The 137,199-nt window shown below is 43.4% G+C and overlaps 19 protein-coding genes and 1 long non-coding RNA gene across 24 annotated transcripts; 13 read left to right on the top strand and 7 right to left on the bottom strand.

Moving 5' to 3' along the window:
* LOC8069503 (ATP-dependent DNA helicase Q-like SIM) lies at nt 4,679–13,642 on the bottom strand. Of its 2 annotated transcripts, none has more exons than XM_021447974.1 (16): nt 13,484–13,641; nt 12,764–13,378; nt 12,432–12,651; nt 12,241–12,351; nt 11,836–12,025; nt 11,012–11,303; nt 10,704–10,897; nt 10,492–10,548; nt 9,360–9,440; nt 8,758–8,821; nt 7,541–7,640; nt 7,362–7,445; nt 7,144–7,231; nt 6,342–6,455; nt 6,039–6,131; nt 4,679–5,347 (listed from the first exon to the last, which is right to left on the bottom strand). In XM_021447974.1, the coding sequence occupies exons 2-16, from the start codon at nt 13,344–13,346 to the stop codon at nt 5,024–5,026; spliced, it is 2,595 nt and encodes an 864-aa protein (XP_021303649.1). In that variant the 5' UTR covers nt 13,347–13,378; nt 13,484–13,641; the 3' UTR covers nt 4,679–5,023. The 2 variants fall into 2 exon arrangements, 1 of the variants encoding a protein (XP_021303649.1); XR_002447819.1 differs by having other exon boundaries at nt 5,211–5,347; nt 6,039–6,123; nt 13,484–13,642.
* Nucleotides 14,751–18,817, bottom strand: LOC8069504 (hemolysin A). Of its 2 annotated transcripts, none has more exons than XM_021447975.1 (9): nt 18,548–18,817; nt 18,245–18,397; nt 17,567–17,646; nt 17,069–17,171; nt 16,791–16,947; nt 16,543–16,671; nt 15,598–15,684; nt 15,443–15,487; nt 14,751–15,130 (listed from the first exon to the last, which is right to left on the bottom strand). In XM_021447975.1, exons 2-9 carry the CDS (start codon nt 18,364–18,366, stop codon nt 14,954–14,956), a joined length of 900 nt encoding a protein of 299 aa, XP_021303650.1. In that variant the 5' UTR covers nt 18,367–18,397; nt 18,548–18,817; the 3' UTR covers nt 14,751–14,953. The 2 variants fall into 2 exon arrangements, with proteins under 2 accessions (XP_021303650.1, XP_002440604.1); XM_002440559.2 differs by having other exon boundaries at nt 18,245–18,394; nt 18,548–18,816.
* Nucleotides 21,184–23,569, top strand: LOC8069505 (heavy metal-associated isoprenylated plant protein 33). The gene is made up of 3 exons (XM_002439245.2): nt 21,184–21,411; nt 21,532–21,607; nt 22,302–23,569. The coding sequence occupies exons 1-3, from the start codon at nt 21,367–21,369 to the stop codon at nt 23,294–23,296; spliced, it is 1,116 nt and encodes a 371-aa protein (XP_002439290.1). The 5' UTR covers nt 21,184–21,366; the 3' UTR covers nt 23,297–23,569.
* LOC8075983 (E3 ubiquitin-protein ligase SINA-like 2) lies at nt 29,597–31,630 on the bottom strand. 2 transcript variants are annotated; one of them, XM_002440560.2, is made up of 3 exons: nt 31,376–31,630; nt 31,032–31,256; nt 29,597–30,948 (listed from the first exon to the last, which is right to left on the bottom strand). In XM_002440560.2, exons 1-3 carry the CDS (start codon nt 31,394–31,396, stop codon nt 30,166–30,168), a joined length of 1,029 nt encoding a protein of 342 aa, XP_002440605.1. In that variant the 5' UTR covers nt 31,397–31,630; the 3' UTR covers nt 29,597–30,165. The 2 variants fall into 2 exon arrangements, with proteins under 2 accessions (XP_002440605.1, XP_021302497.1); XM_021446822.1 differs by having other exon boundaries at nt 31,340–31,630.
* LOC8069506 (bifunctional protein FolD 2) lies at nt 32,896–35,455 on the top strand. The gene is made up of 5 exons (XM_002439246.2): nt 32,896–33,085; nt 33,199–33,382; nt 34,462–34,619; nt 34,728–34,940; nt 35,033–35,455. Exons 1-5 carry the CDS (start codon nt 32,993–32,995, stop codon nt 35,261–35,263), a joined length of 879 nt encoding a protein of 292 aa, XP_002439291.1. The 5' UTR covers nt 32,896–32,992; the 3' UTR covers nt 35,264–35,455.
* Nucleotides 37,128–41,182, bottom strand: LOC8075984 (histidine--tRNA ligase, cytoplasmic). Its single transcript, XM_021447810.1, has 6 exons — nt 39,737–41,182; nt 39,435–39,614; nt 38,807–39,199; nt 38,405–38,686; nt 37,754–37,894; nt 37,128–37,673 (listed from the first exon to the last, which is right to left on the bottom strand). Exons 1-6 carry the CDS (start codon nt 41,120–41,122, stop codon nt 37,371–37,373), a joined length of 2,685 nt encoding a protein of 894 aa, XP_021303485.1. The 5' UTR covers nt 41,123–41,182; the 3' UTR covers nt 37,128–37,370.
* LOC8069507 (desiccation-related protein PCC13-62) lies at nt 43,556–44,812 on the bottom strand. Its single transcript, XM_021446790.1, has one exon. The coding sequence runs from the start codon at nt 44,807–44,809 to the stop codon at nt 43,799–43,801; it is 1,011 nt and encodes a 336-aa protein (XP_021302465.1). The 5' UTR covers nt 44,810–44,812; the 3' UTR covers nt 43,556–43,798.
* On the top strand, nt 46,533–55,273 carry LOC8069508 (phenylalanine--tRNA ligase beta subunit, cytoplasmic). The gene is made up of 19 exons (XM_002439247.2): nt 46,533–46,742; nt 46,839–46,894; nt 47,013–47,116; nt 47,813–47,942; nt 48,523–48,638; nt 48,741–48,807; nt 50,151–50,192; nt 50,330–50,371; nt 50,563–50,639; nt 50,972–51,098; nt 51,192–51,359; nt 51,435–51,560; nt 51,658–51,768; nt 51,892–52,026; nt 53,262–53,336; nt 53,998–54,105; nt 54,200–54,286; nt 54,359–54,445; nt 54,788–55,273. Exons 1-19 carry the CDS (start codon nt 46,685–46,687, stop codon nt 54,854–54,856), a joined length of 1,785 nt encoding a protein of 594 aa, XP_002439292.1. The 5' UTR covers nt 46,533–46,684; the 3' UTR covers nt 54,857–55,273.
* LOC8075985 (translocator protein homolog) lies at nt 55,430–56,689 on the top strand. The gene has a single exon (XM_002439248.2). It carries the CDS (start codon nt 55,782–55,784, stop codon nt 56,409–56,411), a length of 630 nt encoding a protein of 209 aa, XP_002439293.1. The 5' UTR covers nt 55,430–55,781; the 3' UTR covers nt 56,412–56,689.
* Nucleotides 62,124–62,807, top strand: LOC110430255 (putative disease resistance RPP13-like protein 3). Its single transcript, XM_021447592.1, has one exon. The coding sequence runs from the start codon at nt 62,280–62,282 to the stop codon at nt 62,805–62,807; it is 528 nt and encodes a 175-aa protein (XP_021303267.1). The 5' UTR covers nt 62,124–62,279.
* Nucleotides 69,972–73,186, top strand: LOC8069510 (putative disease resistance RPP13-like protein 2; the record flags this gene model as incomplete). Its single annotated transcript, XM_002439249.2, has 2 exons — nt 69,972–70,510; nt 71,152–73,186. Coding segments are annotated over 2 exons (2,526 nt in total), but the record flags the coding sequence as incomplete, so codon positions are not given.
* Nucleotides 74,189–76,310, bottom strand: LOC8075987 (REF/SRPP-like protein OsI_017815). The gene is made up of 3 exons (XM_002440565.2): nt 76,068–76,310; nt 75,714–75,971; nt 74,189–74,905 (listed from the first exon to the last, which is right to left on the bottom strand). The coding sequence occupies exons 1-3, from the start codon at nt 76,122–76,124 to the stop codon at nt 74,456–74,458; spliced, it is 765 nt and encodes a 254-aa protein (XP_002440610.1). The 5' UTR covers nt 76,125–76,310; the 3' UTR covers nt 74,189–74,455.
* LOC8069511 (nuclear pore complex protein NUP50A) lies at nt 85,634–90,421 on the top strand. Its single transcript, XM_002439250.2, has 2 exons — nt 85,634–85,877; nt 88,683–90,421. The coding sequence occupies exon 2, from the start codon at nt 88,701–88,703 to the stop codon at nt 90,081–90,083; it is 1,383 nt and encodes a 460-aa protein (XP_002439295.1). The 5' UTR covers nt 85,634–85,877; nt 88,683–88,700; the 3' UTR covers nt 90,084–90,421.
* Nucleotides 92,350–93,424, top strand: LOC110430609. The gene is made up of 2 exons (XR_002447981.1): nt 92,350–92,997; nt 93,092–93,424. It is a non-coding gene; the product is annotated as an uncharacterized LOC110430609 (long non-coding RNA).
* On the bottom strand, nt 94,779–99,388 carry LOC8075989 (translocase of chloroplast 159, chloroplastic). Its single transcript, XM_002440566.2, has 2 exons — nt 98,087–99,388; nt 94,779–97,999 (listed from the first exon to the last, which is right to left on the bottom strand). The coding sequence occupies exons 1-2, from the start codon at nt 99,242–99,244 to the stop codon at nt 95,054–95,056; spliced, it is 4,104 nt and encodes a 1,367-aa protein (XP_002440611.1). The 5' UTR covers nt 99,245–99,388; the 3' UTR covers nt 94,779–95,053.
* LOC8069512 (beta-glucuronosyltransferase GlcAT14B) lies at nt 101,916–104,916 on the top strand. The gene is made up of 4 exons (XM_002439252.2): nt 101,916–102,776; nt 103,503–103,578; nt 103,657–103,772; nt 103,851–104,916. The coding sequence occupies exons 1-4, from the start codon at nt 102,221–102,223 to the stop codon at nt 104,366–104,368; spliced, it is 1,266 nt and encodes a 421-aa protein (XP_002439297.1). The 5' UTR covers nt 101,916–102,220; the 3' UTR covers nt 104,369–104,916.
* On the top strand, nt 105,678–108,504 carry LOC8075990 (putative E3 ubiquitin-protein ligase SINA-like 6). The gene is made up of 2 exons (XM_002439253.2): nt 105,678–106,050; nt 107,493–108,504. The coding sequence occupies exons 1-2, from the start codon at nt 105,829–105,831 to the stop codon at nt 108,252–108,254; spliced, it is 984 nt and encodes a 327-aa protein (XP_002439298.1). The 5' UTR covers nt 105,678–105,828; the 3' UTR covers nt 108,255–108,504.
* Nucleotides 110,302–112,510, top strand: LOC110430256. The gene is made up of 4 exons (XM_021447593.1): nt 110,302–110,353; nt 111,064–111,095; nt 111,969–112,142; nt 112,217–112,510. The coding sequence occupies exons 1-4, from the start codon at nt 110,302–110,304 to the stop codon at nt 112,508–112,510; spliced, it is 552 nt and encodes a 183-aa protein (XP_021303268.1).
* Nucleotides 114,915–116,279, top strand: LOC8075991. Its single transcript, XM_002439254.2, has 3 exons — nt 114,915–115,354; nt 115,543–115,720; nt 115,886–116,279. The coding sequence occupies exons 1-3, from the start codon at nt 115,298–115,300 to the stop codon at nt 116,035–116,037; spliced, it is 387 nt and encodes a 128-aa protein (XP_002439299.2). The 5' UTR covers nt 114,915–115,297; the 3' UTR covers nt 116,038–116,279.
* On the top strand, nt 120,980–133,744 carry LOC8075992. 2 transcript variants are annotated; one of them, XM_021448410.1, is made up of 10 exons: nt 120,980–121,249; nt 122,593–123,918; nt 123,994–125,623; nt 125,711–125,791; nt 131,038–131,190; nt 131,509–131,672; nt 131,745–131,892; nt 131,990–132,112; nt 132,439–132,526; nt 133,237–133,731. In XM_021448410.1, the coding sequence occupies exons 2-10, from the start codon at nt 122,753–122,755 to the stop codon at nt 133,413–133,415; spliced, it is 3,732 nt and encodes a 1,243-aa protein (XP_021304085.1). In that variant the 5' UTR covers nt 120,980–121,249; nt 122,593–122,752; the 3' UTR covers nt 133,416–133,731. The 2 variants fall into 2 exon arrangements, with proteins under 2 accessions (XP_021304085.1, XP_002439300.1); XM_002439255.2 differs by having other exon boundaries at nt 120,981–121,249; nt 122,593–125,623; nt 133,237–133,744.

The following is a 137,199-nucleotide window of genomic DNA, read 5'->3' on the forward strand; positions in this document are numbered from 1 at the left end:
AGGGATCGGGCGAGTCGGAACTTACGTCCGAAGCCCTGAAGGGTCGGGCGAGTCGGAACTTTAGTCCGAGGCCCTGAGGGATAGGGCGAGTCGGAACTTACGTCCGAAGCCCTGAAGGGTCGGGCGAGTCGGAACTTGCGTCCGAGGCCCTGAAGGGTCGGGCGAGTCGGAACTTGCGTCCGAGGCTCTGAGGGATCGGGCGAGTCGGAACTTGCGTCCGAGGCCCTGAGGGGTCGGGCGAGTCGGAACTTACGTCCGAGGCCCTGATGGTTGTGGTTAGTACGTTCCTTTGCGTTTTTTATTGCTCTGATTTGGGTATCCCTTATTATGGTACCCAACAACGTATGTTTAGTCCTTAGAACATGATGTTCATACATAAAACATTAGCTTGTTGTCCACTATTTCTCCTTGACTAATAAACCTCGAAATTTTTTGGCTAGAGGTAGTAGTGTGAAATTTCCACTAAAATATAAAAAGATGTACAAATTTTCATCTTCTTAACAAACCATGACATGCTGGCAGATTTGTAAAAACAGAGTAGAGTGAAAACCTATAGGTAACTGACTAACTGCCTAAGGTATAGGCTCAAATCTGCAAACAGTTGAGGGTGAGGACTGAGGAGGACTAGTAGTGTGCAAAGCCATGGCTTGCTTCCCATACAAATTTTTCTTTACTACGATGATACCTAAAAGCAGAAACCCTAGGAGGGCCTAGGGCAGACGATTGCAAGAGAGATGGTCCTCACTCAACTCATCACTGAGAAGATGATGATAGCAGTACTAAGATGATACCAGCATCCCTGCATTGCTGCAATCTCCTCTTTTCATAGCCCCTTCTCACTCTCTTAATTCTTTGGCCGGCAAAAGGCTACAAGGCGGCAGCACTGCTGCGTCGTCTGGATGCCATATCCATATCCTTGCTGCTGCATCACCTCATGATGCCCACCATTTATTTACATTATTATTACTACTCTCTCTCACTGAATCATTTACAAAGACATAGAATTCCATATTCAATCAAGGTCAAACTATTTTAGACTTGAAAAATTTTATAGAAAATATCATTACCAAATATGTATAAATAATCTAAATAGGTATAGAGGGATATTTCACGATGAATCAAATGATACTTATTTAGTATAATAACAATTAGTATATTTTTTACGTAAATTTGATTAAACTTCATATTATTAGTGCTATATTCTAAATTTGTGCCGTTTTTGAATGGAGGGAGTATTTTCTTTACTATATTTTATGCCATGCGCATAAATGTATTCCAGACCATGGAAATACCACACTATAAATAAATAAATAAATAAATATGTTATATAATTATTTTGAAGTAAAAATGAATGTAAAACACAAATTCAGGGAACAGGAAAAGAAAAGGGGGGCACAGCGGTGGCAGCGCGCATGCATGATAGGAGCGAGACGAGAGTGGGCCCCAGCGGCGTCCAGATCCGATTGACCAAATCATTTGGGCTGGGGCGGGCGAGATTACGGAAACGCCCCCGGGGTGACGTCACTGCCCGGGCGCCGATGATCCGTGTTCGGCCCGTCGCTCGCTTTTGCCTGGCGCGGTGGGCCCGCCGCGCCTTTTTTTCAGGCCTGCACTCGGCAAAACATCATCCCGAGAACCCCCCCTCCCTGCCTTTTCTTTTTCTTTAATAATGATAATAATAATCATACTTATTATTATTATTATCTTTTTTTTTCTTCTGCATTTGGCATGTATTTATCTACACGATAGAATGCAAATGATGGTGGATTGGATGATGGACGCGTGGCGGCTGTGGGGAGGGGTAAATTGCTGTGCGGACGCACATGGGCTCCAGAGTGCAGACCTCTTTGTCCAATCGGCGACCGACACTGATGTAAAAGCTCAAAGAAGACGAGGTGCATGATTTCTCAAGTCCTACCATAATAAAGGATACCCAAATCAGAGCAATAAAAAACGCAAAGAAACGTACTAACCACAATCATCAGAATATCGGACGCAAGTTCCGACTCGCCCGACTCCTCAGGGCGTCGGACGCAAGTTCCGACTCGCCCGACCCCTCAGGGCCTCGGACGCAAGTTCCGACTCGCCCGACCCCCCAGGGCCTCGGACGCAAGTTCCGACTCGCCCGACCCCCCAGGACCTCGGACGCAAGTTCCGACTCGCCCGACCCCGTCCAGGCTCGGGCGCCGGACCCCACTCCGCTTGGGCAGCAAGACTTCCACCGCACGACGCCCGTACCCACGAAGTGACAGACGCGACGGCTTCCATATCGCGGCAGGGCAAGGCGATAACTATTCCAACCACCCTGGTCACTGTGCCCTTACCTCTTTCACTGTGACGTACTGCCTCACAGTAGGAAGGGAATGGGGGAGGTTAATCAGCACCACTATTGGAGGTCACTTCCCACTGCTGACAGCATGTGCAGCAGTGCCGGCGACCCGACCCTCGCGACTCCTACAGGGCTCGGTAACACTCTACAGGAACAGCCATACTGCCGACCATCCCCCAAGGACGAGATGGACCAGCTCCAACAGGGTCGGGACTGTGGTTTCACCGTTCCATCCAGGGAAATTAACTCATGTAAATCTTTGTCTCCCCTTTAGACTATAAAAGGGGAGCTAGGGTTCACAACTAGAGAGGGGGAGAAGGCCAAGCACACGCACACAACACTCTTTCACAGAGCAGCTACCCGCACTCTGTCCGCACCAAGCCGAGACCTGGGACTTAGCCCTCTCTCGCAACCTGCTTGTATCCCCTACTACGAGCACCTTTGGGTGCAAAGTTATACAGAGCCCCGAATCTCACTGGACGTAGGGCATTCTTGGCCCGAACCAGTATAAACTCTCTGTGTCTCACTTGGATCACCATCCAAGCTTGGTCAGTCACGCAGACTTATACTTGTTAGTGCCTAGACCGGTAGTCTAGACGCCGACACCTACCTTACGCCATTTGTCACCGCAGTGTGAAAACCAGCCAGCCCAACCCCAAGATCAAGTTGCATGATGAAGTTCCTCGCCAAAAAAAAAAAAAGTTGCATGATGAAGAATACCAGTAGTACGATCGAGCCACCTTTATTTACAGAAAAAAAAGGAAAAAGGATAATAGAGAGGTGAAATCCTATAGGAAAAAAATTCTATGGAATTCTTTTGGAACGAACGAAGGATTGTGTGCTGCTATAAGTTGCACACATCTGATGAAGTTTTCTCTACTATTTACTAGGAATTTTGAAGAAATTCTACAAGGCCTTATTTAGTTCCGAAAAGTGAAAAGTTTTCGGTACTGTAGTACTTTCGTTTGTTTGTGACAAATATTATCCAATCATGGACTAACTAGGATCAAAAGATTCGTCTCGTGATTTACAGCTAAACCGTGTAATTAGTTTTTGTTTTCGTTTATATTTAATTTTCATGCATGTGCCACAAGATTCGATGTGACAGGGAATCTTGAAAACTTTTTGATTTTCAGAGTGAGCTAAACAAGGCCCAAGCGGTTGGAACGGATGTTTTCTTTACGCCACTCGTGCTCTCTCACTGAATCTTGTAGTTTTTTTTTTGTTTTAATTCCAATAGAAACCAAGATGTCAGGGCATTCGATTCATAGGTTTGTATCCTGTGTTTTCCACCATCCTGCGTTCCAAATAAGGCTTTTCTCCGGTGTATATCAACGGAGGGAGAAATTAGAGGTGTATATCAATTTCCTTTTTTTAATTTAGTTTTAGTTCATATATCTGTAAACAACACTGGACTAAACTTTTAATACTAACTCTATAGTGTAGATGATCAAATAGGCCCCTAAACACAAGAGCACAAACTCTCGCAGTTTGTAAGCGCCCGTGCTCAAACCGAAATCATCAGATTCCGTCCCCGATGAAGCTAGCCCCACGATCCAGCAGTCCAACCAGCAAAACGTGGAGGCGGCAGCAGCAGCATATACAACCTTTTTTTTATAAATTTGATTAAGATTTTAAAAGTTTAACTTAGAAGTTGCAGCTTTCGGTTTCGGGGACAGAGGGTGGGACTAGTCTAGATCTTGGAAATGCAAATGTTTCTGGTTGGGTCCGTCACTTACCGGCCCATGCTACGCTACGGTACAGCCGGTCGCTGGATTAGACGGGGGTCTAGCTAGGCCCGCGTCCCCACACGCACACAGTACAGGCCCAACAGGCCCTCCTCTCCTTTCTCCCGCTGCCGCTGCCGCCGCCGCCGCCGCTGTAGCGGCGTCCCCCTCCCTCTCGCCGCCGCCGCCGCCGCCACCTCCGTCACCGTCACGCTTGGCTGCTGCAGCAGCGTACGAGTAGCCTCGCGTGCTCACTCAGCACGCACCCCAGTGCACCCACCCACTGCCACTGCATGACTTATAAATTCTGACTGATCCAATCGACCACGCTTCGACCGAGCGGTGCCAGGGCGTGACACGTCGCACGCGCACACTGCATGCCATCCGTTTGGTTTGCTTTGCTTTTGCCTCAGCAATCAGCAGGGCTTCTCCTTCTCGGAACCACAGGAGAAGAGCAGCAAGGCAGCAGGTGGCAACCATGAATGAAATCCAGCGGCAGCTCTAGCGATCGATCTGATGGGAGGGCCGACGAGACCTGCATCACTGTTGACATAGATCACCAGAAGCCTGTAGCATGCATGTACATAGAGTAGTTGCAGTAGCAGCAGCAGCACACACATAATAATATCTGCACCTCTGATGATTCTTTCGGTTCACATTAGACAGTTAGAGAGAAACTCTTCAAGAGGAACGCTCCGAGCCATCTCGGCATTAGCCGACAGAGTGCTCTCTCCTTATCCTCATCAATCATCATACAGTAAAAGTCCAGTGAACAAAACATATTCTCATCAAACAAAAAATAAAAATTTCTAAAAAAAAAAACAACAAGAAAAACCTTCGCTTCTATCAGATCATAGATGATGATTCGAGACAATAAAAAATATCTAACTGACCATATATATATATATATATATAACTTCGATGATAAAAGCAACGACATCTATCCTACTACCAACCTTGCACAACATCACCTTTTTCGCTTCTTCGCAAGTATCGCGGCCAGTCTCTCTTTGGCGGTGGTGAATCCGGCCGGTTGCTGCTGCCGGGACCGGGAGCGCCACTTCCGTTTTCTTCTCCCGGCCTTCTTTCCCGCCAGACGCTGCCGACGGATCTCGGGATCGGCCCAGCCTCTGCCCCACTCAGAGAAATCAGAGAAGGGCCTTGGTTCCTTCATTGCCAACAGCATTGCCGCGTCTGGGTATGCATACAGAGGTTGTTCCTCCGATTGTGAGCTGCGAAGAAACTTTAGTCCCTCCTCCGTCAGCTCAGGGTACTGCATGGAGACACGAGGCTGCAACCACATCCGTTATCAAGTCAGTTTTTTTTTCTCCCCCCCAGGAATTCTTATGTTTTGCCTCTTGTGGTGCCAACAAAGAACAGCAAAGCAATAAATTATGTTTGTGTCTGCATATAGGTCTTTGTTAATCATCATAAATGGCATTCCTGCAACGGAAAAATTTTGAATAAACTGTCTAGAGGAGTTTCTACACAGCACCAGGAGAACTTTTCTAATCCATAGTCCACTTATGCAATTACTAGTATGTACTCAACCCATATACTGATATGACATTATGAATTATGAGCCAGTCATCAGTGGAAGTTTTGGTATCAGTCAGGAGTGCTGGATGTCACTAAAATCCTTCCCTGTTCTGCATGACTAAGGCAATGCACAGCTGAAAACTGGCATGTTTCCAATAGTTAACTTATTCTGAGCAGAACTGGCATGGAGCCAACAAAAGGTTGTCAACATTATTAGCACCTACATGCTGTAGATCTGGAGGCTGAACATGAAAAGGCATAACTTTTGACTTTGGAACAGTGAGTGAGAATAAAAAAGGAAATTAAAGGAGAGGAATACAATTCATAGTTTCTAATGTTCACATACCGTGTAGTGGACAGTAACATAATTTTTCATACTGACCATCAAAATAACACTGAATTACACATTGTAAACAGAACACGCTATAAAGTAAATTGCTTACAGTTTCAGCTGCTTCCTGTACGTATCTCAGGCCTTCTAATATACGGGAAAGACCTTGCCACCACATCTTGTCAGTTGCAGCAAACCTAGGAAGCTACAAATAATCTTTAATCACAACAACAGTTTTGGCCATTCCAACTAAGAACCTATGGCCTTCTAATAAAAAATGTATCACAATAAAACGATAATCTAAGAACTCACGCGATGTACAACCACCCTATGGTCATTGTTTAACAAGACAACAATTCTCCGTTTACTGCTACCAGATCAAAAATTCAAAAGATGGAAAGTCATTAGAACAAACCTTTTCCCTTATATGACTGACAACCATTCGAAAGTTAGGTACGTCACCAAACCCTCTCCTACCAGAGCTGTAATGGGGTACACTGCTGTAAATCATATCTTCAGTTTCACCACCCTGGATAACAAGGAGTTACATGAAGTTACAACTATATAGAATTGCTAAAAAGATGCTCTGTAACTAAAATTTATGCTGGATTGAAAGTAGCTCGGTTTCCTTTTGCATAAAAATGCAAGGGAGATGAAACCATGCAAAAGGGAAAATGTGAAAAATCTTGCATTAGTGTGTCTGTATATTCACAGTAAGTTCATAGCTAAACAACATTACAAGGGAGACCCTCATGTTGCTTCTATGTATCACTTTGCCTGTGTTCCTTTTATCAGTTATTATGTGAACAGGTATTTACAAATCAGCAATGTAAGTTTTTGTACAAAAATTAATGTTTCTATACCACCAGTTTGAGCATAAATCACTGTTAACCGTAATAATGGTACTATAGGATGACTGCTCCATGGCAAATTTTAAGTTTAAATATAAGTAAAAGGGCTCTTTGCTCCCCTAAAGCCTAAGTTTTTTTTTAAAAAAAACTCAGGGCCTGCAACTAGATGTACCAGATTCTCTCATTTCCAACTTCAGGCAGAGATGAAACAACAAAACTCAAAACAATATATGACTACGGGAAACGTACTGGCTTCCTTCATGACCAGAGTTGAGAATTTGTCATCTCATTACAAATTGACATTACATTGTTAGAGTCCCGAACCAGAATAGTATACGGTCAACCAGATTTATACTGGATACTCACACTTCGACCCTGGAGCACATTCATGAACACAATCGCTTCTTCCTTGAAATCATGCATTTGAGGAGGGCCATTAGTACAGATGTCACACCTGAGGTCAAAAGTGAAAATCAGATATACATGTAAAAAATGTCTGCAAATAAGAGGACAGTTTCACATGAGGTTGTAAGAAGTGCATCCTTGATTTGTATAAGAAGAGAAGCGAGGAAGCAGAAAAGTACATGCGACATCCATCATGACCAAAATCTTCACCGAAGTACTTCACTAGTATTTTGGCTCTACATGTTGAAGTGTTCAGAGAATAGCTGCGACATAAGAATTTGCAACCAAATTTAATCCCTTGACATTTAGCAAATATACATGTAATTCCATCACCACAGTTTGATAGATAGAGACATACTGAAAACAATCACGTAGCATTCTATACGCAGCCTTTGTCTGTTCCTCACTTCTTTTATTAGGAAGGAGTGTCGGTGCTCTAAAAAAATTACAATATAGAGCTGCAGACAACAGGGGAAAATGTGACACAGTGCAGGAGGAAATAAGGAAAGGCTTGATAATAATAATTGATAAAAGTAGTGCATGGTGAAGGTGTACAGTGTACTTCGAATAAGGACAGAAAGGTGCAGCACGGAATTTTCAGCCATAGGTCCATTAATACCTATTGGCACCGACAACTTCCACAACCTAAACAACATAGAACATTTTCTAGACTATACCCTACCACTTTGCTTGTAAATTCGAAAACTCAAACACAATCAACCCAACAAGGAAACACAGAAGTTCTCATGAAAAACTTTCAAATTAATTGGTCCCTCTACAGATAAATATCCTAGCCCACTGATATCTTCAAAAAAATTTATCTTGATCATTTGATCAGTTTTTAGCTGGGTCACGGTAAAAACGATAATCAAGGTACTGGTGTGCGTTCATAGGGGTGAGTGTACGTGCATGTACTAGTGTCTGCGTCTGCACTGTGATTCACAAAAAAAGGGCGTACATATGAGCAATGCCAGAAGCGCAGGAGGTGGCCCAGGAACAGGATGCAGCGCAGAGCACTCGCAAGTGGATGAGTTCTCAGGGAGTCAAGAGTCCTAGGTGCTTTTGTTTAGGAGATATGTTAGTCAGTTTTAGTTAGAGATATTAGCAGATTGGATTAGAGTCTAATAATTGATGTCATATAGAGAAAGGACTTGTAACTTGGCCTTATATATGTAGGCCACATGTATTTGGACAACCTCAAGTAATCGATTGAATCTAGTTCCCTATTCCCTGCTGCTCTTCTCCTCATATCTGTGCCATCACTGGTGCCTAAAACATTGACCCCATGGTCCAAGGGACCCGGACATGTTGACCCCGACCCAGGTACGCGGGGTCATTTTTGACCCTGCAGTGTAAAAACCTCTAGCAAGTAGCATACCTACCACATTCCTTGACATTGTCAACTAAGGAACTTTATGACTATGGTTGCGGATTTGCAGGTAAATACAAATAATACATGTACAACTCTCAAACTAGAGTATGATTCATCAATCACCATATTCTTCAGAGTCTATAAACAAGTGAGAAACATCATGTCCATGAAAACTGTATCAAATCTGAAGCATCACAACTCACTGCAATCTGACAGCTTTCCATCTCTACCAGCACGGCCAGCTTCTTGATAATATGCTTCTAAACTCTGCACAAATCAATTAAACACTAGTTAGAACTCAGACAAAAGGTCAAAAAAGATGAAACAAAAGAAAGGCTAAGCGTATCTGAACTCTAAGAGAGAGCCTGTATTCTACCAATCAAATTCAAATCAACTGTTTCTGCCATGATGCTTCATCAAGAATCCCAACTGGCAGCCTGACCTAAACCTTTTTAGCACATGCAGCCATTTGATCCCTTAACAACCAAAAAAAGAAAGGCAAAAAGAGGACTAGAGAAGTAAAAAACAGTCAACACCCAAAATTTTCATATTACTCTTGACAACTCCCTGATCCCCTCAACTGCCACTACTGTAAACTCCTAGGTTGGAGGCACACCTTTACATGTTCAGGTGTGTAAGCCATTGGATAAACACAATAGATATGTTTGCAAACAAGTTTGTACAGGATCTGCTTCTATGGCACAAAACAATCTATCATGCAATTTCACCAAACAGGAGTGTGAAATGACAGAACAGGAAAATTGTGTCTGGAAGTTAAATAGGAACTACTAAAGACCAGACTAACCTGCGGTAAACCATAGTGAATAATTCGCCTAACATTTGATTTGTCAATTCCCATGCCAAATGCTATGGTAGCCACCACAACCTACATAGAGAAAAAGGTCACTGGAGTAGAGGGAAAGAACAGTAGGGTTCAACAAAGTGTGGCAGATGTACAGAAAATACAGAAAACTTCTACAGGCATGACTTCAGATGGAATATAATGTTTACTCATCATATCATATAAAAATAAGATGGCATATCAGCAAATTATTCACGAGAACAAGAACTTTATATCTTTTAACAAATAGAGATGTGAAAAGTGATTTGCTCATGGCTCTGAACTTATGTAACTAAAGGAACTACATAGGACCATAAGATTTCAAAGATCTCTAAGAGCTAGATCATTATATTACTATAAACAATCACTTCGGCACTGCAATATTGAATACATGTCAAATAATTTATGCACCAACATTTCAACAGCATTACATATTACCAAGTTTATCATAGAGTCCCAAATTGGTAAAATAGGCCGCTAGACATAGTATAAGAGCCATAAAGCAAGAACTGACAAAATACTGACTGCATATAGTGAAGATTCATTAAGTACTGAAGCATGGAGAACACTATATCAGAATTTCAGTTCATTTCTCATTTTAATTCAAGCCATTTTCTCATGGATTGGAACAGCCTAGTGAACAAAGGTGTGAACAAGCAATAGGCACCAAGAGATAATATTATTGAAATATCAAAAGAGCCAGCTCATTTGAAACATATAGGATGATATGGGTGTGGATTTAATCAGACAAGTCCACTTAGACCTATCCATGCCAACTGCATCCCAATTCCCACGACAAGTACCCCTTATACATTCAGTATGGAAAAAGCCGCATACTACGAATAATAAGTTACCAATCTCTGAAGAAAGGGTAAATAAGAAACATACACATCAACCATATATTACTTCAGGATCTCTAACTGAAAATACAAAGCTCTCTTTCATGCACATGCACACTGATGTTTCACAGACAAAAGGCAGAAAATGAGCACATGGAAATTTCATCGAGTAATGAAGAGGTGCAACCTTCAGAGCATATGACGTTTCCAGTCATATCTGAGATAAAACAGAAATAAACTAAGACAGCATTTACTACCTCTAAGTCGTTGCAATGAAACTGCTGATGCACCTGCCTCAAATGAGATTTAGGCATCTGAAAAAAGGTGTCAGATAACTCCAAACTAATTACATAGTGTCAATATTAAGAGAATAGATAATCCCATCAGGAAAACTACAATTTGCAGACAACTTCTAGAAGATTAGAATTAGAATGTATGTACAAATGGTTCACGAAACAATGAGGATTACCTTTGCATTATATGCTGCAGCTCTGAGACCAGATTTGCAGAGGAAGTTAGCTACTTCAACGGTTTCTTTCCTTGTGGGTACATAAACAATTGTAGGACCTTGGTCGCCACATTCTGAGGAGCTAGTTTGATTGGATTGAGCAGGAGACTTGGAGCTCTCAGGCCGCGAGCATTCAAGGAACTCTCCACATGAAACTATAAAAGAAAGTCCAGTTTCAGTTCAAGGATCTAACATACTCAAAAAAACACTGAAACTGTACACTAAAAAGCAAATCTCCATACAAAGTTAATCATCAGTTAGTCCATTACCATCAAAATCATCAACTCCTTGATACAGATCCAACTCATTTTCAATGTTTTCTTTTACCACACTCATGCTAGTTTTTGTTTTTCCAACATTCTTATCCCCATGGCTTGCAGAATCAACATTTTCGTCTTCATAATCTGATGCACTATCATTCCAAGATTCATATGAACTTCTTTCAGAGTCAGTGTCATTTTCATGAATAATTTGCTGCCCTTTCCTTGAAGCATTATATGTCCCTATCAGTTCTTGGAAGTCCTTCCCATATGATGACACAGAAGTTTTGCTGTGCTTTACCTGACAAATTGGGAGGTGAAGTAAGAATTTAAGCAGCACAGATTAGCAAATAGTGGCATAAGATAATTGTTTATCAGTAGGAAGTCCTAAAAACCCTCTCAAGATTCAACTGCATATGAACTAAGAACAAGGCGATGCACAAACAATAAGCAGGTATCACGTTTTGTGAGAGGATCATGGACCTCTTGTGTCTCTCTGATAATACATAGACAATAATGTACCAACCACTTCAAATGAAAGCATAGGTTATGAAACGAAGGGTAGTATAGTTCAATAATCACAACCATACTGTAAATAAAAAAATATAATCACACCCGTCTTACTTTGTTCAATGTATTATCTTATAAAGGTCAAGGAATCTGAAGTTGAAATCTTCAGTTTTGTAATGTATAATTATATATGGTATACCAAGCCTGTAGTTTCATACAGCATATCATAGTACACTGCTCTACACACTGCATTCGTATCACCTAGGAAGAACATAAAAGGAAAACTAGCAAACACTTGTATGGGAGTAGTTGCAGTAACTCACACTGAACCGGAGATTTGGCCGGAAAAAAGAAGTTAACACAATCGTTGTATCTTTTGACATTTTCAAGGACTTGATAATGTCTTCTCGTACAGGAATAGTTGCAGTAGCTGTCAACGCCATCAAAGGAATATCATGCTTCAAGAACTTCAATTTGCTGGAACTGAAATTTTCTCTCAACACAGATAATCTCCTGTTGAAAGAATATAAATAAAGCATAGAATAATTACTAACAAATACTAAAGAATTGTAAGATAATGTAAGAAAATAGCAAGCACATGTTGGTTCTTGAGTGCAAAATGAAATAAATCACTTCATTATACATGAAAATTAAAATGACGATGGCCAAAAAAAATGGTAAACAATAATTTGCACCTTTAACAGAGGATATCAAACACAAGAGCAGACCTATAGTCAGGTCGAAAATCATGACCCCATTTAGAAACACAATGGACCTCATCAATGGCAAAGAGTGCAATCCCTGGCTTTTCTGCAAGTTTCTTCAATGGTTCCATCAATCTGCAAGAAGAGACGTCACCACCAAGATAGGCATGGCAACACATTAATAAGCTTTAGAATACAAGAAGCAGAATGATTACCTTAATATTGTCTCAGGGCAAACATAAACAATCTTATACATGCCAGCCATCGCTTTACCTTCAACGCGGCTATCAGGTTGCCCTGATCCAAGGAAGCATGCAGATATCCCATGATTTGCAAGTTTCAGGCACTGATCATGCATTAGACTTATCAAGGGTGATATGACCACCACAATCTTTGCTGTTAATAGAGCTGGGATCTGAAAACAGAGGGATTTTCCTGCCGGCAGAGTTATCCATGTCATGTGAGAAAAGGATGCTGAAACTGCTATTCACATGGGGAAAAAATAATAAATTACAGAAGATAAAAAAGAGCATTACAGAAAACACACCTGATCCTGTCGCTGCTAGGACAAGACAATCCCTGTGAGCAAACCAAGCATCCAAGACTTCCTTTTGGAATGATTTGAGGCAGGAAAACCCAAAATGCTTTTGCAGAACAGCACTAACTCTGTCCATTTGGTCAGACTCCCCTGTCGAGTTCTCAACCAAAGACCGAGATTGGGGTCCCAGTTTGGAACAAAAATCAGCACCCACTGGCACCCTGGGATCACCAGGAGCCGATGAACAAGGCAACGAAGTGCTCGCTTCCCGACCAGATTCCTTTCTACCGCCAGTAGCTGAGCCAACATGATCAGTAATGCTGGACTGCCTAAGCCTTCCCCTAGGGTTAGGCAATTTCGCCCCCTTGCCAGCCGGCCGTGGCCGCGCCGCAGACGGCGCGGGACGGCATGGCACTCCCCCTCCTCGCCTCCCCTCCTGCCCCGCGCGTGGGGCAGACCCGCCCAGCAGGAGCTCAAGCACCTCCGCGCGGCGCGGGCCGACGGCGCCGACCGCGGCGCTGATGGCGTCGAAGTCGAAGCCCATGTCAAGCAGCTCGGCGATGAGGCCGTCAGCGGACACGTCGGGATCCATGGCGAGGACAGGCGCTCGCTGCCACGGCGAGGCTACGAGAAAATCAGCGAAACGGCATTAAGCATCCCCCGAATTCCGTCAGCATTCAGCGATTCGAATCGAGATGTTTTGGCGGCGGCGGCGGCGCGGGAAATTACCGGTGCAGAGAGACCCCGACCTTGCTCTGCGCGCCCACGGCTCGGGGCTGGGTCGCAGGGGAGGCAGTGGGAGAAGTTTCTAGACGCTTCTAGAGAGGGAAGGATAAAATGTGGATGCGGAATGCGAGCGAGGGCTTCCGATTCGAAACGCGGGAGGAAGCACGGCGGCGGAGGGAACGGAACCAGGCAACCACTGCGATAGCAGCGTGGGCCCGGCCCAGCCCAACTGATTTTCCAGTGGGGGGCGGCCCAATCAGAGCCTAACTGATATACGGCCTGTTTGGTTCCACCAACTAAATTTTAGTTAGCTAAACTTTAGTCACTTTAGTAGCTAAAGTTCCAAACACATTGACTAAAAGGGGCTAAAATAGTTTAGTTCCATTAGTCACCCAAGAGTAGCTAAAATAATTTTAGCTAGCTAAAATTTAGTTGGTGGAACCAGGGCCTAGCTTTTATGGCTCAACAACAGCTTCCGGTGAACTTGTACCGATTCTTCCCAAAACCATAATTCAAACGAAGAAATTTAATGTCTTGAGAATTAGAGAACAAAACAAGCTGTATGTCTAGTTTCTCTTCCGTTATTATATATCAGATCTTCATCATAGATGAAACGAGGCACTTTTTCACCTAAATTCAGACCCTATTTAGTTCCCACGTAAAAACATTTTTACCCGTGCCATCGAATCGTTCGACATATACATGAAGCATTAAATGTAGACAAAAATAAATACTAGTTACACAGTTTGGTTGTAAATCGTGAGACGAATCTTTTAAACCTAATTAGTCCATGTTTAGCTATAATTGCTATAATAACCAATATGTGCTAGTGACGGACTTAATAAATTTATCTCGCAGTTTCTAGACGAGTTATGTAATTTATTTTTTTATTAGGCTATGTTTAATACTTTAAATATGTGCTGACATATCCATTGTGATATCCAAAAATTTTCTTTTCACGAACTAAACAAGCCTCAAGCATAAGTGTACCACGAACGGTTTGGCTGGCCTTAGTGGCCAGTTGTGTATATTGAAAAGTTATTTTTGTTGGCTCAGATCAGGTGACCAGATATTCAGAGTATCAGAGTAAGCAACCAAGGGCACATAATGCAAATATATATGCAACTGAAGCAAATTTTGCTGGAGAAGAGCAGATTTCATGCACCTTTACACAGTAACTATAAAAACTGCATGTGTGTTTAGTATAGGCAACGGAGCAGCAAATTTATGTCACAGCCAGGTTACAATACTATAGGATGGACAAAAAGGCTGACGATTTTCTGTGTGTTTGTTCTTGCTCTCCTGGGGAACAGCAAGCAGACCCCCGAAACTTCAGAATGTGTTTCAAAATTCTGTATCTCTAGTGTCAGAACTGGTCTAAGCTCGACAAATTGTATCTCACAATCACAACTACGAATATGGGGGGTGTCCTGATTAATGATCACACTCATTTGAGTAATTTCTGATAACATCCTAGGTTACAGGTTCCTTTGCCTCTATCTCTACCTCTTGCTGTGACTCTGATACTCGGATCCTGTGAAAGCAAGCAAGAAACTCCTTATTCCCTTCTGCACCCTTTATAGGAGATTCAATCCAGCCCTTGTTGCAGAATCCAAATTCTTCCACGCCTGAAATTATTCTATCCAGTACCTGGAGGGGAATGGATCAAAATAGAGTGATTCCCATGTCACAATTCAATGGGGGAAACAATATTTCAAGTAAAAGCAGACAATACAACTAACATCACAAATATGGCACCCTTTCTCAGGATAATCGAAGATCCTGATGAATTTTCTTTATTTTATGTACACATCAAATCATCATTCAATTTCCAGCGGTAAATAGCCACTCAATTGCGAGGAAGCAACATATTTGTAGTCAGAATACAAAATAATGAGAAATAACATTTTGTTACAGACAGCTTAATGGCGAACAAGGTTGAAAACAAAGCAGAACTGCTACCTCTTTATGAACCAGAGGATCTCGAACAATCCCTCCACCTCCTACCTGAGCAAGATCAAACAGGATATATTTGATTGGGTTATCTCTATTAATGTACATATAACAAGTAGTCCAAACTCCAGCTGGGAAGAACCACTCTTTCCCTTCAATCTTACCTGTGATCTACGTGCTTCAAATTGAGGCTTGATAAGTGTTACCAATGTAGAATCCGTCTTCATTACTTTGATAACAGCAGGCATGACCTAGATTTCACACATAAGTCCATGCTAGGGTAATATAAGGCATGATCTAAACACAAACGAAATAAAAATAGAGCAGGCTTAAATAATAGTTACACACCTGCACCACATATTCACATGGGACAAATGCATTTCATTTTCCTAATGCATGCTTTCTACTCTATTCCAGTTTTAGTGAAGCTGGCCTCATGCTAATAACATCTGAAAATTTGGTGGTAGTTATATGTGTGGTTGATTGGGTTCTTGAACAATATATAACAAAGCGAACTTCACAAGAACTTGACTCTGAAGCCCATTAACCCTTTACTTCATGCAAACTATACACTATACCAGGAGAATTTTCACAACAGGAAAACAATCATTTTTCTAACACATGGTAAAGATAAGATGAAAGGAAAAACAGTGTTGACTTGGATAGTCGGACCATACATTCACATAGGGGAAAATGCATTCGGATTTCCCAATGTATGTTTTACTCTACCGTTTTACTTTTACTGAAGCAGATGACATGCCTAGTAATTGTTAAAAAAATGGTCATCTGTGCAGTTTCTTGGGTTGTTTTACAATACATAACAAACATAGCTTCATGAGAACTAGATTTTAAAGCTCAGTAATTCTTTATAATGATAATTATACAAAGAAAGCACTAAAGCAAAAAGAAAAGAAATTATGAGCAAAGAATAAAAATCAAACAGAAAAACAGACAAAATAAAGGCACTATTTTAACAACTAGGGTAAAATGCATCATTCACTTTATGAACAGATCGGCTATATGATGTGTTTTGTTAGAAAATGTTAAATGCATAGATAACTTTCTGGCTGCTAAATATGCATGATAATAAATTGGACATTAAATTATACCAAGAGAATGGAGATAAATGATAGGTCCAGTGTCACCAAGTCAACCAGTTCTGGCAGTTGAGATAGATATCTTAAATTTGTGCGTTCGATCACTGAAACACGTTCATGTGTGCGAATTTTTTCAGCCACCTGAAATGGAGGACACATTGTGGTTTAGAGTCATATTACTGCAGATGCGTAGCAAACTAGCAAGTACCTGCAGCTGACAGATAAAGTGGTAGGACTTAGCATCAAAGAAGTAAAGAAACCTGTCCATAGCCAACATCTACACCATAAACATGTGATGCTCCATGCTGAAGTAAACAGTCAGTAAAGCCACCTGTAGATAATCCTGAATCAAGGGCTATCTTTCCATCACAATCAATATCAAATCCTTTGATAGCTGCCTCGAGCTTATGTCCTGCTCTGCATGTTATTTTATTTTTAAAAGAGAGAGAGAGAGAGAGGATGGTTGTAAGCTTGAGAAAGAGTAATTTTATATATTGCCAATCACAAAAAACTTTAAGCTAATCAATTAGAGCATCACCTACATACATATTTTGGGATTTCAGCCTTGATTTCAATGACAGACTTGTCAGATACTTGTGTTCCAGCTTTATTCACAACTCTTCCATCCACAATGACTTTACCTACAGAAACATAAAGGTTCAATAAACAAGAATAGTTTGTGAAGTATGGCTCTGCGTACAAAGTATATAATTAAAAAATGGCAGATGTCTAAAATCTAATGATATCAGAAATTTCCTACCATAATACGGATGTCATGCATTTTTTTCAAACACCCAATTAAACAGAACAAAACTAAGCAATTTATACACTACCAACAGAGACATATTTGAAGGTGACAGGAAAGAAATTTTATAAAAAATAAGGATTTTAAACAAACTTAAATATTTGCGCAGGTACTAAGGAGCGAGCAGAACAAAAAAAATTGGAAGAACACAGGGAATGCTGGGCAATATATTGACAACTTCCAGAAGTACAAGGATAAAAAAGCACAGAATCGTCAAAAGAATTAACTAACCTTGAAGAATCCATGACTGGATGTATGTTCTACTGTATTGTTGAAACCTTCCTAAGCACACTTCATCCAATCGCCTTTTTCTGTGTTAGAAGTAAATGAATTGAGAAATAATATTGCTCAAATAACATAATCTCAAGAAAAAGAAAGGCATATTGTAGGCATTTAGCACTTCTTTATTTGCCTCTTTTAATTGCAACCGTCTTTTTTTCCAACAGAGGAACAACTACTTTTGACTAAGCAGAGACTAATAAAGTTAGATCAAATAACAAATTAACAATTAAACAAAAAAAAGGTAACAACAACTATCTAGGACCACACATTCCCATATATTATGAGCCTAAATAAACATCATTGAGTTTAGTATCAGTAACTGTCATCACAATGGCAAGCTTATTCAAGTTTCCAAATACACTGCCCGCACAATTCTACTATGTGACACAAGCCACACAATGCCTCACAATTATAATAATGTACAGAGTATGTGACAATAGAATGTGATAAATTCTGTTCTATGGTCCAAATGGCCGGCATACAAATCCAAATCTTACTTAAAACACCAGTCACTACATACACCTCCATTTTACCGGATACATTGATTTGACAATACACAATAGCCATACAGTACGGCGCTTGATTACATGCATGTGTGCAATGTATCAGAATTTTCAGAACACTTACTTCTTGGGAAGCTGAATCTTTTGAGCTCTGACAGCCGCAAATGCACGGGAAGGAGGACAGCAGCTTGACCGGACCCCAACCAGCCTAGCTATGAAAGCAGGGGCAGACCCAGTAAAGGGCATGGTGGTACACTTGTAAACCCAACAAGTTCTGCTAAAAATTGAAGTTAAGAGGCGGATACAATATTGTTTGCAAAAACTTCGAAGTTAAGAGGCTTGTCATAATAGCTAAATAGCTTTAGGTTAGGTTTTCGGTGCTCAGCTTCGCACAGCATAAGGGAAGGGAAGAGAAGGGTGGGAGTACCTGGGTGCTCGGTGCTCGTCGCCGGCGAAGAGACCAGCGAAAGCCTCAGCACCTGCACCTGGCCTCAGCACCTGGCGGCGGTGGCCCACCAGTCGTCTGAGAGGGAAAAGGATGAAGCGGACGGACGGGGAACCAGCGACAGGCTTCTTGTGGGCCGGTTTTTTTTTTCCACATCTTCTTTCAAAATTTCTGTTTGTTTTATTTTTCTTTCTCTCCCTTTTAATTTTTTATTTTTTTGTCAATTTCGTGTCTATTCTCTTTATTGGACACTATCAATGGCTAGTACAACATTTGTTTTAAATAACAGAAATAAATAATGATATTTAAAAAATATATATAGTACATTATAAATTAGTAAGGGGGTGTTTAGTTCCTCTTTTATCTTAAAAAATTTTGGGTTTTTGGTCCATCATTTTGCATAATGGAACTAAACACCATGCAATTTTTCTGCAAAAAGGTGACTATTTTTTATTTTAGATTTTGGCCCCAAGAGGTCAAAAAATCCTAAAAAGAGCCTCGAGAGATCCTAATGTGGACAGTAAATTCTACATTTTGGATGTAACTAAACATGACCCTTGCATTTTGTATTTCATCACTCCGAAGTAGTTGAGATTTTGCATTTTTTATTCTATGGGGAACTAAACACACCCTAAATGAGCTTTTTGTATTTTATTAAGGCTCAATATTTTCCTATTGAAGCTAGCCACTTTCACAAGAACATATATCAATTTCACAAACCAATAAAATAAAAAAAATCTCTGTGTTACAATTTTCTAAGTGAATATTAAATATTTTTTTGTGCTACACATGGGACAATAGTTAAGTCTGGGCAAATTACCCGATACCCATTACCTGTACCCGAATTACCCGAATCCGGACTCAAATTACCCAAACCCGAGGTACCCAATCCTAAATTCGGATAGTGATTTTGATTACCTGAAATTAGTTTGGATAATTTGGGTAATATCCCCCGGTACTCGAACTACTTGAATTACCCAAATATTTGTCTATGTCTTTGTATTTATCATGTGTTGTTAGTTAAATATTATAACTTATCAATTTATTAGAACATAATTCTCTTTGTTTGAACAAGTGTTAGTAATATATTATTCTCTACAAAATGCTATTGAAATTCTATATAAATTGCTGCTGAAATTATATATAAATTGGTATTCAAAATGTGTGTAGTGTGTTGTTTTCTGAAAATTCGGGTAAATCGGGAATACACGAACCCAAACTTGAATTATCGGGTACTCGAAATTGCGGGTAGTGTTTTTTGGGACTAATATCAGGTAACAATTTTCATTGTCCGAATTTTAAATTACCTGAATTACCCGATTCGAAAAAGTCAGGTAACCTGAATGCCCAGGCTATTAGTTCCCATGAACTAGGAACATTGCTATCATCAATTAAAAAAATGGTGTGGACTCATTTTTCCATGTTCCAACAAAAACTAATAAAGAGTACTAACATTTTAATATCTTGTGAAAAATTTGAGTCTTCCTAGCACTCTTTTTTCATTCTATAATTTACTTTCTAAGGATTTTTACGCTATTAAAGATTAGATTGCAAAATACTTTTGTATGTTAGAATAGTCACACTTTACCAACCTTAAACAAATTCAGCTAAACGAGTGTTTATTATCCGCACACCACAAAGAAACTAGTCCATAGAAAATCTCCAATAAAAAACAAAGGTAAATACAAGTTGAAAAGACAGACATCGTTATAAGGTGAGAGCAAAAGAAGGCTCGACATGATAAGACAGGAATTGAAATAGTTTAACCATAATTATAAGTATGCATTCAGAAAAAATATTATACAAATAACAATAATGCATAATTAATAAACCAGTAATGTTGCCACTCTTACATTACACTAGTCATTTTTTATGGGACAAATGTTTTTTTATAGGTAGAACATCTTTTTTACTTACCCCTTTGTAGTAATATATTTTATCAGGTTAGAAACAACTTCTAGAGTAAAAGCACATCAAGCTTGGCCTAGTCCCAACAGCTTCGTGGACAGCACATGGATAACAAAAGGCAAACCTAAAAATAATTTCGACCCGATATAATTGTTTCAATCATTTTCACACAAGAAACTAGTGGTGGCCATGGCTCAATATGATATATGTGAATATTCGTAGATCTATCTATATATATCTTACGGAATTCCGTATCTTACCTCCTTATCTAACAGTACTCTTGAGTTCTATGTCCGTCTTCAAATTCAATACACCTTTTGTGTCTGTTCCAATTGAAACCGTCTTTATATCATCGAGACCATGCAGCATTATTATTTCTCCTTGAAGTTGAATATACTGCACAATTCTATTATTCTATTATTCGAGCAATCTTTAACACAATAGTTACTATTCATGCATAGAGCATCTCCTCGTGCTACGTCTGGCCAAGCAAAAAAAAAAAAAGACACAACAGAGATTTTGAAAACATACAAATTTTGCTAAATAAGAATGAAAACAACGCACTCTTGCCGTGAACACAAACATGGAGGGAGGCATCTTGCACCCAGCATATCATCAGAGATGTGGGGGGAACAATTACCTCATATCATCAAATTCTACTCCACACCACCAAAAGAATCAAACAAAAAGCTCATACATATACGGCATTGTCCAGCCCTGCTCCCAGATGCTATTTAGACAGTCCAGACCTTTGCCTCTCCTCAGGCTCAGGGCCAGACACTGACACTACCATTCTTTCTTTCGCAGCCTCCCGTCTCTCACCTCCTCTGTCTCTTCGCACCTTCTTCCATCTTTTTCCAGCCTCCCCTCCCCGGACCTCTTCCTGCTCAGCCATGGCGGCGGCTGCCGAAGAAGGGCCAGAGCCACTCAGGTATCAGGTGAGAAGCTCGGAGCTCAGCGTATCCAAGATTTGCTGCTGCTGTTCATCTTTTGATTGATGCTTCCTTTGGTTAAATGGTTGTGATAGTTTCTTTCTTGTGTTCTCTGTTGCTTGCCAGACTCTGGCCTTGAGGGTGAGCATCCACTGTGAGGGCTGCAAGAAGAAGGTCAAGAAGGTTCTCCACAGCATAGAAGGTATGGTATGCTATGCTTCACAAGAAACTGCAAGAACAATACTAGCTCTTCAAGTTTCATTTTCAGTACCTTCAAGCAGTGAGCAATCTTCTGTTGCTGTTGTTTTTTCCCCCCTCACTAAATCAGGTTAGTTCTTAAAGACTTGACAAAAGTCTGAACAAGTCTTTGCCAGTGTCGCCTAAATCCCGCGCTTTTTCGCCTTCTGTTGCTTGATCTTTTCCTTTTGTGTATGAATGTAAGAGGACTTTATTTGGTTCCAAGTGAGTTTTACTGCACCTACTATATGTTTTCTGAATTCAGGAGTGATGATGAATCGTCATCTTTTGTTCGTGATGAAAGTTTCCTCTGTTTTCTTCAATATAAATATATGGACACTCCTGAACTAGTGACAATTGTATTGAAAATACCATCATCGTCTCCCCCAAAAAAGGCCATTTTGATTTCGTACCACCAGTTTTCTTCAGTAAACCACAGGTTATCAGCACTCGCCGATGCACCAAAACTTTCTTCAAACCCAAACACTGCCATTAAACTGTTTCCGTGGCTAAACTCAAACAAAATCGTCGCAAATTTGCTTCAAATTTTGCTTGTCATATAAAGAAAAATATTCTTCTTCTTATTATAGATAGATAGATTTATTATAGTATTGTTGTTACACTACTCTAATGCATCAGCTCCTCTGATTCTGATCCAGGTGTGTACAAGACGGACATAGACACGCAGCAGCACAAGGTGGTGGTGATCGGCAACGTCTCCGTCGACGCGCTCGTCAAGAAGCTCCTCAAGTCCGGGAAGCACGCGGAGCCGTGGCCGGAGCCTGCTGCTCCACCAGCTCCACCGGCAGACGGCGGCAGCCCGCCCGGCGGGTCTCCCGGCAGCAGCGGCGGCGGAGGCAAGAAGAAGAAAAAGAAGAAGAGCAACAAGAGCCCCGCGGCGGCCGCGACGAACAACAAACCCGCCGAGCCGGCGGAGGGTACCGGTGGACCCAGCCCCCCGGAGCAGCACGACAAGGCCGACGGTGGCGCCTCGTGCGACGAGGCATCGGATGGTGAGCAGGATAAGCCTGAGGCTGGCGGCGGCGGCGGAGGGGGCGGCAATGGCTCCCCTGACGCTGGAGAAGCCCACGAGAGCGGTGCGAGCGGCAAGGTGCCTCCTTCTGCCATGACGCCGCACGGCCCGCAGCCCATCGCGCCCCCGGCCAACGGCAATGGCGGCGGCGGCGGCGGCGGCAAGAAGAAAGGCAAGAAAGGCGGCCACGGCAACGGCAACGGCAACGGCAACGGCAACGGCAATGCCAACGGAGGCGGCAGCGCCGGCGCCGGTGCAATCGCGGAGGTCCACCCCCCGCCTGACGGACCCATGAAGCCGGCCGCCGGCAACTCCGGCCCTCTCACCGTCGTCGACGCCGGACCTTACCCGCCACCACCGCCGGCCGCGGCGATGATGAGCTACCCGGGGTACTACGCGGGCGGCGGGGTCCACCCGCCGGCGTACGTCATGAGCTACAGCACGGCGCACCCGAGCTCGGCGCTCCGAAGCAGCGCGTACTACCACCCGATGGCCGGCGCCGCGTACACACCGGGGGCAGGCGGCGGGTACTTCTACTCGACGGCGCCGCCGGTGTCGGCGGCGCCCGGATCGTACTACATGTTCAGCGAGGAGAACGCCAACGCGTGCAGCGTCATGTGAGACTGAGAGAGAGAGGATCATATTAATTAGACGGTTAATAATCAATTGATTTGGATTATTATTAACCGTTGAGATTAGAAGATGTTGCAAAGCCTGGCTGTGCTAGTTATTTAAGCTCTTTGTTGTGGCTAAGAACTGGTTGTGATGAGTTTCTTCAACCTGCAACGTTTTGCTGTATCTGAAAAATACATGGATTTTTAGATGTGTTATTAGTTATATATTAGAGTAGTTTACTACTATATGAATTGCAGCACCATTTGTTTGGCTGTTTAATGATTGTTATTATGTTATTACTACATTTTGCTGGATAATCTACAACATATATAGTTGGTTATTCTTTGGTGTATGTATATGGGATAGTATGGGCAAGGAAATAAGGTGTGAAGAAGGTATCTCAGGAAGACAAACAACCACAAGGAACAGAGATAATCACAAAAATGCTCCTTCTACCGGTTGCAACAAATTTCCCAAATGATGTGAGTTTTGTATTTGAGAATGCATGTGTCATATGCGTATATCATATAGTATCAATATACCATACCCCTCTTGTGTACAAAATTGAGCCTAGACAAGTACAAATGAGGCCTTTTCCAAAAACCAAAAAAAAGTACAATTGAGGCAAAAAAAAATTTGCCCGCTTATCAAGTTAAAATTTTACGGGTAGGTTGCGCTGGACTGCGTGCTAAAGTTTTTTAATGTAACGAACAGGAAACAGTTTTGTAGGTGGATTAAAACAGATGAGTTTTCCAAGTTTGGGTTTCAATGTTTCTTCATTGTCAAGGATAGCAACGTGGCATATACGGTATGCCGTCAAATCTGTATGCACCTTACTTACTCATTGGCAACTTGGGGGAAGAACAGATGCTCTGATTTCAAGAGGAAAGGTCTATTTGCAAGAAAATACTGTTGTCATAAATTCTCTATGCGTCAACGAAGAATGTCAAGGTCCCTGTAGTTTTACATTGAGGACAGTCAATTCTTGGGGAAAAGGTGATTGAGAACTTGATAGTGAGGGAAGCATAGAAACTGCAAACTAGTTCATTTGGCTGAAAATGTATCACTTATTTTTTTAGTTATTCTCGATCAGTGACCCATGAAGTTTGTATGAAGGAAAAATGAAGATACTTTGAGCATCCACACGTTTTGAATTGAACTCAAATAAATCTGGAGCTATTTCAGTTTTGTTTCCCTAGTCAAGCTCCGCCGAAAACCATAGATAGGGGGGTGGACAAGTCCAAATGGATTGCTGTTCTTGTGCCTTTTCAAGTTGTCTTTATACCTTAATTAAAACTATATAACAATTCATGATTTACATTTGCATTTGCATTAGCATGGAAGTAGTGGACCATTGGTGGGGTTACAAAGGTACTTTTCAAGCAACTAATGAGGCTTAGAGCAGATCACCATGTTTAATTATTCAGGGTCGCCAATCTTTAAGCCTTTCAAAGATGCATGGAGCGCTTTTGATTTGAAAAAGTGCCTTAGAGGTGTTTGGTTGGAGGTGTTAAAATTTAATAGGTACTATAACATTTTTGTTTTATTTAACAATTAGTGTCCAATCATAGACTAATTAGGCTCAAAAGATTCGTCTCACAAATTATTCTCTAGTTGCATTTTTAGTTTCGTAAATAGTCTATATTTAGTACTTCATGCATGTGTCTAAACATTCGATATGATAGATGTTAAAAAACAAGGGGAACCAAACAGGGTCTTAGTACGTGCTTAATCACTTGATCTCTACTAATTTTTTTATCAGAACGGTCTCTAGTAGGGACCTTAAAAGAATGGATTCAGACGGAAGGGGGAAAGGAGTGGAGAGAAAACGAAGAAACAAATGATGGGACCTAAATCCAATTTAATGGCCTTTTTGGGGTCAAATCAAGGCCCTAATCTTGGTGGGTTCAACAATTACGAAGCAAACTGATCCCAATCGTTTTTAAAAGCAAATCAGCCACAGTCCAAGAAAGCCACTACGGGACTTGGGGCTAGCTATTTAAATTTTAAACTAGACCTAATGAATCTCTACTACTCTCGGCTTTTTTAATGGTACTAATGTAAATATTTTGTTGGTTTTCTTTAAGAAAAGTCAATAGATAAAATAAAAGGCTTTGACTGATCTTCGTTGGACAAAGTTTTGTATGATATAATAGAAAGGGGGAACAACTGTCTTCTGTAGACAAAAACAAAACACTACAATGTCTACGGTGGGGTTTGAACTTACAAACTGCAACTTAGATATGGTCTATGATGAAGAGGTTCAGGTTGCTTCTATGATGCATTTGCTGAATTACCACACTGTACTATGTTTGTCTCTCCTTTTTTTTTACAATTTTAAAATGAGTGGATCCTAGCTTGAGTCCAGCTGCATGATTTTGCAGAGCCCAATGCTAATACAGTTGGCAAGATTCTTGAAGAGAGAAAGCAACAATGGGAAGGTTTGCCCACATCAGTTTTCCAGTGTTCCTCCACCAAGGCAACACCAGCAACAAACAACACAGGAATATCACAGTGGCATTTGTACTAGAGGCCTCAGGATTTTCTATCAAAAGATGGAACACCTCCCCATGGGAGGTACAATCTTCTTGTCCTTTGTTTCTTCCCCTCTCTTGAGCGGATTCTTGGCCTTGCTTTGTTCCCTAACCACCTACTAATATTATAGGCTTAAACTAAGCTATTCCTGACCAAACCAAGGCAGTGAAGGACAGGGCTGTATCCTATATCAATTGACATGCTCAGTGCCCTAGAGAAAAATACAAACGAAAAGTCTAATGCATTTCCATTTTCCAAGGGTTAGTCTAGTCCCATAGCAGGCATAGGTTTCCTCCAACTCACCTGGTGGGATTCTCACAATCATACAAACTTTTAATTTCTGACATAAACTTTATTAACATTAAATTATATAGATCATTTTCCCTTAATAAGATATACAATCATACAAACAAATCATGCAGCGCTATTCACCCCTGCCTCTTGAAAAATGCATGCATGTGTGTGGTAATAATGTGAATGACACCATGACAAGCTCAACTGTGCGAGTGCTGCAGGAAGGCAAAGCAGGCTCTGACGAGAACAGCTTGTATGTCCTTGGATCACTCGCTGATTTGCAATAAGGTACATTTGATGTCACTTATCTCCCTCCCCTTTTTTCCCTCACTCCTTTTTCTTTTGTGGCCCTTTTTCAGTGATCTGCATCATCTTAACCTGTAGTAAGTTGCAGAGAATTGAATTGACTCCTCTGATGGATGGATCATCTGAAAATGTTTTTTTGCAGAAAAGTTAACTCAAAAAATCATGCAGCACTTTGCTTTAGATGTACATGTCAGTAGCTTTCACTATTTGGACTCCCAAAATTGCTCTCACTATGTAATGTAGGCAGACAGTGCACGGGTAGTGTAATGTGGCCAGGACGCCGGGTACATGCATGCATGGGTGGCACCTTGTTCTTGTTCCTGGACAGTGGCCACTTCCCTGTCCTCTTTTTGTTATATATACATACATTTCTTGGAGATAGAATTTGATGTCAAGGGGAACCTTTCTTTATTTCTTGCTTTCACTGTCCAACTTATCTCCATAGGTAGGCTGATTCTCAAGGGAGGACCCCGTTTCCATCATGCTGCATCTTTTTATCTGATAAAGTGATAATTCGTAGAGCATCAAGGCTCGGCAACCAACATATTCTCATTTCAGGAAATGGAAAAGGAAAAGAGTAAAAGAAAGTGGCATTCTACGATGGATATATATTAGGTTTTTTATATGGGTCAGATTTATATCAGGTTAAGTGCAGCGACTGCGCATATATTACTCTGTAAATGAGCTTGGCTTCAGATAGTTCAGAATAACTACAGAACATGAAAATACGACTCTACTTGGATGAAGTAATTTGGATAGATTTTACAGACCCTATTTTATGGGCCCTGTTTGGATGAAAATTATTTCTTGCAGAATTAGAAAAAATGATTTTGGTTTTAGAAAGCTGTTGGGCGTTTGGATGCGACAAAACATAGTTTTGAGAACTATAGCATTGCCACAGTCATGTTGGTGCCTCCAATCAAAACCTCATCATTTGACTTATGAAATTAAAGTTGTTAATATCATAGCTTCTTGAAACTAGGACATCCAAAACGTCCTGGAACATATATAAAAAGGATTCAAAATGGAGGTTCAGTTGTTAGGCTCAAGAACCAGGACTAACTAAACCATGCATCAATCTCTCTGCCTAAAAGTGTACCTTCTGAATGAATGAAAGAAAGAAATATATACACATATGTGAGATCTTGCAGCACTTTATTTCAAGTTGGACCCCCTTACATGTTAATCATTGCTGGACCCTCCCTGATGTTGCTAAGGTACAAAAGAAAAATGCAAAAGATATATGCATCACTCCCAGTCTCGTACTGACTAAATTGATGTTTATGCAGGTCCAAATCCTGCTCTAGATCTCCATGTGATCCCTCCAGCACTGTCCAGAATGTGGAGAAGGGAATCTGCTGAAGATTGGTCCGTCCGTCAGTCTCCATACTATATATATTCCCATCAATCTACATATCCCTGGCGGCCGGTGCTGCATATGCTCCACCCTCTCTACCTTCATTGGGTATTTTCTGGTAGCATCTGCCATCTTGAGAGTCTCCCTCCCCTGCCCATCAGCAACACCAAAAGAATCTGAAAGGGAGCTTCCCTGTCTTTAGTCACTCTCTGCCGTGAGCAACTGGATTGGTACATGATGCATGTATACCAAATATCCAGGGCATCATTGGGCTCTTCAGCCATGGACCATGCAACTGTTGTGATGTGCCAGGAGATGCCGATATGAACAAATTGAGGTTCTTCTCGAAAAAAAGAAAAGAGAACAACAAACTGAGATATCTGAACTCCTGCCGTGCTGCCACAGCATGACTTAGGCCCTCTTTCGGCCGAAAGTCGCCTGGATCTGTGATTTTTTTTTTATCAAAGATCATTTTTTTTAGTTTTGTTATAAAAAATTATCACTTGGACCAGATGTAGGTTGTAGGAGTGGGTGTTCGGTTTACCCGCACCGAACCGATCGATTCTTTGGTTATTTTGAAAGTTCAGCCATCTAAAATGAAAGAGCGATCAGACAGTTTGAAAGCTTAGAATTGAGCAAGTACGGTCTTGTTTATACCAAACTAACCGGACCAGACTAATAGCCACAAAACAGTATAATTTGTAGCAAATTTAAGCAATATTTTTCTACTTCAAGGCAAAAATGACAAGAGAATATATAAGGATTAAACAAAATTGATAAGAGTGATAGTTAATATAAATCCACTAGGGTAAATATTACATCAATAATAATAGTCCAAAGTACACATTATGTCAATAAAGAAGTCCAAATATCCGGTTACCAGAGGCATATAACCAGTGGCGGAGCTTGCTTAAATTCTCAGGAGAGGACAAGGACGAAAAAGGGAAGTCAAATGTAGCAAATTTATGGTTTAATCATCAAAAAAATGCTTTGAAATTGATAGTTTTCTTAACAAAAATTGTTCAAATACGGGTGGGCATGGCCTTAGTGGGCCTTGTGGCCCGATCTGCAAAGTGAGGACGGTTTGCTGTATGCATGTATCTGACCTAGCTTGCTCTACTGCTGTGTAAGTTCTGACATTTTTTTTCAGTTATAGAATAGATAACGTTGTCAGGACAATTAGCCATTTTAATGTCAATTATTATAGAAGAGGTACTGCCAGCTTCGTTCAATAGAAGGCATGTTTGTAGTAGCACATGATAATCTAAGTATAGAAGGCGGCTTAACATGGACATAAAGTCGATATAGAATATTGCTGCTGGACAATCATGGCTACCATCATGAATATTGTTTCTTCATACTTATGAATCAAATACTACAATTAAAGTGTGCGAAAATCACGGTTACCTCATTTGCATGATGAGCGTCCACATTCAACTGAATGACCATACGCAGTCGATGACCCAAAAAGCAAAAACAGCATTTGAGAAGCAAACATTCCCAAGAGTCTGAAATTGACAAGTCTGGCAAGATGGCATATTACCGCCAAACTTATCTTGTTTTGTAGTTGGGTTTAATACATAAAATTAGACGAACAAAAGAATTGTGGGTTAAAATTGGACTTAATCCAAGAGAAAACATAGGAGTCATTAAATCCATAGCCTTCTTTGTGCCCCCTTTTGACATCATGGTTTCTTGTATGCAGATGCACTAAGATAAAAAGGAGTACACAGGTAGAAGAGAAACGGAATTAGGATCATCAATTAGACTCGGAACAGATGAAGAAGAAACACACATATAACTCAGGAAATACAGAACAGGAAACACACATCCAAGTCTGCCTTGACTTGCTCTTTTTTTTTTTCTTAAAAGCACAAAAGGTTTGTGTATCATTTGTATTAAGGAGAAATAGAGTTTACACAACGCGCCCTTAGGCGCACTAGGGGGGAAGAGAATTACATTGAAGATCAGCCTTCCCTAGCAAAACAAAACAAAGGCTATTACTCGCTGACTAGACAACCCAAATTGGCGGCCCTGGCTTGGATCCACTGATCTGCATTGAGCTTGATGGTTGACAGAATTTGCTGGACCGATGTTGCTGCTCCGCGGAAGCATCTCCCATTGCGCTCCTTCGAAAGCTCCCAAGCCACTAAAGCAAACAAGGAGTCAGCACCTCATCTTGCTTTGCCGTGCCACCACAGTCTCCAGGAATGCCACCAATTGAGGCAAGATTGGTTCCGAATGACTTGCTCTTCAATGGAATCAGTCCCAATATCCAAGTCTGCAAGACCAAATTCAAGCAGGTCGGATGCGGTTACTTTGTCCACGTTACAGCAGGTTTGAGATTAATCCTTGACGTGCACACACCAAGCTGTTTGATGATCTAGTTGATGATACGTGCTTTAATCTGGATAGAATTCTTGTCGTCTCCAACCCCAAAAACGGTGTTCGGCACGAAGAACTGGAAGCAGTTTTCAGGGTTGGGCAGCCCACTGGAGAGGTCCGTGCACACCACTCTGAACACCGACGACTGGTAGTGGCTACGGCATGAGCTCCTGTCACCGTAGCACGAGAACACCAGCTCGCATTGCGTCAACGGCAGCTGTTGATCACCGTTGTTGGCAGCGGCGGCGGAGGATGTGTGAGGATGGATGCAGATCACCGAGATGGCACGGCTAAGCCGTTCTTTCATCACGTTCAGCAGGAACAGCCGGCACGGGACGCTGCAACAAGTGACCGCCGCTTGCTCACCATCGCCACAGCGGTCATGGTCCGCGAGGAGGAAGAAGTTGAATCCGTCACGCAGGCGGATGCTGAACGCCTCCCCAGCGCGGACCTTGGTGGTGCACGGCCACTTGTGTGCACCGGCGAAGTGGTCCATCAGCGCGGTTTCAGAGCCGATGAAGCCGCACGAGTCGCCGGGGCAGTGGCAGGGCGCGTGCGGGCACACCTGACGGTGGCTTTCCTGGCCATGGTAGGGAGGCGTCGCGTCGCAGCCGTGAGCCGCGTATGGGCAGGGGACGCGGATGCAGTCCACGAGACGCTCCATGGCGTAGCATCGGCGGTAACCCCCACGCGTGGCAGCGCGGCAGACATGGCAGTTGCCGTTCCCGGTGGCCTCCAGCTTGTCGCGACAGGCCGAACACACCACATGCCCCACCTCGCACTGCAAAATCGGCAGCTTGCTTCAAGAAATGCTAATAATCGAACACGTATGGCAGATTGTAATAGAAGATGTGGAGAAATAACCTGGAAGATGGGAGGCCTGAGCGCGAGGAAACAGACGCCGCACTCGAGGGCGTCGGCATCACCCACCGTCACGTTCGCCACTGCGGTGCTCGTCCTAGCACGCACGTCTGGCGGCGCGTGAAGGCTGTCGGCGGCGCCCAAATCCTCGTCCTCCTCCACGGAATCGGAATCCTCGTCCTCCTCGAAGCTGAAAGTGCTTACCATTTTCTTCCTCCTCTTGACCAACTTCAATCGACGGCACGAAAAAAAAAATTACTTTCCGTAATCGACGGCATGATAATTAAAGAACTTATCCCAATCGACGAAACTGTAAAGCTCGTTGACGATGGCTGTTCCGACATTACCGGCCGCGGCCGCCGCCGCATGGTGCGAATTCCTGTTGCCGCCAGGAGTCCCACCGCGGCACCGCCCGTAGCGGGGGAGTACCGCCGCCGTGCGCCGGCCACCAGCAACCCCGACAAGACGCCTTGCCAGGAGCCCTGCCGCTGGTTAGGGACGGATGGGGAATTCGGGATTGGTTTTTTTTTTCTTTTCTTTTCTTTTGAAGCTCGGGGGATTTGGGGGATTTGCGCGAGTCGTCAGAAGAGGGGGGCCATGGTGAAGTTCCGCAGCTGCATATAACAAGGGGGGTGTTTTTCCGATAGAATACAAAATATAAAATACCAATTAGCGAAAAATAGAGTTTTGCCCTTCTATCAGTTTTGGGCAGCTAACGATGTCAAGTCAGAGATAAAAAGACTATTTTACTCTTGACAAAAAATAGAGTTTTATATGTTCATTACATAATTATATATATATTTCCAGCACATAACCACACATATATATTCTCACATAATCACATTTATATTTCCAGTACATAACCACATATATATTCACATAAAAATAGAGTTTTTTATATTTCGCTAAGGGTAAAATGATATTTTTACCCCTGACTTAACACCATTAGCTGCTTAAAACTGACAGAAGGTCATAGAGCCAAATAAATTTTATTTTGAGACCATAGAGCCAAATTGGAAAAAAAATGAGGACCATATACCTAAAGAAAGTTTTTTTCCAAGGCCATACACCTAATTCTTAAAAAAAGTAATGAATATCTAACAGATTCGACAAAAATAAACTTAGGACTCGACTAGATGGGTTTGGTTTAGACTTCAGTGAATACGGTGAACCCTAGCAAGTTATGTCATTATGTAAACATAAGACGTGATTGGTTGGCTGTATTAGTTTTAGCATTTCATAGACTAGCGTATCCATTATCTTGGTGTTTAGTTCTGCAGAAGCAAGTCATCTTTAGTAAAATTATGTTTAGTAGTTTATATTTTGATACATGTAGTCACCCTCATGTTCTAGTAGATATCTCATATTTCTTGTAGAGGTAGGGAATGATAGAATAATATACTTTTTTTATGGCCATCAACTTTTGTAAATATATATTGTACCAAATGTTGACATGCGCACACACTACTTAATGGTGTATTGAACACTTTACAAGGTTGCATAATAATCTCTACGAGGAACCAAACATGAAATAATTGCACAACTGGATCCACGCTAACAAACACGAAAATAATAATTGTACTACGCATGAGTCAAGACTAGATCTAGGCTAACAAAACACTAATTTTTGATTTTTTTTTAGACTGGGATATTAGAAACTTTTCGAGATGACCTTATTTATTTCATCCAAAACTCTTTTGGGAGTTGAAAAACACTGTGTTTTTGGAAGAAAAAAATAAAGTACTCTTCGAGATGCTCTAATACTCCTACAACAAATAGGTACTCTTGGAGGTGCTATGGTACAGCAACCAAACAGGCCTAACAAATTCCTTCTTTTTTCAGGCCCAGACCAAGAAATCCGCAGGCCCAATGGGCCAGGCTCACCTAACCCACTCAGCCGAAGATCCCCCCACAGGTCTCATCCGGAGTCGTCGCCACCACCACTCCCTCGCCCAGCCACCGCGATGGCGCAGATCATCGACGGCAAGGCCATCGCCGCCGACATCCGCCGCGAGGTCGCCGCCGATGTGGCCGCGCTCTCCTCGGCCCACGGACTCGTAAGCACCCTCACCCCCCCTCTAACCGCTTCCTGGGAGTTCTTGGATCGGGGGCTGTGTGCTGACGCCGTGCTGTCTCTCTCTCTCTCGCTCGCTCGCTCGCTCGCTCGCAGGTGCCGGGGCTGGCCGTGGTCATCGTGGGGAGCAGGAAGGACTCGCAGACGTACGTGAACATGAAGCGCAAGGCGTGCGCCGAGGTCGGCATCTGCTCCATCGACGTCGACCTCCCCGAGGACATCTCCGAGCCCGCGCTCGTCGCCGAGGTTCATCGCCTCAACGCCGACCCCGCCGTGCACGGTACCGCCCCCACTGTTTTTCTTCTTTCCTTCGCCTTGCTTGCTCTTGGTCACTTGGTTGTCAGGCGTCCAGCATGGTACTCTGATTGTTGCGATTGTAGTAATCTCCCTGCTTGTCTGGTGACTCTGGAGATGGTTAGATTTCCCTTATTGTGAAAACAAGGTGAATGTTCAGATGCTTAGATGTTCACTTGTGTTATCTGATGATGCGGTGCCTGTGGGCTGCGGTGATACCATTCTTTTTCAGACTGGCATCCGCAGTCCTCCAGGTTTGAAGTTCAGTGGATTTGGCCTGATCCTGTCTCCATCGAGTGTACATTTCTGTTTCAATGCTTGGAGTTTGAATCCTTGAGCGCTTTCACACAGCAGGATCTGAAAAGAGTATAGTCTATAAAACTGGTATCAGCTCTGTACAGTATATATGTGTTATCTTTTGGAGCTGTCACTCACTACATTGGGCATCACAACTTATGTATCCCCCCAGTTGCAAATTCTCACAGATAAGTAAAGGGAATAAATGGCCAAAATAAGTATCAGTCTAATATTTTGTTTGAGTGTGATTTCTTTCTTATGTGATGCTACAGGATTCTCCCATGAACTTGATTTGCTGAGCTTTCAGTTTGTGTTCTCATTCTGTTACATAACACCAGAGACTTTGGTTTGCCAAGTTCAGATACAATATTAGTTTCGGCCATGGAGAGATCAAACATTGCATTGTTTCAATTGTAAATGAGAATCCATAGCTACAAAATCTGGGCGCGGTCAATCTAAGCTCAATGTTTTTCACAATTTTGAACTTTGAGCTATGTACATTATCGATTGGTTTGTCTTTTCATAACAATGTAGATGAGTGTCATGCTATACGGAGGGGTTGCAAAATGAGCTTGTCTACCTTCCTGTTGGATTCATAGAAAAGGCAACAAGTTCAGTTTGCTGATGCTTGTATGAGGCAGTTCTGTTTCATTTGATTCATGCCTTGTTCTAGTTTCTTGAAATACTGACTATTTGATCATAATGGTTTCACGGAACCCAAATCCTTGTTCCAAATTATGAAGGAAAGCTAATTCAGTTTGCTTTCAGGGATCCTTGTCCAGCTTCCACTTCCTAAGCACATCAATGAAGAAAAGATACTGAACGAGATCAGCATTGAAAAAGATGTTGATGGGTTTCATCCTCTCAATATTGGCAAGCTTGCAATGAAAGGCAGAGAGCCACTGTTCCAACCATGTACACCAAAGGTATTGGAACAATTGGTACAGCATTTCTGTACCCTACAGTAGAACACTTTATTGGTGTTGCTGTTTTCACTTGCGATCCCTAATCTTAGTATCTGTTTTTCCTTCAAGGGATGCATGGAGCTCTTGTCAAGGAGTGGAGTCACTGTTAAAGGTAAACGGGCAGTTGTGGTTGGACGCAGCAACATTGTCGGGTTACCTGTATCCCTGCTTCTTCTGAAGGAAGATGCGACTGTATCTATTGTGCACTCACGGACCCCTGATCCAGAAAGCATTGTACGCGAAGCTGACATAGTCATTGCAGCAGCTGGGCAGGCTATGATGGTATGTAGCTACTGCAACAAATTCTCACAGTATGATGCAATATCCATTGCCCATTGCTCACTGAGTCACTGTGCTCTTTTCTTGGCTGTCAGATCAAAGGGGATTGGATCAAGCCAGGTGCTGCGGTCATCGATGTTGGGACAAACTCTGTTGATGACCCTACCCGGAAGTCTGGGTACCGACTTGTTGGCGATGTAGATTTTGCAGCAGTGAGCAAGGTTGCTGGTTACCTGACTCCGGTTCCAGGAGGCGTTGGCCCAATGACGGTTGCTATGCTGCTGAAGAACACGGTGGATGGGGCAAAGCGGGGAATAGTCGAGTAGGGCTTTCATCTCAGTTCTGATTGCTGTACAACCTGTATTGCAAGGATGTGAACTGACTGAAAAAGTGTGTTGATGTAACAATTTGTTCATCATTTTGGCTGTTTTAACTCCCCAAGAATAAGAATAATAGTCATAGTCATAGCAGCTTTCCTGTTTAATAAATGCAATGGAAAAAAAAAGGGTTGCTGGTTTTGCTGCTGCTCCAAATTGCAGGCGTCAGGGAAGGGTGGTGGCGGTGTTTATAGATGTAGGAGAAACACATGGAAAACTATATAATTCCAATTTCTAAGGATTTAGTTCCTGTAGTAGCCTTTGGTTCATAGGAATAAGTCACATGAAAACTAAAGGAAAAAACTCTTTCCCTCTGATTCCATAAAAAATTCTAGTAAGCACCTTATAAGGTTTTTACACCGTAAAAAAATGTTTCTAAGCTTCTAAAAGTTCTAGAAAATCCTAGAAACCTATGGCATTGATTTTTAACGTTACAAAGGTTTATGGCATTCATTTTTTATCACAGGCTCTTGCACAATGCCACATACATAGGCAGATTCTTATAAATGTTAACGTGACGCTTAGTTGACAAATCATGAAAACATCATAAAATTAATTAAAATGTGACATGTTAAAAGCCCATGTAGTAGGCAGGCTTATAATGGGTCACGCCCATTGTTTGGGCTGATTTTTTTAATCACATTATTTTTTTAGAAAAAAGTCTACTTTTCCACCCTAACTTTTACGAAAGTTCGTTTTCCCCCCTCAACTCCAAAACCAGACAAACCACCTCCCTTAATTTTTCAAACCGTGCATTTTACCTCCCTGGAGCAATTTCGAAGGCGGTTTAGCTACAGTGAACAGTGGTTTTGCTATAGCGACGGTGGTTTTGTCTTTTTTTTTTAAATTATTTCGGCTGAATTTTTTTAAAAAATATAGTAAATCACAGAAAAATCATAAAATAGAAATTACTAAAATATTATACTAAAACATCATATATTTTACTGCGTAGATATGCTCATGTGGAGTTTAAAAAATTATATTTAATGTTTTTGTAAAGCATACTATTTATACTAATGTTTTTGTAAATCATAAAAATTAGTTTTTTTCTATTCTATGATTTTTATGTGATTTACTATGATTTTTCAAAAAATCAGCCGAAATAATTAAAAAAGAAAAAGACAAAACCACCGTCACCGTAGCGAAAGCGCCTTCGAAACCGCTCGAGGGAGGTAAAATGCAGGGTGGCGAACCACATCAAGTATGTCTTGCAATCCGGTTTTGGAGTTGAGGGAGAAAAAATGAACTTTCATGAAAGTTGGGGGGAGTAAAAGTAGACTTTTTTCCTTTTTTTTATATAATTTTCAGCCCAAATTTTTATTATGTACATCCCAGAAATATTCAATGCAGCCCAGTCCATGCACATGTGTTTCTCTTGGCCCATCACATACTAGGCCAAACTCATTAGTCCTATTATGATCAGGCACAATTGCAAATGACCAAGCCATTTAAACAATCACCTTTTCTAATCAAGCGAGGTGCTGCGGTCGTCGAAGATGCTGAGACCAACCCGTCGGCGATGTGGATTTCGCAGAGGTGAGCAAGGTCGCCGGTTTCCAGACTCCAGTTCCGGGAGGCGCTGGCCCCGTGATGGTGGCGATGCTGCTCAAGAACACCGTGGATGCCGCAAAGCAGGGCCGGCGAATATGCAAGGATGCCAAGTGACTCACAAACTGTGTGAGCTGGTGTAGCGTTCTCCATTGTACTATTTTGGTTGTTTCAACTCAGATCAAGAATCAGAACGATGTCCTGGACTCATTCCTGGTTAATAAATGCAATGGAAAAAAAAAGCTTTGTTGCTGTTCTAATCACATGTGACAAAAAACCATTTCATTTCTCAAGTACAAAAAGAATATAATTCACAATATATCGCAGCCTGATTCATCAACAGCATAATGCATTGGGATTCGAATGACCATAACAAGTGGCTCTCTGCCAACCCCACTGAAACATTCCAATCAGTTTAAACTAATAATGCTCCAATGTCATTCCCCCCCTAATTGACTTTGCCTCAATTCGATGTCAAAAGATGATATCAACACCTAAAATTTCCCTCTTAGGGTCTACTCAATCTGTTCTTCAGCTCTTGAACAAAATCCTTCCTATCAACCTCGTATTCCTGGTTGGCTTCAACATCCTTCAACTTCACAGTTCCTTTCTGCAACTCGGACTCGCCGACTAGCACCATCCATGGAATGCTTGATTGCAAGGCATACTTGATGTGGTTCGCCACCCTGGTAGTGAGCTTGAACTCTGCCTTTATCCCAGCACTCCACAGCTCGCTCACTAGCTCGGCAGCTAGTGTAAGGTCCTTTCCCAGAATTGACACCAGCACCTCTGTCTCTGTAGGCCGGATCTTCTACAGTTCAAGAAAAAATTATTAAGTTAGTACAAGTACCCTTGAAAGAAGAAGGATAAAATGATAGAGCGCAAAAGTACCTCATTTTTTTCTTTCTCCTGCTGCTCCATGATTGCAAAGACTCTCTCAATTCCAAGGCTCACACCGACAGCAGGGATTTGCTTCCCGCTAAACATACCCACAAGGTTGTCGTACCGGCCACCAGCAGCGATGGAGCCAACCTGTTGCCAAATATAGTTAGTACAGGAATACACTAAAATGGTCTTTCATCTCTTTGAGAGTTACTCCCTCTGTCCCTGAAAGCTTCAACTTCTAGAGTTGTCCTAAGTCAAACTTTTAAAAGTTTGACCGAATTTCTACAAAAAGACGCTAAGATTTATAGTACCAAATTAATACCATTGGATTTATCATAGAATATATTTTCATAAGATACTCATTTTATGTCATAGATACTGCTTTTCTATAAAGTTGATCAAACTCAAAAAAGTTTGACTGGCACGGATTCTAGGAGTTGAAGTTTCCAGGGACAGAGGGAGTATACAAAAGGGTGTGCATAACTGCATATGTGATGACAGATGTAAAAGACATCAAATGAATTGCCAATAAATGGATTTTTTATAAAAAAAAATCTATGTATTGAGTTGATAAATAATAACACTATGCTTTAAGATCCAGAGTACTGACAAATTAACTTGAACATCACTGTCCAGTGATAAGTAATAATTTCTAACCTGAGCTGCACCCTTGAAAACAGCTTCATATATGACACCAGTGTAGTAATCAAGGCCCCTGGCCAAACTTAAATCAAAAACTATCTTGTCTATTGCATTTGCTTTATCCAGAGCCTTGAACAATATTTCCAGCTCATTCAGTGCAGCAACAGATCCTTCATTATTCATAAACTTGCTGCCCTCCTTTCTCAACCCCATCAAAACTTCCAATGGGGGCCCTCTAGTCTTCACTAAATTGCCAATTTCATCTGCGGTTTCATTTGATATACCTTTCTCATCGACCTAATTGAACACAAAAAACAGTTAGGACTATGCTCAACATATCTACAACTTATTAAGGCGGCATAATAAAACACATATATAATGAACCCTCAACCGAAACCAATTAGTCCAGATGCTTACCAGTTCCTTCTTAACCTGTTCGAATGTTTGCTTGTCCAGCTTGTCAATACTTGAGCAAACTGTTCTGAATTTTTGAGGAGGCACACCACAAATCTCCAACATTCCATCAAGCAACTTTCTGTGATTTAATTTTATCTCATACGTGCCTATATCCAGCTGATTCAGCAATTCAGTCAAAACTTTGATGACCTCAAAGTCCGGTTCCATAGGTTCATATACACCAGCAATGTCAAAGTCACATTGGTAGAATTCTCGGTACCTTCCCTTAGATGGATTATCTCTCCTATACACTTTTGCTATCTGGTATCTCTTCAGTGCACTTATGCTATTCATGGCAACATACCGGGCAAATGGAACAGTCAGATCATATCGCAAAGAGCAAAGCTCACCACCCTGCATGTTATTTTAAAAGTAAAACGTCAAACCACAATTATGAGGGCACCATCTAAGGAAAACACTGCAACAAATGAATAGGCTGAGTGCCCTATATACTGGCAATGATATCATTAGCCTTCTGCATGATCTATAGGAAAAACAAGTACATGACAAATCACAGCATGAACATGAATTTTCTGCCAAGTAACACCTGTTTACCAAGCTAAAATGTAAGAGGACACTGAGACAATACCTGATCAGCCAAGTCATATATCAATTTTGAGTCTTCACCATATTTGCCCATAAGGGTTTCTCTCAGCTCAAATACAGGTGTATCAAGTGCAGTAGCACCGTGCATCTTGAATACACTAGTTATAATTGAAAATGCTCGCTCCCTTATCGCCATTTGCTCTTTCCCAAAGTCACGTGTACCCTAACAGGAGTAAGCATAAACATTTAGAAAAGTGAGGAAAAGGGAACAGCATTACAATCTGAGTACCACTAATCAGACCATATAAATAAAACAGTACTGTCTGTGAATAATATGATTCTCACCTTAGGAATTTTAGGCAATCTCCTGACTTCATTGCTCTCAACAATCTCCTTCACTTTCTCCACAAGGGACTCCAATCCGGGACATTTGGGATCAAATAGCAATGAGAGAGAGGTTGCCCACTCTGCAACCATCACAGAATTCACGGAAGCAACAGTACTTCCATTTGTCACATGGTCCCTAAGCAGCATCAGCACAGCAGCAGTGCCCTTCCCCAAAGTTTTCTTCTTCTTGCTCTTCTTGTCACCCTTTCCTTTGTCCCCACCAGCCATTGGCTTCTCAGTTGAACTGGCTGCTTCATTCTCAGCAGCAGCTTGTGGCTTCTCAATTGAACTGTCTGCTTCAATCACTGCCATGGCCACAGCTGCTTCCCAGGCAAGAAAGTCCCTGAACTTGAGCAAGTGGTTGTACACCCCCTTCAAGACCGACACAGCATCTGAATCAATCAAAACCTTGTCAAGCATCCCCTTCAAATCATCAACACTAACGCCACCAGTAAGCTTCTCCCGAAGCTCGGCATCAGCAATGCTCTCCGCACAGAGCCTTGCCCGGGCAACGCTCAGCTTGCACAGTGCCTGCACAGCTCTAGCGAGCTGCGTGGCCAGCACCACCAATGCCTCCTCCTTTCCCTCGCCGGTTTGACTAGCATCCCTCTTCCCCAATTTCACGGGCGCATTGAGCTCGATGCGCACTAAGGCGTGCAGCGCCCGCACCGCCTGGCGGAAGATCCCGTTGAGGGCGGGCACCTTGGCGAACGTGGCCGCGGCGGGTGCACCACCCCCAGCAGCGCCGACAAGCTTGGAGCCGAAGACGAGCACCTTGATATCGGCGGCGACGTCGGCCTCGTCCTTGGCGGAGAGCCCGTCGCCAGAGCCCGGCACGTCGAAGGCCGCGGCATCCCCGCGCGCGGCCTCGCACGACAGCGCGGCGACGGCGTCGGCGACGCGTGCCAGCGGCGCGGCGCAGCAGTCGATCAGCGCCGCGAGCGCGACGGCGGCGGGCGCGGACGCCGCGGCCACCGCGGCCTCGTCGCGGGAGCCCAGCGGCAGCGCGGCGGCGAGGTCGAGCGAGCCCGCGAGGCGGGCGGCCGTGGCGGCGGTGACGAGCGCGGAGGCGGAGTCGGACGCGGTCAGGACCAGCTTGTTCAGCAGCACCGCCGCGGCGGCGCGGGACTCGGCGGGCGCCAGCGACGCGATGGCGGCGGCGAGCGGCGCGGGGGTCTCCTGCGGCGAGGGCGCGCGGGTCGAGAGCGACTTTTGCGCGGCGGCGTCGATGCCTGGGGCGGCGACGCCGAGGGAGAGCGCGTAGACGGCGGCCGGCGACAGGGTCGCGCCCTTGCCGCCGAGCATGACGGTGGCGTTGGCGGCGGCGGCGGCGGTGGACGCCATTGGGTGCCGATACTAAACCCTAGCGCGGGAGGAGGAAAGGGATTCGCGATCTGATCCGATGGACGGTATGGATGCGCTGTCATCTTAAACTCTGGAGAGAGAAGAAAACGTCACTGTTGCATAATTACGTTGTGTCCAAAGCCTTATAGTTCGCAAAAATTTTCAAGATTCCCCGTCATATCGAATCTTTGGTCGTATGCATGGAGCATTAAATATAGACGAAAATAAAAACTAATTGCACAGTTTACCTGTAATTTGTGAGATGAATCTTTTGAGCCTAGTTATTCCGTAATTGGACAACGTTTGTCAAATAAAAACAAAATACTACAGTGGCAAAAAACAAAAAATTTTGCGAACTAAACAAGGCCTTGACTGCCTCAATTGCCAAGTCACTGCCATTCTTTTTGAAAGAATCGAGAAGGTAATTTGATCAAAATTCACACAAATGTAGAATCAAGTGCAATAAGCAAAGGGAGTAATGTTGAATTGAAGGAAATCATGATTCATATAACATCAATACATCTCTCTCCAAAAAAGTCTTTTATGTCCTCTAGGGAAGATACTCGTTTAGCCATTCTGGCGCTGCCTCCCTTTCTTCGCTCCATCAACCATTTTCTTCACTCCACCAACCATTTTGATGTCGTTCAAGCACGTCATTGAAAGTCTTTTCAGTTCCATAAACATTTGTGTTTAAAGCATCTTTAAGATTTTTCTATTCATCTCCCTATAGTTAAAATTATAGTTTATATGTAACAAAAAGCCACCCTCCAACAGCCCACCCTATTCAACATCCTATATCTATTGTTATCCTAATTCCAAATCATCCTCTCTCTCACACACACACACACAAAATGAGATGCCATGTTGTTGATCCTATATTATTTGTGATAGGGTGACTATTGAAAGAATAGAAAAGTTTCGAGTTTTTTTTTGTAGAATATACTCTTTACGGGAATTAAGATTAGATAAACTTTTGGAAATGCTCTCAGTAAACCTCTAAGAAAGAATGAAATTCTCGATGAATTCTCAACTTGTCTAATTTTTTAATCTAAACTTTGTTCGCTTGAACTTTTCACCTAGAATTTTACGGCAACCAACAGTTATAAATATGAGTATATTTTTTGGTTATAGTCAGTTACATGATACTGTGCTAGAATTGTGTTGTTTTATGAATCGAGGATGTAGCATGCAATTTTCAGAATCGAGTTCCTACCAGGATCAAGAAAGGTTTACAAAAAGGACTAAGAGCATCTCCAACAACTTGGTAAAATTCACTTGTCAAATCTTGAGTTATAGCAAGTTGCTAATTTGTTTAGCAAAAGAAAAAAAGGTATGTCTCCAATAAGTTGCTATTCTCACCTGGTAAAAATAAAGGATGACAGATGGGACCCGCTCACTTGGTAAAAGAATATGTGTCTCCAACAAGTTGCGCTCGGGATAGCAACTTGGGATAGCAACTTGACAAATCTCGGCAATAGAAACCTTTGGGTAGCAACTTGGAAAATTTAACAAGTTGAGATAAGGAGTTGTTGGAGGATGATTTTTATGCTTTTAGCAAATTTAGTAGGATAACATGTTGAAATACCAAGTTGTTGGAAATGCTCTTAGGCATGGTCCAGACAACTAGCACTTAGCACCATTTTGCAAAACGTGTGCATAATAAGCGTAAATCCTCCCAAGTCACATCAAGTGTTACTAAACACCACTCTGTTACTGTCTTAGGTTTGATGATTTTTTGTTTTTTTTGAAAGATCGATTTGATGAAACGTGGACCCTTTTCATCTACGGTTCAACTTAACCATCTCCGCACAAGCATTTCATGGCCTGGCTGAACGCAATCTACCCCCACTCCCCTCCTAAACCATGCCCACTAACTTTTTTTTCCTTTTTTTTAGGAACAACCATGCACACTAACTAAAATTAACTAACTGCCACCTCACAGGAGACCAGCCCACACTACAGATGATCCACTCTCCCAAGCTGGCCTCCCTCGCCCAGGCCCAACCAAACCAGCACAGCAGCCAACTCCTTCTTGCACATCTTGTTCGTTTGGTTGATAAAGCCACATCATAAAGTATCTTTGGCTGATTTGTTATGAGAGAAAAATACTGCTGAATGATTAGCAGATTTGGCTGAGAAAAAAAAATGTCACCATGCTGATATGGCACATCGCGACCAACTACTCTGAAACTGGGCCAACTCCTGCATCAACCTGAACTCTCGCCATATGGTAAACTCAGGCAGGAGGTTGCCACCACCTTATCCAGGTACTCTGCTCACCTCGTGGCCTCTGTCCCGGAAGACAGCTCCCTGGAAACCCTACAGATACCAGCTTCACATTTGACAAGGTGATTCAAGAAGCAATATAGTGGTGCTGTACCAACTACCAAGGGCAGGAGGATATCAGCGAGCATGCAATAGCAAACAGAGACATGCTGACAGAGGCTCTCAATCGCTCAGGACCATCAGACCAGGAGGATCACAATGACAGTTCAGTAGTATTTGACACCAGCATTCCTCATCATTAATCATCAAGATTTCACTCTTGTTGAAATTGATTTTTAAGTCAGCCATCATCCCAATTTGACAGTTCAGTTCTTGGAACTTGTAAGCTGGAAGTTACTATCAGCTTGTCTTGTCTCCAAGATACTACGTAGTACACAAACACTATATGATCTATGCGAGCTGGAAGAAGCCTCTGGCGATGGTGCCATTGGCACCCCTGGGGAGGAACCCACCGGGGATCTGCTCGTTGCGGGAGCCGTAGAGGATGCGGAGCACCTCGGCGGGCGTGCGCTGGAACCCGAGCGAGTCCTCGCCGGCGCCGAGGATGTTACTGATGGTGCGCCGCTCCGCGCCCTGCTTCCGGTCCAGCACCTTGACCCCTTCGTCCTTATCCCCACACCCGGACATCCGGTTGCGCCAGTCGGAGATCCGCCGCGTGAAGTCGGCGACGGTGTGGCCCTGGTACGGCGGGACGAGCTCGTCGGCGCGCTGGTACAGCAGCAGCCGGATCACCGCGTCCTGCCCGGCCTCCACGGCCAGGATGCTGGCCTGGAGGCGCTTGGAGGCGTACCCCATCAGGGTGGGGCCGATGCCCATGGCGGCGGCGGCGGTGACGTGCGGGAACACGTAGGAGGCGAGGAGGAAGTTGACGGGCGCCGCGTACGCGTCGAACGGCGGGTCGAGGCGGACGCCCATGGCGTCGTCCATCACCATGGCGAAGCGGTCGGGGGCGAGGTCGATGGGCGGGCGCGGGAACCCGCCCACGGCCTCCCTGATGGCGCGGATGTGGCCTACCTCCTGGTACCCGAGCTCGGCGGCGACCTCGGTGGTGCGGAAGTCGAGGTCGGCTTTCCTCGCCCCCGACGGCCGTGGCCCGCCGCCGGAGAGGTTGCGGTCCAGGAAGTCCACGCCGCGGCCCAGCGCCGCGTGCAGGAACCACTCCGCCTCCACGAACTTGGCGTTCAGCAGGAACTGCAGCTGCTCCATGTCGCTCGGGTACACCGCCAGCGCGCCCCGCCGTGGCGCCGTCGCGCGGCACCGCGGGTCCTCGGGGGCGGACGTCGGAACGCTCGGCGGCGGAACCACGGTGGCCTGAGACACCACGGCGAGAAGCAGGAGTGCGCCCGCTGCCAGGACCAGGAGGAGGCGGTGGAGGGCGGCGGCGTCGCGCGCGCGCGCCATGGCGGTTTCGTCTTCGCTGCTGCCTGCTGGGTAGGGTAGAGTGGATCATTAATTTGTAGTGTGGGCATGTCACCTGTGAGGTGGTAGTTAGTTAATTTTAGTTAGTGTGGAATTAGGAGAGAAGTGGGGGTAGATTGCGTTCTGGGAGGCCATGAAATGCATGCTTGGGTGGAGATGGTTAGGTTGAATTGAACCACGAACCCGTATTTTTATCTCATAATAAATCAACGAATAATACTTTCAGACATAACTTTTCAGACAAACGACATGCTCCACATATGAGAGAATCTACAAAAATTTCATCATAGTACCGATCTTTCAAAAAAAGAGCATCAAATATAATAGAGTAACACAGTGGTGTTTAGTTGAAAACTTGCAACCAAGCACCATACCATTTTCGTTTTAATTCCCTTGGTGTGTGACTTGGGATGATTTTATGCTTATACACATTTGGGCAGCAGCAAGTTAATGAAACCGCGGGAATTGCAAGTGCTAGTTCTCTATATCAGGCCTTGGTTTCGTATTGTACTTATTATGTGTCTTAAGTATTAATATTTTTTATCTATATATTTGGTCAAACTTTGAATATTATAACAAAAAATGCACCTTAGGAATTGCATTATTGCTTGGGCAAAGGTTTAATTATTCAAAGTGATCCAAATGAGTAGTTAGAAACTTTTTTATTTTTAACATTTTTTAATAATTGGTTGCTAAAAGAAATCAAAACCAGAGATGAATCACATGTTACTGAATAAAATCAGGGAGAAACAGTTGATAAATATGTGCGAAGTCACATGAGACTGGAGATTTACTAAGAGTGTCTCCAAAGGGTTTTCTCTAAACTTAATTTTTGTAAATCCTTACATAGAGTACATTCTAACCAAGAATCCTCTATAAATATGTTATCTTCTTCGACATTTACCCTACCGCTGTGCTCAGAGTGATGTTTCAAATTTGAGAGAGGATAATTTAGGATAGCATCAAACCTAGGATGTTGAATATTGGAGGGTGTTTTTATCACACAAACCAAAATTTTAGTTCTAGGGAGATGAACAAAAAAAATCTTGCAAAATGCTCTAAGCACAAATGTTTAGAGGGGGAGGGGGGGTCTAAAGGGCTTTCACCTATGTACTCAAACGATGTCAAGTTGGATGGTGGAGTGAAGAAAGAGAGGCAACGAGAGCTAAAGGGCAACAAGAGCTAAAGGGCTAACCAAAAAGCCTGTTTGGCAGGGCTCCTCATGAGAGGCTCCTCTGCCTTTTAGTTTAAAACGACTTCTTCAGAAAAATATTTGACAGGACTCCTCTGGAGGAGCCAGAACCAAAGTCGAAGAGGAGCCCTACCAAACAGGCCCAAGTCTCTCCTGCGTATGATGTGAAAGCCTATATTGATGTTTATATGGATCATGATTCCCTTCAACTCAACATTACTCCCTTTACTTATTGTATTTGATTTGATCTTGTCTTTGTGTAAATTTTGATTAAACTACTTTCTCTATCTATTTTAAACGAATTGTAATGAGGCAATTGGGGGCAGTTAGTGACTTGGCCAGGACGTTTTCTTCAATAGTGTTTCGGGGGCAAAAAAAAAAAAAACAAAAATCACGTGAAGAGCAATGCACCTCAACAGTACTGGGCCTAAATCCATTGCTGACCCAATCCACTAGAGTCGTCGTTGCCGTGCATACCAAGTCAAGTTTGGGCCTTTAGCTGCTGGACCTGGACCCATCATCGAAGGCACCAGCACCAGCATCAGCATCCATCCACCCCTCCGCCGCCGCCGCCGTCGCCGCTCCGGAGCCCCGGACTCGCCGCTAGGTTCTTCCTCCTGTCGCCGCGCGCCGCCTCCCAGACCGTCTCCTCCGCCGCAGCCGCGATGCCGACGGTGAGCGTCGGCCGGGACCGTCTCTTCGCGGCCCTGGGTCGGACCTACAGTAAGTTCGACTTCCTCTGCTCAGTTCCCCCAAAACCCCAGCTCTCTTCCCCTCCGCGACAGCTCGTCGTAACCAATCCTACTGGTTGCTCTCCAGCGCAGGAGGAGTTCGAGGCGCTCTGCTTCGAGTTCGGCATCGAGCTGGACGATGTGGTGAGCATATCTCTCCGCCATTCCCCTCCCCCTCCCTCCTCCCCGTCCGCTATGCTGGTGGCTGGTGGGAGTGGCGTTGTCTGAATTTTGAGGGTTTTTGGGGGTGCGTGTGAAACAGACGACGGAGAAGGCTATTATCAGGAAGGAGAAGCACCTCGAGGACGACGGCGAGGTGGACGACGATGACGAGGTCATCTACAAGATAGAGGTCGCCGCCAACAGGTCAGCCCGTTTGGTTTTCCGTCAATTGAATTGATGGTGTACTGTGTATCCAGGATTATGGTAACCGAACATAAATATTGGCCCAATTACACCATTCTTGTGTACCAATTGAACATGTGTAATGCAATTTGAGACTCCTAAAACAACCCAGCTAAGAATATGAAGCAAGTTGTTTTTGCCGTGTTTGGATGTAAGCAAACATCATGAGGTATCTATTTGGTAGCTAATTTTGCTGCACTGTTGGTCTGTTCTTTAGTTCAAGTTGTTTGGTTCATGTGGATTTTAGTAAGCAGTAAGTTTTATCGATGTAGTGAGCTAAATATGAACCATTTTTTGTTTTGCTCTGTTTCTGATGATTTGTTGTTTCCTTGAGTTTGCAATCTAGTCCAATAAGCTTAATGTTGTATAAGGACCTGCACATAGTATAAAGTTGAGTTGAATTTGGAGTTAAAATAGTTGAACTTCAGTAAATCACATTGCATTCAGCATGCCAGTTTGCATGGGTGGAACTTCCATCTACACAGAGAGTCTCTTGTCTGGAATTTTCTACCAGTCACCTTCACCTCATTCTTCACTGATCTTTCACTTCCTGAACTGTTACCTTGTGTTGGTGAATGAACTCTTAGTTTCAAAGTGCACATTGAGATCTCATGCTTCATGTGTTTAATGCTCATTGCCAAATGCCAATGTATGCAGATATGATTTGCTATGTCTTGAAGGGTTAGCAAGAGCTCTTCGTGTTTTCACGGGGACTGAACCAAGCCCTGTATTCCAAGTTTCATCCATCCCTCGTGGTTCAATTCTTCAGATGCATGTTAAACCAGAGGTAGGTTCATGTTCTTTGGATTCACAGTGCCTTTCAAATAATATCTTAGAAGAAAAAACTAGATTTCTTCAGTTTTCCATTTCTATGTAGTGCATTATGGGTAGCTGTAGAGAAAATTGTACAGAAGCACTGTTTGGTGTATGTTGTAACTTGTCAATGCACTTGAACACTCTTGAACCAGTCGATTCTTTTTGGATTTTCGAATATGGAATGTTATGTCTCAGGAGTAATGGAGAAATGATCTGTGAGACTTCCATTTTTAAGGGAAAAAAGAAGCAATACCCGACTTGCATTTTCTATGCCATTAAATATTTATATATTTTTTTGGTGCATGCTCTTTGTAATGTTTTATTATTGTCCTGAAAACGATTATAGCTTGAAGCTGGCGCTAAAATTACAAGACATCAACCTATTCATGATTTTGAAATTAACCTGTTACTACTAATTCTAGAATCTATGTATTAATGGATTAGTGCTGTATTTGCTAATGTTGACGCTGATCGTATTCTCCAGAACCAGATTGGTATTATTCATGTTCTTGTTTTCTTCCTATGTAAGCTTTGATTTGATTTTTTTTCAGACTTCAAAAATTAGACCATATGTAGTTTGTGCTGTTCTAAGAGGGGTAACTTTTGACGAAGCAAGATACAACAGCTTCATTGATCTTCAAGACAAACTCCACCAAAATATCTGCCGGTATAGCTTATCTTATTGCCTTTTGCTTTTCATTGTTTTGATATCAAGATTGTATTCAATACAATGATTAATTAACTCAGACTACTACATGATGGATAACAGGAAGAGAACTCTTGTTGCTATTGGCACCCATGATCTAGACACTCTGCGAGGACCCTTCTCATATGAGGTAAAATTATCACAGTGCTGCAATGAGCTATTGTAGCTCAATCTTGGGTATTATCTTATTTGTCCTGCGTTCATGGCAATCTCTGTCATGGACATGCACACTGTTCCTAGGTTTATGTGTTCCATGGTTTTTTGGTGCATCCAATTTTCCCCCTTTTAATGGGGCAAACAATTATGTCTCATGATATGTGCTTGCGGCCTTGCACTATCAAGGGAACTAACTGCACTATCAAGGGAGTTTTAGAGTAAATCGTGGACTGTAATGTGTTCTATGATCTTAGTTGCAGAAAAGAGCCAATCCTGTTTTCAACAGTCACAGTTAACATGATACCTTATGGTCATAAGGTCTCTCTAAAGCCTAAATCAATCAGATCTTATTTTGTTTTGCTGCTTTTTTTTTTTGAAATAAAATACAGCAGGGGAGGCTCCTACTGCAAATTTCATTAAAATAATAGAGGCACAAATATACTGAACAAAAGGGCGAAGCTAAAGCGAGAACAAATGGAGAAGGAAACTAAACAAGCTCTTCTCAGGGAGGACAGGGAAGAGAGTTAGGGAAGTGATCGGATCCAGTTTAGGATGAGATTGGAGTCTTGCTTCATCTACGAAGTCCTTATTTTGCTGCCTTGTTGGGGCAGATTGCTCATTGGGGAGTGGATCAGTGAGATAGTGCCCCAGTTAATTTGTCTACAGTGGGGCTTCAGGAAGCATTTATGGCCATGGAATCTGAGTTTTAGTTCCACTAGCCAAAAACGTGTATTTTCTTAGAATTTTAATCAATAGTCGGCTTCAAGCCCTTTTGTATGGATAATAGAAAACTCATCTTGGCCAGCTTACCGAGAAGACAATTTGGAGGAAGTTTAAGCACTACTCCCTATGCTTTTGAATTTATATTTGTTCAGAATGCATGACAGCATGTATACATGAAAGTATTAACTAATTTTTCCCTTAAAAGTGATAAGAAATTGTTATTTTGATAACCTTTTGACTAGGAAAAGTAATAACCATTGGTGTATACTGCAGTCTGAATATCCAAACCAACTATTATTTAGCTTCTAGCATGGAGGAACCTTAAACAGTTTTAACTTACGATTTGCGGCTTTATAACTAGCATACAGCTGAATATTTTATTTAACATCAATATTTTTGGCGGAGAAGATAGATTTCTTAGGAATTGGTTGACTATGTTATATCTTGTACCATGCATATATGAACAGCCTATTAAGTATAACATTTTTTTGTTAACCAAAGATATAACCATTGCTGACATGTGGCTATATAAATACCACTGGTGGTTTCTCTCATCCTTTATATCTGACATTTGATTTTTTTTTCTCTCCCTAGGCTCTACCACCACATGAAATCAACTTTGTTCCATTAAAGCAGGTAAAAGTAATTGATTTAGTTCAATCAGATGATTTTTATGTTATATTACTCGTTTTCTGATCATCATTACAATTTTTAGTAAGTTGCTGAGAAGGCAGCATTTTTGGACTCACTGTTCTAACTTTTGTATGATTCAGGAGAAAAGCTTCAGAGCTGATAAACTGATGGAATTCTATAAAGTAAGTAGCTAGATCAGAGTGTTTGTTGTGTCATTGTGCACTAAATTGGGCCATGTGTCCGGATGGAAACTGTTAACTTTTTCAAGTTTTACGCTTAATATCATAGGTCCTAGATCTTAATACTATTCTTTTAGGTGCTCTGTGCCTATATTTTTAATTTTTTATTACTGACATCTATTGCTTTGTGGCAGTCAGACATGAAACTGAAGAAGTTCTTGCATATAATTGAGAATTCTCCCGTGTACCCAGTTATCTATGATAGCAACAGGTAAAACGATGACATGCTCTTATCATTTCATTTCTTGACCTCATTCTTTCAAGTCCTATGATCTTTTCGAAAAGACTAATAATTACTAGAGAGGAAAACAATGATTAAATTGAAAGAATCTGTTGGCACAGCTCTCTGGAAATTTGTCTATCTAGTTAAACTTCAAAAAACATTGTTGATTTTTCAAGGAAAAGCTGTTCTCTTAAATATATTCATTTTACTGATAAAGTGGCCCATGTTCCGTCATGAGTGCCTTGCTTTCTTTAACGCCTATGATATAGAAACTGTTAATACTGGTGTTGCTGCACAGTTGACATTGCAATACTTTGCAGGACTGTATTATCATTACCTCCTATCATCAATGGTGCACATTCAGCTATCACCCTTGCAACAAGGAATGTCTTTATTGAATGTACAGCTACTGACCTTACCAAAGCAAATATAGTTCTGAATACAATGGTGGGTGCTATGCTGTATTTAGATGGGAACATGTCCTCTAATTTAAGAAGTTTAAACTTATTTTATTGAGGCACTTGTTACTTATATTTCTAGGTTACCATGTTCTCTGAGTATTGTGAGACTAAATTTGAAGTGGAACCTGTTGAAGTGGTACATCCTGATGGCAGGAAAACAGTTTACCCCGATCTTTCATGTTACAAAATGGATGTTTCATTATCTGACATTCTTGGGCCTATTGGCATCTCCCAGGACGAAAAACAGGTACCTGCAAGTTCCTGAAAGTTTTAGCAAGGATGTTTTCAATCTGGATTAATAACTGTGCATCTGAAAGTGTAGGTTGTCTGTCTTTTGAATAAAATGCAACTGCAAGCTGAAAGTCACTCATTGAAGGGGGAGCCTCGCATTTCAGTGTCTGTTCCTCCAACAAGAAGTGATATTCTGCATGCCCGGGATTTGTCGGAGGTATATCTGTTATTATCTAGCTGTTTGAACTGTTTTTATAGGTATTTGTTTGCTGTCATTGTTAACTGGTTTAATTTCTGTTTGGCTTCGACAAAAGGACGTTGCTATAGCTTATGGATTCAACAATGTGCCAAAATCAAAGCCAAAGTGTATGACAATAGGAGGAAGACAACCATTAAACAGGTTCTCAGATAAAATTCGTGCCGAGGTACTTTAGGTATTCGATATGTCTTTGTGGCATCTTGCTGATATTTGATGTCATTGCGTTTCTTTTTCTTGTGTATTTATCTGTTCATCAGTTGAGCTTTACAGAAAAATCCTTTATATCCAGGTTGCAAGAGCTGGTTACATGGAGGTGCTCACATTTATCTTGTCTTCACACGAAGAAAACTTTGACATGTTAAACAGAGCAGATGATAAAAGTAAAGCAGTCATTATCGCAAACCCTCGCACTTCTGAATTCGAGGTAAATTTTCCCTGATAAAATCGTCACTCACCCTGGTGCTGGGTGCAGTCATCAGTCAGCTCTCCTATGTGCTCTCAATTGACTATAGTGCAAAGAATAGTTTAAATTTTTTATGCCTTGTAAAACAAAAAAAGTTAATTCATAAACTAATTGCAGGATAATCATCTTTCCTGCGTTTATTTACTGATGCATCTTGCTGTTGTATCATGATTCTGCATTTTCTGTTATTCTACGACTTCTAAGGTGTAATTAGCCGCACATTCTTGTAACCCTATTTAACTTTTGACTGTTCCTCCTTATCTGACTTCTCAGCCTTATCTTTCATTTTAGTTTTGGATGTTCTACACAGGCAACGAGGGACAAGCTGAGTAATACATTCGGCCTAGCCCAGGAACCCTTCCCAACCCTCTCTATATAAGAGATATCTACTCTGATTCCTCACCAGCTGCCCCCATTCCGTCCACTTCCTCCTGGTCACCCACAACACCCCACTCGTCCTCTCTAGCATTGTGGCACATAGCGACGAGTCAGAGGCACCTGCACGGCTATGCCCCCCTCCTCCTGACTCGACCACTTTGTAGTGCCTCAGTGGGTCCACCTTCTGCCTGTGTCCTGCGCCTTCTCTCACATATGTAGAGCTGTTGATAGGCGGCTGACCAGAGAGATGAGGTACGAGGTTTCCCTCTGAGCTGCAGTGACGGTTGTCGACCTCCCTCCTCCCCAGCCCCTGAGTACCAAGCCAGTGATAACGTCTAGCTGCCGCTGGCCGAGGCAGCCACCCGATGTCAAACCTAGCTGATGCAGATGATTTATGCTTCATCCTTCGTTGATCTGTGTTTCATCATGCTCATTTGTGTTCACTTACAAGATCTACCATTATATTACATAGGTGATTCTGTGATTTCTTTTTCGATGCGTGTATTGCTAGCTTGGTTAGTGCAGTCATGGCTGAGCCGCACCAAACTAACTGAGACCAAATTTGCTTCATCTTGATAATTTTTATGAACCAATCAGTACCCAGTTTTTGATACCTGAAATTTGTGGGAAACCGATGAACCAAACCCATTGATTTGGTCTGACCAATTGTCCACCTACTGACAACTCATGCTTTCTCTCCATATTTGATTCACAAGGAAATAAACATTGTTCTACAATGTCATTCATTTGCTATAATCATTATTTTACTTGTTATCTTGTTGGTTTGTTATAATCATTTTTTCCTTGTTATCTTGCAGGTTGTTAGAACTAGTCTGATGTCGTGTTTATTGAAAACACTGAAACATAATATAGACCATCCAAGACCTATAAAGGTACTTTTTGAAAAGAAGCAATATTTATATTTGCTATATACTCCGTAAGTGATAAGGAGTCTATGGAATGTTGTGTCACACATAAAATGCCAACTAACTAAAGGAGAAACCAGAAAAAAACTTGAAATTTCTCTTGCTGTCAGTAGTGTCATTTTTGCATGTTATTTTCCTTTCCCTTTGAACTTAATTGTGATTGCATGATAGTACTCTCTTTCAAATACTACATTTCAACCATAGTATAAAGCCCATTTAGGATTTCTTGACCAAACCTTTTAAACATAGACGATGAATATCTGAAAAATCAAGTAGATTGGTAACATAAGCTTTATGTTGCTAAATTAGTTATAAAAATTCTTTTTACAATATATAGCTCTTTCTGTTTGGAACAACATGTTAAGAATATTACCTGTCAAACTGTCATTGGAGACCATGTGTCAATGTTCTGATGGATTTTGGGATTAGAGAAAGTAACTATCTAGTTTCATTTTTACCCATGTTGACTTTGATTTATCAATACATAATCAATTTTAAATGGAAGAGCTTTTAGTACACCTTCTAGTGTTGGATATGCCCAAACAGTTACTGTTGCCATATGGTTACGATGTTCCTTGTAGATGGAAATGTTCCCATGATTTGATCTTTCAAATATTTACCGTTGTAGATTTTTGAAGTTGGTGATGTTGTGATGCTGGACTCGTCACGTGATGTTGGTGCCTCTAATAATCGCAGGCTTGCAGCTTTGTACTGCAATAGGGTTTCTGGATTTGAGGTATACCATATACACTTAAGGAAATAACATCTGCATAGGCATGTATTTACATAGCTTCTATGTAGGCCTATGCTAACTTGTTTACATTGTCCAGGAAATCATGGGATTGGTGGATAGTATTGTCAAAGTTGTCAGAGCTCCGCACGTCAACTTTGGCGAGAATTACTATGTACCTACAGATGTAAGCGTAACTTCATAAATTGTCTTTTAATTTGCTGTTGTCAACATTTATATACTGATTTCATTTCTTTAGGAACCTGAGTTCTTCCCTAAAAGACAATGCAAAATTGTTACAAGTGATGGCAAGCAAGTTGGCTACTTAGGAATTGTCCATGCTGAGGTACTTACTCTGCCTTGCTTTTGAATGCAGTTACAACCTGTGCTGCTTAAGTACCAGTAGTTTAGCTGCCCTATTTAATGAACAAAGTTAGTACCATATTATATATTTCTTTTTGTTAGGTAGCAAAATCTTATATAATTATATGCTTGAATTATGAGCTACTCCAATTCCATATTTGATTTATACTAAGAGATGGTACTGGCAGAAATAAGAACTTAGGAACACAAATGATATTATCTGAGAATAAGAAAACCATAACATGGATACACGTTGTGATTTGTTTTGCGAAATTTAATAGCACTATTCCTTGAGTGCCAAGTCTTAAATCTGTGTTTCTTGCAGGTGCTAAGGAAATTTGGCATTCCGGATCCCTGCACTTTCGTTGAGATGGACCTCGAAGCACTGTTGTAGTGCCGTCAACTTGAAACAGAGGAATGTTTGAAGCTGATACCTGCCACATATTGGTTTCGTTCAGTAAACATGGATGGGGTACCAACAAGAAGTGCATATTACCCAAACTGGAGTGTCTCAACGTCCTTCTCAATTGCATTGGATTTTGCTATGGGAAAAATGGTACAAGGATACAGCAAATACCCTGCCTAATTTTTGTGTTAGTGACTATTTTCACTATATTTCCATTGTAAGAGCTCATTCCTGCCCAACTTTTTTCTATGAAAAGTGTACCTTATCCTTTTGTAAACCATTGGGTGTCCAAAGTTATTTTTCCAACTCTTTACACCTCTACATGAGATCACCATGATGTAAAGCAGCCTCAGAATTTCAGAGCTGTAATGTCTCCTTAAGTTTTGAACTTTTGATGATAGTCTACTCTCCCTTCTAAAGTCATTTTTGTTTTATTCGTTTTGATGGTAAAACATTTTGTCTGACTTTGACCAAGTTTTATGGAAAATACCCGTGCATGCACAACATCAAATTAGTTTTTTTTTTATCGAATTTAATTTAATTAATGCAAACTCAAATTTAAATGTCTATTATTTCCTCCAATTGGCCGGCTGGGCTTCGAGCAGGACAGCAGCCGTCTCTGTTGGTCCTAGTCACCTCCAGCTCCAGAAGCTCCCTCTCATCACTCCAGACTCCAGAGCCCAGTCACCTGGCATGGAAGCTCCATAGTTTAAAGACCTCCCTCTGACACGTGTCACCTTCCCGCCACACGTGTCCACACGCGAGCAAGCCTCGCTCGTATTTAGAACGCGTCTCGCGACGATCCTCCGGCGACCTCTCCCGTCTGAGAGATCGATCGACCTCGAACTCGATCGACGATCATCGCGCGCGCCACCAAGAAAACCTCACCACTCTCACCGGAATCGTTTCAGCCATGGCGGCCGCCGCGCACGAAGGCATGACCCACCGCGTGGCCACAAGCAGGAACGACGGCGGCGGCAGTGACGCCGCGGCGGTCTCGGGTCCTAACAAGAAGCCCGGCGGTGGCGGTGGCGGTGGCGGTGGCGGCCGCGTCAGCAGCAGCAGCAGCAGCAGCAGCAGGCGAGGGCTCCGCTCGCTCGCCGCCGCGGTATCCCTCTCGGCGGCGCTGACGGCGCTGTCCTTCTTCTTCGCCGCGGGCGGCGGGCACTCCTCGTCCTCGCCGCCTTCGGCGTCGACGACGACGGTGGCGATGGTGCGTGCGGGGTCGGTGGCGTCGGAGGCGGTGCTGGCGCTGGCGGCGTGGATGGCGTGGGCGGAGGGCGGGGTGCACGCGCGGCCGGCCGCCACGCTGCTCCCCTACGCCGCGCAGCTGGGCGCGGCCCTGGCGTGGGCGCCGCTCGTGCTGGGCCAGGGCCACGCCGCGGCGCCGCGCGCCGGACTCGCCTGCTGCGCCGCCATGGCCGCGGCCGCCGTGGCGTGCGCGCGCGGGTTCGGCGCCGTTAACCCCGTCGCTGGCGACCTCGCCAAGCCCGCCGTCGCATGGGCCGTCATCCTCGCCGTCGTCAACTACAAGATGCTCTGAGCTCTCCCCACCTTTGTGCATGCAGCAGGGCCTCCGTACCACACTCTTCTTCTTCTTCTTCTTCTTCTTCTTCTTCTTTCTCGCGAGTGCACAGTGTTTTGGTGTGATACGTTCTGTATACCGTATGACGCTTTGTAGCGACTTGCTCCCTACTACACATGTACGTACTACTCTTGCCGTGTGGTGTGTGAACATTACATATCCTTTGTTTCCTTGGTTTACTGCTCTTGTGTGCGTTACGATTGTGATGTGTATATATACAAATATATTTGGAGGGAGATGGATGTATGCTGCTGATGACAAGCCAAGCCATTCGATCTATCAGCGCAACAAAATACGTTGGGTCCGCCCATAGTGGTTGTGCAAAAGTAAGGTTGCATCAAGGTATAGGCTTCATGCAATGCCAACCTATCATATTTCATTGTAGTAAGTGCCGGTCTTATAATTTGCATGCCTAAGGAATCACATGTAGTTTCTATACCTATTAATTTCTATAGACACTATATATAGAAACTATGGTTTCAATGGATAATTTCCATACAATAATTTGTTATCCAATCACATTTATTCTCTCTCTATTCTCAACCAATCATATCACTTCATGTCTTGGATCTCGCGTAGATATAGTTTCTAAGTTACACCCAGTTTCTATAATTTTTGCTCTCTCTCCCCAATAACTACCCATCAGTAAAATGCTTAGGTGGTACTATAATTAATGTCTATAGAAACTATGATGGTTTCTACATTGGGAGTGCCCTAAATAGAATTCTATGTTGGGTGAAATGTCACGCCTGTAGACAGGTCATCTTTGAGCTCCTCAGTGTAGACAGGTCATCTTTGTCCTCCTAAGGCTAGTGCTTCTCCGGGCTATTAAAGGAGACAATGGTCATGGTAAGCAACCTAGCTCTATAGTGAAGGGTCGAGATGGCGGACTAGAGGGGGGATGAATAGTCCTTTCTAAAAATTATTACGCCGGCTAACCGAAACAAATGCGGAATTAAAACTATCGGTCTAGCCAAGACTACACCCCTCTATCTAAGTTCTCTAGCACCTTGAAAAGATCCTAAACAAGCAAGCAAGGTGCTACCTTAGCAAGAGCTCACCTAACCAATTCTAGGAGCAAGGTCACACAAACCTATGCAACTAGTACTTTGCAAACCGAGGGAGCTCCTACACAAACTAGTGAGGCAAAGCGCACAAAGCCTAAGCTCACTAGCAAGCTCAATAACAAGGCAACTAATGCCAAATTAGAGAGCACAACTTACTTAGCTACACAAACTAAGCAATGTGACTAACAAGGTTACACAAACCAAATTAGTCACGCAAGGGAACTACTTCTAGCTACACAAGCAAGAAGGTAACTAGCAAGCTACACAAGCTAACTAATTACAAGAGCAACTACACAAGCACAAATATAAGAATATAAATACAAGCTCGTGTATAGCGAATGCAAACCACCGAGAAGAGTAGACAATGTTGACACGGTGATTTTTACCGAGGTTCACTTGGTTGACACCAAGCTACGTCCTCGTTGTGGCGATACACCCACTTGATGGATCACGAGCTAATTGGCATTCCAAAGCCGAACCCTCAGCGGGTGCCGCACATCCACTCTCAAGATGGGGATCCTCCAAGCCACAAGCCATCCACTAGAGTTGCTCTTCGCGATCCCCGCGGGGTGAGCATCGTACCCCTCACAATCTCTTCTCCGGAGCACCGCACAATCTCCTTGCGTGCTTCAACGGAGTCACAAGCCACCAAGTCGTCTAGGAGGTGGCAACCTCCAAGAGTAACAAGCACCACCGGCTTGCAACACGAACACCTAGTGCCACTCGATGCAATCTCTCAATGCAACGCACTAGAATCGCTCACTCACACAATCGGATGATCACTATCAAGCATATGTGAGTTAGAGGCTTCACTAGCACTCCCCAAGCATGGACACTAAGTTCCAAGGGTGCTCAGCACCGGCCAAGGCCGGCCACCACTTCTATTTATAGCCCCAAGGGCTAAACTAGCCGTTGCCCCTTCACTGGGCAAAACACGTGGGCACCGGACGCTCACAGGGAGCCACCGGACGCTCAACACCCAGCGTCCGGTGCTCAGCTGACCGCCACGTGTCACTAGCCGTTTGAAGTCGACCGTTGCCGCCAACGGCTACTTCGCACGCGCGCCTGCACAGCACCACCGGACGATGGGCACCGGACGGTCCGGTGCTCACCGAACTCGTGCGCAGAGAGTTTGTCAAACTCGCGACCTCACCGGACGCTAGGCACCGGACGGTCCGGTGCTCACCGGACTCGTGCGCAGAGAGGGTTGCAAAAACCCCTCACACCGGACGCTAACCACCGGACGCTCTCAGAGTGCGTCCGGTGCTTAACCCTAGCAGGGTCAAGCTCACCGGACGCTGAGGCCAGCGTCCGGTGCCTCCGCACTCAGCGTCCGGTGAGTGTTTCCAACTGAGAAACACTCCCGCGACTTCACTAAAATTCCCACCGGCGCAAAAGAAAATATACACTTATTTTTCTCAAAAGCGCCGAATCCCGCCGAACCCACACCTCTCTCAACCCTAGGAACACCACCTCCTTTGTAAAGTGTGCCAACACCAACAAGTGTACACCACCATGTGCATGTGTGTTAGCATTTTCACAAACAATTTCCCAAAAGAGTTAGCCTCTCAACTTGCCACGCCACTCGATCCTAACACGTATGCAAAGTTAGATCGCTCAAGTGGCACTAGATGACCGATATGCAAACAAGTTTGCCCCTCTTGATAGTACGGCCATCTATCCTAAATCCGGTCATAAACTTCTCTACACACCTATGACCGGTGAAATGGAAATGCCCTAGGTTATACCTTTGCCTTGCGCTTTCCATTCCATCTCCTCCAATGTTGATGCAACACATGCACCAACCAATCACCAAATGATATGATCCACTTCATATCATCACGTGACCGTATTGGTTCATCGATCTTGACCTCACTTGCTCTTCACCGTTGCCTCGGTCCATTGGCGCCAAGTCTTGCTCAAGCTTCACCGTCACACGCGGTCCCTCGCTTCAAAGCCTCCGACTTACCCTTCACTCTTGCAACCAGTCCATCGAGCCAAGCCTCATCTTGATCTTCTCCACCTTGGTCACATGACTCCATGTCATGTCTCATATGCAATGAGCTCCTCCATCATCACATAATCACCTGTGGACTAATCTCCTGTGTATCTCACATAAACACTATTAGTCCACCTAAGTTGTCACTCAATTACCAAAACCAAACAAGGACCTTTCATATAGATATTCATAAAACACCAATAAAAGTTCAGAAGGTCCAAGTGCACTCAAGCACAAGCCTATGACGTAGAGCTTATTTTTAGAAAATTTTGGACACTGGTTTTATAATTTTTTCAAGTAGGATGAATTTCCTATGAAATTTCTAAGTTTTAATTATTTTCTAAAAAAAAGATAGAGGAAAAATTCCCTAGGTATGGCACATGGTGGCTCCTGATTGGTTGGCTTGGTTCCAGTCACTGACATGTGGGACTAGGGTCAATGGTCACCGTCAATGTTGGCCGGACTTTGACTAAGCTCTGCAGGCCAGGTTGTGTACCCCGCCATGGATCACGGCGGGTTAGGGGTAGCCAGGCCCATTAAACCGAGCCGTGAGTAGACCCCGGCTGCTTTCTCTCCCTCTCTCGCCTTATAAAAAGTTCAGCTGATCCAAATGGATCCATATATGAGATATCCTACAAGAAATTAAGTGTCATATTGTCATGAACTGATGACTCCATTGCATGTTTTCATTGTAGTACACAGCGTAGTCCCCAGCCTTCATCGTAATCCGATCAAAGAAACATGCTAGCCTCTCAACTGAAAAGAGGAGAACCAAGCACAATCATAGGAGTACAAAATTTTACATTCAAACAAAGCAATATCATCTTGTAAACATTTTTAGGCTAGCTAATGTGCGATTCAAATTCCTGAGAAACTGATAAGACCACCAGCAGAACAATTCGGCCAGCTGTGTACTTACGCTCATCCATCCATCTCACCCACATTGGCAAATTTGACATCAATTCCCAAATGATAAGATAATGATCTTTATTATTGAAATCTGGCTTCCTACAGTTTCAGTTAGGCCTTGTTTAGTTGTTAGGGTAAAAAGTTTTTGGGTATTATGGTACTTTCGTTTGTATTTGACAATTATTGTTCAATTATTGACTAACTAGACTTAAAAGATTTGTCTCGCAAATTAAAAGCAAACTATACAATTAGTTATTTTTTCATCTATATTTAATGCTTCATGCAAGTGCTATAAGATTTGATATGATGAGAAGTCTTGAAAAGTTTTTGGCCTTTGAGTGGAACTAAATAAAACCCTAGAATAAAGAAGGTTCGCTTGAGTTTATCTGTCTAATTTAATTTGTCAACCATTCAGTAGTACTCTTTTAAAAAATAAATAATCAAATAGTTTTTTGGACAAGCGAACACGCTCAATCAACTTATGGAATGGCTTGTCCTGAGCCTGACACTCGTCTCCCCACTCAGCAGCCCCAAGTTGACCCTTTCGTTCACGACGATGAGACTCGCAGTCGCAGTCGCAGACGCCGCCGCGGTCGTCCTGCACGACCCCGCCCAAGGTCATGCATGCTAGAGGGGGCCGCCCTTGTCCTCGCGCTTGCCCGCCCATATCCTCTGCCCAAGGTTTCCGGGTTCTCCTACGAAACCACGATGCAGGTACGACTCTGACGATCCAAAATGCGATTTTCTACTAAATTTCGACCCAGATAGTGGGATTTGCTGATGTTGAAAATCAACAGGACTTTTGAATAAACTAGCAAACGCATAATACTCTAATCTCATTGAGTCTCGTGGCTGGTTTGTAAGAAAATTATACAGCAAGACATAATTACCAACCTAGTTCACCCTGAAAACCAAAAAGTTTTCAAGATTCCCTGTCACATCGAATCTTATGGCACATGCATGAAACATTAAATATAGACGAAAATAAAAACTAATTACACAGTTTAGCTGGAAATCACGAGCTTAGTTAGTCTATGATCGGATAATATTTGTCACAAACAAACGAAAAAGTGCTACAGTACCGAAAACTTTTCACTTTTCGAAACTAAACAAGGCCCTAGATGCATAAAAGGTATAGAAGAAAATAAACAAATATAATAATAGATCGATTTGTTTTGTGTTTTGTACCCTTGAATCGCTGTCACTCTATATTTACATATATGGCGTCTAGACGACTAGGTCGATCCTTGATAAACTGAGTCAGTCGCTTGTGCCTCGTCCACCAAACTGAATCAAACTCTATATACAGCCATACAGGAGAACGTACATAATAAGATCTCACACAATGGGTCAAATTGCAACCCGTCCTGTAAACACTTTATTATTGAACGCGGTTTCTTTGCCCTTAAGGCACATGCCATCGCAATGTGGACCATAGGATAGGAGAGAGCTGTTGGGCACGAATTGCCCGTAAGGGCACATATCCTCGCAACGTGGATCACAGGATTCGTACTTGAGATTTGATTTGTGTCCAGTAGGAGAGAGATCTACTGGGCACGAATCTCAGAGCGAATCCTGTGGTTCACGTTGTAAGGGCATGTGCCTTAGAGGCAAATTTTACTTTACCCTTTATTATTTCCATATGTATAGAATTGTGCATATATCAGCATTCGCGCCTGCTTCTTATTCCTCCTTTCACCAGACAATCTGCTATGTGCTACCTTCAGATATTCAGCACCAACTCGTCGGTGTTAGCAAAATACTTGTCCGTGGTCCTAATTTAGGTCTTAACAAGAGATCCTGTGCTGTTCAGCTTCGATATGAAATGAACCTAGTGTATCGAACGATTCCATGATATTGATCATCTATCTTGACAACCTTGCTAGGCATCACCGAGGTAGGGAGGGACGGAGAAAGTTCAAGCAAATGGAAGGGTTTCTGGTGAGCGCAGCAACGGGAGCATTGAAGGCCGTTACCGTGAAGCTGGCAGCTTTCCTTGGTGACGAGTTCAAGAACATGAAAGATGTGTGCAAGGAGATCGACCCTCTCTCTGAGGAGCTTAATTGCATCCATGCCTTCCTCGTGGAGATGTCAAAGGAGGAGAATCTTACTGACAAAGAAAAGATATGGATGACTGAGGTGCGGGAGGTGTCCTATGACATTGAGGATAGCCTTGATGACTTTATGATTCATATTAATAATGATGACAATTCTGCTAAGGCAAAGGGCCTGAGCCTAATAAAGAAGTGTAAGAGGTTGTTAGACATGATGAAGGCACACCATCGGATCTCCAAGGTGGTACATGATTTTTTTTTTCGAAAGCGTGCATTGGCACGTGTTGCTTTAAGGGAAAAGTGGAGTCTGAGTACAAGCACGTAAAGAACCATGGCGAGATGCCATGGGATGACGGCCGAACACACTAACACAAAGCACCGGCTTTAACGGTGGAGCTAAACCGATATACTAATGAGAGAACTAATCCGCACAAAGAGAGAGAGGGGTGGGGCGGGACACTCTAGGAGAACAGGTGAACGAGCGGCGAGAGGAGCCGGAATCCCGCTGCCACCCACGACTCCATCTCCTCCTGGATGCGCGTAAGAAGCAAGGAGCAGGAGCGGTGGGCGCCGTCGAACGTCCTCCTGTTGCGCTCCTTCCAGATTTCCCAGGTGACCAAAAGAACAATGGAGTCAAAGAGCTTGCGCACATCAGTATGAATGATACTCCTAGTCTGTAGCCACCAATCCACGAGAATGTCGTCCGTACCCGGGGCGTGTTGCTGAAGGTTCGCGATGCTCAGGAGGCGGAACCAAACCTCTCTACTGTAGACGCAGGCAAGGAGAAGATGGTCGGAAGTCTCATCCTGCTGACCACAAAGCGAACATACCGCCGACTGCTGGAGGCCATGGCGCGCCCTTCTAGCTGCTGTCCAGAGCCGTCCATGGAGAGCCAGCCAGAAGAAGAACTTGACTTTGGGCGGCGCCTTGGTCTGCCACAGCTCCCTGGCACCCAGAAGTGAGGTCGAGCCCACAAAGAAGGCGCGGTATGCGGAAGAGCTGGAGTACTGCCCATCAGAGGTCCATTTCCAAGTGAACTTGTCGGCAACGCCCGGCGTGAGGGTCACCGCATGCAGCCTATCGTCCACCTGTACAATCTCCAGCATGATCTGCTGAGTCCTGGCACCAGAAATGTCCCGCACCCATCGCTCACCATCCATCGCTGCGCGCACAGTGCGCCTCCGGTTGCGCACGCTGACCCTGTGAAAAAGTCGTGGTGCCAATCTCGCAAGCGGTCCATCCGGGAGCCAAGAGTCAGTCCAAAATAAGGCCCGCTCGCCGTCACCGACCTGCACAGTGACTGAGGCATTGAACATAGCCTCAACGCTCTTCTCTGTACGATACGGGAGGAGGGCCCAAGGTGCATGGACGTCTGAGCGTCGGAGCCACTCCCATCTTAGCCTCAACGCAAATCCCAGTAACCTGAGATCAGGGAGTCCAAGGCCACCAACCTCGCGCGGGGAACATACCACCGGCCAAGCAACACGGCAACGACCACCGGACACCTTGTCCGAACCTGCCCATATGAACGCACGACGCCGTCTGTCGATCTCCGAAATAGCCCATGGAGAGAGAGCGCAAGTGATGGAGACATGTACGGGAATCGCTGACAGGGTGGTTTGGGCAAGGACGGTCCGGCCGGCCAGAGTGAGCAGGTCGCCCTTCCATCCTGGGATTTTGGCAGCAACGGAGTCAAGCAGAGCTTGCTCGCTGTCTCTTGACAGCCGTGTGATTGAAAGCGGCGCTCCCAAGTATTTCAAAGGGAAGCTCTGAAGGCGGCAGGGGAACACTTGAAGCACCTCCTGAACTTGCTCGCCCGAGCAACGGATGGGCGTGATGGAGCACTTGTCAAAGTTGGTGGAGAGTCCAGACGCCCCCGCGAAAAGCTGAAGAATCTGCCGGACGCAGGAGAAATCCAGCTGGTGCGGGGCGATGAAGATGACAAGGTCGTCCGCGTAAATTGACGTTCGGAACCTGATCACATTACCAGGCAGAGGGTGAAGCTGACCCCGCCTGTCCGCTTCAATGAGAAGGGCATTGAGGACCTCCATGACGATGATGAACAGGTATGGAGACAGCGGGTCCCCCTGGCGAAGCCCCCTCGCATGGTAGATACGATGTCCCGGCCGACCATTGATCAGAACCTTGGTCGAGGCCGTGGAGAGAATGTAAGAGATCCAGTCGCGCCACCGCCTAGGGAAGCCCCTGTGCTCCAAGACCTCCAGCAGGAAAGGCCAGCAGACCGTATCGAACGCTTTCGCTAGGTCCACTTTTAGCAAAATCATGGGAATTTTGCGGCCGTGCAGCCATCGACAAGCAAGCTGTACCGTCCTGAAGTTTTCGTGGATGCGTCTTCCCCTAATGAAGGCTGTTTGGTTGATGCTGATGAGCTCGCACATAAAAGGCTGAAGGCGCATAGCGAGGGTCTTAGCGAAGAGTTTGCCAATTGTGTGGATTAGACTGATCGGCCGGTAATCGCGAAGCGTCTCCGGGTTCTGGGTTTTATGCAACAGGACCATGAGAGCTTCATTTAGACAATTGAAATTGCGGAAGTCCATGTCCCAGAACGCCGAGAAAGCACGCATGACATCCGCGGCCACCACAGCCCACACCGCCTTGACGAAGCCCGCACCGAACCCATCCGGGCCGGGGGCTCTGTCGGACGGGGACTCCATGACCGCGCGCGCCACCTCGCCCAGCATGAACGGCACCTCTAGCACGGAAAGGTCCAGCCGCGTCAAGGGGAGCAGAGCGAGGTTGATCCTGTGAGTGCGCGAAAATGGCGTGCCGAGGATGCTGTTGTAGTAGTTGTACACGGCGCCCGCCTTGACTTCATCCTCAGTGAACGTCTGGCCCTCGTGCTGTATCGCTAGCATATAGTTCTTCCGTCGGCGGTGACACGCTTGCAAATGAAAGTATCTGGTGCATGCGTCACCGTCGCGGAGGTGCCGGGTGCGTGCTCGCTGCCGAGCCATGGTCCTTGCCAGAGAGGCTAGGCCAAGGACATGCGCCTTGAGCTCTCGGTGAAGCTCCAGCTCCCCGGCAGACAACTGCCTAGATTCCTGGGCGACGTCGAGCGCGTGGATGATGACCCGCGCGTAGGCGAGCTGGGCTGTGACGTTGCCGACCCTGGAAGCGGACCAGCTGCGAAGGGAGCGGGCAAGACCACGCAGCTTGATGTCGAGATTTTTGCAGGCGTCAATGTTTGGGTTTGGCTGCCCCCAAGCCGATTGCACCGTGTCGAGGAAGCCAGGAACGCGCGTCCAGAACTGCTCAAAGCGGAACCGTGGAACCGCCCAGGGGTGGGAGTTTCAACACGAGTAACAACGGAGAGTGGTCCGAGCAGTCCGAAGCGAGACTCCGCAGGTGGTGAAAGGGGTATAGCTGCAGCCACTCGACGGAAGCGAAGGCTCGGTCGATGCGTTCAAGGGTGGGGCTGTCTCTCCCATTTGACCACGTGTACAGGCGACCGGAGAGGTGGAGCTCCTGGAGCTGCAACACGTCGATCGCGTCCCTAAAAGCACGCATGTGCCCGCGGTGTAGTCGACCGTGATTCTTGTCCGCCGCTTGGTAAATCAGGTTGAAGTCACCACACACGAGCCACGGCCCAGCGCAAGCCGCACGAATGTCCCTGAGCTCCTGCAGGAAGGCTGTCTTTTCGGGTGTCGAATTTGAGCTTGGACCATAGACGTTAGACAGCCACCACGGTTGTTGGGACGCAAGCGATCGAATCTCAATGGTGATAGAGTAGCGACGTCGGACTGAAGCCGAGACATCCCATTGGTCCACTCGCCAAGAGATGGACGCATCACCTGCCACACCAGATGCCGGCAGAAAGCCAAAGTCATAGCAAGACCCAGTAAGTTCCGTGTTAATGGATGCTGAGATGTTTGACAGTTTTGTTTCCTGGACGCACACTATGGACGCCCGCTGAAGTTCTACAATATTACGAAGCACACTCCGCCGCGCCCGGCTATTGAGTCCACGCGCATTCCACAGCAGTAAGTGATTGTCGCACATTAGTGACGAAGCCACAGGGCATACTCTCGCGGGGCTCAGACGCGACCCGTGGTCGGCGGAGCCACCCCGCCAGCAAGCATGGGGAAGAGGCGCCTCATGTCCTCCCGGCGTTCCGAGGATATGGCATCATGGAAGGTTTCCTGTAAGCGAAGAGCGATGGAGGGATCGGGAGTTGCAGGGTCCGAACGCCCTTCCCATTTCCCCAGGAGCACCCGCTGTGCTTGCTTCTCTGGATGTGGGTCACGCAACGCGGACTTGGCGGCGAGACGCTCGCTCCGGCGCGATTGCCACTCGTCCTGCAGCACCTTGGATCGGCGAAGGCGTGGCCGCTCCTGCAGCACAGCTTCCTCAAGAGGCAGGAGCATGTTGCCAATGAAGTCTGCAACGGACTCCGCTGTTGGCTCGCCTTTAGCAGGAGGTGCCTCCGGCCCAGGCACTGGCAAGCCAGAGCAAGGCGGGGCGGATGGCATGGAGGCCGCATTGACATACTGTTGGGGCCCTGGAGCGGGCGAGTCAGAGCATGGCAGAACAGAGGGCTTGCTGGCATGCTCGACTGTGCTGACGTCCGAAGCGCCCGACTGGAGCAGCTCTGCCCCTACAAGCTTCGACCACCAGTCAGAGCATGACTGAGGTGGAGCGAGTGGCTGAGCTTCCAGAGCACGAGAAGCCTGCTCCGCCTAGACGCAGACGCTAGGCCACCAGTCGACGAAAGACGCGGGGCTATGTTGATGAAGCGGCCAACGAGTCCTGGCGCGATGGTGCTGCTCTCCCTGAGCAGAACCTGTGTCGGGGTGACGTCGAATAACAGCGCCCGGCGGCAGGACAGCGAGCTCGCTGGCGCCGAAGCGGATGGCCGTGAACCGGACGGCGACTTCAGAGAGATGCTTCTCGGGGGCGTTGCAGGAGGCGAACTGGGCGCTAGGCGCATCCGGGGAGAACCCGACAGAGACAACGCGCGTTCGCGCACCGGACAGAGCAGCTCCCCCACCAGGACTGCCCGTTGCTCGGGACCAGAGTCCTCCTGCCTGAACGCATAGGAGGGGTGCGAGTTCCTGTGGCGGGGGTCAGAGTCAACCGAGTCGTCGTCGGAGTCGCGCCGCGGGGTTGGGTCGTAGTCATAGTCGAAGCCATGATCCGCGTCTCCTCCGAAGCCATCACCTTCGTCTGCATCATCATCATCATCAACGTTATCGGGGGGTCCAGGGGGAGGGCGCAGGCCCTGCAGCTCCACAACGCGAGCGAAGACCTGGTACCGCAGCCCCCGTCGCACGCCGGTGTCTGGGCCTCCAGGCAGCAACGGCTCGGGAATGAAGATGGAGTCCACCGGGAGAATGAGAGATGGGTCCTTGCACCAAGCCTGAACGAAAAACTCTCGGTCGTCGTCAATCGGTCGGTCACGGACATTGCTGACTTGAACCTCGCAACAGCAGGTGCCCAGACGTAATTGGGCTACTGCAACGTTCCTGGCATGCGCAGGCAAACCACGGAGAGCCACAACTACTCTGAGACTGAATTCCGCAAGCACGCCGCAGGCTTGACGGGACCACGGCCTCCAACGCAGGGGGATGAGCGGCCCCCAGCCCGTCGAGGCCAGCACGCGATCCCGGTCCTCTCTGCGCCGGAATCGGACGATGAAGTCGTCCGGCTCGTGAGCACGGATGTCGACGTCGTCGCGGAGAATGTTGAAGCGGTTGCGAAGTGCCTCATAGATGGCCGCTGCGCGGATGAACGGTCGGGCACCCACGACCATGGCCACCAGAGCTAGCTCAAGAGCGTCCTCGGCAGCTTGAATTGCAGCAGTCCGGGGCACCACCACAAGGGAGGCGGCATCGTGCCCAGCAGCGCCACGGAGCACTCCATTAGCGTAGGCAGGGACGAAGCCAGAAAAAAATTTAGGGAGGGCTGAACAAAAATTCTACATCGACCTAGCTCTACTATTATCCCTCGTAATAAAAAAATATATTAGTTTAAAGTAGTCTTAGATTAAAAATATAGACTAATAATAAAATTCACAAAATATATCTAAAAAATAAAGTTCTCAGCCAACCCTACTTTATAAATTCATGTCTAAAATTAAAAGAAAAACACTAGAAATTTCACTAGGCCAGCAGCGGTAGGGGGGGCTGGAGCCCCCCTAGCCCTACCGCTGGCTTCGTGCCTGAGCGTAGGAGCGCTCAACCTGGCCGGGGGCACGACGCGAAGCTTCACGAGGCGGCGGGTTGGAGGGACCCACTTCCGTTTCAGCGCGCCTCGCACGGGGAGTGGCGTCAGCGGCGGCGCGAGGCGACCGGCCAGAGGAGCGCTCGACCCAGGAGGCATCATGGCTGAGAAGAGGAGCGGGCACCGGCTCCACGGCGGCGTCCCTGCGCGGACGACCCCTGCCGGGCGGAGGGTATTCAGGCGTAGGAGAGCGGCGGCACTGATGGGGCACGTGGACGGAGCTGTTGCCGGTGGAAACGTCGCGGCCAGAGACGGTCTCCGCGGACCCAGGCGCCTCGGCGAGTGTCGCGGTCGGAAGCGATGCCGCGCAGCAGCCCGACGCTCCCCCTCTGAAAGCGGGGATCGCCCACGCTTGCGGAAGTCTCGACGGCGATCGGGGCACTCCGCGGCATGGTGCCCTTCAGCCCAGCAGCGGTAGCAGCGCGCCGGGTAGAAGCAGCGGGCACGAACATGTCCGAAGCGCAGACAGCGGTAGCATGCGCCCTCGAGCTCTGGAGGGAGGAACGACGGTGAGCGCGGCGGAGAACGGCGAGGCGGAGAGCGCCGACGCGGAGAGCGCATCCTCCCGAAGCGCCTGCTTTGCACCTGGAAGAAGCCCTCCGCATCCTGGGCCCCGCGCTGACGAGCCGGGTGCGCCGCCGGGGGGGAACGACGGGCATCTGGCGACGCAGCCGCATGCTCAAGCTCCCCATAAGGCGGGGGCGAGTAGCGAGCGTCAGCCAAGAGGCCCGCAGTCCTCTTGCGGCGGCGATGATGTATGGCGCGGCGGCGCTTCCGACGCGGACCCTGCGTCTGCGCCCCCTCCCCTTTCTCCACCGGCAGGCTGGTAGGCTCGTGGGGCTCAAGCTCCGAATCCGAGGACGCCTCCGAGTCACTGAGGGCAACACGACCCTCAGGACCGCGGGCGAGGTGCTCGTGGAGGAGGCCAGTAGAGTCGGCGAGGAGCCCAGCTGGCGGCGGTATATCTGCGTCACCCTCCGCGATTCGAGCCCGCTCCCGGCGGCGCGAGGAGTCGGCGATGTCGGAGGGCCCGCACCCAATGGCAGCAAGGAGCTGGTTGGGGGACCCTGCATCGAGCGCCGCAAGCACCGCCGGGTCGAGCGAACGCGCGGGGGAGGATTCCTCCATGGCGGCGACGGCGCAAACCAGATCTGCTCTCAGCACGCACGCAGCCGCCCTGGACCACTACGGGCAGGGGGGAGAAAGGAGGAGAGGAGCGCGCGAGGAGTAGAGGGCGGGCCGACGGAGATTACCTCAGGCAAGGGGGGCAGGGGCGGCGGCGGCGGCGGAGGCGGAGGTCTCACCTCTTAGTTATCATATCATCTCGGTGGTACATGATTTCAAGACACGAATCAAGGAGGTGGGAGACAGGAACCAGAGATACAGGACTGGTGTCGAGAGACCCTGCAGGGACCCCAATGAGGTGGTTGACAGTCGAGCTCTTGTTATCTTTCAGAAAGCATCAGAGCTTGTGGGCATCGATGAGCCTAAGAATGAGTTGATCAGCTTGTTGACAAAAGATGGATCTTCGTCTCAACATCAGGTGAAGGTGGTCTCCGTTGTTGGATTTGGTGGACTAGGCAAGACAACACTTGCCAACCAAGTGTTCCAGTCACTTCATAATGAATTTGATTGTCACGCCTTTGTAACAGTGTCGCGAAATCCTGACATGATGAAAGTCTTGAGAACTATTCTCAGTGACGTTAGCGGGGAAGAGTACACTAACACAGAAGCTGGGGATATACAACATCTTGTCAAAAAAATCTCTAATTTCCTTCAAGATAAGAGGTATGTGAGCAAACTAATCATCCGCCTAGTCATATGTTCGGTATATGATTACATTAATGATAGCATTAATAGCAAAAATAGATAATTTTGAAGTGGAAACTAGGGTTATATTGGGGTTTCTTTCATAATGATAACATCAGTAATTTTGAAACACGAATTAATGGCACTTTAGGTACAACAGTAGGATGGTAGTATTTTGGCAACGGATATCAATGTACTCTTGGTTAATTTTTCTATAGGGTAAAGATGGGTAATTTATATACAGATTAGATAAAATGGTTATCATTGTCTATGATGATTAGAATCTAAAGGCAAGAGTTATATATTCTGCTTTTTTATAAAGAAAAAGTGAGGATTGATTTGTCTTTGTAATACACTTTGTGATGATGAACACAAAGACTATAAAATGTGTCTCCAGTTATAGTAAGATAAGATATGTTACCAATAGAAGCATTATCTCCTATACAGCAATAATACATTGATGCAGAAGTATATAACTGAACTTTTGCTACATATTTGTACCAGTACTGAAGAAAACCCAGGTCGTAACTAAACATTCACTTTGCACCACGAATTCAAGATTATGTCACCAAAAACTCCATGTTCCGTTATTGGTTTTTATTAATTGTAATTATTGACAGGTACTTCATTGTTGTGGATGATTTATGGGATTCAAAATCATGGGAAACCATTAAGTATGCTTTTATAAAAAATAGTTGTGGCAGCAGAATCATCACAACCACACGTATAAATGAAGTTGCTGAATCTTGCAGCAATTCGCATTGGGGTCACACATATACATTACGCCCTCTTAACACCGTGAACTCGAGAAGATTATTCTTGAAGAGAATATTTGGTTCTGAAGAAGCATGCCCGTCACACCTTGCTGAAGTTTCTGATGACCTCTTGAAGAAATGCGGTGGTTTGCCTTTGGCAATCATAGCAATTGCTGGTTTATTGGCAGGCAAAGCACCAACATTTGATGAATGGAACAAAGTTCAAAGTTCGTTTGGTTATGCACTTGAAAGGCAATCAGATGTCAATAAAATGATGCATATATTGTCACTGAGTTACTTTTACCTTCCACCTCACCTACAAAGTTGTCTTCTGTATCTTAGTATTTTCCGAGAAGATTACGAGATTCGAAAGGAGCGATTGATACTTAGATGGATTGCCGAGGGATTCATTCATGAAGAGAATGGCTTCACCCAATATGAGGTAGGAGAGAGGCGTTTCAATGAGCTCATAAACAAAAGCTTGATTCAGCCAAGGACTTCAAAAAGATCAGGTACATTGATCTCTTGTCGAGTCCATGACACAATTCTTGAGTTCATTGTGTCCAAAGCTATGGAAGAAAACTTTATTACTCTGTTTGGTTTTCCAAACATAACAAATGATCCACGAAGGAAGATTCGGCGTCTCTCTCTCCAGGACAGGAATGAAGTTGGTGATGGTTCAGTAGGCTTATGGGAGAATATGATATATTCTCATGCCCGTGCAGTTTCAGTGTTTCCAGGCAGTCTTGATAGCCTCCCTTCTCTGCAGAAGTTCAAGCATTTGCGTGTTTTGGATTTAGAAGACTGTGAAGGACTACAAGACCATCATCTGGCACATCTAGGCGGGTTATTTGCACTGAGGTACTTGAGCTTTCACCGAACATGGATAAATGAGCTTCCTGAAGAAATTGGAGAGCTGCAGCATTTACAAACACTGGATTTAAGAGTTACTCATATAAAGAAGCTGCCATCCAGTATTGTTCACCTTGCACGGTTGGTCAATCTTTTGTCTAGTTCTGGTGTGCATTTGCCAGATGGATTCAGGAACATGCAAGCCTTGCAGAGGTTGGAAGACATCACAGTCTGGAGTCAGATACCTAACTTCACGCAGGAGCTCTGTCAGCTAACAAATCTAAGAACACTGAGGGTGTGGACAGATGTGTTTACCAAAGATTTGGCCTCATCTCTGTGTACACTTGCTACGGGAAGCCTAAATTCTTTGACTATTGGAACCAACGAAGAGTCCATAAACTTCGTGATGGAGCCATGGAACCCCACCCCTGTCAGCCTCAAACTACTTGAAATATTGGGTATTCAGCTCCCTAGGGTCCCCAGATGGATCAGCTCACTTGACAACCTCCAACATTTGGGACTCAATGTTGACCGACTTGGGCCTGCAGATGTTGGATTGCTTGGGACCTTAAACGCTTTGTCCAGCCTCCGTCTCTGGGTAATGATTGAAGTGGCAGACAGATTATCCTGTCAAGAAACACAACGGGTTAAGATCAGTGGCGCGCATGGATTCCCTAGCTTGAGAATGTTCCAAGTCGGTTCTATTAACTGTGGGTTTGGGTTGTTGTTCGAAGCTGGGGCCATGCCGAAGCTACAAGAACTCAATCTCGAGTTCAGCAGAGATAAAACCGGGTCCCTTACCAATGGAGAATTTGATTTCGGTATCCAGCATCTCCATTGCCTTGCTATAGTAAGATGTGACCTTGGTTACTTTATAAATGCAGAGTATGAGCCTGAGCACCCCGCATGGGATGCTGTTAAGAGTGCAGTCAGTTGCAATACCAACCATCCCAGGCTGTGGCTGTCATGGGTTGTAGCGACGACAGAGCAGAATTACTAGCTACAAGCACCAACAACCATCTTGGACAATAAGACTTTTTCCTCTCCACTGCATTCTAATTTATTTATTTACACTTCATAGAACTTAGTTATGCTGATTTTATATGTTTTATATTATTGTTACTCATGCTTCAGCCAGACGATTTCTCGCCATATTCCTTTTATTTGCCACGAAATCAATGCCATCTTCTGTTGAAAATCATTGCTACGGTACAAAGTCTGCTAAATGAGAACATTTGATCCCGTACAGATTCTTCAGCTAGGACTATGATCTCCACATAATAAGATTGATCTGTTCTATTATTATGAGTTCTATGGTTGTTCTTCCAAGTGTACATTCTGTGTTTAGACTTTAGATCTAGCGCAAAGCCTGAATCTCCGTCCTTCTGGCGTTGGATTACAGACGTGCTCTTCTAATCAGAATGTTCAGTCTAATAAGAAACTTCCATAGTTCCATGTGAATGCGAATGTCCACAATTCAATTATACAGTGGCGAAAACTTCAACATTTTGGTCTGCTTGGTTGAGTTCCAAAATTTGCCAAGCCAAAATCAGAGCATGCCTAGAAATTTTGGCTATCAAACAATTCAATTATACAGTGGCAAAGCTTGGTTAGGATCCAATTTGCCAAGTCAAACTCAGAGCATACCTAGAAATTTTGGCTATCATTAGTTTAGTACCAAAAAAACTGGTACGCCAATTTTTAAGGCCAAAACCACAGTAAGTTTCCAGAAACTTTTTAAAACTCACAAAAGGGAAAAGGATATTGGCTATCATATTTTGGCACTAAACCAAATACATGCCTTCATTTTTTGCCCTCATTTTGGTCAGTCTTATTTTGGCTTACCATGAATTCAGCTTGACATGGTTTTTGCTAGGCAGGTTTGGAACCAGAATCCAACCAAACAAAGCTCTTCATTTGGTCAGTCTCGGTCAATCCTGGGCTACACACCAACAGCCAAGCAAATACAAATTGGCCATTGGGTACTCAAATTGTAGAAACACAACGAACCAAGTACACCCCCAATGTAAGAGCCAGATCTAAAAACAGATGACAAAGCAGAAACATCAACATTGATATATAATTCTAATAGATACCCATTAATTTACACATCATTATCCATAGAACAAAGATAAACTTGTGTAGGCTCATTGCAAGTTGTAACAAGCAGCAATGCCACCACACTAAACCACGCATGAGAGCTCCAGTTCACCATAGGAAACATAAAGACATTACACAGTAATACTTGCTACACCACATCTGAGTTCATACTTGATATAATTGATTATGTAGTTTCCATTCCATTCCATTCCATCTTCTACTGGGAGGGGATAGGCTGCATCTCTGGTGCTGGGGCAACATCAGCCATGGGGTACGGGAACACCCGGGCGAGCCGCTCAGTGGGCACAAGCGGGAGATAGGTGGCCACAGTGTTCCCGCGCTTGGCACCATCACGCACCGCTGAATTGTACCTGGCTGAGAGCTGCGCGGCTGTGGGGAGGACAGCCCTGGTGACTGAAGGCACCAGCGGAAGGCGGTTCAGGGCCACCCAGGCTTCCGCAGCACGGCGCTCTGCCACGGGCTCATAGCGGGTGTAGAGCTCCCTGGCCTTTGGCTCCGCGCGGGCAATGGCTGACTTGGCAAGGCCTGTGGCCGTACCCACAAGGCCGGCCTCACGAACCTCCTTTGCAGCCGAGCGGGCAAGGGTTGGGGCTTCCTTCACCACTGGAGGAACGCGGCGGTCTATCTCCTCAACGGACTCACCAACCTGCAAGTAGGGGACAACGTGCAAATCAATCTCATCTTTGTTCAGCAAGACAAAATGGATGTCAAAACAGTGCAAGTAATTGAGAAAAACAGTGACTTCAATATGCGTATACAATATAATACAAGGGATAATATAACTAACGAAACATCCAGACTTAAAACGAAGTGCATGAAAAATAATCAATATCCTTGCACAAGTGACAACTCTACACGGATAGGAAAATTCTGTTAAACGTCCCTGAAACATCACCTAAAATGACCAATATCCTTAGCACAAGTGACAACACTACATAGTTAGGCAAATTCAAGCTGATAAACGTCCCTCAAACATCAGGTTAGTGGACCGTGCTGATTAATCAACTACATCAACAAACTTGTCCAGAGTGTATGTGCGTGCTAGTAGTGTTTACACCAATTTAGTAAAGTTCTTGGTAAAACTAGCCAAAAGTGAGTGCTTATAACCCACAAGCAATAAGCCTCAAATATTGGCTAAATGCATTTTGTTTGGTTCATCAATCTTGCCTCTGCCTTGCAAAATCCCCAATTTGCTAGTCTTAGTTGTCAAAGACTTACAAAAAAACCCCAATTTGCTAGGTCAATTAACATCATATAGAACAAACAATCCAAACCCTCAACTACAAGGCTAAATTGACAAGATTTATAACTAAAAAAATGACGAAATTCCATCCTGTAAACCTACACCCGCAAATTCCATTTCATCGAACTCATCGCCTAATTTCTAGCACAATTTCAACATTCAAAGAGAAAAAAAAAGGAACAAATCAGACAAGAGACCCCCTCCTCCTTACCTTGCGATCGATGAACTTGAGGAGGTCAAGCGGGACGGCATGGAAGCGGTCATACACCGGCCCGACGACAGCCTTGACGGTGCCCTCGACATGGTCAACGCCGGGGCGGAGCGGCCCCGCGCCCTGCTTGGCGTACGCGTAGGCCGCGGCCGCCAGCACCAGCGCCTGCGCCGCCGCCTGCTGCACGAACTCGAGGTACCGCAGCCTCTCCTCCTCCTCCTCCGCCGCCGCCGCCGCCCTCTCCACCGTCACCTCCTCCTGACCAAACCAAATCAGACAAGCCGCGCCATGAGATTCCACGCCCTCAGAACCCGGCCAAATCGAATAGAATCGAGAACGAGCGCCGCCGCTTACCTCCGTGGTGGGCTGGCTGTTGACGACCGGGGCGTCGTTGGTGGTGGAATCGGCCATGGCTCGCTGGATCGAGGAGGGATTTTGGGAGATTTCGCTTCGTCGGGGGATTCTGGGTTTTCTTCTTCTCTCGTGTCGGGGGGATTTTGATTTTGGTTGATTGTGATGAGGAAAAGTCGGGGAGGGTGGTTTTATAGGTAGGAAACTCGCGGCGAATTCAGTTCATTGACGGTTCGAATGACTTTTATTTTTATTTTTTTTATGATAAATGAATTGCTTAGTTGGGAAGGAAAGGAGCTGCTTCCGTTTCCCGCGGCTGGGCGACTGGTGTGGCGTCGGGCGAACGCGTGCGCGTGGTGACGTGGCGGCTTCTAGAAGGGCGGTGGCTGCCACGTGTGGCTGGGGTTGGGGCAGGGTATGGCGTGGGGCCTGCGAACCGGTGGGTGGGCGGTGGGGATGTGACGTGGGGGCGGTGACGGTGGGTTCTTTTTTCTATCAACACAAACCTATGGCTTTTTCAAAAAATATCTAAAAATTTTCAAAATTTTCTGTCATCACGGCTGTCTCAGGGTATGGTCAGCCGGTGCGATGGCCATAGGCCCATGCCACGGAGGGAGCCCATAAATTTATGTATGTATATAATACTTATATAGTAATATATTTGACCAATAAAATGAAATTTTAAAGATCCATACATGCATCACTTGCTATTATGATATTCAGCTACTCCTAATCGCTTCTAATATATGTTGTAAGTTATTTTTTTATTACTAGTACTGTATACTTTAATTATCATATTAAGGTCTTATTTGAAATGACGCCTCTTCCGAAGCATTTGGTAGAAGCCATAAATTATGGCCCATCATTCAGTTTCAAAAACGGCTCTAGCTCCTCTAGTGTTCACCAGAAAACAAATCATCCTCCTAAAGCTGATGCCGCAGTCGGAGCCATGCCAATTACTCCCTCCATCCTAAATTATAAGTCATTCCAAAAATTCTGGAGAGTCAAACTATCTTAAGTTTGACCAAATTTATATGATAAAATGATGATTATTATAATAATAACAATTAAGTATCATTAGATTCTTCTTTATTTATATTTTCATTATATTATAAATCTTAGTATTTCTCTCTATAATTTTGGTCAAATTTGAAAATGCTTTGACTCTCTAGTATTCTTGGAATGACTTATAATTTAGAATGGAGGAAGTTGATCGTAAAAGATTGGTTTGCTAGGCCCTTGTTGCTCGCTTGCCCAAGGGCCCTTGGAATTCTTGAGACGGCCCTGTTGTCACATTGAATCTTACAGCACATGTATGAAGTATTAAATATAGACGAAAACAAAAACTAATTACACGGTTTGTCTGTAATTTGTGAGACGAATCTTTGAATCCTATTTAGTTTATGATTTGACAATATTTATCAAATACAAATAAAAATGTTAACAAGACTTATATTTGTTGGGAACAACAAGAGAAGGTAAACAGTTTTAAATTTAATTAGATATAAAAAAAACCAAAAATTTATAATGTCAAAATAAGTATCAATAAATCTACTTATAGACAATGGTTGTTGATATTGTTTCATATAAACTTACAATATATCTTAGTGTGCTCTCTGCTAGAAACATGTTTAATTAGCATCGTAGCATGATCGTTGGTCTACTTAGAGTGTTTGGTTGGAGGTGTTAAAATTTAATAGACACTATAATATTTTTGTTTTATTTGGTAATTAATGTCTAATTATGGACTAACTAAGTTTAAAAAATTTGTCTTGTAAATTACTCTATACCTGTATTTTTTAGTCTTGTGAATAATCTATATTTAATACTTTATGCATATGTTCAAATATTCGATATGATGGGAGTTAAACTTTAGCGAAGGAAACCAAATGAGGCCTTAGGACCTGTGTAGATTGGAGATGAAAAATTTTTGAGTGTCACATCGGATATGTCGGAAGAATGTCGGGAGGGATTTTTAGAAATTAATAAAAAAAAGCTCGTCTGAAAACTGCAAGACAAATCTATTAAGTATAATTAATATGCCATTAGCATATGTGGGTTACTGTAGCACTTAAGGCTAATCATGGATTAACTAGGCTTAAAAGATTCGTCTCGTGATTTTCAACCAAACTGTGTAATTAGTTTATTTTTTTATCTACATTTAATGTTATATGCATGTGTCTAAAGATTCGATGGGATGAATAAAAATTTTTTAGATGGGAAAGGCCTTAGTATGTATCTTAGAACCGCAAATGGGAAATGATAGTTTCCATAGGCCAAGATCTATCACGATACATTTTCTTAGAGCCTCAATTCACACATTTCTTAGTGTCATCCGTTTCTTACATACTTGTCATTTTATTTGGCCATGACTCCCTGCATAAAGCATTAACTGTGGTCAACCTCTACTGCCCTAACCTAATTACAGACACTAGAATTATCTTGCATAGTCAGAACTGAATTGTAATTGCAGGGAGAAAAAAAAAACTATTACCGGTAGCAAGGTTATACCTTTATGCAAAGGATATACGATTGAAGTTCAGCATAGTCTCCTCATACTTTAAACTCACTCGTTAGTTATTAATTATCATTCTATTCTTTAGTCAAAATGGGTATAGCAAGACCCTGACCACCACTTATTCAACACACATTGGTGGTGTTGGTCGTGTAACCTTCGATCGGTTCAACAATAATGTCTCGAACTAATAAATTAGACGTCGATTTAAAGTCGTTGGTCAACTAATAATCGCTTGCAAACAAAAACATGCAAAAATTCTATGGGATGGTGAGTTTACTAATTATTATCGTGAAGTCACATCTCGAAACTAAACCGGGTGAGAGTTCCATCGAAATGACTCTTTCAAAATGCTCCATGCAAGTTTAGCTATGTAGCAAGATAAAAGAAAAATATGGCTCACGCTTTCAAGTTTTGCATATATATAAACAACATTTGCTGGTATCTCCAATCGAGCGTCTTCTTTAGTAATTGACATGTATATGTACACAAGTCACCCCAAGAGGCGAGAGCTTGTGCTTGAGCTTGAGCTTGCTATTCTCTCAAGTAACGAAATGACATCTCACGTGCGGAATCTGCCTTCCTCAATCCTCATTGACCGTAACAAAAGAACAAACATCGCTATTACCAATACGTGGAACCGTTTGATGTTTTCTTCGTCGTCTGCAAAATATTTTTTCCACTGATTTTACTCTTTCACTGGGCTTCAAATTTCACTGGACCTGTTTGGTTTGTGACCAAAACGTACCATGCTATAGGTTAGTTATGTCATACTTTTTTTCTGACAGTTGTTTGGTTTGTTGCGACAACTACAGTGTGCCAAATTTGCTTAGCACCTTGTCCCACACATCATAGATCTATTTTCTTGTCAAACTTTGCCACAAATATGGCTTTAATTTTGCTCGACAAACTTTACTTGGCACCCATGATTTGCCAAAGGTTAGACGTGGCAAGTTTTGATCACCAATCAAACAAGCCCTGTCACGTGTTTCCAAATCCATATAGTAAGCCTATATATGACATAACATACGTAGACAAAGTTTCATCTTGGTGCCACCAGAAATGCGCTACAGTTTTGTATTTTGGATGCATGGAAACAAAATAAAAAAAATCATAATAAGAGCATGTTTAGTTCCTCCTAAAATGCCAAAAAAATTAGGGTTTGGACTACTTTTTTGCATTTTGGAACTAAACACCCCTGTAAAGATGGCAAAAAGATGGTTTGTTGGAGACCCAAAACTATGGCCTTGTTTAGTTTCTAAAAAGTTTTATAAACTTTTTTAGATTTCCCGTCACATCGAATCTTGCTGCACATGCATGGAGCATTAAATATATATATAAGAAATAAATAATTTGCGAGATGAAACTTTTAAGCATAATTAGTTAATGATTGGATAATATTTGCCAAATGTAAACGAAAGTGCTACAGTGTCTATTTTGTAAAAGAAAATTGGAACTAAACAAGGCCTGTGTAAACTCTCCTTGGGTGACGTGTGTGCTCTCGCACTTGTTTGCTAAACACTAAAAGTTTTGTCATGCATCTAATACCAACCTGTAAAGTTTGCATTTATAAAGTTCATGGTAAAAATATTTGGGCCGTAAAGTTTTTACATTATTTGGGAAGTAAACGGGAAAATAGGTCCCTCAACTTTCGCGAAAGTCTGATTTTCATCCCTAAACTCTAAAACCGGATAAAATACATCCCTCAACTTTTAAACCGTGCACATTACATCCTTGACCTGGTTTTGAAAGCGGTTTTACCTTTTTCTTTTTATTTATTTTGGCTGAACTTTTTTGAAAAATCACAATAAATCACATAAAAATCATAAAATAGAAAACTCAATTTTGTTGGACTTCAGATCAGTAGATCTACACATTGAATATATAATATAGTATGTTCTAGTACAAATTTTTTTGATGCATCTTTAGATCTATGTTTTTCTGTAATTAATTAGACTAATTATAGCTACATTTTCTATGGTCTAATTGTGATGAAATTTATATGGTGAGCTAATTATTCTATGTTTGAGTTATAGTAAAAAATTTATACTCATTGAATCATGTATTACTTAGTTATAGATTTATTTAGGTTTATGCTTGTTAAATTATAATAAATCTATAACTAAGTTATACATGATCTAATGAGTATGAATTTTTTACCATAGTTTAAACATAGAATAATTAGTCTAACATAAAAAATTCACCGCAATCGGACCATACAAACTATAGCTATGAATTATTCTAATTAATTATAGAAAAAACAGTTCTAAAGCTACAATAAAAATTTTGTACTAAAGCATACTATATTATATGTTCACTATGTAGATCTACTCATCTGGAGTCCAACAAAATTAGATTTACTATTTTATGAATTTTATGTGATTTACTATAATTTTACAAATATTCAGCCAAAATAAATAAAAATGAAAAAGACAAAACTGCCTTCAAAACCACTCATAACCATGTCAGAGACGTAGTATGCATGATTTCAAAAAATGAGAGATGTATTTTACCCGGTTTTGAAGTTCAGAGATGAAAAACAGACTTTTGCGAAAATTGAGAGACTGGACTTCTTCCGGAAGTAAACAGATCCTAAGACTTTGAATTTGAAAGAAGAAAAGGAAGAGCAAGCCCAGGAGGCCAGGAAGCTAGGGTCGCACGTGAAAGGTTTATGGGCTGGATTCCAAAGCACGCCTTCCCCGTTCCTTCTCACCTGCGGCCCATCTATATGGATGCGCCATTTCGTCATGTCTGCAATTTTGCCATATTCAGAAGACTCGAGTTCACAAGTCACAAAACACCCTGCAACACGCTTGCAATTGCGCACCATCTGTTCCCTAATTAAATCAATTTCTAGAGTTATTCTAAATAAAACTATTTTAAATTTGATCAAACTTATATATAAAAAAGGGTATCAATATGCATATGCCACTAAAATAACAAAATATGTGGTGGAAACCACCTACTAAGTGGAAATATGAAACCAATTCAAAATACATATTTCAGTTATTTAAGATATTTTGAAACTTGAGATACAAACTCAAACTAGAAAAAATCATACAAAATTGACAAATATGAGGTTCATGTCGACTAAAAGACGAAACCCAGAAATCTTATCTTTCAGCGCACGTGGACTTAAATTTGTTTTTTTTTCTAATAATTTATTCAAATGCGTCATACAAGGTAAACTAGTCTGTACTGCGGATTGGTAACAAAGGCACGACATGGATGGTAGAACTATGATGAGGTACCTCAATCGGTCTGATGGAGCAAAGAATGAGTGATATTCAACGTTCCAAGACTCTAATCAGCACACCTTATCCGAAAAGAGAGAGGAACATCCTTATGACCATAGATATGCATAACTTCAAGAGAGGAAAGCATCATATAAGCATTGCATTTGTGAGAAAGGTTCATAGCTATGGAAGCAACAAATTACTATAACATGCTAAACTTGGCAAGAGAATTTTACGCTTTAAGATTATGTCCATATATAGTTATAAGTGTGTCCAATTACCCAAACTACAACTAAAGTCAAGGAAGAGACAACTATAGTTCTATATTAGCATGCATAAATTCAAGAAGATGGAATCTAAACCGCAAGCCAGCATATCTAGTTCACATTTGGTAGGGAGTAGAGCCCTGAAGAGCAGATGAGGGTTGTTGATTAATAACAAATACAGTCATAGAGAGATGACCTCAGCCCAAAAGTGAGGAGCGAGATCAACAAAAATGAGAAGAGCTCGAGCTATTTCAAAAATATGGCGATGTTTACGCTTAGCAACACTATTCTAAGCATGAGCTCCGGGGCATGAGAACTATGGAAGAGTACGTTGGTCAGCAAGGTAACGCTGATGCACATTAGAAATATATTCACAAGAAGAATCAGCACAGAAAGCATAAATGGGATAACCATACCGAGTGGAAACCATAGTGGCAAACTGCTGGTAAATGGAAAGAAACCTAGAGCTTAATAGATGCAACCATATAGTACGTCAATGTCACTAAGGAAAGGTAGGGGCGGATGATGCAACCAACACAGAGGTAGGAAAGTTGGACGACCAGCTAGCGAAAGAGGGTAAATATAGACGCAACCAGTCAAGATCCCAAAGACCCCGAGAATAATGAAGGAGGGTGGTAAAACTTAATGAATTTAAGTGCCACGTGTGTTTACATAGAGAACGATTATAGCATAGCCCTTGAGGCTTATGATGCGAGATTGATGTATTTTTTTACGGTAATGATAGGACGCGTGCGTCCGTTCCCTCCGGATGCCGCCGCGCGCTTATATAACAGAAGAAAAAAAAGACCGCATCAATATCTTATTCCACATCGCAACCTCCACTGCAGACCGCTTCTTCTTCGTAGCTATGGCCGTGACTCTCTCTCCACTCCATGTGGTCGCTGTCCTTACTCCATGGTGGCTCAAGCAAACCTTCTTCCCTCCTCCTCCTCCTCCATAGATCCAGCCATTCTTCCTCCACGTGCAGCTTCCTGATCTAGATCTGAGGCCTCTCTACCCCTCCTTTCTCCACAACATCCATGGCCGTCACAGTGGGGGCCATGGCGGGCGACTTCTGGTGAGCCCACGTGCCTTCCCTTCCTCCCTGCTCTCTCATCCTCGTGCGCTTGCATCTAGAGACGAGGACGACGACGTGGCTCCGACGAGGTAGGTAGAGAGGGATCTAGATCCGAGGTCTCTCTCCCTCATCTTTCTCCCACTGTATCTAGATCTGCTTCCTCCTTTTGCACCTCCTCCTCTTTTTTCCCTTCTGGATCTAAGGGTTTGGTGGTAGCTAGTGTTTCGGTGAGTCAGATCTCGTCGTTGTTCTGCAATGATTCATTTTTAATGTTGCAACAGATGATGTGCAATGTTGCAACAGTATCTTTTTTGGTTGTTGCAATAGGCGTTTCTCTGATGTTGCAGAGCAGTTCTTGAGATGTTTTATTTTGCTTTTTTTGTTGTTGCGGTAGATTCTCCCTTGATATTGCAGTAGATTTTTGTTGCAACAAGCGCTTTTTTGATGTTGCATTAGTAGTGTTTGAGATGTTGTAATAGTTTTTTCTTATTGTTGCAGCAGATTCTCTTCCGATGTTGCAGTAGATTTTTTGTTGCAACGTGCGTTATGGTTGCATTAGTAGTGTTTGAGATGTTGTAATAACTTTTTTCTCAATGTTGCAGCTGATTCTCCCTTGATGTTGCAGTAGATGTGCTTTGAATGTTGCAGTAGACTTTTTTTGATGTTGCATTTTCATATTTTTGTTTGTTGCATTAGATATTCTTTCCGATGTTTTAATAGCTATTTTCATTTGTTTTAGCAATTTTTTCTTTTATGTTGCATTTTTAGATGTCCTTCGATGTTTGCACTAGTCTTTTTTCATATTGTAGCTAGAGGACAGACTATGGTGGCGACCTGGTGCTTGGATCGGAGGTGTTAGGTTGGCAAATTTGGGGCGGAGAGATCCATGCACGTGATGGTCGCTGTTCTTCTCTGTGTGGGTGCGGGGTGGGAGTCACTTTCTGTGGGAACGACAGTGGGCGGATGTGCTAGAGGGCAGTGAGGTGAGAGACGGAGCAGATCCTGTATCCGGGCTCCTTATGCGAGGAGCGGACGAAGAAAAATTCTCCGCGCGGGCTGAGTTGGTTGGGGGCGGATGGTTTTATTTTTTTTTCTCTGTAGGTGCGGGTGGAGAGCTTGGCGTCCGGACGGGCTGCTGATGCCGGACGTCCGGGCGCTAGCAGTACCGTTTTTTTAAGCAGATGGATTCTGCTTGGATGGTAGTTGGTAGATAGAGGGTTGAAAGGGTGACTTGCCACTGAATCTGATGGCGTCTTTGGGTCTTCAGCAAGCCTCGTTCATCTTACTTGCCTAGCTAGAAAACAGAAAAACAATCATATTTGGTTTCTCAGCCAATGCGTCCTAGGGTTTGAGCTGGCAAGCTTTTGCTTGCTTTCTCCAAAGAGCCATTTTAGCTTGCCTGCCCTGTTAAGACGAGGCTTGCTCTTATGAGCAAGGTGAGGCCAGCTGAATAATAGAACCAAACATGCCATCCATCCGTTACCAGATCATGGCCTAATCCACTAATGAATCTTAAAAAAATTTAACAAAAAACCAAAAACCAAACTAAAATAACCAGAACCAAAGTCTATGTACTCAAAACCAAAAAATTCGATCCAAGATTCGGTTTCAAAGGAACCAAAATTATTTTGGTTCTTTCGGTTCTAGTACTCGGTTGACCGGAATAAACGAAACTACGAAAGGACTAAGGCCTCGTTTAGTTTCCAAAAATTTTCAAGATCCCCTATCACATCGAATCTTTGTACACATACATGGAAGCATTGAATATAAACAAAAATAAAAACTAATTGCACAGTTCGTCTGTAATTTGCGAGATGAATCTTTTGAGCCTAGTTACTCTGTATTGGATACTAACTGCCACATACAAACGAAAGTGCTACAGTAACAAAAACAAAAAATTTTCGCGAACTGAACAAGGCCTAGGCCTTGTTTAGTTCTAAAAAATTTTAGGAAATCGACACTGTAACACTTTCGTTTGTATTTGACAAATATTATCCCATCATAGACTAACTTAGGCTTAAAAGATTCGTCTCGTCAATTCCGACCAAACTGTGTAATTAGTTTTTATTTTCGTCTATATTTAATATTTCATGCATGCGTCTAAAGATTCGATGTGACGGGGAATCTGAAAAATTTTGCAAAATTTTTTGTGAACTAGTTCACCCAAAAAAACCAAAAAGTTTTCAAAATTCCCGTCACATCCAATCTTTCGGCATATGCATGAAGCATTAAATATAGACGAAAATAAAAACTAATTACACAGTTTAACTGCAAATCGTGAGACGAATCTTTTGATTCTAATTAATCTATGATTGAAAAATATTTGCCACAAACAAACGAAAGTGCTACAGTAGTGAAATTCAAAATCTTTTCGCATCTAAACAAGGCCCAAATAACCGAACTTACAGTCTACGGGCCTACGAGAATACAGCCCAGCCCAACACTGGTAAACCCTACCTATATTCTCCACTCCCCTCCCATCCCCGCCGCGCGCCGCCCCGACTCAAGCCGGAAGTCCCCGCCCCTATCCCCTACTCCCCTCTACCGAACGGTGCTAGGCGCGGCGCTCACGGCGGCGGCGCATCGCGCGGGAGGCGCTCGGCGTCATCGTCTCGTTCCCCTGGAAACAGCCGGGCGACACCGTCCGCCGAGCACTATCGAAAAAAAAAAAGAAAACCCTAGCCAGCGGAGCGGCAGAAAGCCTCTGTGATTTTTCAGGTATGGCTTTGGATCTTGTTTTCTTCCCGTTAGTCTTTCATGATTTGTGTGGCCGGCGGCTACAGGTTATATAGAAGTAGGAGCAGATCGACGGATGTGTGGTTTATGTAGGAGCAGAGTATTCTGGATGGTCGGGGTCTGGAATGTTAATAACTGAACTATGCTGTGTTGTTCACCTCAGTGCCAGTAGATGACTACTATTTCACCTTCTAGCTAATTCCAGTCTCTGATGAAACTGATAACATCTGTCTACTCATTTACAATAGGGGTTTGGGGGGTACTTCAGTGCGTTTACAGTTTACATGCTGGTCTGGGATGCTTCTGATGTTTCATCTGCAATCGATCTGGCTCCATTTGCGCATTTGTTTGTTTATTATTTCCTTTTTCAAAAGTATCTTACAATAGTTTCTGTGTATCTAAATATTCTGAAAGCTAGAAGTAAATATTAAGTTGTTCGACGCGATTAGTTGGCCTTATCGTTTTGATCAGGGCTCTCATAAAGGTGATTGAGACAACAAAAATGGCAGCTCTAAACCTCTAACCCATATACCCATTTGCTCTAATGGTTTGTGGATGGACTGGTTCTTTGTAGCCATTTGCTCTTGTTTAGTACTCCATAAGAACCTAACATTTCGAAAAACAAGATTCACGAGCCAGCTCCTAATGAACTGAGACAACTTTGCTAATTGGTGAATTTGAATGAATTATTGCTGTATTCCGCTTTGTGTCCAGTGCTTGATGGCTTATATGGGCTAAGAGGCTTAGAGCTGCCATATTTGTTTTCTGAACCACCTTTATGAGAGCTACTGATAAAATGTTTTGAGAGATGGTTAACTGGAATATATCATCTTAATGAATGTTTGCGCAACTACATGAACCTTTGTTATATTGCCCAATGACTTTGCATGCCTGATTTTAATGCAAGTTTAGAACTTTATATGAGGGAGATGTTGGAAATGGATTAAAAGGGAATTGTAACAATAGCTCAAACTCCTTTTTAGTGACACATATACAGCAAAAAAATAATTTAGGCATTTACATGTTAACATATCTTGACAATCCAACAAATCATCTACAGAAAAGGAATCCATCAAACTATCTGCAGAGTTGCAATTGATATTTTTTTAATTCCATCACTTACCTCATCATGTTTGTAATCATTAAAAGTACCTTTTTTTGGGCTAATTGCTACTCATGTTGTTATGTCATTACATATAGCAAGTGGAATATAAGTCAAATCAGGGGGCATTATGTTAGTATATTGTTTACATGAATGGAATTATAGATATGATTCTTTGGCTGGGTTGCATTATGTAGTATGGTCCTGTTTGGAACTGCTTTCGGAGCAGCTTTTCACCAAAAAAGGGAAACAGTGGAGCAGCCAAATGAAACTTCTAGGCAGCTTCCTGGCAAAGCGCATCCAGCAAAACAACTGTGAGCCAGTTTTGCTTGTTAATCAGCCTGTGAGGAGCTTATCTTGGCCTTCTCTTGCCGTCCTCTAGCCACCCGAGTGCCTCCTAGTAGCCTGCCTCCATCGTGACGAGTTCCTCCCGATCAGCGTCCTCTCTGTCGATGAGTGCAGCCCCACCCTGCCAGCTGCCTCCTTGTTGATTGCCTCCTCACTGAGCGCCATCTCACTGATGAGCGACTCTGGATCAATGTGTTGCCCTCGACCACCACGTGAGCCGCCCCGCATCTACGCACACCCTTGGCCTTTGCCTCCCAGTCACCGATCGGCTGGGAGGAGCCCTGCTGCTTGCTCTCTCTTCTAGATTGAAAGAAGCTGGAAAAATAAAGGCATGTTGCTTTTTACGCTTCTCCCAAAAGTAGCTTTTGTGCACAGCTAGCCATAAGCTAGCTTTCTATAAGTTTAAGCCATTCAAAACAGGGCCTATATGTATATTTAGTGTTTTAGATTTAAGATTAGCTTGTACATCATTTCATCATATTTGAAACTTATTGAACATTTGAACTGTTTGGGTAGGTGTTTGTCCAGGCCCAGGGTTTGTCAGTGTTGTGCCAACATGATATTATTTTTGCAGCTAGATGGAACTTATTGTCTGATGCATTATGTTAAGCAATGTATTTTTCCTTGATCCATCATAAATTTTTGTTTGGTTATTAGCACTAGATGAAGATTTTAAAGAACTGTGTTTATTTTGGCTTAATATAGATGCATGTTCCATGTCATTTGGTCCAAAACACATGATATGATTGTCATGTTTTAATATTTGAGTGAGATTGTTTAATGCCATTTTTGGGTGAGATAGTTTATATGGATACCATTCAAGTTTTCTTTTGGCAATGTTCTGCCAAGATGATATTTCCTTTTTGCACTTTGCACAGAACTTAACATCTGATACACTGTCAAGCAACATATTGTTTCTTTCTTTAGATTACAAATTCTGTGGTTATTGATGTTAGATAAGTTGAAAAAACATTACTATTTTGGCTTAGGCAGAATCTCTTGCACTTGCACCATGTGTGTTGCTTGTTTGTCCTTGGCACTTCTTTGTTTCTATCCTATATAGGATAGGAAGGCCTTGCGAGATTTCATTTTCTTTTTGTCGATAGTTTGATGGATGGCCAAGATACCATGTTAACACGTAATTCCTGAACTATTTTGTTTCTGTTTATGTGTCACTAGGAAGCAGATTGAGCTATCACGCTAATATAAACCTTATCTTTAGATTTAACTCTACATTTTCATTTCTGAATTGTGGCACCCCACCTGTTATTATTTTTTGTTTGCTCATGGGACTACTTTTTACTGTTCCTAAGTTTGTTCTTTTGTTTGAATGTCAGGTGCTATCAACTTGGAAGATGGCAGATGAGGAACAAGCCCCAAGCTCTAGGAAGAGGGTTGCAGGTACCCAAATCAACAAGGATAATCCTGAGCCTGATGATGATGGACCAGAGCCAGAGATGGGTACATTTAAGAAAGCCACTGAGGAAGTTATGGCAACCCGGAGAATTGTAAAGGTTCGGCGCCAGCAGACTTCATCAGCTCCTTCTTCTAATCCTTTCTCTGCAATCAGATTTGCCCCCACTGATTCTGGTGCTCAAACAAGCGCCCCTGTCCCAGAGGATGTCAAAGCTGATGAGGGAAGTAATGGTAATGAGAAAGATACTTTGTCTGTGCCAGACAAGAATGCAGGCTCTGGTGTAAATACTGACTCTGGTGCCACAACTGAAGCACCACCTCAACCTGTTGAAACCAGTGACAAGGCAGAAGACACAAAGGATGAATCTGGTGGAGACAAAGTGGTAGTTGGAGAACCCAATGAAGGTAGCTGCATGCCATCTGAAGTTGAGGGCAAACCAAAAGAGGGAGATGCTGAAGAAACAGAAGGGGCAGATGAAGCTGGAAATAATGATAAAATTAGCAAGAATGATACTGAGAAGAAAGATGGAGGTGAATCAGAGACCAAGGATGGCCTGTCTGATGAGCAGAGAGATGCTGATAAAATTGGCAAGGATGATACTGAGAAGAAAGATGGAGGTGAATCAGAGCAGAAAGATGCTGATAACAAAGGGCAGGCATCATCAGCGGCACCCCTTTTCTCGTTTAAGAATCTGTCAAGTGGTCAAAATGCTTTCACAGGTCTGACCGGAACTGGATTTTCAAGCACCTCATTCTCGTTTGGCTCAGTGTCTAAAGATGGCTCAAGTGCTGGTCCCCTATTTGGGCTGAAAACTGATGGTTCTTCGTTCCCTTCTTTTAATCTTGGTGCTTCTAACAACGGGAGTTCCGCCACAGCGCTTGCTACTTCAGCAGAGGCACCCAAGAAATTTGCTATGACCGAGGGCCCTGTTGAAACTGGTGAAGAAAATGAGAAGGCTGTATTTACTGCTGACTCTGCTTTGTACGAGTACCTAGATGGTGGCTGGAAAGAAAGAGGAAAAGGTGAACTGAAGCTGAACGTCCCTGTATCTGGCGGCGAGAGAGCCCGGCTCGTCATGAGGACAAAAGGCAACTACCGGCTGGTCCTGAATGCAAGCCTCTACAACGACATGTCACTCAAGGACATGGACAAGAAGGGCGTGACATTTGCCTGCATGAACAGCATTGGGGAGTCGCCGAGCAGCCTTGCCACATTTGCTCTGAAGTTCAAGGACACAGCCACCAGGGAGGAATTCAAGGATGCGGTGGAGTCTCACAAGACAAGCAAGGCACCGGACGTGGCCGCCGAAGACGACGCCTGAGAACTCTCCGAAGGCAGCAGAGGTCTGAAGCTGCACTCGGGTCACGCTTACTCGTCCTTTGTAAGTGCCCAGGAAGGAGCCGAGAGATACTTTCTGTTATTCTTAAGAATGTCGTGTCATGACATGATGTCCTGAATTGTGTTTGCATACGGTTCCCTGATGCTGTTTTTGGAACAGTGGGTAGCCTGTCGTACTTTTGTCATTACATACGGTCATATAATCTTAGAATCCTGGAGATGAGACTCGTTAGATATGTTTGCTTATCCTGGAGATGAGACTAGTTAGTTATTATGTCTTGAATGAATGAATGTATGCAATTATGCGTATCTTGGTTATTATATTCCATGCACTCGGTGAATTTTAAAATTAACTAATTTCTATCTTAATCCACTCGAATAGGCCTTTGTTTTTTAAAGCTGATCGAGACAGACCAGGTTGTAATGATCTGTAATCAGAACGAACTTGTTAGAGCCACTCTAGCGAGGATTCAATTCAGCACACTAAGCACACCAAATTTAAAAACAAGAGAACCGCAGGATATACGACAAACTACGGCAATATGATGCAGGGATGAAAACGAAAATGATAAATGATAACGGTAAACAAAAAAACGAAAACAATAACGCTAAAAATAATTGGAAAAGAAAGCAAAAACGATTTTGCCTTCTTTCGATTGTTTTTGAAGATTTCCATATTTAACTAGTAATTTACCGTTGATAATTACCGATTCAAAGGTCTTTATTAATGATATATCTGACATTCATCTTAGGAAGTCTACGGGCTACAATCTCCAAGAGAAACTCTAATAATTCATGTATTTGATCACTATGCTATATTGAGTCAACTTGGAACATGATCGTTTGTATTATGGTTTTGTCAAGAATTGTCATACTGTTGCGTGGTTTGCTACTGTTTGAGATTTTAGATGGTGTGAACTGATATAAATCTTTTCATGTTCAACGGTTTGGCGTATTTATCGTTTTTAAGATATCGTTCTCATGTATTCCTATCGTTCTCGACATGTTTTCCGATCGACTACTATCATTTTTAAAATTACCGGAATATCGACGTCATATTCGTTTCTGATAATATCGTACCAATTTCGTTTTCGAGAAAAAAAAATAAAAACAAAAGTGATTTGGCCTTCTATCAATCGTTTTCATCCCTAGATGCAGGCATACTACCTCCACAAACGCTACCGACATACTACCTCCACAATATGATGCAGGCATGAATCAAGTTTATCCAATATGGAATTCAAAAACCAGGTTCTACGATAACAATCATTGGTTATTGCATCAGCTAATGAGGATTAATCAAAAGAGATAGCGAGGTACATTCTATAACATGCATACTTTGCATTCACATTTTTCCTTTCTTTCTAGTCTGTACTCATGTGTTATGCGAAGATCTCACAAACTAAAAAAAAATTGACGCATTTAGATTGGAATGCAAGATTGCCACCTTGGAGTCAGAGGTCCAGTCTGTAGTAATTCGGCACTAGCTGTTTAGGATGTGGTCACTCCTGAAATGAATCAGACAACAGTAATCGGAATTTCCTTGAAGTGAACTTTAGGAAAACACTACTTGGGAGCATTAACTATTTGATAAGTAAAAGATTTGCATTAAAATTTCTGTCTGAAACCTCATTCATACCATCTGATTCTTGAAGAAGTTAAAATAGTCAATGTATGTCTAAGTTTTGTCTGGCAAACATTTATAGCAAAATCTCATTCAGATATCATAATAGTGTGCATATATTCCACGATGCAGGAGCAGGTGGTGGTTCCTCCTGTAAAGGATCTAAGCAAACAAAGATCATTGATGGATCGACAGCAAGTATGTTCCCTGCTTTAATTTTTTAGATAATATTAATGTGACAAACAAGTTATATGTATCAAAGACACAGACAGTGAAGCATAATGAAGATTGATTCCTCACCATTTATTCCTCCTTCATGCTTCCACAGGAAAACCATGACGCCTGATTAAAAGTCTGGTGGAAGATAGGAGATTTGACGACAAAAAATCCATTGCAGCATGCATTGTCTACAAATAACTCCTACACTACACTGGCATTCATTTGAAGCGACAAGACTGAGATATTTGATCGAATCATCCAAAAAATTAGGTCATCAGTTGAGGTTGTTATCCACATTACATACCACTTAACCATTTCAGTGACACAAAACAATGTTGGCAAGCAAGAAACTCTATCACCTGCATACATTAATTTACAGGGTGCAGAAAGTTCTGGAGAGCTTAGTTATTGGTTGTCGACAACGTCAACTCTCTTCTACTTATTACAAAGCACTCTCAAAGCTACCAGTTCATTAAGTAAAGGAACAAATCACAGCCGGACCTCCATCCAAACTTCTTTTAGAATGAGTTTTGCAGGTCAAGTTTGACCTCGTGGTCCACCAAAAAGGACACTGGTAGACTGGTAGAGCACAATGTGGTAGTGGTTAAGGCCATAGTTCAAGCCTCCCATTGAAATTAAAAGATGAAAATGCTTAACGATGTATTTTTGGAATCATTGTAGTTCTCTATGGGGTTTCTGAAATTCTTTGCAAGGTTGGCATGACCAATAGTACTAGTACTATTGTTGCCCTTTATATATATGTAATAGTTTGCTGAGAGTGCTTGTTCACAGATCTACTTATTGGTCGATGAAGACATTGGTGGAGTCAAATCTAACAGAGAAAAAGACCCTACTTACTATTTTTCATGAAACAATATGTTGCATATTCATTTTAATTTGTCACCAGTAGTGGCTTTTTTTTGGGTATTGGTCTAAAATTTTTTATTACCTTATACTCTTTGCAGCCATTTTAATTGTCCCTGAACTTGGCCCAAGCACCAAGTTCGCATACGCTTCACACAAAGCGGTCTCTGAGTACAAGGAGGCAAAGGTGGTATGTTGCTGTAACAACAGATACTCTCAGCTGTTTGTAATTTAGTTCTTGTACCCTTCTCATCATAGTTTGTTTGTATGGCTGCATGGTTTAGTGACAGGGAAAAAAATGCAGCAACTGATAAGCACAGTGCTAGAGCTCTGGCGCAAAACTCAGGATGGCACCTTGCTGTCCAATTCGACCAGAGAGCTTGCAGCGGGGTTCTGTACCCACAAAAGTTAATTTCTAAGTATCTTCTGTTTGGTTATATTTGTTCCCTATTGGACTTACGATTGCATTAATATCTGGACACTAGAAACCAAGTTGTGGCAAAGCTATGAATTTCAAATTCATGTGGATGCCCTCATTTCGTTAGATCTAATTGCATCATCTAGAAACAGACTCAAGAATTTGATCCCAAGGTGAATAAATGCCCTCGTCCTATCAATTGGAGTACTATAGATTTATAAACAATTGGTAGTCTAGAGAGTACCAACCTCTCCATGGAAGTATTCTAAAAAATGTATTTCTAGTAACAAATGACCCATATTATTGTAGTTTTGCTTTGCTCATTTTCATCGTCTACCAATCAGAGTGATGTGCAAAGCTGTTTTCATTTCTATAACCCAAAAAAAAATGATTTCTAAATAGATTTCAGCTATGATTGACAAGTCCCTATGTGTAATACATCGCTCTTGTGCTTGCCGCAGGTTGACAACTTCATGAAGCAACACAAAATGGATTCTTTCATATTAATTAGTTAAAATCCTTTGCAAGTTGAAATCTTGCGTTATGGGCATTCAATTTTCCTCAATTGAAGTGTTTATGGTCTGACATGATAATATATGTGCTTATGCTAGTATGGCTGCAAACAATTGAGGTTTTCATGCTTCACTAGTTTTTTTTTTTTTTTTGTCATTCCGTTACTTGGCCCTAGCCCACTATCACACTATGGCCCTCGCTAAGCTCCGCCATTGACTGTTTGATGCTTTCTTCAACTTCACGATGATTAAACTCGTTCTCTGGCCTTCAAATTTATTTCGGCGGACCCTATGACATAAAACTCGCATGTTTCCTAGTATGTAGACACAGTTCATCTTGGTGGTGGCAGCGCCACAAGAAATGCACTACAGTTTTGCATTTTGGATGCATGGAAACAGAAAGACCCCATAATAAGATTTCTTTTTAAATTAGAAATAAAGAAGAAAAAATGAGCCAGCCCAGGAAGCTGCTGAGACGCACGTGCAAGGCCTCGGCTGAATTCCCAAGACACATCAGCGTCCCATCTATCTATCGATGCACCGTTTCATCAGGTGTGCAATTTTGCCATATTGAGAACGTCTCGAGTTCACAAAAAACACAGGAAACGGAGACATTGCAAAACTGCAAACTAGAGATTGTTGTTTTCTGCAAACTAGCCATGGGCTAGCTTGTCCAGGTGAGTGGTGAATCCATTTGCTACTACCACTCCTGTTTCCACGTCCAGCAGGATTGTTGTTTTCTGCAGAAACCAATGACGCATCATGGATAGCACCTCAACTACTGATACGTGTGCCAAGAGTTCAGGTCTTCAATATTATGATGCAAATGCAGGAATATGTGCTCCTAAATAGAAACATCACCAATTCTGGGTCAGCTAGATACAATGACGCATCACCAATGTGTGCTAATAGATTATCACAAAGACCATTGGGACAGCTAGATACATTGCATGCTCTCGGCCAGCTACTCCCAATAATATCATAACATGTCAACATCAGCATTAGTAGCAAAGCAGAAGTACTCACAGAATAACCAGAATAGACTTAGAAACACTAATAGATTGATAATCACAAGAATAATCAGAACAGACTTAAAAACGCTATAACAGATTGGTAACCACAAGGACCGTACATCCCGCGACATTATTTATTCAGCTATAGTTCCAGATAAATCTCACAACCCTCTTCAGCCAAAATTATGATAGGAATTACAGAGCGAACTAAAACATAAGGAAACATGGTTCATATGAAAAGGAAAATTGCTAAGAGAAACGATATGGTTATGAAATAATAAAACTGGGACTCCTCCAGACAAGCTAATAAGCAAAGGACGGTTCACTGGGCCGGAAGCTCCTGTAGATGGAGGCTGCAACCGGTATGAGACCCAGGAGTGCGATCTGGACCTGTTCTGAGGTGCTTGTCCTGACAGTGATCTGCCCACTCAGCTTGTTGTTCAGACCAAGTCGAACTGCCATCTTCGACCCCCTTCCGATTGAGAACTGGGACTGCAAGTTTGCGCCCAGAGCAAGGTCCCGGCGCCACTTCATCAGAGAGAGACCCAAGGTTGAGAGCGACTGGCCAATCGGATAGTCTTTGTCCTTCAGACGTGCCTCCAAGTTAGCTCCATATGCAGTGTCCCCTTGGGCTCGCATCGCGCCAGTGCTGGCAACTAGTGACAACCTCTTCCCAAGGGAGAGCTGGTCCTCGACCTTCAGTCCAGTTGCCACAATGTCGCCCAGGAAAGTTACTGAGAACCCTCCAGTGGTCTTGTTCTTCTTGATATTCTTGATTTTTGTCTCGCCACGGAGAATATATGCAAGCTGCCGCCCAACAGTCTGGATATCAAAACCAGCAAGCGATGATGCATTCTCTCCATGCTTTGCTGCAATGGAAGAGTCCAGATGGATGCTAAATTCCTTCTTGTCCTTGGTGACCTGAACTGCTACATTTGCTGGGAACCTGCTAAGGATAGCTAGTGTCTCTTCAACGCTCACTCCATCATAACCACAGTCATGATCCCATCCATGCGCATCTAAAACAGGCCTTGCTAGGACAGTCGAAGTTGGCTCCAGAAAGCGGTACCGGTATGTGGGATTGTCACAGTCAAATGAAGGAGGCAGCACCATGTCAGGTAAGGGAACTGATACATTCTCTGGAGGAGGATCCTGATCGTTCTCACCACCGATACTTGCATACCCATAGTCATCCAGATCAGTTTTCCCCCTCTTCTTCATCTCCTTTAACCTGCGGATCTCATCCTTCCATTGTTTCTTCTGGAGAAGCTTGACCCTGTAGTCATACTCATCAAAATAAGCATTCTTCTGCTCCTTTGTGAGCCTTGCAAGCTGAGCTTTGGTCAAAGGCTTGAAAGGTGGAAGCTGATCATATTCTTCTTCGTCATCGTCTTGTTCTACATCAGAATAGTCATCCAATTCAATGTCAGAATCACCTTCATTGCCACCCTGCTCAGCAGAAAGTTTCGGGTGGGCTCTAGACTGCAAGAGTGAGGACAACAAGAAAGGAAGAGGTGGGGAGCGGAAGCGGAAGCCAAAAAGCTTTCCAGGATTAGGATCCTGAAGCTTCAGAAGTGAGTTGGCTTCTGATAATATCTTCGAGGAGTAGCACAAAAGTAGCATCTGATGCCTCCAGCTTTGGCCATTCGGAAGCACTTTCTGGCCCTCACGGTTTTTCCTGCATGAAGGATGGTTCTCAACAAGGGCTACTGGGTTCATCAAGCGCATATCTCCAGCAGCCTGCCTGATGGACTGCTGGATGATGTGGGATCTCTGAGCCATCAAGACCTCATATGTCATGGGAGCACCATTGAGGCCTTCAGGAGGTGCAGAGGCAGCATGTGTGAGTGCAACAATGGCATTGAACCATATGGATGAGCCAAGAACAGCAGTAATGGTCTTCAGAAGAGGCAAATCATTGAGATCACGGCTAAGACTATCCAGACGATCCACATATAGAACAATATCTGGCGGACATTTCTTGGTATATTTCTTGACAGCAGCAAGAATCTTTCTGTTTGATCCTTGGTCCATAACGTTGGGTCGAAGGCCAGGTGTATCAATGATTCTAATCTTGACACCATCCACATCACCAATGATTTCCCGCACATTAGTGGTTGCTGAGCTGAAGGCATCAGTTTTGGACTTCTCTTCACCAAATATAGAGTTGATAGTTGCACTTTTGCCAACTCCAGTCTTTCCTAGAACAAGTATGTTGCATGAGAAGTTCAGTTCCTCCTTTCCCTCTGCTTCAAGAAGTAAGGCTTTCCTCCGCGCATTATCAAGGCTGAATGCTCGGTTTGTCTGCCTACCATGCCGGATACCCTCAGCAAGGCTCAGACGGTACAGCACTTGTGCCGCAACCGTTTCTTCAGGAGTAGCTCCTAGTCTGTAAACCAGACGCAGAAACTTTACTCTAATCAACTCAACCTTGTCGTGTAGCTTCTTCTCTTCCTCTGTCATCTCTTCTGTAGGGTCAGCAGTAACTGCTAGCTCCGAGGGGCTGAATAGGTTTGACCGGGCAGGTTGGCGAGGTGCAGTTGGCCTCAGAGAAGGGGCTGATGAACCAAGACCAGCAGGTCGGTCCATGGTGAATATTCTAGAACCATCTGGTGAAGCAACTGTGATATTCCCATCTGAGGATCCACCGGTTGCTGCTTTCAGAAGGGCCGCCAAGGCAGCAGAATCAAATCCCTTCTCATCCGAATCATCATTATCATCATCATCCTCGTCATCCTCAGAATCATCAAGCATAATCTGCCCATCCATGCTATTGGTGAAGTCTCTTGAGACACTACCACTAGAGCCTTCTGCAAGCTCCTTCATGATCTGCTTCGCGGCCTCGGAGCTCTCTAAGATTGCAACCCGTGCGGGACTCGTGTCAGAGTTCGCCCCGTCATCATCGTCGTCAGCCTCATTACCAACCCCATCCTCATCATCTGGCACAACCTCAATTATGTCATTATCAGCAGCCTCCTCTTCACGATCAACAACCTCAGTGACGCCTTCAATCTCATCAGCACCCTTATTTTCATTGCTTGATTCTGGAGCCAACTCTCGAGACAAGATACCATCAGCACTAGGAGCAGCAACATTCTCAACCTCTGTGGGCTTGTCGACACCAACATCTTCCACCACTTCACTGGCAGTGGTCTGGGCATCAGCATTCTGCTCCTTCTCAGGACTATCCTCAAGCACACTGTCAGCAGTTGCAGGAGCAAGCTCCTCTATGCTTTCATCATTCAGAACCTGGGTCAGTATAACATTTGAATTGTTTACATCCCCACTAGCATCAAGACTACTAGCAACAAAATCAGATTCAGGATGCTCACTTACCACTGGACTTGCCTCACTCGGTGGCTCAGGCTTGGTGGCTTCGTCTTCTACATCAGCATCCTTCTTAGTTGATTCTTCTGGGGCTTCATCACCTCCCAGAGCCACCACATCATCGCCATCAGCATCCTTGTTAGTCGATTCTTCTGGGGCTTCTTCACCTCCAAGAGCCACCACATCATCACCATCAGCATCCTTGTTAGTCGATTCTTCTGGGGCTTCTTCACCTCCAAGAGCCACCACATCATCACTTTCTTCCTTCTCATCACCCAATTCACCATTAGCTTCGGGGGCTACCTTATCCTGTGGTTCCGCCACCTCCTCGCTTGGAGGAGAGACCTCAACCTCCTTCTCATCGCTCAACTCACCGCCATCTCCACTCCCAGAACCTACCTCCTCGCCCTTCTCAATTTCTGGTTCCAGTTTCTCCGCGGCCACCGGCGCCTCGGCGTCATCTGCCACCTTATCCACAACCTCTACCTCAAGTGCAGCACCTCTTTCCTCCTCATCCTCCTGCTGCTCCTCCTTCTGCAATTCGCCCTTCTCATCACCTTCCAGTGCATCATGGAAAGCCAGAGAAGGATCGCCCTCCCCCAATTCGCCGTTCTCCGACTTGGACTCCACCACCGGCACGGGCTCGGCCCCAGAAGGGGCTGCCTCCCCGTCCTCCGACGCCAATTCCTCGCCGCCGCCATCCTTCTCGGCCTCCGCCACGCCCAAATTTCCACCTTTATCATCCTCCTCCGCCTCTTTTACCTCCCCGACATCGTGTCCTCCTCCGACACCCTCCGCCTGGCCATTCTCGGCCTCCGGACCCCCCAAACCCTCACTTTCCCCCTCCAATCTCACGTCCTCCTCCTCCTCCCCCTCTCCCCCACCCGCCACTACCTTCGCCGGCGCCTCCTTATCCTCCTCCACCTCCTCCGCCGCCGCCGCCTCGACTTTCTTGGTGGACTCCTCCTCGGCCGCCGCCGCCGCCGCCGCCGGGGCCGGGGTTTCGTCCTCCACGGGCGCGGGCGCGGGCGCGACTGGGGCGGCGTCGGTGGTGGCCACAGCCTCCTCGACTTTCTTGGGCGGCTCCTCCTCGGCGGCCGCCGGGGCAGCGCTCTCTTCCTCCACAGGAGGCGCGACTGGGTCGGCGGCGTCGGTGGTGGTGGCCATGGCCGCCTCTTGCTCCGCCAGCACGCAACGAAGCAAGAAAACAGCGGCAGCAGTAGAAGGATTCGAGGAAGCCGGGTGGGGGGGAGGCGAGGCGATGAGAAGATAAGGTGAGGTGAGGGAGGGTTTTAGGTCAGGCTGGGCAAGTAAAATTATCTCTGGGATATTTATATGCGAGTTTCTTCCTTCCGATTTCAGATTTTTGTAGCTGGAAAATACTATAGATGGTTTTTTTAAAAAACTTTGGTTTGGCGTGTAATTTTGGGAGGAGATGGCACCACACAATGGCACAACTAGGCAACAGTAGAAATCATGGTGAGATGACCAGGCAGGCAGGCAAGCAAGCAAAGCTAGATAAAGCATGCTATGCTATGTTCCCCTTCTTTTGTTGCTTTGTTTTGCAGATCTGTGTTGTGTTGGGTTCAAGCATTCCATGAAATAGAAAGTTTTGTTTTGCTCATAGCATTTTGGGTTCAAGCATTCTTAAAAGGTAATGTAAATCTTTATATTTTTAAAATATTTTTTGACTGGTTAGTCAGGGTAGGCCTTGTTTGGTTAGAGAGATTAGACACTAGAGGCTAAAACAAGAACTAAACTCTAGTCTCCTACCCTTTTGGTTCAAGGGACTAAAGACCATTAAAGTTGTTAGACAATGACCAAAACACCCTTTTTATCTTCTTCCGCTCTCCCACCAAGACCCCGTGAGCACACGGTGGATGCGACCTTCATGCCCTGTCCGTCATGGCTGCGAACTCCATGTTGGTCGTGGATCTCGCAGCGGTGGATCTCTGAGTCCATGTCGCCATGTCATCCTACACCTCCTCAACATACTCGTCCTCGTCCTCGTCCGAGCTGAACAAGGAGGTCTGGTCCTCGTCGTCCTTCCTGCTGAAAGGTCCTTGTTTGATTTTGGTAATTGAATGACAACTTAGGTGGACTAATAGTGTTTGTGTAAGATACACAGATGATTAGTCCATAGGTGAATATATGATGGAGGAGCACATTGCATATAAGACATGACATGAAGTCATGTGACTAAGGCAGAGAAGATTAAGATAAGGCTTGGCTCGATGGACCGGTTGCAAGTGTGAAGGACGAGTCAGAGGCTTTGAAGCGAGGAATCGCATGTGATAATGAAGCTTGAGCAAGACCTGACATCGATGGACTGAGGCAATGGTAAAGAGCAAGTGAGGTCAAGATCGATGAACCAATACAGTCACACGATGATATGAAGTAGAACATTGTGATTGGTTGGTGCATGTGTTGCACAACATCAGAGGAGATGGAATGGAATGGACAAGGCAAGGTATATTTGTAGAACATTTTATTTCATCGGTCATAAGTGAGTAGAGAAGTTGATGTCCGAGTTTAGGATAGATGGTCGTACTATCAAGGGGGGCAACTTGTTTGCATATCGGTCATCTAATGCCACTTGAGTGATCTAACTTTGCATGCGTGTTAGGATCGAGTGACGTGGCAAGTTGAGAGGCTAATCCCTTGAAAATAATTTGTAAAATGCTAACACACATGCACATGATGGTGTACACATATGAAAGATCCTAATGGCTAGAGAAGGCGAATAGCTTTATAAAAAGTCTACAACAACACTTAAACAAGCTTGTTAGAAAAACAAAAAGGCCAAACGAGTGTTGCGCTAGCCTACTAAAAGAGCAAGCCACCTACCAATAATTCTAGTCAAATAAGATCTCTAAGTACTCAAGAGCTAAGTCTCTACTCTCTACACTAGTTTAGCTAGCCTAGAGCAAGGAGAAACTAGAAAGCTAAACTACACAACTAGTTACAACTACCACAAGCTAGATACACAAAGTAATGCAAGAGAGTGGTAGAGTGATATACCACAACAATAGGAATGATCCAATCAATCACAATATGAGTAAATACCAAAGAAGACTAATCACCTTGGAATCAATGATTAGCACAATGATTTTTTACCAAGATTTACTTGTTTGTCGGTAAGTTAGTCCTTGTTGTGGCAACACACTCAGTTGGAGGTCTATGATCTTAATGGCCTCACACGCTAACCCTCACTAGAGCGCCACACAACCAACACAAGATGAGGGTCACACAGGCAACGAGCAATCCACTAGAGATGTCTTTTATGAACTCCGACGAGAAAGGCTCAAAAACCCCTCACAATCACCACGATCGGAGCCGGAGACAATCACCAACCTCCGCTCAATGATCCTCGCTGCACCAAGCCATATAGGAGTCAACAAACTCTAAGAGTAACAAGCGAAGGCTAGTTGAGGACATGTTGGATACAAAGGCTAAACGTTAGCTAGTGGAAAAATAGCTCTAGTGCAATCAAATGAGAGGGCTAATATAGTAATATGTGAACTAAGCCTTTTGCCCTAGTCTTCCACACCCCCCTTTGATTCAAAAACCAATGAACATATTTAGTTCTCTCTCGACACTAATACATCTGCATGGATGTATGTGCATCTAAAAAGAACACTCCTTGTATTATAGGAGTTTAATAAAACATGGTTACATCTTATATATTAGGATAAATGGAGTAGTTGTTAGCTACATACCTAGCCAACCCAATCTATTTTAGGCTAATTTAAGTCAAACAAGTTCTCTTGGATTGAAACTCGAGAGAGATAAATAAGATTCGTGCAATACCAAGGAGGTGAAATTGGCATTTTTCTTTTTCTTTTTTTTTAGTTAGGGAAAGTACACGTAGGTGGGTCTATTGGTAGAGCTTGGGCTCCAAAATTGTGACTTCAAGCTAGATCAGGCCCACGGCCCACCTTCCACACGCTCCCCGAGAACTCCGCCCACTCGCACAAACCAAGACAAAAAGTTGCGATACTCCATGCTCCACGTCGCGCCGCCGCATCTAACCCTCCGGCGACTCACCGCCGGCGAGCCGATCCGCCACGCCATAGCCTCGTTCTGAAGCGCAATTGATCCAACGCCCTCGTTCCTCTCCCGCCCCCGCCACCCTCCGTAGGCATGGGAATGGGGACCGCGAGAGGGGCCGCAGGGGGCTGGCTCCCCGGCGAGCGGTGGCGGCGGGTCCTCTTCCTGGCGCTGGCGTCCGTCTCCTTCCTCATCTCGCTCATCCTCCTCTTCCTCTCCGCGCCGCGCCTCCGCCTCCCGAGCGTCGTCCTGCCTTACACCGCCGCTGCCGCTTCCGCCGTCCGCCGCGGGCCCGACGCGCCGCCCTGCCTCGCGTACCTCCTAATCGGCGCGCGCGGCGACGGGCGCCGCCTCCTCAGGCTCCTCCTCGCGGTCTACCACCCGCGTAACCGGTACGTGCTCCACCTCTCCGCCGACGCGCCCGACGACGAGCGCCTGAGCCTCGCCGCCGGGGTCGTCGCCGCTGCACCCGCTGTCGGAGCATTCGAGAACGTTGCTGTTGTCGGCAAACCCACCGCCGGGACGCCCGTGGGGTCCTCCGGGCTCGCCGGCACGCTCCGCGCTGCGGCCGTGCTGCTCCGACTCCACGCCGACTGGGATTGGTTCCTCACCCTCAATGCCGCAGATTACCCCCTCGTCACACAGGATGGTAGGGCAACACTGGCATCTATGCATCTCTAGATCAGGAAAAAAAATTCTCTCTTTTCCTGCATAAATTTCACTTTGTGGTCTTGGAATGTGGCACATGGGGGGTTTGTAATTGGTTGGATTAGTTGGTCCAATCTAGGTTAAAAAAGATCTCACTTGGGAGTCTTCTTCCTTTATTATATGGAAGTTGCAGCTAGTCTTCTAGCTATGATATTGAATGGAAATGTAAGTTCTCTTTGTTTGTCCTGACTGATAGCAAATAACAAATACTTAGAACTTGGAAGAGCTGCACAACCAGTCATGTGTCAACCATGTACATTTCATATGATTCCAATTGCCTATTAGGCATACTGTCAGTCTTACTTTGCATTGAAAGTTGTACTGTCAGTAATAATAGATTGAAGCTCCCCTTATTTATTGATTATTAGTAATGCACATGCCAAAACTTGTGCTGCTGCTATACTTATATCTGTTAAAGAGCACACCCTAATATATAGGTCTGTTGTAGAGCCTATGCCAATGATGTGCATGATTGCAAATTCTGTTATACATCACTCTTGAGTGCTAGAATATATCATGCTTATTCTGGTTCTACACATAAAAGATATAATCTTTTACAGAAATCTGCTTGGGTGCTTCATTAATTATTCCAGCAAGTCATCATTTTGTGATTGTCCTCATTAATTAATGGAGATCATTAAATCTTTATGTTATCTCCCTGTCGCAGACCTGATTCATGTCCTTTCTTCTGTTCCAAGGGATCTTAACTTCATTGACCACATGGGTGACATTGAATCAAAAGAGTATGGAGCACGAGCATCTAAATTTGCAAATAATTTTAGCTGTTGGCAGCATTGTTACTGATCAAAATTTCGATGCAGACCTGAGAAAGTGCAACAAATTATAGTTGATGCTGGAATTTACTTGTCAGGGAGGACCAACTTCTTTCGAGGAACACAGAAACGACCAGCTCCTGAGGCTTTTAAGTTCTTTACAGGCATTTCTTGCTCTCTGTGCTTGGTTTGTTTCCATTGGTCTTAATAATTTCCTCACCAATTTATGTCCTTATTAATAGGTTCTCCATGGGTCATATTAAACCGGCGATTTATAGAGTACTGCATTCTTGCTTGGGAGAATCTCCCTCGGATTCTTCTCATGTACTTCCACAACGTAATACAACCCCAGGAAGGATATTTCCAGTCAGTCATCTGCAACTCGCTGGACTTCCGCAATTTCACTGTGAACAACGACTTGAGGTTCATGGTGCGGGATGATTCCGCTGAGGCAAAGCCCCTTTTCCTGAGCAGAGAACATTACGGCCACATGGTGGATAGTGGGGCACCTTTTGCAAGGCCGTTTCAGGAGAATGATCCTCTGCTGGACCAGATCGACAGCAACATACTCAAGCGTTGGAGCCATGGAACAGTTCCTGGTGCCTGGTGCACAGGTAGGAAGAGGTGGTTCAGTGATCCATGTTCCCAGTGGGGCGATGTGAATATTGTGAGACCAGGCCCTCAAGCAGTGATGTTGCAACAGTATGTAAATCGGACCTTAGAAGAAGCAAAGTCTGGCAGCAACTCATGCAGGCGGTAGCAGGGTTGGCGTCAAGGACCTCATGTCCCATGGTTGAAAGCTTTGAGCTTTTTCCACTTATCCACCAAGGGTTCTCCACTCTGCTGAATAAATAGCCACCACATGCCTAGGCTGAAACAAGCACTCCTTGCACCTGACACAAAGCCATGGAGGAATGCTCTTTCCTGATATTTTCATGACGACTATCATAGTCACAGATCAGGAGTTCCACTTGGTTCTGTAATTAGTCTGCGCAACCCCCATATTTGGCTCATATATGACACTTCCAGGCAGATACCTTAGAGCCGATAATAGGCAGAAGCTTATATAACTACTGTTGTTTATATGTTGTGGTCATTTGTTGAACAGTTTATGTTCGTGCTAGTAGACAAAGTTATGAATCCCTTATGCTCCCCTGTTGTGAGGACTGAAGACACTGTAGAATAACTGAATAAGGGATCTTGTTACTTGTAACTCTTACTGAACTCATGCTGTTCTTTGGACTTACATATATTATGCCTAGTCCTGTAGCTAGAACGAGGCTCCAATTGTCCCAGTTTACCTTTGAATTTTTCTTCTCTTGCATTGTTGTACGGGTATTATATTTTTTCTCTGGAAAATTCGCGGTATGTGCATGTGAACACTAAAGAATTTGTTTGCTAATGCTGTACTACAGTTTGGCATGCAAAGACCATATGGAGAAATCTAAGTTCAGTTTGTATGAAAAGAACCTGTTCTATATAAATTGGGAAGGAATTCTTATGTGGATTCATGTTCAGATGTCATGGAAAACTTTTGAATGAGATTTGAACCTTCCAAAAATTCTTGAAATTTTCTGTCGTGCCAGGTGGAGCTCGGCATCATCAGTTGCAGAAGTTTGCAGGGTGAAACTGAAAAACACACCTTAGCTAAGAAAATTGGAATCTTGTTATTATGGCCTTATTTAGTTTGCAAAATTTTTGGTTTTTGGCTACCGTAGCGCTTTTGTTTTTATTTGATAAACATTGTGCAATCACGAAGTAACTAGGCTTAAAAGATTATCTCACAAATTACAGGTAAACTATGCAATTAGTTTTTATTTTCGTTTATATTTAATGCTCTATATATGCGACCAAAGATTCGATGTGACGCTTAAAATTTTTTACGAACTAAAGCCTATGTGAAGTGCGCTTCACTGTTTTGCCATCCCGCAATGGGTTTCGCTATCGCTATTTAAGAAACATGAGCAGCCCACAAAAGTGCCATTCAGTGTTTTTTAAAATCAGAAAAAAATGAAAAACCAAATTCTCTTCCACATAGTCACCAAAAAAAAAAAAACTCTTCCACTTTTGCCCCCTGCCCTTTCCTTTTTTTTTTCACCTGAGGAGACGGACGAACGGAACGGAGAAAAAAGGAAATAAACCCGACAAGAACTCGGCATCTTCAGAGGTTGCTCCAGCGAGCTGTGTAGCCGTAGAGCTGAACCCTTGAGGAAATCAGGGATGCGCCTCAAACGGCAGAAGCTGCCTTTCCCTTCTTCGGGATGCGCTGGTGGCGCCCACAACAAGGAGAAGGAGAAGGAGATGGAGAAGGAGAAGGAGAAGGGATCGTCCGGGCCGCTGCCGGCGGGCGCAGCGGCGGCGGTCGGGTACATGTCGGTGGAGGACGCCGACGCCCTCGACTGCGGCGCCTGCTACCACCCGCTCAAGCCCCCCATCTTCCAGGTACACCCTAAACCCTACACGCGCCCCACGCATTGCCCTGGAACCCAAGTCCTGCAACTGCAACCAGTACACAGCGGTCTAGTATGAGTACCCTAGCAACCTGATTTCCAGCGGCTCCTTTTGAAAGGGGGCACATTTTTGACATTCAAGAAACGTTTCCACTAGCTGAAGCCATAGGACACTTTCTTTCAGCAAATACGACTGCAGACATGCTACATTATGAAATATAAGTATTCGTGGCTCATGGATGCCGTCACATCACATTGCACAAAGCCAAAGCATCATTTCTATCCCTGCAAATTGCATAGCAGCAACAACTCTAGCCTCTTTTTAAAATTCGGATTTCAAAAAGGGCAGTCCCCTGTCAAACTTTCTACTATTTCCTGGCACGGATTCCAAATTCCTGTGAATTTATCTAAAAGACCATAGCCTCTTTTTAAAATCCAGACTCCTGTAATGAGGTAAGATTCTGTTATCTTGCACCTAATGTTTTGTGGTGCAGGAGTCAGTGTTGTTCCTGATCATTGTCATCAAACTGGCTTAGACAGGAGCTCTCTCCCTCCAACAAACAAAATCCTCATTCTCCAAACACTTAATTTGGAATTGGACTTCTCCAAACTCCATCGATGTTATGATTGCCTGCCCATACCACTAGCTCTAGTCCTAGAACATCAAAAGTACCCATATTAGCTGAAGGCACATATTTCTCAGCAGCAATGCCGTTACCATCTCAGCCAAGCCTCTTAAAACTGCCAGTCCCCTTTCCCCCCTGTCCTCATCTGTTTTTCTTCGTTATCTGTGCCTACTGGATGATAATTAGTTAATTATACTCAGTTTCAACTTTCAACAGTGCCTCTTAAATCCAACTGTTAGCCTCTACCTCCACTGAAATTCGTATATTAGGCTATTATCTGCACACAAACAGACCGGAAGATTTCACGATATGCCAGGATTTATTTAATTCGGCGTCTCAATAACATGTGGGGTCTGTTTGTCGGTGTTACATCTCAGATCAAGTTTCCCGAAACACCCAGTACCGTGCTCCATACTAATCTAGAGACACTTCCCCTGATTTCAATGTTATAACAGTACTGTGCTCCATATTCATTACCTTTTTATATGACAGAGCAATTATGACATAAAAAGGAACATATTTACAAACAAATCCTAAGCATTGATCACATGACAGTGGAACTTGTCAATGTCATAGTTTGCCATTTGGCTAAAAACTGATTGCGTATCAAGCATAGACATTTCGAGATATAGCTCACAAATTACTGAACTCCCAACATAATCTGGCTAAAAAAAGAATTTTCTTTGAATGTACCTTTTGAAAGTTCTCGGTTACCTCTGGTTTTATCTTTGGCCATAGATGTTTATAGTGTTTATTTGTTCATGGATAATTTCAACTTGATTACACATGCTGATGTATACTTCTGCAGTGTAACGAGGGCCATGTGGTGTGTTCGTCATGCCGTGACAAGCTTGTGCCAGCGGGCAAGTGCCATGTATGTGGCACTGCCACAAGCAACTACCACAGGTGCCATGCCATGGAGCGCCTAGTGGACTCCATCCGCGTCCCATGTCCGAACGCGGCCTATGGCTGCAACACCAGGCCAGCCTACTACGACCACCATGGCCACTGCAAGACGTGTCCATATGCACCGTACCACTGCCCGAGCAAGGAATGTAGCTTTTTTGGTTCCACAGATGCGCTCCTTGACCACTTGACCGGTGCACATGGCTGGCCTTCCCCCACCAATATCAGTGTGTTTGAGATGCACAGTATCTGCCTCTATGATGGCTTCAACTTCCTCCTTGCTGACTGCGCTGAGGACGACAATCATGGAAACACTACCACCACCATCAGTAGCAATAAATACCTGTTCCTCCTGAATGTGACAAGGCAGTCGCTCGGCCGTGCCATCTCCGTGCACCTCATTGGTCAGGGGTCACCCTCAGAAATACTAAGATGTGTGCTCAGCTGCTCACTGGTAGTCTATGACCGTTGTGAGCGCCATAAGTTCCTGGCCAGCCATTCTCTGGAATCTGAGATCAATGTGGAATGCATGGACCTCCCCAATGGGCCTACTGACCCTGCTGACTGCTCCCACTTCGTTGTGCCACATTCCGTTCTTGGAGACAAGAATAAGGAGGATCCTATCCAGGTCAATGTCTGCATCAGCATCATCAATCTGCAGTAGTTACCTGTTGTTGTTGTTGTTGTTGTTGTTGTTGTTGTTGTTGTTGTTGTTGTTGTTGTTGTTGTTAGGCTAGTACAACATGTCTTGTATCCAAACTAAGAATCACATGCTAGCATATCCCATTCTGTAGACATCAATCGTCTGATTGGGTGGCAGAGTGGTTGCAAATGCCGGTGACAATTATATTAGCTAGAATATGTTTTATTACCTCCATGTTTGGCTGAATTAGTAAAAAATTGAAATTGGTTCATACAAAAGTCTGATGGAATGACGAGGATCTTAGCTAGCAACACTATCGCTTTAACAAGTCACGAAGCAGTAGTGCTTTGTGTATGTCTGCTTGGCCCCACTCTTCTGAACATTGCTATCTATAATCTATTCCATGAAATATAATGTAGCCAAAGTGTTGAAATTGTCCCAAATTATAAGCGATTTAATGTGAATTCATCGCTCAGCTTAGCTTACCTATCACCAACTCATATGATAATTATTATATGTCCTCACGACTAAGGGAGGGTCATATGCATCATTTGTATCTCATGGCAGGGAGGAATACATGTCTCGGAAAGAGGTACCTAATACCATTCAAGTGCACACAACTGAATGATTTCATTGGCAAGCTGATGTTGTGAGCACCAAATGCAAACGGACGCCAAGGCAACACACAGGAGTGTGATCCATAACTTGGGGACGTTATGGAGAGCTGAAGATCCGGTAGAATACTTACTTACAGCCTTGTTAACAATTCAGTAAGCATAAAGTAATTAAATCACAGGTGGAGTTTCTCCAGCTTCGATTTCATGCTGTCACATCTCAGCACTTGAACACGCCTTCATCACAACTTTGCCTAACGTAGGAAATTCCCATGAACCTGATAATACTCGAAGATTAAGTCGATGCTTCGTATCGTCCAGGAAGGATGCTGCATGAAAGCACACAGTCAATGAAAGAAAGAAGCAGAAACTAAACTCAGTTTTGCAGCCTATGAAACTAGGTTGTTGGTGTCAGTCAAACCTCAAGGGTATCAGGAGAGATCCCTACTCCGGAACTTTTTGTGATGCAAGATGGATCAATTTTTTCACGAAGGAAGAGCATATTTCCACGATTTTGGGTCCATTAGTTTAGGACCTGCAGATGGAGAACACTGTAAGGATTCTCTATGTACATCTACTGCCCCACATGGTCAAAAAGGTAAATGAATTAACTTATAGTAATGTTTGGCTACAGCACATAATGGATTGCACATTGCAATAGAAACATTTCCATGCCATTGATGGTAAAGATTTATTGGAGAGTATTCAAACACATATATACTTCTTTGATAATTATTGAAGTAGATGCTGGAAACAGGCATGTTGGCATGTTGCAGTTCACGGTTCATAGCTAAAACTATACTTATTTTGAGACAGAGGTCCTAGTGCTTTAGGAGTAGATTCAAGCATAGAGCAGATGCAACATTAGGTAATAAATAATAGCTTGAAAAAAAAAAGGTAAGGGAATAGATAGAAGAATACCTCCTCTAGGATCTCTTGAGTGAGCAAGGGACAAGTGACTGAATTCGATCCTGTCAAGCCGTTGTGGGAGGTTATTGTAAAGAGGCTTCATATTTATGGATGGGCAGTATCGAATTTCAACCGTGGTAAGAGCGGAGTAACTCCCGTGACTACCAGTACCAGGTATAAGGATGTTAGATGTTTGCAATAAACAAGTCCCAAGTGTTTTAACGCAGGCATGTTCTCCCAGTCTGGTGATTCCAACTTATTACAGCCTCCAATATTCATGTCCACGATTGCATCCAAATGCCCTGATATGGAACGAAGCTCTGGACAGGTAACAACTAATAACTTTTTGAGTGATGGTGGTAGATTTGGAAGAGTTACCAACTTATAACAACCCACTACTGATAGAGTATCCAGGCAAGGTATAAAGAGTTATTTCTTGGCAATTGCTCTGGTGCTCTTCTGGGTTTGAGGGCATTGTCATTTTCCAACTCTTCAGTTAACTCTCAGTACCACGAGCACTCGCCGCGGCCTCCCCCGATGCCGCAATGCCGCCGTCGCCGTCGCCGATGCGACCGGAGCGAGCTGCAAATCTTCCAGGTACGCGCGCGCGCGCCCTAGGATCGTCGTCGTCCCTGCCCACGCGTCGAATAGATTACAGATCCCTAACCTTTTAACCAATCGAATCCGATCATCCCATCCATGCGTCGAATAGTACCGTAGTTAATCAAACCCATGGATTAACCAATGCATTGATAAGAAGAGCCACGATTCCTGCAATCGATCGGCCAAACTCTCGGAGTACCAATACTAAGCACCGGAATTTTAACACACCGGACTCGCATTCCGAGCTGCGGAGTTAAGTACTGACTGTGTGCTTAGAGACTAGTAACATTCCAAATTTGTTGTCTTGGCTATGAGCTATGGCGCATCACTGTGATGCAACATTCGCACAACTTTAGGCAAGGACCTGAAGTTCTGAACCTGAATTCACAGCACAGACTTTCGACGGAATGTGAGTTTGTCCTTGATGAAACCTTCTTCACACTCTGGCTTGATCAATCACCTTGCCTTCAGGGTTTGAAACCTGAATGGATCTGATTGTAAGTCAATTGAGAGCCCTCTGAATCTGCATCCGTGTCCTTTGCCTCACATTTGCTGTTCATTGTATTCTTGTTATAAATGGGTGACTCTGAAACCGGATTTGGAGAAGCACTGCTGGATTGCACCTCAACCTTCTGCCTAGCAATCAACCGATGGGAATTCTCTGAGAGTTAACTGACCCTTCTGTTCTGCGCATCTGTGTGTAGAACTCGCTGCCATCCACAGCATCAGTGTTATGGTATTGTTTGCCCTTTCCACTGTTTCTAGTCTCCAAATAATCAAAGGTACCAATACTAACTAAAGGCCCTATTCCTCTGCAACAGTGCCCTTAACCTGCCTTGTAAGCCTCTGAAAGTTCCTAGAGTCCCTTTTTCTGGATTACTGAGCTTTCGATAGAGTCCCTTTTCCTGGATTACTGAGCTTTCGATCACACTGGATATAACCTGACCTAATACATTTAATTAACAAGCTTTAAATCCAGCCCCCTAGCTTTAACCCATATAATTCCTGATGGTGCGTGGGCTGCTAAAATGTGAAGCTGCTAATAGCTCAATACCATTAATTATTCAAATATCCGCAATCTTGGACACATCTTGACAATGGACATTGGACGGCAATAATCATTTTAGCTAGTTAGTCTTTAATAATATCTCTAAAGCTCCAAAACACAGCTAAAGTGGTCACAATAAACTGATTTATAGAGAATTCCCCACATTTCCCTTTCAAAGCACTGCCATGCTTCATATTGGTTACATTTCTATCCTCTGGAGCAATTGCCAAAGAAAAACAAATAAGCCCAGACTGTTGCCAGCATATGGCTTTGGAGGTTTTGTAGCTTGACAATGAGATAAAAGATGAACACCTCTCACGCATGCCATCAAGCATCGCAAACCATTTTCGTCTGCATTTTCACAGCTCTTTTCAGAAAGTTTCATGCTCTAGCTTGTGTAAAAAGGTCAACAGAAATATGAACGATTTTCACGAAACAACTAACAGTCTCCATTACCTTGCTGGTTTTGCCTCTGAACATACATGCATATATTATTGTTCCATTCGTGATAATTTGTCTAATTGTCTTAATGCACAAACTGACTTATATGCCTGTATGCAGTGCAAAGCAGGGCACGCGGTGTGTTCGGTGTGCCGTTACAAGCTCAAGGCCAGTGGCAACGGCAAGTGCCATGTGTGTGGTGTGGCCACTGGTGGCTACACCCGGTGCCACGCCATGGAGCACCTGGTGGAGTCCATCCGCTTCCCATGCCCAAATGCCATCCATGGCTGCACCGTCAGGTGTACCTACTATGACCAGCATTGTCACCGCCAGCATGCCTGCACACGCGGTGTCACTGCCCCGGCAAGGCATGTGGGTTTGTCGGCTCTACCTCTACGGCCATGCTCCTGGACCACTTCGCCAAGGCACACGACTGGCCTTGCACCACCAAGGTCAGGGCTGCCACCACCACCGACTCTGGGGACGACGAGAATGACTGTGAATTCAATGTCAACCTCCGTTATGGTTTCAACTTTCTCATCGCTGACTGTGCCACTGATGATGGCAGCACCAATAACGGGTCGTACCTGTTCCTGCTGAAACGTGGCACAGAAACCGCTTGGCTGCAACATATCTGTCCTCTGCATCCATCCTCAGCATGACCAAGCACCCGCAAAGGAAATGCAGTGCGAGCTCAGTTACTCATGGCGCGTACCTGTCAAGAGCCGGCAAGGCGGTCAGAAGTTAATCAAACATTACCAGGAATCCACGTTTGCAGTAGGATGCACGGATCTCTCCAGTGGACTGCCCAAGCTTGATGAGTGCTTCTAGTTTAAGGTGTCAAAGTCTGTTCTTGCGGGCGGCCACAAGATCAGAGTTGGAGGCCGAATTTTGATCAGCTAGATTAATCTATGGCAGTCCTGACACTGTTGGTAATCAATTAGGATTGGTTTGGCTCTGTTATCGCTCGCCTCTAATTTCGTTGCTGATTTTGGATGTACGCATGTTAGGGTTGACCGCAGGTCAAGTGACAATGTGACATGGTAGTGACAGTGTAATATATTTTGGTCGGTTCTCTAGCAGTGCTGTTTGCATCTCTACTTCTGATTGTCAGCTGCACTCTTTGAAGGATGGACAATGGTCCGGAACTTCATGTTTGTTTGTGCAGTCTTTTGTGAACTATGATAACTTTTGTGAGATTGATTATGCTAGTAAGGGCACTCACAATGCAAAACTCTATCACAAAGTCCAGGACAATTAATTACATATTATTTATGGTATTTTGCTGATGTGACAGCATATTTATTGAAGAAAGAGGTAAAAAAAATAAAAATTCAAAACTTATTTTGACTCTAATTCCACATTATTCGAGATAATAAATTACTTTAGACTCTATAATAGAGTCTGCATTGTGAGTGCCCTAATGTAGTAAGTTTTTGAAACTAAACAAGGCCTGAGGAGCTCAAATTCTGCAGTGCATGCAGGAAAAGCCAACTGCGCTGCAACAACCCCGCAGCGGCAGAATTCGAAACAAAAACGATTCGAATTTCGAATGGACGGACATGCTTGCGTGCCGGATATTTTAAACCAAAACACCCGCGGCGTGCACTGCACACAATGGCTAAATTTAGAATATGATTTATGCTCGTCGATCCGTTTTAGGCGTGGAGTTGGACGCAGAAATGCAGAGCAGAGTTAAATCCTCCCGTTTCCGCATGCGATATGATGCGCTGACCTCTTCCGATCCAGTTCACCGGGAACCCCCGCATGCGTGATACGCGAGCCCCGATCGATGCGGCCCATCTCTCCTGGAACCTCCATCCATCTCACTAGGATTAGTTTAATTATTTGAGATTCTATATATATATATATATATATATATATATATATATATATATATATATATATATATATATATATATATATATACGCGTTTCTTTTACACGCGCGTGTAGTTACTCTCATCTATGTATCTCTAAATTTAAGGTGTATATGACCGGACGAAATGTATATAGACAAAGTATATGATCATACTAGACCATCTAGAGTGATATGTATGCTAAGTATGCATACATACATAGAGTATATGGTTATACTTATTATATATAATATAGTAGTGGCATTTTAGTAATATATTTAAAATATAATTTTTTTTGAAAATTTTTCGCGTGGTAAGATCCTGAGTATCTTAATATGAGTAAATAAACATACTCAAACTGATAAACAAGTATGAATACATACACAATGTAGTTTATGAAGATGAGAGTAACTACACGTACGTGTACAAAGGAATTTCCATATATATATATATATATATATATATATATATATATATATATATATATATATATATATATATATATCGTCCGTCCTGCGGTTGCATTGCAGACACTAGCAGCTAGTTGTGCACTCGCGAGATCAATCAATCAACAAGAGCTATGACCAGTCCTCAGCTATGATCTCTCCAATGGCGTGCCTGATCCCAACAAGAGCTACCAGCTCCTTCTCTCTAACTCTGTCCTCCCAGATGACGAGGATATGGTTACGAGACTTGTCGTTGAGGAGGAGATTATTATTTAGCCTAGCTAGTATATAGAGTTCAACACACAGATCCGCGCTATCTAGTTTGCTAAAATAACAAGTTTGCTATCTCTAAACTTTCGCTTGTCATATAGCATGTTGTCCTCACTAGCTACATATCCTATACAAAGAAATGATGTTGTGGAACTCTATGCTTGTTGTAGTTAAGGAGATATATATCCGGCATGCATGTGTCTTTGAGTCCTATTTGAATACTAATACTAGTAAGATTTTCTCTTGATCAGTTTGGTGTTGTATTATATATAGTAGTGTACATGTAGGCCAGTTCGAATTGCATGAAGAGCGCATACGTACATGCATGTTTCTAATAACTGCCTGCCCTGCATTCCATGCATGCATGGTACTCCACCCATATATCTAAGCATATTGGCCTCGTCGTCGATCCGTTTTATTAGGCGTGGAGTTCAGAGCAGAATATCCTCGCTTCCGCGCGCATGCGCTGACCTGACCTCTTCCGATCCGATGATCCAGTTCACCGGCCGGGAACCCCCGCGTGCGTGCGTGATACGCGATCGATGCGGCCCACCTCTCCTGGAACTAGATTCATATATGGTCCGTCGTCCTCCTGCGGTTGCATTGCAGACATCGCCATCAATTCGACGTCGCGATGAGGAGCGCATCAGGGCATCTTGGCTTCCGCTGCATCCTCGTCGTGCTCTGCATCTGCTCTGCAACCGCCGCCCCCTCCTCCTCCTCCTCCTCCAAGCTGTGTGTGGATGCGCAGGCCAAGGCGGCCATGCCAGGGCTCAACGACAACGACCTCCATCTCCATAGCTCCGAGGAGAGCAAGAGCAGGGAGACGACGACGACCCAGAACCAGAAGCTCGCGCAGGAGCTGATGATGATGCATGGCTCGTCAACAGGATGAGATCCACAACAACTTCCAATCCATACTGGAAAATCAGGTATTACGTACGGTCCTCTCCATCTTGTTTAATTTCTTCTTCAACATGCATGATGTCGCTTATCCTGTTAGCCACATATATAATAGCTTTTTCTATCAACAGCATTATATTGTTTTTCTCTCACAATATATAAATAACGAACACTATCTACCTCCATCTTAATTATTTACTTTTACGCGCGCATGCAGAAAGAGTTTGCAGCGATGGAGGCCAACATCTCGGCAGCACTGGAGAACATGGCCATCCTCGTGCACTCCCAGCAGTGGTTCATCCGGGCCTTCTTCTTCTACTGCTTGGTCGCCTTCCTCCTCTACATGCTCACCACAGCCGAGCAGACGTTCCACATCAGGGGCCATCTCTGTCTTGGTGCGTGCGATCCATTCAGACACTCTGAAACTGCTAGCATGCATGAGGCTGCTGCTGTTTAAACACCATTAATTCAGCTGCTAGCAGACACAATGCATGTTTCTAATCTGACTGACATGCGTGCGTGCTCACCTGCTACATGCATGATCTTTCCCTTCCTTCCAGGTTTCTGTGCTTCGATAATGCTGGAGGCTGGAGTCATCATACTCGGAGCTGACGACGACTACAGCGCTCAGTTGTCCAAGGTGTTGCTGCTCAGATCAGTGTTATTCGCCGCCGCCACCGTTCACATCATGCACTCCATCGTCAGGGGCTAGAGTCGGAATTATAAATATAATGTAAAAGCTGAGCGCAGCTAATTAAACTGGCTAGATTCCTCGTAGTAGTGATCGTTTTGGTGAATTCGTCGATCGTCAGCTTTGACATGGGTGTGCCTCGTATTCAGTTGTAGCGTTGTGATGCATTACATCATCTTTACTTCTCAGTATGTAGCAATGGCCTTTTTAGTCTCTCATAGTGGTCTTATGTCTTTAGTATAAACTAAGTTTATTTTGTGTTATTATGAGGTGGTTTTATTTTGGCTTCACATCCTGCACTCCAACGTCACATACAAGCAAAGAATAAAATAGTGGGCTATAGCGGCGACCGGTGAACCGCTTGACCGTGTTGACCTCGTGGTCGTTGTCGCGAGGTTGTTTACTCCTGAAATCGTCATGGTGGTCAAGGCGCCTATCCCACCCTTTTCGGTGGTCGCGATTATCGTTGCGCCGAGGGTTGCGGTTGTCGAAACGTCCGCGGTTGTCTCGGGTGTCGTCTCATCGAGGAGACTGCTCGTTTTGTTGAGTTCTTCTGACGTCTTCTCTGATAAGTTTTTCTGCGTCGTTGAAGACCTTTGATGAAGGCGGAAATTTCCTCGTCGTGAGAGATTTTTGGGATCTTAAGACGCATATCCGAGAAGCGTCGGATGTAATTGCACAGTAGTTTATTCTTGCGATCCCGTATCCTCTCGAGATCGTATTTGTTTCCTGGCTGCTCGCAAGTAGCGATGAAATTGTTGATGAAAGCCTGCCGTAGCTCCTCCCATGAATCGAATGAATTTTCGGGGAAGCCGAAGAGCCACTGGTGACTAGCCTGATCAAGCACGATCGAGAAATAATTTGCTGCTCAGATCAGTGTTATTCGCCGCCGCCACCGTTCACATCCTGCACTCCGTCGTCAGGGGCTAGAGTCGGAATTATAAATATAGGCCTTGTTTAGTTCTGAAAAGTGAAAACTTTTCGGAATGGTAGCACTTTTGTTTGTTTGTGACAAATATTATTCAATTATGGACTAACTAGGATCAAAAGATTCATCTTGTGATTTACAGCTAAACTGTGTAATTAGTTTTTGTTTTCGTCTATATTTAATGTTTCATGCATGTGCCACAAGATTTGATGTGACGGAAAATCTTGAAAATTTTTTGGTTTTCAGGGTGAACTAAACAAGACCATAATGTAAAAGCTGAGCGCAGCTAATCTGGCTAGATTCCTCGCATTCAGTTGTAGCGTTGTGATGCATGACATCATCTTTACTTCTCTCCGTGTGTAGCAATGGTCTTTTTAGCCTCTCATAGTGGTTTTATGTCTTTAGTATAAACTAAGTTTATTTTGCGTTATTATGAGGTGGTCTTATTTTAGCTTCACATCCTGCACTCCAACGTCATATACAAGCAAAGAATAAAATAGTGGGCTATAGCGGCGCTATAGCTGCTGGACAGGCTTGCCGCTAAGTTATTTATATTTTTTCCACTATCACAACATTCACCGCTATTACGCGTTATAGCGCTGCTAATTTGTATTTGTTACAACAAATTTTACCGCTATTATAGCACCGCTATGATAAATCTTCTCAGTCTGACTCTTAAAACTCCATCTTAGACTAGATTATCATTTATCATTTGAAACTAATTTGGTATTTCAGACAATGAAGCTTTCATGAACCATGCTGTAATGTCATATTGGTATTTTGTAATGTTACCTAGACTTATGAAAACATATTTTTATTCATCAAAATTCATATTTACCATGTCTTTTTCATCAATTACTCGTGTTTTTCATGTATTTTTTTATGAAAACACTATCTGTCATAGCACCGCTAGCTATAACTACATAGCTGTTGAAAATAAGTTGCCGCTATTTTTAATAGTCCGCTATTTTAAATTTTGCATACAAGTGGGCCTTAGAGTCAGGAACTATACATGTATAAAAGTTGAGCGCAGCTCAAATGATAAGATTCCTTGTAGTGATCGTTTGGGTTAAATTATCGACTAGGCATGGATATGCTCGTATTCAATTATAGGGTTGGGATGCATGATAAGAAAGATTGCGTCATCTCTACTTCTCGCACATTATTGGAGTCCATAGCAGTGGCCTTTTTTGCCTCCCGTGGTGGCCTATGTCTTTAGACTTACAAACTAAGTTCGTTTGGTTTATGAGACTGGTTATTTTTTAAGCATTTGTGTCATGTGATAACTTTGGTCAGATTCTTCACTTATGGGAATGAAGACTGTTCATCCATTATATTCTCTATAGAAAATGGTGCAATTTGAATAATCTCATTAAAAATCACTTCACCATACCTCAGGTTGAGAAACTAAATTTCCACCTTCAATTTGTCATTCTGTTGGGTTGTGTAGCTAGTTGATTATTTCTTCTCTCATGAGTTTGTGGTGCATGTTCCTAATGATTATTTCTTCTGTTGGTTTCCAGTAACTTTCAAATTTATCCTTGCCTTGCTACGAAGCGCACAAATTTCCATTTCCACTAGTGGTGGATATAAACTATATAGCCCATATACAATGAAAATTAAGCCTGAGCCAGCGTATTCAATTTCAAACGGACAGATGGCTCAATTGCTTCTATGCCCTCTAGAGCATCTATTACAGGAATAGTAAATCATTAAATCCTGAAGTCCCATTACATATGCACATCATCACATTACGGCCATTGCATTGCATCTCACCGCCCCTTGCCGCCTCTTGTGACGAGCATATATCATCATCGTTTTCTTACCCCATTTCTCTTGAATGCCCATCACGCAACCATAACGCAGTAGATGATGAGATGCATGAGTATATATCATCATCGTTTTATTATTGTGATAATAAAAATTTTATCTTTTTTCCTAGTGTGTGTCATGAGAACTAACATGGAGCCTTCATTAATTGAAGGCTTCAATTAATATTAATTTTCTAGTTCAATCTACAGTATATCCTACATGTTTTTAACTAGAACGACCAAAAGCAAACCCTAAGAAAAGATACCATCCTAAATTACTAAGTTAGAAAAGAACACCGTCACACCAAAACCCTAATTTATGATATTTAAATTATAGATAAGTCCATCATTGGGGCCATGGTTTAAATCTCCAACAAAGCCTTTTTAGCGGCATAATTTTGCAACAATGATGAAAGGCTATAGCTAGCCATAGTCGTTGCCATAGTTCGACTTGGCAATTTTGGGAAATATGGCACATAAACTTGGTAGAAATCAGGAAACTTAGCTCAACTCTTTTCAAGGAGAGGATAGGACGAGTCGGAGGTAACTTCCTACTCGACAAAGAATTAATTAAGGAAGGCAAAACATGCTCATCTCCTTCTTGTCCCGTGACAAGGTCACACCTGACTAGTGGATGGCTAGCTTGCTTGAGGGAGATGGAGTGCCTCGACCTCTGCCACTCGCCCACTCATGTCGTTGTCGACGGTTGAAGACGTCACCACCACTACATGTCACTCTCTTTATATATGGCCATACATTTTGGCCCCCCACATCACTTAATTGAGCCCTTTTAGTGGCACATAATTGAATGTCTATTTAACAGATTTCACCAGCTAATTGTGCCATTAACAATAAAGATAATAACAATAAAAATGACCTTTTGTAGCGTGCTTATTGGGCAAGCACTATCTCTAGAGATTTAAAACCTTGATCAAGATGCCTGATATTGTAGTGCATAGAGATACGAATCCAAAAAATATCACACATAAACGAACCGTCATTGAAGTTAGCATCAATAATGTTCAGTAACCATCACTAATATGTGTATATATCATCATCAGAAAGAATGTTTTCTATTTTTATGTCACTAACTATTAATTTTCAAGAGCATTACATCGAGATGATAAAAAGTCTTGCAAAATTCTTCAGGCCTTTGCCTAACAAAGAAGCACACAACATTTAAACAAAAAGAAACCATCCCATAATCTAGTGACACCCAATTTCATCCATGCAACTTAGCTGTACTATACCAATGCTTCTGAGTGAAAAGGCAGTTAAAAAACTTTTTAGTTATAGAGATAATAACTAGACAAAAACACAATCAAAATATTCAGCCAGTTGTTCACTAGACATTTTTTCCTTAAATAATGGCTAGAAGTCTAGAACGGGCCTTCTAAACCGGGGCTTTGATACTCTTGTCAATTATCATCCATATATATTTGGTTGTTAGAGTATATAGAACAAAAACATCTGTTTCAGACAAATCAAGACATCAAAACAAATTGACTATAACAAGTGGACACTCAATTTTTTGAAGCAAAAAAAGGCATCTTTGCCACTTTGATACAAATGAAACAAGACAAATAAAAAAGCATATCCTAGTAGCTACCTCACTGTAGTATGTACAGTAGACTGTAGTGCACGATGACCTGGCTTGGCTTGCTCCTCTCTACCGACAATTTTTTTTTTAATTTTGCTAATGTAGCATTATCCAATCATAGAGTAACTAGGTCTAAAAGATTTGTCTTGTAATTTACAGACAAACTGTGGCCTTGTTTAGTTCGCGAAAATTTTTGGATTTCGCTACTGTAGCACATTCGGCTTTATTTGGTAATTATTCAATTATAGAGTAATTAAGCTCAAAAGATTTGTCTCGCAAATTACAGATAAACTGTGCAATAGCTATCTTTTTTATCTATATTTAATACTTCATGCATGTGCCGTAAATTCGATGTGACGGGGAATCTTGAAAAAAATTTAAAAACTAAACAAAGTCTATGTAATTAGTTTTTGTTTTTATTTATATTTAATGCATTGTGCCGTAAGATTCGATTTGATAAAAATTTTGAATTTTTTTGATTTTGTTTGTTGAGAATAAACAAGACCTATCCCTTTGACTCGACTGTACAGGTGGCCCCCCACCCACCCACCCCTCCAGGCTCCAGATAAGCACCCCACCCCGCCCGACGATGACGGCGACTGATGACAGAGAAGGCGGCACACCGCCGCCCGCTCGCGTCAGCACAGCACGCTCCTCATTTCCCCCCCGGACTTTCCCTTCCCCCCCTCTCCTCTTCTTGTCTCCTACTCCTCCTCCTCCCAATCTAGAACCCCCTCCCTCCTTCCTCTGCTTTCCCCCGACCCCCGCATTCCCCTTCCGTTCACGGTTGACCCAGCGAGCGTTTCCCCGCTCTCCGACGGCTGCTGCCGTACGCCAGGTGCTGAGGAGGTGTTCGTCGTCGGTATCTTCGCCGGCAACGAGAGCACTCGACAGGTAATCCCAGCTAGCCCCTTCTCTTTCCCTTCCTGCTGGCTGTGGGATTCGGAAGCCGAGCACACCCAAACCCTAACCTGAAGCTATTTATTTGGCTGTTTGATTGATGCGTCCTAACTTCGAGTTTTTTTTTTGGAAAAAAAATATTATCGGGGACCTTTGCTGGGTCTGCTCAGAGGTATTATTGACTAGTGAGGTACTGAGATGGTGCAAACTAAGAGGGTAAGAGTAGAGCAAAGACAAGATTTATTTTTTCATTGATAACTGAGTAAAGACAAGTTGCTACTGGACTACTAGAAACAGAGCATTGGCTCCAAGATTGGGGAACAAGGACTCAAGAAGATGGAAGATGTGCGCTAATTGTTGGCTGAGGACCACCTCATCTTCGTCTGACGAGGTGGCGCCAGCTGGGATGGGAAGAGGAGAGGTGGCTGGCGGGGCTGGTCGTGAGAGCTTCTGCCGTTCAGTGTCCCGCCTGCATGAGCCCCCTGCTTCGGTCGTTCTGGTGGCAGCAGTAGGGACGGTGGTTGGGAGGAAACGGTGGCAGGAAAGGAAGGTAAGGGTGTGGAGGTGGCCGGCGGTGCTGCTTCTTCCGCCTGCACGACAAAATCCTGTCTGTGGCGGCGGTGTGGCTGGTGGATGGAGAGTGGGAGTGAGATGCTGATGGAAGGAGAGTGGAGAGTCAGAGGATTTGAACTGTAGAGGAGGCATGCAGTCTCTAAACTTGGTGGAAAAAGAAATGCTCATGTAATCCCCAGATGCAGCCCACGACCAGCTGCCCAGCAGTTGTAATTGTAACTTGTTTCTATTCATCCACACCTTAGTCATCTGAATAACCGTGATCAGTCGACAACTAATCAGATTGACCAGATTTATAGCTGTCAAAGTCGAGTCGTAGCACCTAGTTGAGTCTGGGGGACTGACTAGACCAACTAGTCGTGATTAATCAGACAGCTTGATAGCACAAGTACGTCATGACAAGTATTGCGATTTCTCCGTAGCATTGTTCAACTTCAAATAGTTTTGTCATAAACCAACAAGCAACCTGAGTACAAAGCTGCTAGTGGTCGGTATATTTTCACCTGAACACATTTGTTCATTCTTTAGTCATTGACTTGGGGAGCTTTAGAGCTTGTAAGTTTGTTGTGTTGGTATAGTTTCTTGCTAATTCTTGCTCTTATCATCATTAATTTTACTGTAGTTCACTATCTGCCAAGGTTCTCTAGTGTCATTCAATCTTCTGTCACACACAACAAAATGCATGTTTCCTCAATTAAGATCTAATTGACCTTTTTTTTTCTCATTCTCCTTACTAAGCATTATCCTTGTGTCCTTTGCTGTAGGTTGAATTACCTTTTACTCGGTGTTCTGTGCTCTCCAACTGCTTCGCTTGTCACATAAAAATCGTAGAGGAAAATGGACTACTATCAGCTGAATGAATGGATAGCATGATGATGAATTGTATATCCTACATCATTTTTATACTTTAGTTAAAACAGCTTGATGGAACCTAGAAAAGATGATGTTCGCTCTGCTGCTCAAAGTTCCATTCGTGGGTCCTCAAGCTCAGCATGCACCAGTTATCCCATTCCAGAATACCCTGTTGCAGGCACCGTTAAGCCTGTCCTTAATTATTCAATTCAAACTGGGGAGGAGTTCTCTCTTGAATTCATGAGAGCTATACCCAAGAAACATCTTGTTCCTGGTATGCCTCATAATCAGAATGTCACTTCCAGTACTGGTCACAAAGATTCCAGAGTAAGCCTTGGTGCTCATCGCACAGGAGGTGAAACTAGATTCGATGCATCAATATTTCTGACCTCAGATAACCATCAACCAGATGAAGTTGAAAGAAAACCTTTTTCTGAAAATGAAAACAGAAGAAGGCACATGTCAAGTATGTCAGTTCCACGAGTTCCATCTGGTGGTGGAAGTAGTCAGGGACTGTCCCGTGGCTATGCTTCTTCTGAGGCTTCAGAAACTTCCAGAGTGATTAAAATTCTCTGTAGCTTCGGGGGGAAAATATTACCCCGACCAAGTGATGGAAAGCTTAGGTATGTTGGTGGTGAGACCCATATAATTCGGATTAGTAGGAATGTTTCCTGGCAGGAGCTTAAACAGAAGACAACTGCCATATATAATCAACCTCATGCTATCAAGTATCAGTTACCCGGTGAGGATCTTGATGCCTTGATCTCAGTTTCAAATGATGAAGATTTGAGAAATATGATGGAAGAATGTGGTTTGCTTGATGGAGATGGGTCCCAGAAGCTTAGGATATTCCTTGTTTCTTCTATTGAATTTGATGACATGAGTTTCAGCCTGGGTAGTATGGATAGTGATTCTGGGATCCAATATGTTGCTGCCATCAACGGGATGGATGGAATTGCTGCGAATTCATCTAGTGGCCAGGGTTTGGTAAATACATCCATGAATGAACCCGATCAGTTCTTTAATCTCAATTTTGATAGTAGGCTGACAAACTCAAGCAGAGACAGTTCAAATTTGCATGCAGTGAATGCGTCTACTTTCATGCCTCCAGAGATGCTCTCAAGACCAATGCCATCAGCTCTATACAGTGATAATACTGCAAATTTGCGCTCTTACTATAGCCATGGGATGCAGAATTTGCAGGGTTCTGATTACTCTAACCCAGCTACCAGTGAAAGATTTCATGACATTCAGGGACAGAGGATGCAGAATTTGCAGGGTTCTGATTACTCTAACCCAGCTACCAGTGAAAGATTTCATGACATTCAGGGACAGAGGATGCAGAATTTGCAGGGTTCTGATTACTCTAACCCAGCAACCAGTGAAAGATTTCATGACATTGAGGGCCAGATATCTATTCCTCTATCTACACCTTCTGATTATAGATATACATCCCAGTATGCACCTTTCTCAGGAACTGCTTCACAGCGATCTATTGATCAACAATTTTATCAGGATGCTCAGACAGAAGCATCAGTGGAGGAGGAAAAGAGGTTTTCTGGTAACATGCCTAATCAAAATAATGAACTAGATTACTTTCAGTCGCTTGAAAATCTCAGTGGTCATACAAAGCATCAAGACTCATCTGCTTCAAACTATATGCCTTCAGGAGCCCCCCCTACTGCTGGTATTCAAGAAGGTGTGACATCTTCTCTTCAACCAAGTGACAATGTGAAGAACCTAGAGACTTGTACCATGCCAAGAGCTAGGTCGACAACGCAGGGTTCAGATATCAGCGAAGATGATCGCCATTCTGGTGGAGCTTTTGCATCTGGCTGTTCTGACTTTCAGGCTGACATGATAGATCACAGCTATAAGAATCCGTCTCCTCACCCTGGGCGAGTTTTTCATTCTGAGCGGATTCCTAGGGAGCAAGCAGGCTTTCTGAATCGGCTATCGAAATCTGAAGATTCGCTTAATCCAGAACTTTTAATTCATCAGTCGCAGTCTGGCGTTGCAAGTGAACACATTTTAGAAAATATTGACTCTGCATTTGAGGGGACTGAAAAACCAAATTTAGCTGCCCAGGATATAAATCTAAATGATCCAGCTGTCGATGATAGTCTTATACAGTTTGAGAAAGGGTTTACCAACACTGTACAGCAAGCTTCTCCATTCAGTGCACATCTGCTTGGTGAAAAGAGGTCCTCAGATGACAGGAGCAGTAGAAATGGGGAGAAAGTTAGCCATGCAGCTGAACAGGTCGTAGCTAAAGGCAAACTTGATGAGGAAACTTCTCAAGATGTAGAAACAACTAATCAGCTGGGTTCTCATGCTGCTGTACCACATATTAGTTGGGATGCTCCTAAGCCAACACTGCCAACTGATTGTGAATACGATCCTGTTGTACCATGTTCCACCAGCTCTGTGGATGTTTCTCACAAGGAAACTATTATCCCGAGCACACAAAATAGAGACATTGCTGGTAGTACAGAGAGGACCTCCCCTGACATTCTTTCTGATTTCTTTGCAAATGCTAATTCTTTAGCACAGTCATCCAGTCCTTTTATTGATCCAATCCATAGCTTGAATATGCCTAATTATGAACCCCAGCGGTGGTCATTTTTCAGAAATCTTGCACAAAATGAGTTTCCAAAAAAGGATGAGGCCCAAGATCTGGCAAAAATTGAGGAGGGAGTTTATCCCTTAGATCATTTAGAGCATGATACAACTAATGTGAAGAATTTGGCTCCTCAGAGTGATGCTCCTGTGGAAGTGTCTCCAATAGCTTCCCACACCAATGTTGATCCTAGCATTTCAATCCCAGGTTTTGTCTCATCACAGATTGACAATCCAACGACAACGAAGAACGTTGAAGGGTTCCAAGTTGATAATCCTTTTACAAATATGCATGAAATGATGCCATCTCATCTGGATTTTGAGGTATGCATGTATGGAAAGAAGGCCGAAGTGTTCTTTATTCTTTGATGTTGAGAGTCCTTCACTTTGAAATTGTTTACTTGGTCCCAGGAACAGAAGACTGAAGAGGGTAGGGCTGTTGGACCAGTCATGGATGCTTCCTTTAAAGACAATGATTTTGAATACTTGCAGGTATAAGTGGCTTTTGCTTGCAGAGAAGTTTATGCTCTTTTGTGGTTGTGATGTCCTTTTACATATTATGGGCGCTTGGCTGTATTCTAGAAGTACAATCTCCCAGTGCTGATTCATGCTAGTGCCTGTACCATACTATGTATCTGTATGTAGGCAAACTGGTATGTTCTTTGGCTTGAATGAATTTTGAAACAAGTTGTAAAATAGCAAAATAGGCAACAGAGGTGTAACTAAAGCAATGGATTTGGTGACCTGCTGCTTTATAATACATAATTTGCTAAATCCAACTATATAAATGGAAAAAATGGATTGTCATGAACTGTTACTGGCTAGGTTCCAACTTGTTTGGCCAATCATCTTTTGTACAATTTATGTTCATGTTTGTTTTTTTACTTATGTGGTTATTTTGGTTATACAAGTAACTCCATAAAACCAAAATCATTCTTCACACATGTTATTGCCTTTTGCAATTCATGTCCAAAACCAATGTGGTTGGAGCATTCATCCCAGTTATATGATTCTAGTCCCCTGAAGCAGCATGCATTTAAACTATTATACATTTCCTCATAGAAAAGAAATCATCAAAACACGTAAAGCCTAAGGAGTCTTGGTATGCTTATTGGGTTAATATATGGTTTTTTGAACTAATTTTCAGGGTCCAACATATTTGTTTGGTTTAGGTTCCCTGTCATTTCATTAGATTAGGAAGCAGTTGAGTAAAGTATCCTCTTTTGACGTCTTTGGATGGTTCATCACATTTGTTATGAGATTCAACACCATACTCGGTTACCAAACTAACCACAGATTTCTTGCTTGATAAGAGAATTTCATCATGAAAAATGTGATGCTTTATTGGAATATAGTTGTAGTAGGCATGAAGTATTTCTGCGTTATCCATGCCACTAATCATGGCAGTGCCAACAAAAGGGCAATGCAAGCCACAGCTTTGACATCCATATTGTGGAGCATGAAGGGTACCATGCCTCAAATCATGACATTTTTGTGCCTAGCACAACGTGCAACATGTCATGTTGGAAGATATCATCTGCTCCCTTAGGTTGGTTTCTTTCTCTAGTGAGTCAGTGACATCTTTGTCATCTGAAAGTACCAAGTAGGCATCTTTCCTTAACCAAGCACCAAATCCCTGCTAATATCAGCATGTATGGTATGAATTTATGATATCCCTAATGCATTGTATTTTGTTACAATCATGCTACTTAGTCTTACCTCCAACGACTTATCCTGGCTGCATCATGTTCATAGAATGAACTTTCAATCAAGGATAGAGAAGTGACCATGTATAGATATCAACAAAAGCGTGGGCCCAAGCTCATTTTCACATTAGCCATGGCCCATGACAACACCAGCCATTCCAATTGCTTCGCCTTGAAAGCCATAGATTAAGAGGAGATAAAATTTACTAAGTTAGATATAAGGTGGTTACTGGTTAAGTTTAAATTGATTGGCATTCTTTTGCAAGATTATTTTGTTAAACTTGGTAGGTCAGTTAGTGGTGTCTAAACCTACAAAAATATCATATTGTGGTCTTAAATGGGGTATAAATAAGAAAGGAACCTCCCATGCCACCATGTTTGTGAAGACCAAACCCCTTTGGCATAGCAGGAGACAAAGTTTCGTCGCGGCCAAGGCAACGACCAATCGGCCATTTGCTATCATTTTCTTTTTGTGATGTAGAACCAAAATTACTCCCAAGTTTGCCATTTCCTACGCTCTTATGCCAAATGGGGAATGTCTACATACCTTGACATCATCACTGTGTGTGTGCCAAGATGGTGATGAGAGAGGCTAACAAGGCCTCGGCCAATGCAAACAACATGATGTTATGTTGCATGTGCCACATTTATCACTTTCTTTGTGCTATAAGCCTAAGCTCCCCCCAACTTTGCTATCTTTGGTGTTCTTATGACAAAATGCTTTGGACCTTGGAATAATCATTGTGCATGCCAACATGGGGATTGGGGCATGAGAGGCCGACAACGCTTGGACTGAGGTGGATGATGTCATGTTGCGCATTATTGAAATTTATGCCACACAGACAGACTGTAGCTGTAAACTCATTGAACCACATGGCATATGGTGTGAAGGCATTGAAAAGAACCTCCAGTCATAGGTGACAGGGGGTTAGGCCTGGCACAATCCTCGTCGTTGTGATGCCGTCCTGCATTGTGGATTTGCGGATGAGATGTGTCCATGTCCCAATTTTGAATTGATCATGCCATGCCGTAGGGGTTAAAGATGGGTGCGTCCTAACTCTGGACTGACCATTGCCCCATTGCTGCTGGGTTTCCAGATGGGACAAGGTGTAGATGAAGATTATCATCGTACACGTGGGGTTCTTGGTTGCCTAGTGAGGCCTGGTTGTGGCATCGCTGTCTCCTCATCGTCTCTGATGGTGCTTCATGATGGCACCCATGGCTGATTGTTTGGCATTGGACAGCTGCTAGCACCTCATCATTGCAAAGCGTGAAACCATGGACAAAACTTAGGGCGCATCAGGGAAGAGGGATCCATGAGCAATATATTTTGCTAATCATGTGTGTGACAATGGGTGATTGATTTGTGGCTTTCACAGGAGAACAAAGAGAAAAAAAAAGAAAGCAAGGCAGCAAGCATGGACGAGAGGCGGTGGCTACTTGTTTGTTAGTCATGATTCATGTGAGGGCGCGAGGAGGCTTAGGGTTACAATTGTGGGTCGTATGGGCCAGCACACAACTGGTCAACAGCGCATTTAACCTTTCTTTTATCTTTTCCCTCTTCTTCTTTTTTTTCTATCTTTCTGATTGACCTAGATTAGCTGGGTCACTGGGCCCTAACTGCCCCCTTTGACCCTCATTTTTAGCTACCTTTGACTCTGACTTGCACCCAGTAGACCTAGCTTTTTTGTGACTATGCCTCGATTATCTCTAGAGGCGCCTCCACAACGTTCTGCCGACACAACTAGATCAAAATGGCCTTCTCTAGTCCTTGAAATCAAGTTGGTTGTCTGGGAGGGCACCTTTGTTATGCAGTGAACATTCAAAATGATGTTTGTTGACATACCCCAAGTAGGCTCACTTCATCGCTTTGGTGTACCCCCAACATTGCTAATCTGGTCTCCCCTGGTATCTTTGGTTCTATTGTGCTACTTCATGGTCTCCTGTGCTCCATCGTGTGCGACTATGACCTGCTGTTTACAAGCAACTTCACAGAGGGTCAAGAACTCATGATTCACATGAGCACTAGGCAATTTCTGTCATTATGTGTACATTACTGTGTGCCTTTGTGGATTGTGCAGGCTCCCAAGGGTCAAGGGGTAGAATTGTGGTGGAACTATTGATTCCAAACTATCCTCTTTGCATGATGTCATTCCAGGTTGCATTTACATGATCACTAAAATATACTGTCCTACCAACCTAAGAAAATGAAACTCAGATTCAGGGATGAAATCGGATAGGATACAAAAGGATATGTACAGATACGGTTAGTTGTTTTCTTAGATTCGGAGTTGGATACGATTAGTGTTAGATGCGTCAGATATTGGTATCCATCCCATATGCATACTAGATATCGGGCTTTGAGTATTCAGATTTAGATATGGTACAGATACTGAATGTCCTGATTCAGATATGGATTATCCATTTAGTAACTGAACCCCTTTGGACAAACAGATAATCCATCCTGTTTTCACCCCTACTAAGTTTGATTGGAAAGTACATGTGCAAAAAGTGTCACATTAACCATGGCAGCACCAGTTTGCTTCAGTTTGAAGCAAGCACATCAAGGGGAATAAGTTTAGATTGATTATCATCGTTTGCACTTTCCAAATATGTTTTTTAAGTTTTAGTAGGTCAATTAGTTGCACTTACCCTGCAATGGCTGCCTATTATGCACTTAGGAGGAGCAAATCTGGACCCCCCCCCCCCCCCCCCCCCCCGCTCTCTCTCTCTCTCTCTTCCATTAATAAATTGGTAAAGACAAGAACGTTCGGTCACATCCAGGAGCAAGTCGATGGCCAGGCGGTTGATCAATCACTTCACCCTACAACAGATGTTCCATATCCAGAACTGATGGATTGTTCCATAGGCATTTACCCTTTAACTCAGCCACATCAGTAGTGCTACTTTGCTTTAACAGTATCACACTGTTAGACACGTTATGCAGGGAGGTAGCCAGCTATGATTTAGTTTCTTATGCCTTTGTTGTTTAGATCTAACTTGATCTTTAGTGAAACTGTATTTAGACCAGAGTACCGGACCTTTGCTGTTGTGCAACTGTTACCTCTTTTATCAACATGACATTTTCTTTAAAATTGGAAAAATAAATAGACACCAATCTAAGAGAAGTCAGTGTATTGAAGACATTTCTTTTGTTGTGGTTATCGTGTTGTCATGACAATCAGCCGTAATATGGAAAACGAGCTTTTGCAGAATCCATGAGAGAAACATGCGATGTACTTGAGATAGTAGGATTGAAGGAGATGCCTCGTAGCTGTTGAATTTATGGGGTTTGAACCCTAGTTGACACTATCTACTGCATTTTATACCCTAGCCGATAATAGAAGACCGATACTGAATACTATTTATCGTCCAATTTCTACCTATACAGGAAAAAAGGAGACACTAGATGCTATTTCAACTAAATGGCATCCAATACCAAGCAACCATTCCGTTAGGGTGTTGAAAATGTTGTAGTTTGTGTTACTAGGGGCATAATAGTTGTAGTCTGCGAAACTGGTAAGTAAAACCACTATAAAGTACAGTATCTAGTGATTGTTTAACTGTACACATTAGTTAGGTAACCTGGTACAATGAGGTTAATACATGTGGGTACCTTGATTTGATTCTGCTGAGGCGAGTTTTAAACTAACATTTTCCTTAATTTGATGTTATTTTTATGATCTGCTTCAGAGAAAAATCCATGTGAAGAGTCTCGCATTTTCTCCTTTTTTTTCACATCAAACTGGCAATGTCAATTGACTAGAATGGGCATTAGAGCCTTTATTAATCTTAATGAGTTACAATCCCCTTTTGTTAATGTTCTAGGATTTAGTTATGCTTGTGTGATGCTGCATCTTTATTTGCACCTATTTTTTTTATTTGTTAAATTAGTCATGATGAATGGGTACATCCTGTGTCCAGAAGGTCCAATGGTTGTGCTTGGTACACCATTGAGCTGTATACTCATTTGATTAATTTCTTTTGTAAGCTATCATATTGGAGTACTGAACATAGGAATATTCTCCACAGATCATCAAGAATGAAGACCTCGAAGAGCTTAGGGAACTTGGTTCAGGCACATTTGGAACTGTGTACCATGGTAAATGGAGGGGCAGCGATGTAGCCATTAAGAGAATAAAGAAAAGCTGCTTCACAGGACGGTCTTCAGAACTAGAAAGACTAGTAAGCTCTGAACCACCACTTTTGTACATCTATGATTCAGATATTATAGCCATTTTGGGAGTAATGCAAAATATGGCAGTAGGCCATTGGATGAAAGGTTGTAGCACTATTGCAGTATAACAACTCTTGACCATGTTATGATCTTACTGATAAGAGTTGTTGAGTATGTCATTTATTAACAGTTGCTACATGCACCAAACCAAACATGGTAGCACTTTGGCTAGATGCTGATTAATATGGCTTAAAATATCTCAATAAGTAAATAACCTTTGGCTGACGCTGGTTCATCAAAAATTACTTCCTTGCTTGGTTGTTTAGGCGCATGAATTCTGGCGAGAAGCTGAAATTCTTTCAAAGCTTCATCATCCAAATGTTGTGGCATTTTACGGTGTTGTGAAAGATGGGCCAGGTGGTACATTGGCAACCGTGACTGAGTTCATGGTTAATGGTTCTCTTCGACATGTTTTGCAGCGCAAGGACAAGTAATTGCTTTCTGTGATTACTTTGGTTTCACTTATTTTTTACTGTAACAAAAATTCTTTCTTACTGGACAGATATCTCGATCGTCGTAAGCGGCTTATCATAGCAATGGATGCTGCATTTGGCCTGGAATATTTGCACTCGAAAAATATTGTGCACTTTGATTTGAAGTGTGATAACTTGCTCGTAAATCTTAAAGATCAATCGCGTCCCATATGTAAAGTGAGCATCACTTCCATCTATAGTGTTAACTGTATTGTGCATGTTTTTCAATTACTTTGCATTATACTCATGTGGTGAATTTATGATTTCTATACAGGTTGGTGACTTTGGCTTGTCCAAAATAAAAAGAAATACCCTGGTTTCAGGAGGTGTGAGAGGGACTCTCCCATGGATGGCTCCAGAATTACTTAATGGAAGCAGCAATAAGGTGTCAGAGAAGGTATAATCATAGTTCTTGGGTCTTTTCAGCTGTGGTTTTAGAGGGTGTTTCGTTCGTGGAATGAGGTGATCTATTTTGTTCCACTCTTTTTTTTTTGGGAATGGAGTGGATTGATCCGTCACCACCTTATTCCTCACACGCACATGATGCCTCAAACCAAACACCCTCATCTTGTTCCAAACTTGTTCATAAAATTTGCCATCATGTGGTGGTCCTTTGTCTTACTATATTCGTTTACTCCAGAACCAATAATATCCATATCTTTCTTCAGTTATGTGTATGAAGAAGTTACATTTAAGGTGCTGAATTTGTTTCCACTGGCACAGGTTGATGTATTTTCTTTCGGTATTGTTATGTGGGAAATCCTCACCGGCGAAGAACCATATGCCAATATGCACTATGGCGCAATTATAGGTATACAATTCATCAGCTACAATTAGTCCATGAATTGTTTGCTTAGACTTGAGAACGTTGCTGGTGGTTTCCTATGTTTTTCTGTTCAGTTCTAGAAAATGATCTTCCCTCAATACTCAGCCCTGCCTTTGTTTTGTCTACGACTGACGTTCAGTTTCTAGGGTTCATGATTTATATGATCAAATAATGGGCGAAAAGGCCATTTATTACTTCAGCCAATAAAATTGGAGGTTTGGGCCTGGGACTGGTAGTTTGGGCAGCTCAAATCCTATGCTGTGTTAAACATTATTACCAAAGTTATTGTCATGGCACTAACCCTGTTTTGGTAATTCACGTTTTCGGAGGGTGGCTACTGAATTGTTGTTAGAAGCTTCTACATTATTGTTACCAATATAAGGAGAAAGAATACAGTTAAGGGTATTCAACTATTAGAATCTTCATCATTTTGCCGTCAATAATGTCTACATTGCCCTTTAGTCGAATTATTAAGATGGGACTGTAAAAACGGATTATCGTGCACCTCTTATTCTCACCACTTCCACTCTTTTACCTTTGGTTGCCCTGGTATTCTGATTTATTTTTCAACAACATCTTTGTCTTCTAATGAAGATTTTGCCCCTCCTATGAATTTATTCATTTTTCCAAGATCCTAGTTTTTTCCCCCCTTTGATCAGTTAGCACGTGCGTGACTTTTAGAATCTCTTTTGCAGGGGGCATCGTAAACAACACACTGAGGCCTACTGTGCCAGCTTCATGTGATCCGGAGTGGAGAAGACTCATGGAGCAGTGCTGGGCTCCGGATCCGGCACAGCGCCCAGCGTTCACAGAGATTGCTGGACGGCTTCGCTCCATGTCAGTTGCAGCAAATCAGGCGAAAGCAACCAAATAAATTACAGGTGGAGTACTTCCTTTCAATCCCCAATTTGTTGGGGGTTCATTTCTCTTTTTTTTTCCCTTCTCTTTTTGACTGGAGAGTAATACATATACATGTATGTTATAGAGTGCTGTAAAAATTAGTGCGTCAATTTATTTATACCATGTCATGGGCTGGACTGTATCCGGTAATATACTGGACTCGGTGTGAAGGTTGTGATGTATAAAAGTTTTAGATGGAATTTGTTGAATGGTCGCAGGTGTGCCCCCTCATAAACAGAAATGAATGTTATAATATATTGAAAACTGTGAGCAAGAAGCTCCATACTACACCTTTGGACTTCACATCATACGTGTTTCTTTACAAGAGTGTATAAAAAGTTTCTTATTACACCTCTGGTCCTGCTGTGCAGTCTTCCCAAAAGATAAATGCTGGATGCTGTTCATGGAAATCGAGGCGACCCATAAATGATGAATCCTATCTTGTTCTCAAGCCTCTACCCATTCGGTTGAGTGCAAGGGTCCCATGTGGTGCATTTTATACCTTCACAGAAAATTGTACGTTGTGAAAGTGCCAAATCATGATATTTCATTTTCATTAGCGGCTTTTTTGGTTGGGGGGTAATTTAAAGCAAGGAATGGGAGATCTTTTATTTGTTTTGTGGGAAGGGGAGAGTTTGGGAAGGGGAAGGGGAGTTCAGAGGACCAACTCCCACTAATCAATTTCTTAGGGGAGGGGTGAGAATTGGGTGGGAGTTGTGTTTAAAAGAAAAGTAGATCCTCATGGCCAATTATAATTTGTCTTTTAATTTTTTCCATCAAAACACCAACACCAAACAGGGGATATGAATTCCCTCTTCAATTCCCTTTCTTATTTCCCTCCACGAATCAAACAAGAGATTGAGACTAAAGTCAATTTCCCACCTTAATTCTCGCTATCAACTCCCAGCACTAATTCCTAGACGTCTTCCCACATAATTGCCAAACACACCCTAGAATAGAATACATGGGCTTCAGCATTACTGAATTCTAAGGCTAGTCTCAATGCATGTTTCATTAGAGTGTCATGCACATTAAATAAGGTGCCACATAAGTAAAATTGCTGACTTGGCAGGTTCATTAAATGAAGGAGTTTCATCAGATGAGAGAGGAGTTTCATCCTATGAAACTCATGTGGCTCGGTTACCTAGTTTATAGTCTTGGTAACTGTGTCATTGAAACTATGCATTGAGAATGACCTAAGGTGCAGATGTTATGAACAGGTAGTATTGTGTATTGTGCAATGTACATTCGGTATGGAAGAAAATGCGAATGCAACAGGCAACACTTTAAGAGGGCTGAATGTACTATCTCCAAGTAATCTCAAACATAAATTTAGCTTGGGAGCACTTAGGAAAAAAGTAATAATGTATTACAAAAACTACTATATTGCACAAACGATATGTTGGATACAGTAAACCTTCAGACTAAAATGCTAGATGCAAGGATACTAGGCTCTGTTTGGTTGCTCTTTAAGGTGGTAGATGTTGATACTCTTTTAGTCAAATTTAGAATGTCTTGACTTTACCTGAAAATACATTATCATATTACAGAACCAGGAGTACTTATAGAACTAATAAGAGAGTGCATGTAAACAGCAGTAAAAATTAAAAGATGGAGGATGCGGATGCCCAAGTGCTAACAACTAGTACTAGCCTAAAATTAGGATGTCTACATTAAACAGAGCCCAGCCTTAGGTCCACGATCCATCTGCTTGGTCAGATGATAATTGTAGCAGTGACATGAGCACGAGCCTCATTTCCATCAGCATACTTTGGGATGAAGAACTGGAAGGAGGCATTGGGATCTGGCAGCCCATTCGAGGGACACATTTTTTTTAGACCAAAGACACTCTGGCCCCTGCTTATATTGAAAGCAAAGGATCTGCTGGGGATTCCAGCTTACAAGAACAGCACAAAACTGCGAAAGTCTGAGAAATAAAGGTTGTCCAGAATACACTCAGCAAACAGCAAAAGAGCTAAACTGTGAAGGGAGAAAAGGGGAAGGCCTGCCACGCCCACCGTCTGAATAAGCCAAACACTTCAGTAGCCTTTGATCACCATGCTCGCAATCCCTCCTGTAGCTTCAGCAGAATGTCCTCCATCACCTCTTGGTCCTTCATCTTGAGAATCTTCTTCCATTGTTTCAACAGAGCCAAGACTTTGTAAGCAAGAGCTTTGGGAGTTTTGATAAGTTTGTTGTTAAACACCACACAGCCCAAGCAACACTAGCTATCGCAAAGAAGTTAACACTCTTAGATATCTTAATCTCTCTAGTGTTAAGCATATCTTGGAAGTTAGTCATCGAGGTAGGCCTCCTATTCCATCTTAGGCTAACCCGCACCTAAACCCAAATAATCTGGGTTATACTACAGTTAAAGAAGAGGTGATCTCTAGTTTCCAGTCGCCCACAGTATTTGCAAAGCTCCGAGTGTTTGCTTTTCCTCTTTTTTAGTTGTTCTCCAATCTGCACCCTATCACGCCATAACATCCAAAGGAAAACTTTGATCTTCAGTGGAAGCTTAATTTCCCAAAGATCTCTCATTCTTACATCCACTTCTCCAGGATTCACCATAAGTCTATATAGAGACTTGCTTGAAAATTTGCCTGAAGATTCTAGAGCCAGATTAAGCTATCATCCTCTTTTGTGATCTGTATCACCTCTAATGCTTCCTGCAAAACAATTAACTTAGAGAATTCCTCCTGACCCAAATTTCTTCTACAGTCAAGCTCCCAATCTACCGCAAACATCTCTGCTACTGACCGGGTTTGTTACCTGTTGATCTTGTATAGTCTCGGAACCTGATCTTTAAAGGGCAGTTGTCTAACCACACATCTTGACAAAACCAAATTCTTCTTCCATTGCTCACCATCCATCTTGTTCCTCTCTCGTACCATTCCCTGGCATGCATAATCCCTTGCCAAAATTGTGAGCCACCTCTAATTTTGCTCTGACATATACTTTGACCTTTCAGATATTTGTTCCTTAGAACTTGCAATGCCATACTATCATCGCCTCTATCAAGTTTATAGCACCACTTTGTCAGGAGAGTTGTATTCATAGCTCTTGTATCTGCAAAACCCAAACTGCCAAAATCTTTTGGGGTAGCTAGGGCCTCCTATTTCACCATATGATACTTCTTTCTATTACCAACCCATGCAGCCAAAAAATCTACCTCTTGCAGAATCTAACCTCTTTTGGGTACCTTCATGCAGCCAATAGAAACCCATTGTATACATAGGTATACTAGTGAGGCTGGAATTAATAAGAATTGATCTCACCTTTTCCGCCAGACTCACTTAGCTTGACCTTGGATAATCTCTTATAGCTGATTGGCTATTGTAGCACTTTCGTTTGTATTTGGTAATTATTATCCAATCATGTACTACCTAGACTAAAAAAATTCGTCTAGTAAATTACAAACAAACTATGTAATTTGTTATTGCTTTTATCTATATTTAATGCTCCATGCATGCGTTTAAAGATTCGATATGACGGAAAATCTTGAAAATTTTTGAAAACTAAACAAGACATTATATTAAATAGTTATTTTTAGTAAAATAATTTCTGAATCACAATAATATGTCCTACGCCAGCCTGTTCGCTTGAACTTAAGTCTTGTTTAGATACAAAATCTTTTTGCATTTTAACATTGTAACACTTTTGTTTGAATTTGATAAATATTATCCAATTATAAACTAAGGCCTTGTTCAGTTCGCAAAAACTTTTGGAAAACAACACTGTAGCACTTTCATTTTTAT

Source organism: Sorghum bicolor, chromosome 9 (assembly GCF_000003195.3).
Source record: "Sorghum bicolor cultivar BTx623 chromosome 9, Sorghum_bicolor_NCBIv3, whole genome shotgun sequence".
Classification (NCBI taxonomy): Eukaryota; Viridiplantae; Streptophyta; class Magnoliopsida; order Poales; family Poaceae; genus Sorghum; species Sorghum bicolor.

What these genes read in the sequence shown, in the direction of transcription:
- LOC8069503 (XM_021447974.1), bottom strand. Translation starts at nt 13,346, where the DNA reads ATGGATCCCGACGTGTCCGCTGACGGCCTCATCGCCGAGCTGCTTGAC. An exon ending in ATGCTACGTGATTGTTTTCA is followed by an intron (nt 7,446 to 7,540) that starts GTATGTCTCTAT and finishes CTTATGTCGCAG; the next exon opens with CTATTCTCTGAACACTTCAA. An exon ending in GGTCATGATGGATGTCGCAT is followed by an intron (nt 7,232 to 7,361) that starts GTACTTTTCTGC and finishes TTTTGACCTCAG; the next exon opens with GTGTGACATCTGTACTAATG.
- LOC8069504 (XM_021447975.1), bottom strand. Translation starts at nt 18,366, where the DNA reads ATGCCCTTTACTGGGTCTGCCCCTGCTTTCATAGCTAGGCTGGTTGGG. An exon ending in CCAGTCATGGATTCTTCAAG is followed by an intron (nt 17,172 to 17,566) that starts GTTAGTTAATTC and finishes ATGTTTCTGTAG; the next exon opens with GTAAAGTCATTGTGGATGGA. An exon ending in TAGATGTTGGCTATGGACAG is followed by an intron (nt 16,672 to 16,790) that starts GTTTCTTTACTT and finishes CCTCCATTTCAG; the next exon opens with GTGGCTGAAAAAATTCGCAC.
- LOC8069505 (XM_002439245.2), top strand. Translation starts at nt 21,367, where the DNA reads ATGGCGGCGGCTGCCGAAGAAGGGCCAGAGCCACTCAGGTATCAG. An exon ending in CAGAGCCACTCAGGTATCAG is followed by an intron (nt 21,412 to 21,531) that starts GTGAGAAGCTCG and finishes GTTGCTTGCCAG; the next exon opens with ACTCTGGCCTTGAGGGTGAG. An exon ending in GGTTCTCCACAGCATAGAAG is followed by an intron (nt 21,608 to 22,301) that starts GTATGGTATGCT and finishes ATTCTGATCCAG; the next exon opens with GTGTGTACAAGACGGACATA.
- LOC8075983 (XM_021446822.1), bottom strand. Translation starts at nt 31,396, where the DNA reads ATGCGGCGGCGGCCGCGGCCGGTAATGTCGGAACAGCCATCGTCAACG. An exon ending in CATCGTCAACGAGCTTTACA is followed by an intron (nt 31,257 to 31,339) that starts GTTTCGTCGATT and finishes CGTCGATTGAAG; the next exon opens with TTGGTCAAGAGGAGGAAGAA. An exon ending in TCAGGCCTCCCATCTTCCAG is followed by an intron (nt 30,949 to 31,031) that starts GTTATTTCTCCA and finishes CCGATTTTGCAG; the next exon opens with TGCGAGGTGGGGCATGTGGT.
- LOC8069506 (XM_002439246.2), top strand. Translation starts at nt 32,993, where the DNA reads ATGGCGCAGATCATCGACGGCAAGGCCATCGCCGCCGACATCCGCCGC. An exon ending in TCTCCTCGGCCCACGGACTC is followed by an intron (nt 33,086 to 33,198) that starts GTAAGCACCCTC and finishes GCTCGCTCGCAG; the next exon opens with GTGCCGGGGCTGGCCGTGGT. An exon ending in TCCAACCATGTACACCAAAG is followed by an intron (nt 34,620 to 34,727) that starts GTATTGGAACAA and finishes TTTTCCTTCAAG; the next exon opens with GGATGCATGGAGCTCTTGTC.
- LOC8075984 (XM_021447810.1), bottom strand. Translation starts at nt 41,122, where the DNA reads ATGGCGTCCACCGCCGCCGCCGCCGCCAACGCCACCGTCATGCTCGGC. An exon ending in AACAGGTTAAGAAGGAACTG is followed by an intron (nt 38,687 to 38,806) that starts GTAAGCATCTGG and finishes GTGTTCAATTAG; the next exon opens with GTCGATGAGAAAGGTATATC. An exon ending in TTTTCAAGGGTGCAGCTCAG is followed by an intron (nt 37,895 to 38,404) that starts GTTAGAAATTAT and finishes ATTTGGCAACAG; the next exon opens with GTTGGCTCCATCGCTGCTGG.
- LOC8069507 (XM_021446790.1), bottom strand. Translation starts at nt 44,809, where the DNA reads ATGGCGCGCGCGCGCGACGCCGCCGCCCTCCACCGCCTCCTCCTGGTC.
- LOC8069508 (XM_002439247.2), top strand. Translation starts at nt 46,685, where the DNA reads ATGCCGACGGTGAGCGTCGGCCGGGACCGTCTCTTCGCGGCCCTGGGT. An exon ending in AGATGCATGTTAAACCAGAG is followed by an intron (nt 47,943 to 48,522) that starts GTAGGTTCATGT and finishes ATTTTTTTTCAG; the next exon opens with ACTTCAAAAATTAGACCATA. An exon ending in TCTCCCAGGACGAAAAACAG is followed by an intron (nt 51,360 to 51,434) that starts GTACCTGCAAGT and finishes CTGAAAGTGTAG; the next exon opens with GTTGTCTGTCTTTTGAATAA.
- LOC8075985 (XM_002439248.2), top strand. Translation starts at nt 55,782, where the DNA reads ATGGCGGCCGCCGCGCACGAAGGCATGACCCACCGCGTGGCCACAAGC.
- LOC110430255 (XM_021447592.1), top strand. Translation starts at nt 62,280, where the DNA reads ATGATATTGATCATCTATCTTGACAACCTTGCTAGGCATCACCGAGGT.
- LOC8075987 (XM_002440565.2), bottom strand. Translation starts at nt 76,124, where the DNA reads ATGGCCGATTCCACCACCAACGACGCCCCGGTCGTCAACAGCCAGCCC. An exon ending in ACAGCCAGCCCACCACGGAG is followed by an intron (nt 75,972 to 76,067) that starts GTAAGCGGCGGC and finishes TGGTTTGGTCAG; the next exon opens with GAGGAGGTGACGGTGGAGAG. An exon ending in TCAAGTTCATCGATCGCAAG is followed by an intron (nt 74,906 to 75,713) that starts GTAAGGAGGAGG and finishes CCCTACTTGCAG; the next exon opens with GTTGGTGAGTCCGTTGAGGA.
- LOC8069511 (XM_002439250.2), top strand. Translation starts at nt 88,701, where the DNA reads ATGGCAGATGAGGAACAAGCCCCAAGCTCTAGGAAGAGGGTTGCAGGT.
- LOC8075989 (XM_002440566.2), bottom strand. Translation starts at nt 99,244, where the DNA reads ATGGCCACCACCACCGACGCCGCCGACCCAGTCGCGCCTCCTGTGGAG. An exon ending in CGAGTGAGGCAAGTCCAGTG is followed by an intron (nt 98,000 to 98,086) that starts GTAAGTGAGCAT and finishes ATACTGACCCAG; the next exon opens with GTTCTGAATGATGAAAGCAT.
- LOC8069512 (XM_002439252.2), top strand. Translation starts at nt 102,221, where the DNA reads ATGGGAATGGGGACCGCGAGAGGGGCCGCAGGGGGCTGGCTCCCCGGC. An exon ending in CCCCCTCGTCACACAGGATG is followed by an intron (nt 102,777 to 103,502) that starts GTAGGGCAACAC and finishes TCCCTGTCGCAG; the next exon opens with ACCTGATTCATGTCCTTTCT. An exon ending in GGCTTTTAAGTTCTTTACAG is followed by an intron (nt 103,773 to 103,850) that starts GCATTTCTTGCT and finishes CCTTATTAATAG; the next exon opens with GTTCTCCATGGGTCATATTA.
- LOC8075990 (XM_002439253.2), top strand. Translation starts at nt 105,829, where the DNA reads ATGCGCCTCAAACGGCAGAAGCTGCCTTTCCCTTCTTCGGGATGCGCT. An exon ending in TCAAGCCCCCCATCTTCCAG is followed by an intron (nt 106,051 to 107,492) that starts GTACACCCTAAA and finishes ATACTTCTGCAG; the next exon opens with TGTAACGAGGGCCATGTGGT.
- LOC110430256 (XM_021447593.1), top strand. Translation starts at nt 110,302, where the DNA reads ATGCCGCCGTCGCCGTCGCCGATGCGACCGGAGCGAGCTGCAAATCTT. An exon ending in GCGAGCTGCAAATCTTCCAG is followed by an intron (nt 110,354 to 111,063) that starts GTACGCGCGCGC and finishes ATCTGTGTGTAG; the next exon opens with AACTCGCTGCCATCCACAGC. An exon ending in ATGCCATCCATGGCTGCACC is followed by an intron (nt 112,143 to 112,216) that starts GTCAGGTGTACC and finishes TGCCCCGGCAAG; the next exon opens with GCATGTGGGTTTGTCGGCTC.
- LOC8075991 (XM_002439254.2), top strand. Translation starts at nt 115,298, where the DNA reads ATGGCTCGTCAACAGGATGAGATCCACAACAACTTCCAATCCATACTG. An exon ending in AATCCATACTGGAAAATCAG is followed by an intron (nt 115,355 to 115,542) that starts GTATTACGTACG and finishes GCGCGCATGCAG; the next exon opens with AAAGAGTTTGCAGCGATGGA. An exon ending in CAGGGGCCATCTCTGTCTTG is followed by an intron (nt 115,721 to 115,885) that starts GTGCGTGCGATC and finishes CCTTCCTTCCAG; the next exon opens with GTTTCTGTGCTTCGATAATG.
- LOC8075992 (XM_002439255.2), top strand. Translation starts at nt 122,753, where the DNA reads ATGGAACCTAGAAAAGATGATGTTCGCTCTGCTGCTCAAAGTTCCATT. An exon ending in AATCGCGTCCCATATGTAAA is followed by an intron (nt 131,893 to 131,989) that starts GTGAGCATCACT and finishes ATTTCTATACAG; the next exon opens with GTTGGTGACTTTGGCTTGTC. An exon ending in GCAATAAGGTGTCAGAGAAG is followed by an intron (nt 132,113 to 132,438) that starts GTATAATCATAG and finishes CCACTGGCACAG; the next exon opens with GTTGATGTATTTTCTTTCGG.